We start from the raw sequence: 143,208 nt of genomic DNA, 5'->3' as shown, positions 1-143,208 counted from the left end.
GCTGAGAGATAGGGCTGAGACGAGAGAGATGAGTTCCCACCGCTATATCCCAAGTAGCTTGTAGAGGAGGAGTTATTGGGAACACAACCCACGAAAAACTTGTGGAGGCTGAGATTGCGCTTGTCTTCTCTTCCTTCTCCATAATTTATCCCCCTATAGGAGATTACTCTATCATCCTTCCCTTGTGATACACATGCAGGTGGCTTGAGATTTTTTGATTACAGTAAGATTGATACTTGTGCTGTAGTGATAGCTTCTTGGAATGGTCCAATTTGTCCAGTGTTTGTACTGTGGAGATGAAATGGTGTCTTCTTTGGCTGAACTCTGTACATGAGCTGGGTGGCTGTCTGCTGATGGAATCAAGGAAAATGTTAGGGTCTAGAAAGAATCAAGAACAGAAGCAACAATAATGGAGTAGTACTTACATAGACCCTCTTGCACTAAGTTTTAGTATCCCCCCGCCCCATCATGGGGTCCCTCAGTTTCTAGTACTTGTCTTTGTAGCATAGTCATGTTGGAGAGATGGAGGACTATGGCTGAGATATGAGATAGATCGGCTGCTGATGTACACCACACAAAGATTCTTTTCTTTTCTTGAGGCAACACCTTTCATGTTCAACACCATACTCAAAGTCCTCTACATAGATGACAAAGACATTGCAGCTCAAATCATGCTCTTTTAGCATGACTGATTTGGTTGAATGGCTGCCATGCCTTCATCAATCTACAAATTGAAGTAACGCATCCTAGCTGAGAGCCAGCCATGCATTCTCATCAGCATGCAGGGGAATAGAATTTTCAACATCAAGAGACAATATTCAGTAGAATCAAACAAGGAAGATCAAAATCAATCTACAATGTTTTTTTTTTGGATATATATATATATATATTATAATCGATCAAACCATGCTTAGATATATATAGTTATATCAAAGATGTTCATAAAGAAATGAAACTTGATATCAAAATAGCCAAAAATGTCAATTTTGCATGGGTAGAGCCACAGTGTTATACATCAACATAGGTAAATTAAGCTCGAAATATGTATGTGCTGAAACGCACCTCTCTTTCTCTCTCTCTCTCTCTCTCTCACCCTCTCTCTATCAATCTTTAGGGTAAAGCAGAAGAAGTTGCTTAATCTTGTCGGTATTATATGTAGGTATAATGCATGTCAAGATCAGGAAGAAATAGATGGAGGGATTGGGTGGACCCACACAGGTGATTGTGTACAAGACCAATTGATTGGCCTCAAGCGTCCTTGGGACATGGTGTTGCAGCAGCAGCAACGTTGGGTTCACGGGCTGAACACCTCCCCTACCCTAAAGATATCACAGAGGACACACTCACTGTGTGGAGAATGAGACGCTTCAGTGTGGGTTTGCATGTCCGACGTCGAAGCCATCGGTTGACCAGTGACCACCTCACACGAGCTATTCTCTTGTCTCCAACCCCACCGTCCATGCCTTCCGGTCCCGCCCACACGGCCCGCACGTACGTTTCACCCACGCACCAGCTGAGGACATGACCCGACACAATATATAGCCCAGACATGCACATGCCTTTCGTAAAGATCAAAGCCGATGGACACATTTGGCAAACCATGATGACCATGAGAGAGAGAGAGAGAGAGAGTTATGGTCATCACTGTTCAAAGGTTTGAGCTTGGAGATCCCCATTTGAATGGAGGACGAGATTGGGTCGATGTTAATGATGATGACAAGGACCATTTCTGATACTTAATGGAAGAGTTGATGAGGTTTTTATGACTGTCGTCTTCGATGTTGATGCAAAAAAATCTTGTGAAAGAGTTATTGACAAGGAAGATAGTGTGTAATGGAAGAAAACGAAAGAGATGAGCAGAGAATAGTGTGGAGTTAATCAATGAAAACTTGTAGATGTAAGATAAAGTTTAGAGAGAGAGGGATGTAGATGTTGACTACACTTCATTAAGTTTCATATTCCAATAAAACTCTCCAAAATCCAGATGATTTTTTCTTGTGTTTTCACTTCCTATACTCCGAAGGCAATCCTTGACATAGGTATTTACCAGTGGAGCTTTCGGGAAATCTCATGCACTGATGACCTAAAAGAAGCCATGCTTTATCCTCTCACTGCACCATCAAAGTTCAAACATCACTATACATTTCACAGCTTCCTTGGACTTATGAGTTCCGGTGTCATCTTCCTACAAGCTTTTCCACAAGCTACTTATGAGTTCCTTTTGCTCTCTTTTCACCTCAGCAGTTGTCTACCATCTTTATTGCTTCCTCGTTCATCTCTGTCGACCTTTTTCGAGTCAAAAGTTGGAAGGAATGAGTGTCCACACTGTGTGGTTTTGTACATTATATCACAGTATATGCGTTGGTGACTCACAAGCTTTGTTTGAAAGGACAAAAGGTGTGGGAAGAGGACATCTGGGCTTATTTGTGCAGGTGAAGTAAAAGGTAGATGGATGTGTTGGCGTGATTGTCGTCGAAACTAGGGTTTCTATGTGCCTCTTGTCCTCTTCTTCTCGTCATGGTTGCAAACAATCGTTTCCATTCAGTCGCAGATCTCTCCGGATCTTATTAACTACGAAAATAATATAGGCTTCCATGAGATCTGGGGCTCACATCTACTTACATAGAATATCAACCCTAACCTTAGAGTTAGTGTACATATATATATATATATATATATATATATATATATATATATATATATATGCATGTCAATCCAAAATCTCTTTGCCTTCTTGCTCGGGAGTCTTTCTCCAATCCTAGATATCATTGTTTTCTAATCCTTTCCACTGCTACTTCATTGTACAAACACATCTAAGGCTTCGCAAGATCAAACAGTGTTGTGATACTGCATGCCATCACTGGATGTAATATATGTCCTGTAATTATCTGTCTCTTGGAGTATTTTATGACGCAGCTCATGTGGCTCGGAATGCCGATTTAGAAGCTCTCTCTCCAGCCTCGACTCTCATGATAGACAAGTGCTGCACTGCCGGCTTGATCATTTGCTTTTATCCCATATTGGAATGACACCGAGAAGCTGTTTCTTAGAGTAATATCAACTTTCATGGCTGTCAACATATCGCCTTGAATCCAACTACTGCTAGTCTTAGTTCGTTCTTGTCATCATTAACAGCCATAATTTTTAGGCTTCCACTCCCTTGGGAAAAAAAAAGGGAAGAATACTATGTATCGGTTCCGAGTTTTGCTTGCCCGAAGACTACTGGATGTAGGATACCTTCTGTGACTCTTCAAGAACCTCATCATGACCTCAACATGAATGATGGTTCCCATGCGTGCTCATGAGTTTGGAGACAAGTGAAGGTGCTGTATACGGTTACTGCACTGAATAATGATCTACATATAAGTATGATCCCACCTTCATGCGATCACCATCTCGACTTCCAGAGATGGAAGTCTTTAGCCACAAGACGACTGAATCGAGAGCCAAAGGTCCCACTTGATCCCTGCAGGCCTCTCAAGTTGGAGGACTAGGTTTGAGAGGAAGTCCCTCCTACCATGGATGGGATTTCTTGGGTTGGTCTGCTTCTGGGAGAGCAGTTGAAAGTGAGCCATTGTGATAGCAGTCATGCTGCCTGTTCGCCAACCCAGACCTCAGATTCACTAATGGTAGCCATAGTGAAGCTACTCCAATTCTTTAGTGATGCAGAGAATCTATAGGTTGCCACACAAGAAATGGCCTGTGGTTCCATCAACTTCAGATCTGTTTCCTTTTCATTCTTGTCCTTTAGGCAAGCTTACAACTTTGAGACTCTTTGTAGGACCCCATCACCTAACTAAATTCTAGCAAACATTAATGTGATGAAACATTCAATGAATGGAAAAGTTTTTGGAAGGTCTAAACATGTGTGCAAAGGGAACAAAAGCACATGGCCCCCTTCTCTTCTCAATACATGGAGCCAAGTTGAAGGTTGATTTGTCTGGTTCCCCACTGTGCTTGGTAAGAATCCTAGATGAGTTTGGGGACCTATGTGGGATCACACACCTTCTATTACTTGTGTCTGTGCCACAATTTTTAGCTACAAGATTGACTTGGATCAAACTTGTGCTCCTCTACATATTCCACTATGGATGTTTCTACCAAGCATTTAGTGTATCAATCAGTGCCAACCTTTTGTCCTCAAGAGAAAGAAAAGGTATCAATCTTTGATGTGTTATGATGAATAATTGTAACTTTTATTTGATCAATGGTGTTTCTTGTTAATCCTTTTTTTTTTTTTTGGAAAGTATGGATAATTCTTCCCATGTGAAGCACAAACAATGTCAAATGATGCTTGATGTCTCAAAAGTTGCAAATAAATGAAGAAATCCCATTCAAAAACATCAGCTCCTCTACAATATAACACAACTGAACATTGAGGTGTTTACATGATGTTCTTTTAATGTCAATTTTTCATGTCTTGTCATGGGAAATAAACAACTTCCTGTTGATAATATGATGTGCCTTGTTGATCCTCTATGGCTAGCTATGGATGACAACCTCCAATGTATTCTAGATAGAATGTGAGAAATCTACTTTTGCAACTATTTCTACCATAAAAACATCATTGTTGTGATGTCATAGGATCATCTATTGCTGTCTCTTTAGTCTGCCTGACCTTGACATGAAACTCCTTGGAATGGCTTTTCTTGTTCGAGTGGCTTCCACCAACCAATTATTTGTGCAATGCTTCACCAAAGCATTCATTAATCATGCTCTTTGTTAGCTTGTAGATTGAGAGAAAATAAAGTGTCAGATGGCAACATCCAAGATTGCAGAATCAAGAACAAGGCCCACCAAATTGTGCTCCCAAAGGAAAATATTTGCTTGGTGGGACATCGATTATATCAACATTACATGGGATCATCCAGCTCCTACTCACACAACACATTGCATAGAATTAACACCCATCTCTTTCTGCATTGCATCACTTCCTTGTCCGTTAATAATTGAGCTAATGCCTTCCTTTATGGACAATCCAAACATTGTCTGCCCTACTATGGGTTTCATTTGGAAGTCATGTGAAGTGATTCCATATGGGATGATAATTAAAAGCTTCAGTCCGAAACATGACCTAGAAATTAAGCATAGAGAAGGGTCTATGATGCCCTAACTCTAGCAAAGAAGAACACTCATCGATTTCATCATGTGGAACTAATCATTGATTGCTGACCTATGATATATATATATATATATATGTCCTACAATTCAGTAACAACTGTTGACAGACAAGTGCATGTGGAAATTAATCTTAGGACAAATCAGACCTATGAGCTCTAGGAAGATTTTTCTTGGAACTGTTGTTTTGTAAGAGTATGTCTTGTCAATTTAAATTGGAGCTGAATTGTGATTGAAGAAACCATTAACTAAGCTGAAATGAGCTACAAACTCAAAGCAGACTACTGATGAATTCTATAATCTTTTAATGGTTGCAGCATCAACATCAATGTATATATCTAGCTTAAAACATGTTAAAAATATTAATCTCATTAGAATTCAACATCAATGTGAGATGACCAAGTTCAGGTCATGAGAATAAAATAACTTCTTCTATAGAGGTAAAGATACTTAGATCGATCCTCCTCATATGTTGCACCGTCCTTTTTTTCATTATTTGGGGTTATATTATTGATAAGCCCACAATTTGTGTCTATGAATTATGATTGCTTTTCACATTTCAAGAATAGGAAAGCATGAAGCTATTGTGTTGCATAAGAAATAAATCTCCAGCCCAATTGATTCATTCTCTCTTTTTGGAAACACAATGAGAAGTTGTGTCTAATGTATGTAACATTCTTGGCTATCTCCATTGCTTTGAATCCAAGCATTGCCATTCTCAATTTCTTCTTCTTCTTCTTGACATCATTGTGAGTTTTATTTTGTAGTCTTTCCATTCCCTAAAAAAAAGGAAATAAAATAGAAACAAGTAAGCTTCCACAAAGATTAGTTACTTTATTATTAATGACATGGATTATGGTTCTAATTGTCTATGTCAGAAGTAATGATAAAGATTCTGAATTGAAGTATATATATATATATATATATATATATATATATATATATATATATATATATATATATATATATATATATATATATATATATATATATATATATATATATATATATATATATATATATATATATATATATATATATATATATATATATATATATATATATATATATATATGCTCTTTTAGGCGCTTGTTAACTTCTAATGGGCCGGTTGGGCGGGCCATTGTCGGGTCAGGACCGAGCCGACTGTGTGTGTTTATCGGGGTCGACCGGCCCACCTCAACGACCACCGTGGAGCCCGTTCCACTTCCGCCGCTTGTCGCATCCCTCTGCCGCCGGGGCATCGTCTGTGATCGCCCCCTCATCGACGCCACCACGGCTTCTCCTCCTCGTCACGTCCTCGGACTCCTTTGCCCTAAGGCAAGTTCCTCTGCCGTAATCCTCTTATCTTTCTTTTGCATATGCCGAGTAGGGTATGGATCAATCCATGGTCGGAATTGGATCCTTGAATCCAGATGTATTCCGCACAAAATTTCTATCATACCCCTTCAGATCAAGGGTTAGTAGGATTACCTTCCACCGTATCTTGAGCCGAATTCTGAACCCTTATCTTGGATTCCACCTTGTTTACTAGCACTTGTGCTTCTCCACGCCGATCTATGATCCTCGTACGCACAAAGTTTGTAGAAAAGAAACACAAAGTGGAAGGAGAAAAACAGAAGAAAATTCAGGTCTTTTTTGTTTTACGAAACCCTCTTATCTGTTTGATAATGGTTCCAAACGATCGTTTCGCCATTTGAGAGTCAGTTGCATGATTTCCCCGATTCTTGCTTGTTTCTAAGGTGATTGTTTATCGGAATGAATATGTTGTTGCTAATAACTTCGATGAATTTGATGTTTATAGGGGTCAAGAAGGATTTTTAGGTTATCTAATTTAACATTGGAGAGAAAATTTTCATCTTGCTTAGCTAGCTGTGATTCTTAAGTTATCTTTTAGTTTCTTGGCATGCTAGAGTTGGATGTTGAATGCTTTATGCTGATAGTTCTATAATTCTGTTTGCATGCCAATTCTCCATCTTATTTCTAAGTGTAATCAGCATGTATGCTACCTGAAAAATTAAAGCTTGTTTAGTAAGCCTCAGATAAATTTACAAGGCAATTTTTTGCAAATATCAAGGTTTGTTGAATTTTACATGTTGGTAATGTGGTACGATTGTAATGGAAATGCTATATGCTTCCAATGGTGTTGAAAAGCTTGTCTGTCTTTGCTTGCTGACTAGTCAGAAAAACTAATCATCTTGGAACTTCACTATCAGATATAAGCACAATATGAGCTCATGCAAATTCTAATTCTTTTCTCAGTTTGTGATAAAGTTATTCTTATTTTGAGTGAGATAAGGAAGTCTGTCATTTTAGTAGGAACTATTTCTTGTTATTAAGCTTGTTCATGACATGAGTTATGCCATATATGTACAATTTTCTCCAAAATACATTGTTGTTGTATGATGTTCTTTTGTTCATCATCACATGCATCCTGGACACTTTCAGCCATGCTCGAACTCTTGACTGCACATACTGTGCCTTGTCCGCTAGGATGTCTCCTTAGAAACTATTTTTGGCATCTGACTTTTGGTACAAAATCCAAACAGATGTTCAACTCTCCATTTATTTGTAGCCAATTCAACCTCCCTTAGAACAACTCTATTAGTAAATTTTGTGTAAAGCTGTCTCTGTTTCTCTTTCTATGTTTGCCAGCATGATCCTGCATTGGCAATTGTCATATTTAACTTAGTATGGTATCATAAAAAACAAATTGTTGCTACATAAGCACATGGAAGATAACAGTTGCTTTCTTTTTCTTACACCACATTTATATTTCATGTGGCATTACAGTTCTCCAGATTTCAGTAGAATCTTTTTCATCCAGCAGTAAAGAGTTGAGATTGTAATAAGTTCAACTTGTTAGTGTGATTGTGAAAAAGTTGGGGTACAATTTATTATTGCCTATCAGTGTATCATGTCCTAATCTTAAACAAGTTACGTGTTGTCTTGTGCAGTCATATCTATTATTAATTACAAAATGTACCCAATACTACAGTTCCATTTTGTTGCTTAATCGAGCATGACAAGGTGTTGCTTTTGTATATAGCATATGGTCCTCCTCCTTTGTCTCTATATTTGTATATATTGGATGCCTGATGTACAATTATCTGTCGCCACTAGCTAACTCTCTTTGCCTAGTGACTAAAGTTGGACGTGCCAAGTCTGCTAATCTATATGCTCAACTTTGTGCATGTCCCATATGAATTTTGTGTGTTCTCACTATTATTATTATTATTATTATTCAGTTTTTAAGTTATTATTCAGTTCTCACTATATGCTCAACTTTGTGCATGTCCCATATGAACTTTGTGCATGTCCCATATGAATTTTGTGTGTTCTCTCTATTATTATTCAGTTTTTAAGTTATTATATGATGCAAAATCATGAATATATGCTTGCATCTGGGATCATGTTCCATGGGCTCGTTAGCTTGTTTCTTTTAGATGATATATTATTCTGTATCACAAAGTTTGTCTCCTTGATTGCGTGAAACTTGAATTGAAATGAATTTAAAAGCCTACAAGTTGGATCAGTTACTCTCCTGCCGAAATTTGTCTCAGCTGAGAATTTGGTACTAGATTTGCTCAAATTATGTAAAATCTTTCTGTGCTCCTTTAAATAAGTAATCAGCAATTCAGTTGCATTTCGCAGTTGCAGTTGCTCATTAGATTGAATACTGTCCTGATTAATTTTCACATTTTCGGTTGCTGTCTCTTGAGTTGGAGGACGATTCTCTGCAACAATCTGCATTTCCCTTAAAAGTTTCTGTAGTGCAATTTGTACTCGTCTTGAACAATCACCTTCTCTTTTGCTGTTGGCTATCAAGACTATTTAGATGCGCCCAATGAATAAATGGGTCCTTCATTTTGCTGCTGGCTTTTACCAATTGCCATCTGATAGGCTGATTAGTCATAATATATGCCGACATCTTATTTGCTTAGCATTGTAGGTTGAACCCTTTCTTTTTACCTGCAGGGAATTCTGAAGGATGTTACTGTAACTATTATCGAGAATTGTCTATCTGGTGAATGCGCTTTGCTGATCTGCCTTTTTAGATGCAGATATGAAGATTAGAACCAGCACCTGCCAATTGTCGATGTAGATTATGCATCTTCAACCCCATAATGTAAGATTTAAGATCCCTGAGAAGTGAAATATATTACATTATAATTTGAGAATTTGCATGTTTATCCATTTCCCTTACAGTTCCAATGGTATCAGATAGTTGGATCAGTAAATCTCATGAATTTAACATATTGTTTTCTGAATTATTATACTTTGTTATAATGTTCATGTGGTATTATCATTATCTGGCCTCCATCCAGATTAATATCCATTTGTGAATGATATGTTTGGTGTTATGGTAAACATTAACATGTTGTAACGTAGAGATGCTTAACCATTTCGATTAAAATCAGCCTGATAACATGTGCAATTGTTATTAAAATTCCAGAAATATATTGTTCTACCTGGTGAATAGTAATGAAATCAGAGAATGCCTATTAATCTCATCTTGCAGAAATAATTAGAATGGAAGATAACCTTAATTTCTAATCTTTTTCTTGCATGATATGATCATGAAAAGATGTAATAAAATGTTCGGAGAAGAACATAATCATCACTATGACAATTCTAGCTGTTCTCGTCTCAAACATCATGTAGCTGATGGTGATCTGAGTAAAGATAAATAACTCTTCAACTGTGCTTCGATTCAATTTGCGTTTCCTGAAGTTTGGTTTTAGGTTGATTAGCCCAATTAAGAATTTAATCGTATTATTTGAAGATAATGATCTTTGAAATAGTGCTACACAAGCGCAATAATAATAATAATAATAATAATAAAAAGAATTGTTTTTGATCATTAAAATGTTGCCAGAAAATGATTTAGTGGATTAACACCGCCATATACGTATTTGGAAACAGAATCAGGTCCACTGGCCGGCGAAGGCAATATAAGACCGCAGCGAGGCGCCGATCACAGACCCTTTTTGGGCCTCCCTCTCTTCCTCCTCCATGGCCGCCACCTCTTCCGCTCCTTCTTTGGTGGATACACTGTTCCAGCGATCCCTGGACGACCTCATCCGTTCCCTCCGCTCATCCTCCTCCTCCTCCGTCTTGGAGGCGGCCGCGATCACCCGCGCCCTGGACGAGATTCGCCGCGAGATCCGCTCGCCGGACCTGGACACCAAGGCGGTGGCCCTCCAGAAGCTGACCTACCTGGCCTCCCTCCACCACCTCGATATGTCCTGGGCCGCCTTCCACGCCCTCGAACTCCTCCCCTCCCCTTCCCTCCCCCACCCCCGCGTCGCCTACCTTGCGGCTTCCCTCTCATTCCACCCTTCCTCTACCGACCTCCTCCCCCTCGCCACCCACCAGCTCCGCAAGCACCTCGCTCCTTCCCCCGCCAATACCCCCGCCCTCGTGGCCCCCGCCCTCCACGTTCTCGCCCTAGCATCCTCCGCCGACCTTGCTTGCCACCTCGCCCCCGACCTCCTCCCCATCCTCTCCGGCCAGTCGTCCAACCCCCTTCGGCCCAAGGCCATCGCCACCGCCCTCCGCGCGCTCGCCGTCTGCCCCGATGCCGCCCCTGTCCTGTTCAAGCCCCTCGTCGATTGCCTCTCCCTGTCCTCCGAACCCAGTGCTGTCTCCGCCGCCGTCAGCGCCTTCTGCGAGCTCGCACTTGCCGCTCCTGACCCCTCCCCGTACCTCCCCCTCGCCCCCGAGTTCTACCGCCTCCTTGTTGACTCCCGTAGCAATTGGGTCCTCATCAAGGTGCTCAAGATCTTCGCGCGCCTTGCGCCCCTCGAGCGCCGCCTCGCCATCCGCATCCTCGACCCCGTCTGCCAGCTGCTCCGCCGCTCCCCTGCTAAGTCAGTAGTCTTTGAGTGCATCCGCACCGTTCTCTCCAGCCTCTCAGACCACGATTCGGCAGTCCGGCTGGCGGTGGATAAGATCAAGGAATTCTTGGCCTCGGATGATGATCCCAACCTGCGGTACCTTGGCCTTCAAGCTTTGGCCATGCTTGGGCCGGCATACTTGTGGGCGGTGGAGGAGAGCAGGGAGGTCGTTATCCGGTCGCTGAATGATACTGATACCAACATACGGCATCAGGCACTGTGCCTCATAATGGGGATGTTGCGTGAGAGCAACGTGGTTGAGATCTGCAACCTGTTGATCAAATATGCCATGAAGTCTGACCCAGACTTTGCGAATGAGATTCTAGATGCAGTGCTTGCAACCTGTGGCAGGAACGTATATGAGCTAATTGTGGATTTCGATTGGTATGTCTCACTCCTTGGTGAGATGGCAAGGAACCCACATTGTGCGAAGGGGGATGAGATCGAGAGGCAGCTAGTGGATATTGGATTGAGGGTGAGGGATGCAAGGCCTGAGCTTGTACGTGTGGCTCGAGACCTTTTGATCGACCCTGCTCTGCTTGGGAATCCTTTTCTCTGCAGGGTACTGTCTGCTGCTGCTTGGGTTTCAGGCGAGTATGTTGAGTCCTCAAGGAACTTGTTGGAGCTAGTGGAGGCACTATTACAGCCGAGGACTAATCTCCTATCGTTGTTGGTAAGAGCCGTTTACATCCAAGCTGTGTTTAAGGTTGTCACTTTCTCTTTCATTTCTTTTATCAAGCAAATACAAGCTTTTGATACGAAAAGCTCAGCTGATCGAAATGCTGCTTTTGAGAACGAGAATGATGTTGCTACAGCTGATAAGGCTGTTATCTTTGATTCAATTGATAACAATGAAACTATCAAGCATGAATCTTTGTCACACCTGCTTGATTTTGTTGAGACGACAGTAGGCCCTCTGTCGGAGTGTGATAATGTGGAGATCCAAGAGCGAGCTAGGAATGTTCTTGGTCTGATTCATATCATACGAGAAATTCAATATTGGGATATTGTGGCAGAACATGAATTAACAAGGGATAAAAAGATAAGTGAAATTGTGGAACTTATGGAAGCAGCATTTTCAGAAGAGCTAGGTCCAGTGTCTACAAATGCACAGAAAAGAGTTACAGTGCCTGAGGACTTGATTCTGAATGAAAACCTTTCTGATCTTGCAGAAGTTTTAGGTGATATTGATGTCACTCCATGCACATCAATATCATTTTCCCTTCGATGTCATCATCCCACAGAAACTAAAGAGGACTCTGCACCAGTTATTGAGCCGAGTTCTTTGCTGGCTGAACACCGTAAGCGACATGGGTTGTACTATCTTCCCACGGAGAAAGATGAAGTTGAATCAAATGATTATCCGCTTGCTAATGAACCTCTGTTGGCTGTCAGTCATGTTGACGATGCCAAAGACATTGTGAAGCTCACTGCACAATCATTTATTCCAAGAAAGGCAAAGCCCACGAAACCACGACCTGTGGTGATAAGGTTGGATGACGGAGATGGTGACTCGAGTTCTGGTTTGACAATGGTTAAGGAATTCAAGGATGATTTATTATCTGGCGCAATCCGGAATGTTCTTTTAGGAAATGAAAGCAAACCATCATCATCCTGTGATATGTCATCCGACAGAACTTCTCGACGAGGTGAGAACGATGCATCTAATAATAATGATTTATTTTCTCAGCCAAAAGAAAGTAATGCTTTAGATAGTAGAGAGCATAGAAAGTCAAGTTCTAGGAAGAGCAGACATCATACTCGCCACAAGGAAAAAAATGGAAGCCTTGGGAATGAGGATATTGAAGAGACGAGCCATAGGCACTCGACAAGGAGTAGCTGCCATCAAGGGAGGCATAAGCATAGAGAAAAAGGGGATGCTCCTCCAGATGTCGTTTCACAAGAACCAGTTATCCAAGATTTCCTTTTGTGATTTCTGTTTGCCTACTTGGATTTTGTCCGTCTAGTTGCCTTCAAAAGGTTTTTGCCTTTGCATATGATTTCATTCGCCTTTCCCTTCTTGCCAAGGTCAGTCTGTTTTGGCAACTGTACATTATATATATATAATTTTTCATTCGTGTTTCTTTGAATTATTTACTGCTTCGATCCTGTATTGCTTCCTTAGCTCAAACTCTCTACAGTACCTTAAATGCAGAGACACTGAATGTGGTACATTCATCAAATGACCAAAACAAGGTAAGATTTATATGGACCATCAGTTATTTTCTAAATTTAATCACATTCATTCTATGTGAATATGAAGCTTTCTTTATCTGAAATTGATTTCATAGTCATGGTATGTGTCCTAATTTGATTAGTGTATGATGTTTTTGGAATTAAAAGAATATAATGTTGCTTTAATATCTAGAATCTCATATACATGTTTGTAGTTGCAGATGCATAATCTTCAGCTGCAGATATTTCTTAAGGTCTTTTTGCAGAACAATTAAAGTACAAATGATGAAATACCAGTCTGAGTGAAATCTTACTTCCTTTGAGCTCTTCTTTTACCTTTAACAACCGTGCATCAGTTCTGACATGAATTTGATGAGTAGTAAGAGCAAAGTGATCTATTTTTTCATCTGTGAATTTTGCAGCGGGACAAGTTGATGGTATCCATCCGAGCTTTCTGTGTGTAAGCTAAATGAAAATATGGATAATCTTACATGGCGATTAATAAATTGTTGTAGTATGAAAAATTGTCTTACTTAAACGATAACAGGCATTTGATTGTTTAACAAGCCAAAAATGTCCTCTCAAATAGTTTCATATTCATACTTGTCTTCATATCAGAAATATCATATGGATTATCATGATCTGTGCATATGAATCCTTCAGTGTATTGAGCAATTGAGTTAACATGTGCATAAGTCAACAAGTAATCTTTTTTCTCTCACTGAGTATTTCCTTCTCTTTGCCTTGACAGTCATGTGACGGCTACATTTTTTATTTCTTTCTCCACGTTTATCATATTGGACTCTGTTCAATAGGATCAGAATTGATGAATATTTCCTTCTCTTTGCCTTGACAGTCAGTTGACAGTCAGTTTCATACTCATTGTTTGTTTGATTGCTAACAAGTTGTAATATGCTTGTTGATAGTGGAAGTTGTATAAATGTGGCAAGCACTTTGCTCGTGGAAAAACTAAAATTCCATACTATCAAACATCTAAAATCGTATAAGTTACAATAGTTGAATGATAGTGATGTAGTAAAGGTAAATTGGCAAGTGTTAGTTTTTTTTTTTTTTTTTTTTCAGTTGGTAGATATAAGGATGAAATTTGGTGTGATATAGTACTTATGTATGCTGATCATATGTTGTTGGGAAGATCTTGGCAATATGATCGAAGGATAATACATGATGTGTTCAAGAACCATTATTCTTTAATCATAGATGAATATCAGCTTGGACTATTGCTTCCAAAGATAATTTTTGAAGACTAAATGTACATAAAACAACAATATGAGGAGCTTGAGTCTTTATTAACCAAAACTTTAGGGAGGGAGCAAGAAAGATAGAAAAAAATAAAAAGATGAGTTGAGCGGTAAAAACGAGAGTATTGAGAAATATAAGGGGAGAGAAAAAAAAAGAAAGCACGAGTCCATGTTCTTGTTGATGCCTAAAAAGGATGAATCTTGGAGAATATGTATTGATTACAGAGCTATCAACAAAATCATGGTAAAATATAGACATTCTATTCCTAAGATAGATGACATGTTGGATGAATTGCATGGTTCTCGTGTGTTTTCAAAAAATTAATTTAAAACCTGGATATTATTAAATAAGAATGCATGAGGGTGATGAATGAAAAATCGCTTATAAAACTAAACATGGTTTATATGAATGGTTGGTGATGCGTTTTAGATTAACGCACTTGGTACTTTCATGAGATTGATGAACCATATTTTGCATGTTTACATTATAATAGTTTATTTGGATGATATACTTGTGTATGATAAAAGTTTAGATGAGCATGTAACATATTTAAAAGCTATTTTTGATATGCTTAAAAAAGAAAAGTTATATGCTAATATAAAGAAATACACTTTTTGCACTAATGAAATTATTTTTCTTGGATATATTGTTAATAATAATGTAATATATATTGATCAAGAAAAAGTGAAAGTAATTATGAAGTGACCAAAACCACTAGTGTTAGTGATGTTAGAAGTTTTCATGGTCTTGCTAACTTACGTAGAAAATTCATTAAGGATTTTTCTATGATTGATGCACTATTAACTGAATGTATTAAAAAGAATATAAAATTTAGATTGGGTGAAAAACAAGATGATGCTTTTAACTTACTTATAGACAAACTCAATTCAGAACCTTTGCTTTCTTTACCTAACTTTGCTAAAAATATTGAGTGTGATGTGAGTGGAATAGGTCTTGAAGGAGTCTTAATGCAAGAAGGTAGACTCATCGCATTGTCATGACCCGGACCTGATGGGCTAACTGGCCTATCAACTTCGTTTGGTCTAAACCACTAATCAAAATGCTTAAGCTGAAGTTGATAATAGTACACTCATTAGACCCTTATAAGCCAATCTTAATCTTATCCACTTTCGATGTGGGACTAATCAGGGGTATTACAATCACCCCCACTCAAAGGCTTACATCCTCATCAAGGCCCAACATAACCCAGATCAGGCCCTAATATAGTGCATGTGAGGCGTAGCCCAATGGTGGCTCCACGCCATGACGAGTTCTCTAACTCCGTCTATGGGTAGCCCTCTCCTACTCGATCCTCCTCACCATGCCCAAATGCTAGGTCGGCTCTGATACCAAATGTCATGACTCGGGTCTGATGGGCTAATTGACCTATCAACTTCGTTTAGTCTAAACCACTGACCAAAATGCTTAAGCTGAAGTTGATAGTAATACACTCATTAGACCCTTATAAGCCAATCTTAATCTTGTCCACTTTCGATGTGAGAGTAATAATGGGTGTTACATGCATTCTTTAGTGAGAAGTTAATTGGAGCAAGTCTTAACTACCCGACATATGACAAGGGGTTTTACGCTTTGGTAATAGTATTAAAGACATGTCAGTACTATCTTTGGTACAAGGAATTCATTATACATATCGATCATGAGTCCTTGAAATATCTCAAAGAATAAGAAAACCTAAACAAGGTAAGGAATCCTTGTACCAAAGATTTAATTACTTGCAAAATGGGTGGGGTTTATTGAATCCTTTCTATACATCATCAAGTGCAAACAAGATAAGGAAAATATGGTTACCGATGCTCTTTGTAGAAGGTATGCTCTAATTTCTTAACTTAATGCAAAATTATTAGGTTTTGAGTATATTAAAGATTTATACAATTCTAACCATGATTTTGCTAATGTTTATGGGGTATGTGAGAAAGGGAGTTTTGACAAGTTCTTTAGGTATGTTCCTTAATCTTTAAAGAAAATAAGTTATCTTTAAAGATTAATCCTTAATCTTTAGGTATGTTCCTTAATCTTTAAAGAAAACCTTAATGGTTTTCTTTTCAAAGAAAATAAGTTATGTTCCTTAATCTTTAACGAGAGAATTACTTGTGAGAGAGGCACATAGTGGAGGTTTAATGGGGCATTTTGGGGTAAAATTTTTTTTTAGATGTGTTAAGTGATCATTTCTTGTGGCCATACATGAAAAAAGATATTGAGAGATTATATGAGAAATGCAGTACTTGTAAACAAGCTAAATCTAAAGTAATGCCTCGTGGGATGCATACTCCTTTTCATATAATTAGTGAGCATTGGATTAATATATCGATGGACTTTGTCTTGAGTTTACCTAGGTCAAAAGGAGGGAGAGATTCTATTTTTGTTGTTGTTGACAAGTTTAGTAAGATAGCACATTTCATTCCTTGCCACAAAACAGATGATGCAACACATGTCGCGAGGTTGTTCTTTAAAAAAATTATGAGATTACATGATATTCCAAAGACAATTATGAGTGATAGAGATGTGAAGTTCCTTAGCTACTTTTGGAAAACACTTTGGAGCAAGTTGGGTACAAGGCTGTTGTATTCAACCACTTGTCATCCATAAACAGATGGATAAACGAAGGTAGTAAATCAAACTTTATCAATACTTTTGAGGGTCATAATTCAAAAGAATTTAAAAAATTGGGAAGAATGTTTGTCACATATGGAGTTTGCTTATAATAGGAGTATAATAACTCCTATTGATTTATTACCTTTATCTTTGGAAAATACCAATTTGAATGATAAGCAAAAAGTTGATTTTGTCAAAGCATTGCATGAAAAAGTTTGGATATAAATTGAAAAAAAAACTCTACAATATGAGAAACAACACAACAAAGACCGAAAACGAGTAGTATTTAAACTTGGTGATTTGGTTTGGCTACACTTGAGGAAGGAAAAAAATTTCTAGCCAAAGGAAGTCTTTAACCAGTGCCAAAAGGAGATGGTCCATTTCGAATCCTTCAAAAAATGAATGACAATGCATACAAGTTGGAACTACTATGTGGTGAAGGCATTGGATATATGTTACTTTGTTTATTCTATTATTAAAAATATTTTTTTTATTTTATGTTTGATAATTAGTATATATAAATTAGTTTTTAAGAATAATGGTTATTCAATAATATTGGATGGTAAGATCATCTCTAGAGGAACATTGCATAATGATTTATTTATGCTAAATATTGCTCAACATATCATAAATGTAAGTGTATCCAAGAGGAAACGAGATGAGGTGAACAATACATAATATAAACCATCAAGTTGATCATAACTCTACCAAAGATCCTTTAATTATTCATAGAGGACTAATGACAAGAGCTAAAGTTAAAAGGATGAAAGAAGCCTTAACATATTTATTGGAAGACAATTGGAAGGAGCATGCTAGTCAAGACTCGATCAAGGTTCTATGGATACAAGAAGAGCTTAAAATGGTTAACATGATTCAAATAAGTCCAAATTATGAAGAAAAAATCTAACTTTGAGAGAATGATAAATTTGTAGTATATTTTGAAGAATAATGGTCATTCAGTCATATTGGACCATATTAGGAATTATGGGCTTATTCATGAATAATCATTCAAATCAATTCAAGGTAGATTCATGAATGATCTATATTCATAAATTAAGAATATGAATGTCATTTAATATATTTAATGAATTCATTCTCTTTATATTTAGCTTTTATACTATACAAATAAGGCTGATTTCCTTTGTAAGGAGACAATTGAGAAGTATAATCATCTTTCAACATTGGTGAGTGTTTTGCTTTTAAGTTCTTGTATGAACTTTAGAACTTATCAAGTTTTTCTACTTACGGCGTTCAAAACCCAAAAATCTTTACTTTTCCTTTTAACTTATCAAACTTTGTAGTTTGTGACATTTTAACAGAATCAAAGTGTTGTTTTAATTATTTCATCAATTTTTTATTGATAAAGTGATTAGAATAGTTTCCCATACTTCAATCTTGAACGATCCGTCTTATTTCAATTCATTGGAGGGTGTCAATTTGCATTCTATATATATCGTAGCTCTTTAGCTATCGGGGTGTATGGTTGCTAAGTTGATGATTTTCATCAATGCATACTTGTGACATTGTAGGCTCGGTCATATCCACGAAAGAAAAATCCAAAAGTTGTTGAAGGATGGATACATAGTTCCATTCGACTATAAGTCATATACATCTTACGAGCCTTGCCTTCGTGGAAAATTGACCAACTTGTTAGGATCGTAAAGGCACTAAGAGGGGGGTGAATTAGTGCTTTTGAAATAAAGTTTCGATTTGAAGATTTTGATCGATAAAACTCGTATCGGAAATGTGTTTAACTAAAAATGTGAGTAAGGGTAATAAATAAGTAAATCAGTAAGTAATGATAAGAGAAAGCAAGAAATGATGCAAACCGATTTATAGTGGTTTGGTCGTCCCGACTTATGTCCACTCCCGATTCCTCTTCCCTCGAGGCTATCGGTTTTCACTACCGATCTTCTTTTCAACGGGCAAAGATCAACTATCATTGTTACAACCCTTCTCCTTTTCATAGGCTTAGGAGAGAACCTTTATACCTCTCTTCTCCTTTTAGTAAGTTTAGTAGAGAATCTTTATACCTCTCTTTTACACAAGACCTTACACCTCTTTAGTATAACCTCTACACTCAAGGAGAAAGACTCAAATACCTTTTAAGAGAGTTTACCATACTTTTATGCTCAAGAATTTTTGCTCCATCAAGCAAACATGAATGAGGTATCTATAGACCCTAAATGATTTAAAAAATAGAGCAAAAAGAATTAAATCCCTGAGTTTTCAGGATACTGGCGGTACTACTGTCAGCATCGGACAGTACTACTACCGAAGAGAGCCTAGGAATATGGGCTCTGGAGGTACCATCGTTGGCTTGGGTGGTACTATCATCGTTGGGCAGTACCACCGTCGCTACTGGGCGGTACTATTATCAGGGTTCCCATAAAGCACAAATAGTGCATTTTGGCTCTCATGCGGTACCACCGCCTGAGCCTAGCTGTGTCACCACCTAGCCCAACCCCAGTTCACTGAATTGGCCTTTCACTAGGCTAAATTCAATCTTAGTTCAGGCCCAATGGGCTCCTAATCAAGTTGGTATGGTTACGCCTCAGAACTAACTCAATTAGACTCTAAACGACTTCGATTAAGACTTAACAATTCTAATTACAATCATGAAGCCTTCAACATGTTGTCTATCATGTCATCTGTTCATCTAACACTTCATTTGAACCTTTAGCGCATCGTTCTTTCCTTCGACGTTTTGCCCAATCTATCGGCATGTTGACCTCCCACAACATTCGATCTTCTTGGCGTAATATCTGATCCTTTCGGCTCGATACCCGAACTCATGGCATGAAAGTTCATCCTCTAGCACATTAACCAATCCTATGATCCGACATCTAATCTATGACATGATGCTCACCGGCCCAAAGTTTGATTCTCCTGCTTCAACGATTTATCTTTTGATGATTTAAGTCCATGATGGAAGTTTCTCCTATGTCACTTATCTCAAACACTTATTAGTCCATAAACTTATCAATTAATTTCATCATCAAAATCTGAGATTCAACATAACTCTCCATTCAGTGGAACTAGAGAGAGAGAGCCATTAAGTTGCTGGAACTTATATATAATGATGTATGTGGTCCCACATCAACTTAAGCCATAGGAGGTTATACTTACTTTATTATATTTACTGATGATTTCTCAAGATATAGGCATATGTACATGATGAAGTATAAGTTCGTGGCCTTTGAGGAATTCAGGAAATATAAGAATAAGGTAGAAAACCAAATTGGAAAGAGTATTAAGACTCTTCGATCAAATCGAGGAGGTGAGTACAGAGTTCATTTGGTTTCTCAAGGACCATAAGATTCGATCCCAATGGATACCTCATTATACATCTTAGCTCAATGGTGTATCAAAAAGGAGGAATCATATAGTATCAGATATGATGCGGTCAATGAGTTTTGCCAACCTACCTGTCTCATTCTAGAGATACACCCTAGAGTCTGCAGCTTACCTTCTAAACAGAGTTCTAACTAAGTCAGTAGTGTTTATACCATATGAGATATGAAAATAGAAGAAGCCCTGATCTTAAGGTTGTTAAGATTTAAGGTCGCCCTACCCACGTTAAGAGATACAACCTCAATAAGTTAGAATCTAGGACGGAACGATGTAAGTTCGTGTGATATCCTAAGGAAACTTGTGGTTATTATTTACATCACCGTAAGGACCAAAAGGTCTTTGTAGCCAAGAGGATGGTGTTCCTTGAGAAGAAACACATTCTTGGTGGAGATAGTGGGAGCGTGATAGAGTTAAATGATGTTGGAGAACCTAGCTTAAGCACCATTATGTATTCCGACTCTGTTCAGGTATCTAGCACACAAGTTTTGACTTTACGTAGGTTCATAGAGTATCTCATCCTCTTGAAAGATATGTGAGACATATCAAAGGAGAGGATGTTGAGGATATTGATCCTTAGACTCACAAGGAGGCTATTACAAGTATAGACTTCAAGAAGTAGCAAGAAGCCATGAATTCCGAGATGGATTCCATGTACTTCAACAAGGTTTAGAACCTAGCTGATGCACTTGAGAGTATCGTACCTATTGGTTGCAAGTGGCTCTTCAAAAAGAAGATCGTAGTAGATGGAAAGGCGAAGACTTATAAAGCAAGGTTAGTGTCTAAGGGATATCATCAAAGGCAAGGTATTGACTATGACGAGACCTTCTCACTTGTAGCAATGTTGAAATCCATTTGAATTCTATTGACTATTGCAGCACACCATGATTATAAGATCTGGAAGATGGATGTGAAAACTACATCTCTCAACGACAATCTACATCTCTCAACGACAATCTCAAGGAGGAGGTGTATATAATACAACCTTAGGGATATGTGTCCAAAGAGAGTCTAGATAACGTGTGCTAGTTGCTTAAGTCCATCTGTGGACTAAAGCAAGCTTTCCGAAGTTGGAACGTAACATTTGATGAGGAGATCAGATCTTATAACTTCATTAAGAATGAAGATGAGCCTTGTGTGTATAGGAAGGTAAGTGGGAGCATTGTCATATTCTTAATATTATATGTGGATGTCATCCTGATCATTGAGAATGTTGTAAGAATGCTCTCTAGAGTAAAGGCTTGGCTATCTAGATATTTCTTCATGAATGACTTAGAGAAAGCATAATATATCTTGAGGATTCAAATCTATAGAGATAGATTCAAAAAGATGCTTGGCTTGTCCTAGTCTAGGTATATAGACATCATTGTTAAAAGGTTTGACATGAAAAATTTCAAGAGATGTCTCGTACCAATGAGACATGGAATATCACTTTCTAGGAATATATCCTAAAAAATTATTGAAGAAAGGGTAGACATGGATAGGATACCTTATGCCTTAGTAATAGGATCTATCATATATGTTATACTATGTACCTAGCCTGATATAGTGTATGCTCTAAGTGTTACGAGTAGATATCAAGTGGATCCAAGTTTGGAACATTAGAAGATAGTAAAGTGTATTCTTTAGTACTTAAGAAGAACTAAAAATATTTTACTAATATATGAAGGAAGTAACCTTATGGTTGAGGGCTATATAGAATCAAGTTTTCAGTTTAATGTCGATGATAGCAAGTCTAACTCAGGGTATTGTTCACCCTGAATGGAGGAGCAATATGCTGAAAGAGTTCCAAGAAAGACATTACCGCTGACTCGACCACAAAGGCCGAGTATATTGCTGCGGTAGAGGCAGCAAAGGAGGGATTTTGGATGAAGAAGTTCATCACAGATCTGGGAGTCATACCAAGCAGCGAGGAGCTGATTCCCTTATATTGCGATAATAACTAGACGGTTGCTCAAGCAAAGGAACTCCGGTCTCATTAGAAGTCCAAGTGCGTTCTAAGGAGGTTCCACCTAATCAGATAGATCGTCACTTGTGGAGATGTAGCAGTAGGAAGAGTTCCATCCGAAGATAACATCGTAGATCCACTAATAAATTTATTGTCTTAGATTGTTTTTAAACCTTACAGGGGTCTGATATGGATCAGAAACATAGGTGATTGACTTTAGGTCAAGTGAGAGATTGCTAGTCATATGTGCCCTATAAGCCAATCACGTGAGCGATGGTACATATGACATGCTGCACAGTCTTTTTTGCTTATTACTATTATTGATGTTTTCTCATTTTATGTTATATGTTGCATATATTGTGATGTCTTTAGATTTGTGCAATGAGAATCGGATTATGATGAGATCACGATAATAAGACCAATTCTCCTTTAGATATAGACTCTAAATAATTCTGGTCATAGGTTACTTAGAGAGATAATCGAGATAGTCAGACAGACCAGTATGTTGTATACCCGTCCATATGATAGAGGCGACTGATCTCATAGCTACTTGTGTGGGACACCAGGGATACAATACAAGTGCTCATTGGAGAATGAGTTCACTAATTGATCCGCTCATGGAATGCTGAATAATTGATGATACATTATTATCAAATAGCGATTATGTGGTCCTAGGTATATGTTTAGTCTTTAGACATGAGATACCAAGGATGTCCTATATGAGTACTCTATTATTTGATATCAGACTTATAGGTTTGGAAGTTTCAGATCTAGTATAGTTGATCATTGGGAGTGACATCCAACTTTTCGAGGGCAATCGAGTATCGATAGATGATCATCCACTCTCGATATCATGAGAGAAATATCCTATGTGTTCTTGCTTAAGTAAATCCTTGTTTAGGGTCATTCAGATTGAGAGAGAAAGAGTTCTTTGGGAGAATCCAATTAGAGCGATATTGTCCCTAGATATTGCTCAAGTAAATCACATGGCCAGCTCAATATTGGGTCTAAAGGGTCACACATATATGGTAGATATTGCGATGAGTAAAAGTTCATATTTAAGATATCTATTGGAGCCCCTATCTTATTGGATATCCAGTAAGCCCTTGAATTATTGGATTTTCTGAGTGAGACCTAATAAGAGCCAATAAAAGATTATTGGATAAAGATCCATTAATTCAAGAGGTTAAGTTGACAATAGGGCATGATCCATTAGGGTTAAGTTGACAAGGACCTCTATAAATATGAGGGAATCAAACGGGCATAGGCTAGACCATTTTTTACTACCACCTTGTATTCTCCTCTCTCCCTCTCCTTCTCAGTCGACAGTCCTAGTTTGGGGCATGTGGATATCAAGAAGGGTCAACCATTTTTTATCACGTGGTATGCGTGAAGAGGAAGATTGTACGGTGATTTGAGGAGCGTCTTCACCACATTTATTCACTCCGAAAGACGAGGACAGTTGACCTTCTTCATCCATTCCTATAGATTTGAGATTTTTTAAAGATTTACGATTTTTCTATGTAACAAATCTCGCTTGATATGCGCAGTTTCAGTTTTGCGTTTTGTTTTGCGCACCAATCCTCGCACGATGATGAAAACCTTTTTCTTTGGGAAATCTAGGATTTTATTTTATTTTTATTCTTCCACTGCACATGTGATACTCTATCCATGTTTCCTAACAAAGAGTTTATGTCCTTGACCTTTGTCCAAGGAAAGCTTTGTGCCTCTGTTTCATGTTTCATCTTTTACGTTGGCTCCCTTTATGCGGCTTGGGCACTTCACCAAGTTCCACCCATGTTGCTTCGCTCCTTAGTTTGCATTGAGTTGATAGTAGTCCTTTCACCCACCATTTCATGGGTCAGCCATCTATTAAGTCTGATTTTTTTATCGACTTTAAGTGTATCTTCGTCTTGTGTTGCCTTGGGTTGCTCCCCCATTTGATCTTGCAATATGTCTACTAATGCATTACCTTATGTGAGATCATGTGATAACTCATCACCACTCGCTTGATCCATTGAGCTTTGTGAAGTTGTTGTCTTGAGGTACCCCTCCTTAACATGTGTAGTCTGTTGCATATGAGTCTTTCTCTGGAGAACTAAAATTTATCTCTCCTGGATATCTGTCTTATTGTAGCAACTTTCCACTATGTATCATTCCTTCTAAAAGTTTCGGAGACCACCATCCCCTTAGACTACTTCACCTTATTGAATAAATCGCGTATTATTTCTCTCCCATGAACACACGTGTTAGATTATGACTCTTCGCTAATACAGTTCTCAGTGTACCTCTCAAAGGCCTAACAATATGCTGAACTTGCTACACATTTCAATCTCATATGGACGCATCCTTCCCATATCAAAGAGAAAGTTTCAATACTCCATAATGTTAAGTTTCGATTACCTTGGGATGGTCACAGACACTCTATCGTCTGCATATAAGTCCTTGTATGAGTATCAAATTTTTTGAGTTAGCAATTCCTTTCACCTTTGTGAGCTTTGCACAACTCTTTCGGGTACTGAGTAACCCATCCCACCTTGTACTGTCTCATGCTTTGCTAAATACCTCACTTGCCTTGAGCATTGTCAAGTTTGGTAGCCTATGTCGAGTCATAGCTTGAACTCAACCATCCCGACCTTTGTGCGTTACATAGTCTTCATAGCTCGATTGTCCTCGTGGTGCCTCTCACACAAAGGGTTGGTTATTCCTCTGAATGCTAATCTTAAATGCCTACTCCTCTGAGCGACTCCTTTCCTTACGTCTCTATGCTTGTTTCCCCCAAATAGTCACACGTGCTGACTGCCCTCAACGTAGCATCGCTAGATCCCCCACGTTTGTATGCCAAGTGTTTGTACGTGTGCTTGTTCCACTATGATATTATCTATCACGAACTTAATTAGTTTTGCCTAAGTCATGCGACACCCTTATGTGTTCGTTTACAAAGGGTTAATCTCTTGAAAACCTCTTATGGGCCCTTAAGGACCTAAAAAAAGAAACGATTTAGATAAAGCATTTAACTCAAGATCTACATGTAATCATTTTAATAAACACTTGATAAATAATAAAATTATAAACGTAAACTTCACGAGCTGTGAATGGTCATGCTATAAAGGGTTAAAGGTGGTCCGTTACAATCAAAAGTCCCCACAAATGTATACATGACATTGCTACAAAACAAGATAGTGAACCAATCCTAGACACTACCTCAAAAGACCAATCCAACCATGTGTCGCTTGGGTAGTTCAAGGGTGCTATGCTAGCTGACACTCTACAAAACTTGAAAACTCCCAAAATAATTATTTAGATGATTTATTACTGAGCAGTTTTACATTAACACTATACAACCTACTATAACTTAATCAAAATGAGGTTACTAACCTACTACAAGTCTTTTATATTATATACTGTATAAAGAATTAACAAAATTGAAAGCTATAAACATATACAAACCTTATGTGTAACATATTGTTTCTAGTTTTATCCTGATAACTTGTTCGAGATTATTACAAATTATTGAAAATGAGTATACATGTTCCAACCATCAGATCATGTGTTTTCAAATTAACTAGATTGCGATTCAACTCATCAATGCCATGTCACCAACTTGGTGGAACCGAATCCCATGAGAGGACATGACATATCATTGATCGCCTACACCATATCAATACCTATCATCTGATAGACCATATCGGTGTCATCAAAGATAGATAATATCATAACATTTTATTTTAGTGTGATTATTTTTGTAAAGAAATTCTTAATTACTACCCTCTAACGTGCGTCATCGGACATCATTCTCTTTTGAGATTAAAAGCTTAACTTATTTGTACCATGATAAAATATATAAACAACATATAACCAACCCAAGGAGGTAATTTAGACTGCTGCAAAATACCAATGCATAAAGCTCAGCTGGTGTCAGAAACATTTTGACAAGTTCAGATGAAGAGTATTACAAGAAAACTCAGTGATGTGAGAACTCATCGTCTCAGTTACAAAGAAAAACCACAAGAATTTTACAAACTTCACATTGCATCAGAAATCCACGGGAGAGGTTTTTGCCCTCGCTATACAAATTCCCCTTCTTGCAGCGAGTGATTGCAAGCAACTGAAACACTGGCTCAATTACTCAGTATTTCTCATCACCCAGAATAATTAATCCTTTGCTTAAGTAAACAAATATGCAAAGATCAGGCCTCGAAGAACTGAACATACTTAGACAATCTCGTATCATCAGGAAAAAGCAGCAACCAAGAGTCAGACGATGGTTGAGAAACTAATGATATAAAACTTAATTGTCCAAAGACCTCAAGGAGGCTTTCAAGAAGCATCCCGGTAAACAGTACAAACGGCACACTGACGTAGATAATGCTTAAAGTACTCTTCCATCATGGATTTTGTGGTGGACCAGGACTTGTTTTGCTCACTATGCCCTTCCCAAAATAGTCTGCAATGACAGAAAACCCATCCTTTGAATTCTTTAACTGCTGGAAAAACAGATTTTGGTCTCTTGCATTTAGCTCTAAGTTCCTTTTGGTATCTAAGATAGATCTGTATTCGGGTGCACACTCTGGGCATTCCTTCTCATTGTCTCCAAGGCAACGCAGGTGAAACGAGTGCATGCACATAAAATGCACGGCAGGGAGGTCAAGGGTGAAAGTGCAGGCTGTGCATTTACTGAGCTGAAAGATTCTTGCGTTTGTTCTGAGATCCTGTATTTCTTTTCTCATTGAAGCAGTGTCCTCCTGTGTGTGTATTCAGTAAACAAAATTAATAACTCATGATCTGAAAAGCAAGGCCTGATTACGTGATAAATTTCACTCGCTTGTTTGCCGAACCACTGAAAATCATCATACTAGCACAAAAGGCAACAAACCTCGCAAATTTTGAAAGACCAAGCTAAATAACTTAGAACTATGTTTAGAAATACTAACCTGGTACTTCTCAATAGATTTACGGTCATCTTCTATCAGCTTTGACTCCTGTTCAAGCTTCCTAGCAATGTAATCTTTGACGACAGAAAGGGTCAAGCATGGATTCTTAGACAATGTCTGAAGAACAACAATGGGAGGCAAAATATCATCTCTTTCAATGTAGGTCAGCACCTCCTTTACTTCTTTGGAGCAATCTTCTCCGAGCTCACTGAAGTAGTTCAGTACATCAACCCAAAGAGATGGATCTCCCCCTTGGGTTGAGTCCCCAAGCTTCTTGCAACATGCAATCAAACCTTCATGATCATGGTTCTGCATGTAGCAAGCAATTACTTCTTTATAAAGTTCCATTTTCTCATAAAGAAACAGGAGACCATCTTTAAATGCATTCATTTGACATAAGATAACGGCAAGAAACGCATCATAAGAAGGTTGCTCCATATCAGATGTCCATGCATTCTTAAGCAAGGCCAATCCTTTCTGCTGTCTTTCAAGGTGATCCTTTTTCTTTTTAAGGTCTTTATTCTCAGCATTCATTTTAACCCTGCTCTCTGTCATAGACCCATTAGTCATTCCCTTGTGCCTTCCCACTTTAGGATCATGATTTTCGTTGCTAATTTCTTGTGAAATTGATGGAAAGCTCAAATCATTAGACAGGTACAGCTCCAAAAGCGTGTTATGAATTTCCACTTGAGCAGCTGAGTCCCCAACCTTGCTGATATACTTCTCTAGAAATTCCATAAGAGACTTTGGGTTATGTACAAATATCTTGACAAAGTCCATCGGAGAGGGAAGCATAACCAAATGCATCCCACTGGTCATCCTCTTCTTTGTTGATTCCCAATCATCAGTGCAGAGTCTTATAAGTAATTCAACAGTTTCAGCTGGCCTGTGTTCTATAAGGATCTTACCATACTCTTTAACAGTAATACCCACTTGGTCAGGCTCAAGGCTAGAAATATACAGCAAAGCCTCATCATAACTACCAAGGTCTTCCAGTAAAAGCTTCAGATACCATTCATGTCTCTCAGCTTTCCTAGCAACATACAGAGCATGCTCATGATAGCCAGCTGCACGACAAACTCTTATGGCAGTTTCCACATCAAATTTGTGTTCACCACGACTGTCTTCATCCTTGATAAACTTATTCAGTTTTTCTACATCCTTCAGTTTTGTATAGCAGTTCAATAGAAGAGTCGTATGGTCTTTGGAAGCAAATCCTCTCTCATGCAATTTCTCCAAGTAATTAGTAAGGTTGTGTATCCGTTGTGCATCAAGAAATTTCTGGATCACATATGAAGGCTCCAGATGACCAATTGTATGAATATATTGTGACATAGCCTCATCATAGTCTTGTTTCCCATATAAATGGTCTGCATATTTTCTCAGTACTTCAGCAGTAGCTGCAGCATCAGCTTGCTGACTTTGTACAAGATTTATTGCCACAGTATACAAATTCTTCTTAAACAGCATATCCAACTTGCTTTCCATGTCCTTTTCTCCTATGCAAAGAACCTTTTTGTCGCTCATTATTAGCACAATGTAACCCCATTCACACAGCAAGTGTGAAACATTCCCGACTACCATGCTATGGGCAATCAACCGGTTCTTCAAATCATAGACATTGAACATATTCCTATTGCTCCTTTGATCTGCAATAACACATAACAAATATCCACGAAACCATCCAAGGAACTTCTTCTCACCATCGAAAGCCCAACAAGGACCTCGACCATCAATTTCATAAAAGTATACAGCTTCAGGACGACCAACAATCAGATCCTGAACATTGAACCAAGAGAAAGTCAGATCCTCAACATTTAATTAGAGAAACCAGTAACCACAACACCAAAGTATACATGACAAGAGAAAAGATACTAAAAGAACTTCAAGATTAGCATACCAGCCGGTCACTCATTGTAACAGCATTGGAATCACATCCTATCTGATCAAGGGTATGCCTCTTCGGCGGCTGATCGTTCAAGCTAAACAAACTGACAGAAGCAGGAGTGACAGCAAAGAGTTGAAGAGCTCTCCCATCCACTCGAAAACCGAGCCCAGTAATAGAAGCAAGGCTTTTGTCTGCAACAGTCTCTACCAGAAGGGCGAAGCGTGTAATACGTTCACGGGCAATGTCACCCTTGATGCAGTAAATGGAACCGGTATCTAAACCTATGGTGATGAGTAATATAGGAGGAGCTTCCTCGAGAACCAAAAATGACGTGATCTGCAGAGGTGAGAGATTATTGATGCATTAGACATAAAGAATCGTATTCTGAACCATCAACAGTAATTCCATAGAAGATACACTAGACATGAAGCCACTTCAGATGAGAAAAGGAGAGGATGATGAAAGAACATCAAACCTTCGCTTCAGGTAACTGATTGGTAAAAATCCGCAATATTTGCACACACATAGGACTTGTTGTGCTTGAACCTTCTGGCTGCATCTTATCAAGATCAAAAACCTTTAAGCAGATTGGAGATAGCTGGGGTGTCGTCTGCTCATCCTCTCCAACAGTTATCAGGAAGTTGCGTTGCTGTTACATAGTAGAAGTGTAACAGAGAATAAAATCCCCTATTTATTGTAAATGACAGTGTAAAAGAACATACAGATGGTAAGAATGGAACAAGATTAGCGGGGAAAGAGACCTCCAATAACCTAAGACTCAGTTGTATCCTATTGAATCAAGATTTCCTCAAGGCTACAAAATTTACGGGCTCCAGTCTCGTATACTCATTACATAATTAAGGTATGGAAGGAATATGCCAGAAGCACCTACACAACAACAATCCTTAAACCACATCAAGAATTGAAGCCCATTAAGTCCTCCTAGATAATGTGTTTCCCGAATTGTAAGAACCCTGACGACAGGATAATGGTCCCGATCGCATCTTCTTGCATGATTTAGGTTTTTAGTCAGCTGACGAATCCATCGGGAACAGAGCGATTCTTCTTTTTCTTCATCTCGAAGAAATGCCGATCAAGATACTCCAAATTCACTTTCTCCTTAACATAAGAACCCTAATCGCTCAATTAACCCAACCAATTCGGCGTGATTTAAATAGATATAGGGCGGAATTCTCGACCAACCTTGAGCTGCTGGATGAAGAGGACGGAGGCAGCGTGGGCTTGGAAGGCGTAGGAGAGCTTGAACCCGCGATCCAGGAGGCCGACCATGCCGTCATCGCAGCCGACAGCGATCCGGCCCCGCCCGCTCGAGCAGCACCGGACGTTGCCGCTGATCTCGCTCGGGATCGACGCCTTGCCAGCGGATTTCTCCTCGAAGAACTCGAACTTCCGCCACTGGTACATGTCGCCGAGATCGGAGGGGCGGCCTCGGAATCCTAACCCTAGAAATTGGACGAGATTAGGGCGGAGGACAAGGTCGGGACGTTGGGGGGGGCTGAGGGGAGGTGGGAGGGGAGAGGGAGGCGATGGGAGCCTTCCTTCGTGTTGTGTTGTTTTGGTTTGGATCCGTTTCGCCCGACCAAGTGGTCTTGTTGGAGAACACCACGCATGCGAACGCAATTTACTGCGACGATTGTTTGAGTCGCAGGCGTATGTCACGTGGAGACATCCGGGAGGATTAGTGCAATAATGTATATTTGATATTTGATGTTCGAGTTCCCATATATGATATAATAATTTTTTTAATATTTTAAAATTATTAAAATGGGTCAGATAGATATATAATTCATAAAAATCCCTAGAAATGATAAATAGATATTGTAATATATCAAAGTTTGCAATTTCGATTCTCGAGTTTTCTCGATATGTTCGGAGATGTATTTATAATTTAATATTTTTAAGTTAAAAAAAATAAAAATACTTAAAAATCATCAAAAAATTTTTAGGATTCTACGTACAATTTAAGATTTTACATACGATTTAGAATTCTATGTATAATTTAGGATTTTAGGAAATACGTATAATTTAGGATTTTATGTATAATTTAGGCATACGTAAAATCATAAAAAAAATCTAAAAATACTTAAAAAATAGAAAAGTTAGATCATTATTTTTAAATTAAAAGTAAATATAAATTTAGTATAATTTTAGTGAAAATAATATAAATTTAAAAAAATTATATTTCTTTTTCGAACTTTGAGAAATAGTTTTAAGGTACGTTCAAGATCATCCTTTCACTAATATTAAATTATTTATAAAAAAATATTTGAATTGTTTGATGACTTTTTATATAACTTAACTTTTAATATTCAAATAAATTAAGTAATCAATCGATAGATATACCTAGCTTTATCATAAAAAGGAATAATCGAACTCCACAAAAAATATATCAGAGTCCTCGATCCTATGTATTTATATATCAATATGATATGTTTGTCAAACTTGATCCTAAAATTGATCCCAATACATCATACATCATATGTCATTGGTGAATTAATGTGGTGATGGTTATAATTTGATTGTCATGAACCACATGTGTCTAAAGCAACTACTAAAGATGAATATGATGTGTATTAGTGTGGAGTATAAAGAATGTCGGAACTTCTACTTTCACTACTGATCTATTACTTCTTATTGTAAGATCGATCATTATATTATTGCTCAGACATGTATGACCAATTATCACCATACTATTATTGGTTATAAAATTCTTCATATTACAATGGTTATAAATATGATAAGCTTCACTTAGTCTCTATGTCATGTAGGCTCTGTCATTTCTATTCAAAATCATCTAGTGACTTCCCCTACCCCTTATGTGCATAAACTTGACAAGTATCTTGTCAAGCTCTGATATGAATTTTGGGTGGTATGTGTAAAATCTTAGGTGGCTTAATCATCTCATAACTCAATAAAAATTTAGAAAAAAAAATATATATGTCTAGTGTTCTTCCTCTTAATCCTTTAAAATTAACCTTATAAATTTGTTCAAATCTATAAATCATAGTTTTGTTAAGTTTAGGAGAGTAAAAATATAAAAATAAGAGAGAGATATGAGTGAAAACGAGTTTGAGAGACTTTTAAAAGATGAAGAGAGTGACATAAGTTAAAAGAGAAGAAAGAGAAGAGAAGAAAGGGTTTAAAAATCTTTTTTTAAATCTCAAATAGTCAAATTAACCATTTAAAATAGGGCAATCTTAGTTCTTAATCAACAACGATCGAAATCCGATCATTACTCACTGATCGATATAGGTGGGTAACGATCAGATTTTAACCATTACCGCTCTATATTTATCACTCTGTATAGATCGATATGAATTCATGAAATCCGTATCGCTCGGTACAGAATCAAGTGACTAGTACCGCCCGATAAATAGTAGTCTGTGTACCGATATCTTGTCAGATCGATACATACCATCCGTACTGAATAGTATACAACGTTATAGTAAACCCTGTAATATATACTCAATAACTATTTTATTTAAATCATTAATTTTAGTTTCAACAAAAAAATGTCTTGAATCTTTCTTCAACTCCACATCATAATATTATATTAATTATCACATATCTTATAATTATAATATCCATAAGTCATCCCAGTATACGTTTATTCCATCTTACAAGATTTGTAGCCCTCCTAACTACTATCTCCAACTAAACTATAATTAATTGTCAATGAACGAAAATATTTTTTTATAATTTTACATGTCCACTTAAATATTTTATTTCAACGACATAACTTCTTATATATATATATATATATATATATATATATATATATATATATATATATATATATATATATATATATATATATATATATATATATATATATATATAAATTTTTTTAACCATCTAATATTCAAATTTACAATGCAAGTATCTTATAAATTTTTTATCAAAAGAAATTGACGGCCACACAGAATTCCGGGCAACTTTTACTCTATCAATATTATTTTTATCCATCTCTCAATCTTATTAAATGATCTCTCCTAATGTCGATGTTCAATTGGAAACATGCCCGTGATGTTTGTTATTCCTTAAAATCCTCTTTAATAGAGAAGATAGAAACTCACAGTGTTGATTCTGCAACATTCAACAGATACACTGTCCTAATGTCAACTGTTTGGCCAGCTAATACCTTTTCGTTTCCTTTAGGAACAAAAGGCAGCCATCTTGTTTGAATGAGTTGGATGGATTGGGCAAAATGGCACATCACTACTGTCTGAGTTGAGCAGAACACTACAAATAGATGAGATAGAGCTTGCCATAATGGTATCAGATTCTACACTAAAACATCCAAACAAGTAAAACATAGAGAAACTCTATCAAACTATGTACATTCCCTCAAGCAAACACATCACTGAAACACATACAAAGAGACAGAAACAGAAGAAGTATCATTGTGTGTTGACATTAGTAGCCATTCAGAAACTAGTGATCACTCGCTGGTGTTTGGCGTAGTATACCTACTCACCCACCTGTTCATGACTGAATCAGGTGACATTGGTGCAATATTCTTCAGTAATCCGGCATCGTCTCCATTGTCTGCACCATCCTTTCCTTCCTTGGCCACCTTGTACCCCTCACTCTGTATTGCTTTCAGTGTGTCGAGGACCTCCTTCACCGGTGGCCTCATCTCCCCATCCTTCTGCAAGCACCTGAATGCCACCTCTGCTACCATGGTGATCATCTTCCTTATCGCTTCATCCGATTGGTATCCGAGGCCTTCGTCCACCAACTGGTCGAGCTCGCCATTCTGGATCCTGTCCACTGCCATGTTCGCCAAGTTGATGTCCTTCCGGTGCCGGGTAATGTCGACAGCAGGTTTGGAGGATATGAGTTCCACCAATACAACTCCGAAGCTATAAACATCGCTCTTGTCGGTGAGCTGGTAGCACTGGTGGTACTCCGGGTCCAAGTACCCTGGTGTGCCCTGTGGAGCGGTGGAGATGTGCGTGACGTTGGTGGGGAAGAGACGCGAAAGCCCGAAATCTGCGACTTTCACGTTGAAGCAGCTGTCGAGCAGGATGTTGCTGGTCTTGACATCGCGGTGGATGATCGGTGGGTTGACAGCGTGAAGGTAGGCCAGAGCGTCTGCCGTCTCGACGGCGATGTTAAGACGCACAGGCCATGTAAGGATCCCCTCGCTAGCCCGGGATCCATGGAGGTGATCCGCCACTGTGCCATTTTGCACGAACTCGTACACGAGGAGGAGCTCACGTTCGCTGCGAGAGGTGCAGCCATAGAGGTTGACAAGGTTCGGATGACGAAGGCGGGATAGGATATCGATCTCATTCCTGAACTGCTCGACTCGTCTGTAGTTGTTCTCGTATAGCCGCTTGACTGCAACAATACGCCCATCTCGAAGCTTTCCTGAAGAGAAGCCATTTGAGCTAACGATGAGTTGAGAACTCCGAAGGAGATGATTATAGTGCAGATTGTAACATATAATTCTGTCGGTACCTTTGTAGACAGTGCCAAAGCCTCCATCACCGAGTTCTTCGGATTCGTCGAAGTGGTTGGTGGCCTGCTCTAGTTCTTCATAGGAGAAGAGATAGGTCTGGAAATGGGCACTGCTGCCCTTCTCGGGGTCTTTAGAAGATGACATGGAAGAGAGGTTCTGCATAAGGGATTTGGAGGAAGGGGAGTTTCCTTGCTTCTTCTTGTGCCTGTAGTAGATAAAGCCAACACAAAGTAGGACGAACAAACCAGCTGATGCTCCAATACCTGTTGTTCATGACAAATAACAAACAACATGAGCCGAAGGAACCATATGAAAGAATCCAAGCCCAGATTTCAAGCGCTGCAACTTCTCCAGAGATTAGGTTCAGCAATTTTTTGAGGTTCATCAAATTATGCTTTGTTTTCTAATGAAGTGACTTGTTCCATGGATATAATCTAATTTGAAAGCTACAAGATGAGTGAGGGCTATATCTATACCAGATTTGATGCAGCTGTGGCTTTTCATGAGACTAAACAAAGACGATCTACTCTGTTTGAAACTCGGTCAATAGCAATAACAATGGTCACCAATTGAGGTTATTAACATGGAGTAGTTGATGCCCATTGAGGAGCAAATCTTATGACCATATGAACGAACAGAAACTTCAGAAGTTGTATCTCATTTACATATTCATTAAACAAGCAAAAACTGTTGTCTCAACTATCAGAGATAAAAAGTATCATTAAGGAAACTGTATAAAATTATGCAAAGCAGGAGAAATAAGTTGTTACTTACCTATTATAATTCCATGTTTCAGTTTACTCTTGCTCTTTCCTGCAGCATATGAAAATTATTTCCATAAGATCACTGAAAATGATAAGCCTGATTAAGAAGCATGTACAGAACAGCATAAAGGAATATCCCAATATCTACTCCAGAAACCTACTGATATGTATTTTCTTTTAAACCGCTATATCATCCAAAAACCTACTGATATGTATTGTCCCTTGCTCCCAGATTTATGTTATTAAATATTTAAGAAAGCAACAGGATGTCAGAATGCAAAATAGAAAGAAAATATAAAGACTCTGCCATTTGACTGAAAAAAGAATCAGATAAAATATGCTAGGCAGGCAAATTTTGAGAAAGATAATGTTGATAATTTGGGACATTAAATATTACTCTTTGCTTGGCCTGTCCCTGTGAACACCAAGCCTTCCAATGCCATAAATTTACTGCTTCCTGATTTGATTACATGTGGAACAAGTCATAAGACTGACAATCCAAGCTCTACAACTTGGTGTTTTCCTCATTTTAGCATCCGGACGCCTGTGGCGTGGATGGATAGCAGGAAGTGATTCATGAGACTAGTTTAGATTATGTGCGTGTGCGCGCGCTCACACACAAAGAATGAAGAAAGAAGATGAAAGGTGACAGCATTGCGGATGTATAAAATAGAAGAAACAATAGTTGAGATGATCAGTTTGGATTCCTTAGAACACACTAAGTGAATCATATATGACTGAAAAACCTATGAGGTCAAAAAATGGTTCAGAAGTTTTTGATTTTAGATATACATAATATATTAATCCAAATTATATACCTAACTTGAGTTAAGAATTTACAATGATCTGGTAATAAACAGTGATTTTTAATTTAAAATATAACAAAGCAATCAATCCCACAATTCAATCTTTTTAAAATGTCGTCAGTTTAGAACTTTCTCGCTCTACTCTTCCCCATATAATCACTGACATGAGTATGATGAGGAGTCAAAAAGATTTTTATTATCTTTTTTCTTTCAAAATAATTTATTTATTTATTATTATTGCGTGGACTGTTGGGCTTCCATGTTTTAGTTTTTATGAACCTTATGTTAGTTTTTTAAGTTTTGTTCTAACAATTACGGTAAAATAATTTTTGTATTCCCTTCCAAAATCTGGCTTCGAATTCTCTCTTCAGAAGATTAACAAGTTAGTATATGATCCTACCTATCTAATTTAGTTTATTGTCGATTTAATAATATGCGATCCATTTTGATTTAGGAAATAAAAAACATGGAATTTATAATTTTTATCACAATGAAATAGAAATTTTAATGAACACAACGCCCAATCGATTCTTATCTAAATTTTAATCGGCCCGAGTCAAGTTGCAGCTAAGCTAATCTCAGAGTCATGAATCCATGTCGAGTCGATTTAGCAACTCGAGCCGGACCATGATTTTGACTTCTGATGGTTCGGTCAATCGTGGTTTACCAATTTGTCCAATCTCGTAAAATTTGGACTACGGTGACACTGCCGCTTGACCCGTCCATCGTATGCCAACGTTATCTTACCACGCGCATCGGACCCCACCAGATGTCCAAGTCAAGTTTAACGTTCACCGCCCACTCTCCAGAAAGAGAGAGACGGAGTGGGTGGCCAAATCGGTTGACCAGTAGACCAGAGATGGTGACAGGTGGGGCCCAATGTCTGACAATACCAGCAGTGGTGAGTGAAAACTAAACTAAACGACATTAAAATTAGATCGATATATGTGACAAAATTCACACAAAATCATGTTAATTTCGGAGCTGACAACAGCCATGGGAGACATTTGCTACCTTAGATCGCACGGTACCACCTTAATGGAAGGTCAAAAGCAGCATTACTTTTTCCGTGATGTGACATTAATTGAATGAAAATTAAATCAAAGAAATCAAAAGAGGACTACCAACTCGGATAGTGGCATGATTCCATACTGTTTCTTTTTATATTTTTATGATGATGTTTTAAATTCAGATAGTCTACTAATTATGAAGTTTGACTAAGTCAATGGCTGCGTTTGGGGTGGCCGAGGACAGGAGATCGTTGTTCTCAGGGCATGGAAGAAAGATGAAGGCGGGCTCTGTTCTTCCGAGACAGAGGATGTGATGGGCCAACTCTCGTAGTAAATGAAGAACGAAGTTTCATACACCAACCACTAGACCTACTGTGTTTCTTCTAGTTTCTCTGGTACTCCTACCGATCTCTTGATTACTGGTGAAAGGCCCAAATTATAATGGATCGACAGAAAGTGCAGATCTGAACGAAATAGAACGAGAAGCAGAGTGGTCGAAGATAAGTAAACGTACTTGAACAATTGTGCGATGCTATTCTTCCGTCGGAGCAGAAGCAGGCGGAAACCAAAGTCCTACTGCTGGTCATGTTCAACCCACACCACCCACCGGTTTGCTCGCATTGGCTGCAGGTGTCGTTGGTGGACACCGACCAGTTCAACTCGAATCCTTCGTGCAACGCCTCTCTGAACCCGTGCGCGAGTTCATACTGATAAGACTTCAGATATTCCTGCCGGACCGGAGCCACGATGACGGCTTCGCAGTTGTGAGGAACGAAGGAATTGTTGTCGATCATCTCGTCTGTGAGAACAAAAGATTTCTTTCCAAGGCAGGGACTTATGTATTCGGTGAGGTTGACGTTGCAGTTGAAGTAGAAGGTGAGATTGGCGTCGGAGGGAGCGTAGGCCAGAGAGGAATCGGGAGGAAAGGTGAGGTTGTGGCGGACTCTGGGACAGGCATCCGCACTGCCGACGATGTCGGCGTCGGCGAGGGAGATGATACGGCGGTCGTGGTCGATGTGGATGACCGTGTAGTTATCGGTGGCAAGTCTGAGAATCGGAGTGTCGTTTCGGCAAATCACCATGAACTCTGGGTAGCCGCAGTGGGTGAAAAGCTCAGCTGGATCATTAGCGAGCCAGAACGGGTAGGTGATGTCGGTGACGTCGCCACATGTTGTTGAGCGTTCCTGGCAAGCGTAATCGGATGCGAAGCTAACGCCGGCGATGGAGAATAGCAGGACAAGGAAAAGGAGAGGGATGGGAAGAGGAAGAAGCGGCGGCGGCGACGGAGGTGGTCGGATTTGAGAAGGCATGTTGGGTTTGGGTCAGATCGGGGGAAGAGGGAAGGGGGCGGTGGAAAACGAAGACTTTTTTCTTTATTCTGGAAGGCTTGTTGTGGTGTTTTATATGGTGATGATGCTGGGTTGTGTGCTCGGCTTCTCCTTCCACCACTCGGGCGACACGGTGAATGCGAAGGGTGATGGATGGCTTCGGTCCTGATACAATCTTCCATCCTTGCTCTTGCATTCTTGTGTTGGATGATGATGTGGCGTGGGTGACCAAAAGATCACGTGGAAGCTGGCAGTGATAGGATGAGGACTGCACGCCACAGGGTCAATGCAGTACAGCCCTTTCAAAGTTACGGGGTGAGCGGACCATATGGTATGAGATCATCGGAACCCTACATGTCCTTTCTTTTCCTGTTGGACTTCGTACATTAGCTGCATCGTTACATGCGTATTATTATGCTCCGTCGTCTTCTTCCCGGCGTTGCCGAGTCCAGCCAGCTCACCGTCGATTTTAAATTACGGTGGACGGGAACTGCTTTTGGGTTTCTTAATTTGATCATAAAAAAAAAGAAGATAATAATAATAATAATAATAATAATAATAATAATAATAATAATAATAATAAAGTTTAAGATATCAGGAAATAAATCAGTATGGGTAAGATTTTAATATTTCCTCACACTTGTTATTTTGATGGTTGTTCAAGAGATTCGGTAGAAAGGTTTTATTTTTGAATTAAGGTGAATCCGAATTGAATCGGTTTAAAATTAATCTGGACGAAATCAGTTTACCAATGATTTAATTTTAAATGCTATAAACGATTTTGATTTAGAGGTGTATTTTTATCTAATTTAAATTAAATTAAATTAATTTTAATTTAAAAGATATGTTCAATTTATTGTCCTAAGTCTTTGATCAATTTAAACCGAATAAGCAAATCGATCTAAAAACCCATTTATAAATTAGACTCAATTTCATAAATCTTATCATGTCAATCCAGTTTTATTCAATCGAACTGAATCGATTCATTTAAAAATTATATATTTTTAAATTAATTAAAAATATAAATCAGTTAATTGGTTAAGTGAATTGAGGTAATCGATTTTGAATCAGTTTAGTTATTAGGTCTGAATTGGTTTCGATTCGGATTATCTTATTTTAATTGAATTATATTATCAATTCGATCGTTAACGATTGGTTCGAACTGATTTAAACACTCCTAATAATATTTTTTAAAAAATAAAAAATCATATTGTTTCAAAAAGTGATTACCCCTAGCATCAAAGGCAATCAAAGTAATGAGATCAGGAAGCCAAAACTATCCAAAATCCATCCACACATTATGAGTTCAAGCATAATTTGCTAGCCAATTTATGGAGCGATTTTTCTCCCTAAATAAATGTATCACTTTAAATTCCTCAAACATATTTAGAAAATTTAAAATGTTTTGTTTTCAATAACATATCTTAAATCTCATGGTGGCTCCAAGTTGTCACGGACTTAGCTGGTTTTGCCTAAGTCGCACCCTTGTGATAGAAGATAAGATTTTCCTAACTATATGAGGAAATTTCTCTATTCTGTTGAGGAAAATCCTCTATTCTGTTAGGGAAATCCTTCCTCCTAATTTGTATAAATAGGAGAGGGAACATATTAATGTATTGAAGCATCTTCAACTATTCAATAAAGCTTCATTCAATATTTATTCTTATCTTCTATTATTTCTATCATGGTATCAGAGCCGCGCCGCTTGCCTAGAGCAAGCTCTCTTCTCGCTGCCAAGAGTGGCAACGTCCGTTCCCTTCCGTTACGGCATCTCTAGTGCTACTCATCAGCACTGCCCCCACCTTTCTTCCTTGTTGTAGCTATTTTCCTTCCTCTTCTGCTACAGCTTCCTCTTCTGCTACAGCTTCCTCCTCTGTTGCAATTTCCTCCTTTGATGTAGTAGCATCACTGTAACATTGTTGTAGATTTTTTCTCTACCGTCGCAGCCGTCGTAATTGCAACCACGACCAACGTCGTTGAGAAAAGCGAAGCTTCGCTCTTGCCTTCGGCCAGCGACCAACGTCGCTGAGAAAAGTGAAGCTTCACCCTTCGGCCAGTGACCAACGCCGTTGCATTCCTAAGAGGCTCCGTGGTCAATCCTCATCTTCCTTACAGCGGTAGTCTTCGCTGATCTGCCAACATTCGGCAGACTTAAGGAGAATGAAGGGAACGCTTGTGCCATCACAGTAACAACAATCACAGCAGCAGCAGTAGCGATCTACACTTATCTTACTCATGAAGTCTCTCGCTTGTAAACAATTCTTTGCATCGATCTAAGATTGGTATCCTTGTCAGGAGCACCATCTTGCGGGGGCATGATAGAAGATAAGATTTTCCTAACTATATGAGGAAATTTCTCTATTCTGTTGAGGAAAATCCTCTATTCTGTTAGGGAAAGCCTTCCTTCTAATTTGTATAAATAGGAGAGGGAATATGTTAATGTATTGAAGCATCTTCAACTATTCAATAAAGCTTCATTCAATATTTATTCTTATCTTCTATTATTTCTATCACCTTGCATGTTAGTCTGGTCAGCCTCCCAGAAGCCTCCCATATCCCTTAGGACCCCCAAAAGAGAGAAACAGGTTAGAGAAACGACTCATTCGAGATCCACAAGCAAACATATCCGAAAACACTTTATAGACAATGCAAATTACAAACAGACTTTTCAAGCTCTGAATAGTTGCACAACAAAGGGTAAAATGATCCATTATAGATCGAAAATCTCTCACACGTGTCCACATGACACAACTTTTATTTACAAGCCTAAAGCGGCCATCAACCCTACTAAAATGAGACTATTAAGCCTTCGGACATCCCTCTACATGTTGTACAAAGCATGAACATACCAAAAGACACGGACATACATAAGCATTACATCAAACATTCTGTTTCGAAGTTTGTCCGTGACATTCTCCCCCACTTATTCCTTCGACGTTCTTGTCGAAGCCTTTGTGAATACTGCAACTCCTCGCCTTTGCTGAGTCTTCAATCTTCTGCTCCAGCTGCAATGCGCCTCCTAGCTCCCAACTGCTCTCCGTTGCTGAATTTGAGTAGTCGAACCTTTGATCCGCCATGCTACTTCAACTCGCCAATGACTCTGACTCTAGTGTGGGGTTGGCTGAGTTGTGTTGATCCCTGTTGGTTCCTGCGAATCCTCCAGATGAAGGAAAAGACCATCCTTACTGCGCTAGTCTCTCAAATACCTCATGTTGCTTGAACTGGGTGGATGCTTGTTAGAGCTTTAACGAGCATCGTCTCGCAACTTCTGAAGTTTTGGGTCCTTCCTCCACAAAATTTGTCCATTGACTCTTCTTTCACTTAGTTGTCACTTCAAAGTAGGTTCGCATCACTTCCACTTTCGATTAGCATTTCGTTAGGAAATGAAGCGGACAATCTACTCTCAGTAGCACTGATCACCATTGGTGATGATTTGACAACTATTGTCTTCCATTATCTTCGAAGGGTCTTTGAACTTATGCAGAGATCCTCTGCTGGATAGATAAGAGAATTATGATACTCGGTTTCACCCATTCTCTTAAGGGTTGAGAAGGCAAAGGTTACTTGACTTCACCCACCTCCTCGAGGTTGTACTCCATGCATCGAGCTGGTTATTAGCCTTCGCCTGCTCTTTGCTCACACTTCTGAAGCACTTGAAGTGTTTGCACTCCTTGCGTTGAGTTAGCTACTGTGATTCACCTTCTCAATGCCATCGAACTTCTGGAATGCGAGAAGTTTTCACCCCAACTTGGAGTAATTCTCTAATAGATGAGGTCGCCTATGGGATTGTACCGTCTTCTCCATCAACCTTGCTGCCTACTCCCCTGAGTAGCGAAGGTACAGTACCACGTACTACCTGCTTCATTCCTTGGTCGTGCACTCTTGCATGACCCGAAGTCCTTCACTTTCGACTATCTTGATGAGAAACTTGTTGACACCGGTCTTACGAAGTTTCTTGGCCTCTGCCCTTCAGCCTTATCTCGGTACTTGGAGATTGCCTCTGCATGCTCCACCTACTCGGCCCCTTTCACGACCAAGCGCTCTCCCTCCATGAGAGCAAGGGATCAATGACTTTCATGGAAGTCCCGCCTCTGCGGTACCATGGCGCTGTCATGCCCATGGCCCTACTATCCATCGCCTCGCATCTGCATCCCTTTACTTCACAATCAGTAGATATGTCTCTGTGGCACTCCTTTGATTCCACCTATATTCTAATTGATGCTTGATTTTGGGTAGCTAAGTCCCTCTGGACTCGTCGTCGCTTCCTCACCCCTTTCGACCCCCTGCTTCAACACCTCTGTGTTCTCCAAGTAGCTCCCTCTGGTCGATGGAAAGACAGACTGCAACTCCCATGCATGGCCTCTGCCATCACGTTGTAGGGTTTGCACCGATTCTGTTCTCCTTAGCTTCCTTGGTAGCAACGTTCGCTTACTCGACCTTGTCCTTTGACTTACCGGGCTCCCTTAAACGAATATGAGCTCTAGAGCAGTCCAACTCTCCAGCTGCTTCGATCATACCTCTGCATGATCAAGTCCCTCTCATGGAACTCACTGGTACTTGCATTCGAACTTTTCCCTTGGTGGAACACCGCCCCCATATGCTAATGACCAAGGCTTTCATCCGATGCAAAATTCGATGCACGCACGGAAGACCCGCCTCTGCGGTACCATGGCCTTCACTCCTTGAATCCATAGCCCTTCTTGTCGTCGTGTTATTCACCGAAGTGGAGCTTCCAGTAGCTCCTGATCATACCTCCATATGATCTAATCCCTCACGGGACTAGATCGTGTGTATCGCATTTGCCACGAACAGTTCCATCACGATCCGCTGCACCATGTCGCCTCCTGGTGACATCTCTATTGTATTCTGATCCTTGTGGGATGAACTCGAATTGTGAACCCTCCATGTGTGGCCTCTGCCAATACATCGCAGGGTCTCTTCCACCTTCGATTTTATTCACTCCTTTGGCAATCGACCTTCATCCACCCACTCTTGGGTCACACCTAGATGAAGCACCACTCTAGGACAGTCCGTCGCCTAGTAGCTCCCGAAGTCCACCGACTTCACTGTAATTTGTGCACCATTGTCTGGATCTTGGGCATCTGCCCCTACCAGCACAATCTCCGCTGCGCACCGCTTCCTTCATGGCAACTTGAATGGCAACACTGTAGCATATTCTTCAAGAGTACCCATCTTTGAGTCCTCTTGCCCCGTGCTAAGGCCTTCTGAACCCAATTTCGCCCCCGTAAATTGAGTCGCCTTAGTTCCTCCATCAAATGCTTCTCCGAGATAAGATGCATGTGCCCAGAAGCTCCTTTTGTCTTTGGCACCATGCAAGATGAGTCCACTTTGTCAGAATGAAGGACCCATGGAACAACATGATTCTACTCTTGCCTCTACAAGAGTTCATGTCCTTGACCTCTGTCTAAGGAAAGCATTGTGCCTCCACTCCATGTTCCAACTTCTATGTTGGCTCCCTTCATGCGGCTTGGGTACTTCAACAAGTTACACCCAAGTTGCTCCGCTCCTCGTTTTTGCATTAAGTCGATGGTGGCCCTCGCGCCCATCATTCCACGGGTCAGCCCTCCCTTGAGTCCGATCTCCATATAGACTCCAAGTGTGCCTTCGTTTGGGTTGCTTTGGGTCGCTCCCCCACTTGATCTCGCAATGCATCCACCAATGCATTCTCTCGAGCGAGATCATGCGACAACTCCTCGCCGCTTGCTCAGTCTATTGAGCTTCGTGGAGTTGTTGTTTGTCGAGGTACTCCTCCTCAACAAGTGAGGTCAGTCCCACATGATTCTCCCTCTGGAGAGCCAAGACTTATCCATCCTAGAAAACTATCCCGTTGGAGCAATATCTCTCTTCGTTTCGGAGACCACCATCCCCTTGGACTACTCCGATCTGCTGAACAAACTGTACATTGTTCTGCCTCCTACAAACGCACTTGCTAGATTGCGACTCCACGTCAATACAACCCCCGCTGCACCACTCAAGGCCTAGCAACATGCTGAACTCGTTGCACACTTCAGCCTCCTACGGACGTATCCTTCACATGTTGAAGAGAATGTTTCAATGCTCCATGACACCGAGTTTCGGTCGCCTTGGGATGGCCGCGAACATTCCATCGTCCGCATACAAGCCCATGTATGAGTACCGAATTCTTTGAGTTAGCAATTCCCCTCACCTCTGTGAGCTTTGCACAACTCTTTCGATCGCTGAGCAACTCATTCCACCTTGGATGGTCTTATCCTTTACCAAGCGCCTCGCTTGCCTTGAGCACCATCAAGTATATTTATCAACGTTGAGTCGTAGCTTAAACTCAACCATCCCAACCTTTGTGCGCTCCGCATTCTTCCAAGCTTGCATGTTCTCGTGGTGCCTTTTGCGCGAAGGGTTGGCCATTCCTCTGAATGCCAATGTCAGATACCCGCTCCTCCGAGTGACTCCTTTTCCCTACATCTCCATGCTCGTTTTCCCCCAAACGATCGCGCGTGTGCTGACTGCCCTCAACGTAGCCCCGCTAGGTCCCCCACGTTTGCATGCTAAGTGTTTCTATGAGTGCTTGTCCCGCTCTGATACCATCTGTCATGGACTTAGCTGGTTTTGCCTAAGTCGTGCGGCACCCTTGCGTGTCCGTCCGTAAAGGTCAGCCTCCCCGAAACCTCCCATGTCCCTTAGGACCCTGAAAAGAGAGAAACGGGTTAGAGAAAACGCCTCATTCGAGATCCACAAGCAAACATCTCCGAAAACACTTCATAGACAATGCAAATTACAAACAGACTTTACAAGCTCTAAATAGTTGCACAACAAAGGGTAAAATGGTCTATTACAGATCAAAAATCTCTCACACGTGTCCACATGACACAACCTTTATTTACAAGCCTAAAGCGGCCATCAACCCTACTAAAATGGGACTATTAAGTCTTCGGTCATCCCTCTACATGCTGTACAAAATATGAACATACCAAAAGACACGGATATACATAAGCATTACATCAAACATCCTGTTTCGAAGTTTGTCCGTGACAAAGTGGTGGTTGATAAGTTGTATAATAGCTAACGAATCCAACTCCACCAAATAAACTTTCTTTGATTGTAATTGCTTCATTGAAAACTATCGACCTTGGAGTGATACATTTGTAACCTTGGAACAAATAGCATTACTATCCTTGATGATGAAACCAACACCTCCCACCTATTCTATATTACCCGAGCCATCAGTATTTAGCTTATTTCATCCTTTTGCGTCCCGTCCATATTGGGTTTGGATTATATGATTTGGGTGTTGAGCCCACATCTAATTTATTAAAAAAAAAAACGGTAGAGACGTGCATAATGAGGAGAGCGAACTATGGCGGTGTGAGAAAGAAAATGAGAGAAAAAATTAAGGTTTTTAGTACTTTTGCAATCAAACGGTTAAACTTGATTGGTTTTGGCTCAAATTTTATATAAATTTTTTTTAATAAATTTTATAATTTTAATAGTATTATCTATAGTTTATCCTCTCTAAGGTGTTTTCCTGTTATATCTATTTTATGAGACTTAAAATTTAAATTTATATTTAATGATGATATGTTAATGTTGAACCAAGATTTGTGTTCTTGATTTTATTATGATCCGTAAACCTATTATCATTATTGGTGATTTTGGAAATTTGAAGTGGACTACGGTACCGTGATTTTTTCTGCACTGAATTTTCCATATAAAAATTTCAATATCTCACTTTGTGACTGATTTATTGTTCTCCTATTTATGTTGCTCTGATTAATATTTGCTTCTGATAACAAGTTAGTATTTTGACGAAGAATCCATTTTAATACACAAAGAGGGAAAAGAATTATTCTGCTATAATAATTTTTCCTAACAAGTGGTATCATGATGGAAGATTTATTCTATTACAAAGATTTGTATAAGTCCATCAAGGTTAAAGATAAACCTTCTACTATGGAAGATGAGGAATAAGAGGTTCAACATATAAAAGCTATTACTTATATTAGAATATGGATGAATATAAATTTGCATAAGCATATTTCTAGTGAAACTAGAGCTAATGTTTGTTTGGTAAAGGTTAGAAAACATCTTTGGGAAAAAGATAGTGAAAAATAGAATTTCTCTTGTAAATTTGAAATATAAAGATGATAGCAACATAATTGAGCACATAAGTCTATTTTAAAGTCTTGCAAACAAATTGGTTGCTATAAAAATGAATATAGATAATAAGATGCAAGGATTATTACTTTTCAACTCTTTACCAGAAAGTTGGGAAACATATATAGTGACAACTTGTAACTCCATGCTAGACGGACTCTAATTATATATATGGTTAAATACAGTTTGCTAAATGAAGATGCTAGAAGGAAAGAACAAATATATTGATGTTAGATATTACTGGATTCGTGATGTGCTTGAGATGAAATAATTACACTTGGAAAAGATGTATACCAATAAGAATGGATCAGATATATGTTGATAAAATTTTTGTCTAAGGAGAAGTTTAAAACATATAGATGAAGAACAAGCTTAGTAGTTTGGACTAACCCATATGAGCTGAATGAAGAGAATTATTGGATCTAACCTATATGTAAGTTTGGACTAAATAATTTTCACGTTGAGTCTCAGATTTATTAAAAAAAGAAAAAGAAAAAAGGAAATCGTAGAGACTTGCATAGTAAAGGCCACAAAAGGAGAGTGCATGCAGGCGGCGTGAGAAAGAAACAGAGAGAATGTGAGAAAAAAATAAGTTTTTATAATTTTTACTAGATGATTGAGCAGCTAAACTTTAGTTCGTTTTGGTTCAAATTTTATGTAAAGAATCTTTATAACAAGCTTTATAATCTTAACGGTACCAATATGTAATTTATCCTCTTTAAGGTACTTTTTGATTATATTCAGACTTAAATTTTTTTTTATGAAACTCATTTTTGATGATAATGATATATTAATGTTGAGTCAAGATTTTTGTTCTTGATGTTATTATGATAATATTGATAATATTGAACCAACTGAACAAGCATCTCCACCACGATTCCATTGAGAAGATCCATAAGAGAGCGACAACCATATACTAGATATCCTCTACATAAGTATGTTATGCTTACTGATAGGGAGAACTAGAAACTTACTAAGAAGCTATTTTATATGAGCATAATAATGAGCGAGTTAAAGCCATACAAAAAGAAATGAGATCTTTGCTTGAAAATTACACATATGACTTAGTAAAATTGTCTAAAGAGAAGAAAGCTTTCAAGAACAAATAAGTTTACAAATTGAAAACTGAAAATAATAACTCACAACAAAGATACAAGACTAGTTATGAAATGATTCAATCAAAAGAAATGTATTGACTTTGAAGAAATATTTTCCCTTGTGGTGAAAATGTCCTCTATCCGAGTTGTTCTTGGTTTGGCTGTTCGCTTGAATTTAGAAGTTGAGCAACTTGATGTGAAAATAGCATTTCTGTATAGAAACTTAGAAGAAGAAATTTACATGGAGCAATAAGAAGGTTTCAAAGTCAAGAGAAGAAAATCTGGTGTGCAAGCTTAAGAAAGGCTTATATGGACTCAAACAAGCACATAGACAGTGGTAGAAGAAGTTTGATTCCTTTATGATAAGACAAGGGTATAATAGAACTATATCTGATCATTGTATGTTTATAAATAAATTTTTAGATTATGATTTCATTATTTTCCTACTATATGTTGATGATATGCTGATTGTTGGCCATGATGCTAGTAAAATTAAAAAGCTTAAAAGATAGCTAAGTAAGTCTTTTGCCATGAAAGACTTGGGATTGGAAAAATAAATACTTAGCATGAAGATTCTTCGTGATAGGAAGAAAGGAAAGATTTGACTATTTTAGGAGACATTGAAAATGTTCTTGAAAGATTCAACATGAGTAAAGCCAAAGCAGTTTATTCTCCACTTGCAAGTCATTTCAAGCTTAGTTTGAAATAATATCCTACACATGAGAAAGAAAAAAAAGAAATGTCCATAGTGTCTTACTCATACGAAGTAGTCAATTTGATATATGGTATGATTTGTACTAAGCCAGATATAGCTCATGCACTTGGAGTTGTCAACCGATTTCTCTCTAATCCTGGTAAGAAATATTGGGTAATAGTGAAATGAATATTAAGATATCTAAGATGTACTTCTAGGTTGTATTTATGTTTTAGCAGTGATAAACCTATGCTAGAGGAGTACACAAATGCAAACATGACAAGTGATATTGATTCTAGGAAGTCCACTTCGGGATTCTTGATGACATTTGCAGGGGAGCAGTCTCTTAGCAATCTAAGTTACAGAATTGTATTGATTTATCAACCACAGAAGCAAAATATATAACAATTACTAAAGCCTACAATTAAGCTTTATGGATGAAAAAGTTTATATAGGAATTGAGCTTGAAATAAGAAGGATATACTGTTTATTATGACAATTAGAGTGTTATTCACCTCTCCAAGAATTCAACATTTTATTTTAGATCCAAATATATTGATGTTAGATATTACTGGATTCGTGATGTGCTTGAGATGAAAGAATTATACTTGGAAAAGATGTATACCAATAAGAATGGATCATATATATGTTTACATATATATATATGTTTACATATATATATAAGAATGGATTCTCCGAAACGAAGAGAGATATTGCTCCAACGGGATAGTTTTCTAGAATGGATAAGTCTTGGCTCTCCAGAGGGAGAATCATGTGGGACTGACCTCACTTGTTGAGGAGGAGTACCTCGACAAACAACAACTCCACGAAGCTCAATAGACTGAGCAAGCGGCGAGGAGTTGTCGCATGATCTCGCTCGAGAGAATGCATTGGTGGATGCATTGCGAGATCAAGTGGGGGAGCGACCCAAAGCAACCCAAACGAAGGCACACTTGGAGTCTATATGGAGATCGGACTCAAGGGAGGGCTGACCCGTGGAATGATGGGCGCGAGGGCCACCATCGACTTAATGCAAAAACGAGGAGCGGAGCAACTTGGGTGTAACTTGTTGAAGTACCCAAGCCGCATGAAGGGAGCCAACATAGAAGTTGGAACATGGAGTGGAGGCACAATGCTTTCCTTAGACAGAGGTCAAGGACATGAACTCTTGTAGAGGCAAGAGTAGAATCATGTTGTTCCATGGGTCCTTCATTCTGACAAAGTGGACTCATCTTGCATGGTGCCAAAGACAAAAGGAGCTTCTGGGCACATGCATCTTATCTCGGAGAAGCATTTGATGGAGGAACTAAGGCGACTCAATTTACGGGGGCGAAATTGGGTTCAGAAGGCCTTAGCACGGGGCAAGAGGACTCAAAGATGGGTACTCTTGAAGAATATGCTACAGTGTTGCCATTCAAGTTGCCATGAAGGAAGCGGTGCGCAGCGGAGATTGTGCTGGTAGGGGCAGATGCCCAAGATCCAGACAATGGTGCACAAATTACAGTGAAGTCGGTGGACTTCGGGAGCTACTAGGCGACGGACTGTCCTAGAGTGGTGCTTCATCTAGGTGTGACCCAAGAGTGGGTGGATGAAGGTCGATTGCCAAAGGAGTGAATAAAATCGAAGGTGGAAGAGACCCTGCGATGTATTGGCAGAGGCCACACATGGAGGGTTCACAATTCGAGTTCATCCCACAAGGATCAGAATACAATAGAGATGTCACCAGGAGGCGACATGGTGCAGCGGATCGTGATGGAACTGTTCGTGGCAAATGCGATACACACGATCTAGTCCCGTGAGGGATTAGATCATATGGAGGTATGATCAGGAGCTACTGGAAGCTCCACTTCGGTGAATAACACGACGACAAGAAGGGCTATGGATTCAAGGAGTGAAGGCCATGGTACCGCAGAGGCGGGTCTTCCGTGCGTGCATCGAATTTTGCATCGGATGAAAGCCTTGGTCATTAGCATATGGGGGCGGTGTTCCACCAAGGGAAAAGTTCGAATGCAAGTACCAGTGAGTTCCATGAGAGGGACTTGATCATGCAGAGGTATGATCGAAGCAGCTGGAGAGTTGGACTGCTCTAGAGCTCATATTCGTTTAAGGGAGCCCGGTAAGTCAAAGGACAAGGTCGAGTAAGCGAACGTTGCTACCAAGGAAGCTAAGGAGAACAGAATCGGTGCAAACCCTACAACGTGATGGCAGAGGCCATGCATGGGAGTTGCAGTCTGTCTTTCCATCGACCAGAGGGAGCTACTTGGAGAACACAGAGGTGTTGAAGCAGGGGGTCGAAAGGGGTGAGGAAGCGACGACGAGTCCAGAGGGACTTAGCTACCCAAAATCAAGCATCAATTAGAATATAGGTGGAATCAAAGGAGTGCCACAGAGACATATCTACTGATTGTGAAGTAAAGGGATGCAGATGCGAGGCGATGGATAGTAGGGCCATGGGCATGACAGCGCCATGGTACCGCAGAGGCGGGACTTCCATGAAAGTCATTGATCCCTTGCTCTCATGGAGGGAGAGCGCTTGGTCGTGAAAGGGGCCGAGTAGGTGGAGCATGCAGAGGCAATCTCCAAGTACCGAGATAAGGCTGAAGGGCAGAGGCCAAGAAACTTCGTAAGACCGGTGTCAACAAGTTTCTCATCAAGATAGTCGAAAGTGAAGGACTTCGGGTCATGCAAGAGTGCACGACCAAGGAATGAAGCAGGTAGTACGTGGTACTGTACCTTCGCTACTCAGGGGAGTAGGCAGCAAGGTTGATGGAGAAGACGGTACAATCCCATAGGCGACCTCATCTATTAGAGAATTACTCCAAGTTGGGGTGAAAACTTCTCGCATTCCAGAAGTTCGATGGCATTGAGAAGGTGAATCACAGTAGCTAACTCAACGCAAGGAGTGCAAACACTTCAAGTGCTTCAGAAGTGTGAGCAAAGAGCAGGCGAAGGCTAATAACCAGCTCGATGCATGGAGTACAACCTCGAGGAGGTGGGTGAAGTCAAGTAACCTTTGCCTTCTCAACCCTTAAGAGAATGGGTGAAACCGAGTATCATAATTCTCTTATCTATCCAGCAGAGGATCTCTGCATAAGTTCAAAGACCCTTCGAAGATAATGGAAGACAATAGTTGTCAAATCATCACCAATGGTGATCAGTGCTACTGAGAGTAGATTGTCCGCTTCATTTCCTAACGAAATGCTAATCGAAAGTGGAAGTGATGCGAACCTACTTTGAAGTGACAACTAAGTGAAAGAAGAGTCAATGGACAAATTTTGTGGAGGAAGGACCCAAAACTTCAGAAGTTGCGAGACGATGCTCGTTAAAGCTCTAACAAGCATCCACCCAGTTCAAGCAACATGAGGTATTTGAGAGACTAGCGCAGTAAGGATGGTCTTTTCCTTCATCTGGAGGATTCGCAGGAACCAACAGGGATCAACACAACTCAGCCAACCCCACACTAGAGTCAGAGTCATTGGCGAGTTGAAGTAGCATGGCGGATCAAAGGTTCGACTACTCAAATTCAGCAACGGAGAGCAGTTGGGAGCTAGGAGGCGCATTGCAGCTGGAGCAGAAGATTGAAGACTCAGCAAAGGCGAGGAGTTGCAGTATTCACAAAGGCTTCGACAAGAACGTCGAAGGAATAAGTGGGGGAGAATGTCACGGACAAACTTCGAAACAGAATGTTTGATGTAATGCTTATGTATGTCCGTGTCTTTTGGTATGTTCATGCTTTGTACAACATGTAGAGGGATGTCCGAAGGCTTAATAGTCTCATTTTAGTAGGGTTGATGGCCGCTTTAGGCTTGTAAATAAAAGTTGTGTCATGTGGACACGTGTGAGAGATTTTCGATCTATAATGGATCATTTTACCCTTTGTTGTGCAACTATTCAGAGCTTGAAAAGTCTGTTTGTAATTTGCATTGTCTATAAAGTGTTTTCGGATATGTTTGCTTGTGGATCTCGAATGAGTCGTTTCTCTAACCTGTTTCTCTCTTTTGGGGGTCCTAAGGGATATGGGAGGCTTCTGGGAGGCTGACCAGACTAACATGCAAGGTGATAGAAATAATAGAAGATAAGAATAAATATTGAATGAAGCTTTATTGAATAGTTGAAGATGCTTCAATACATTAACATATTCCCTCTCCTATTTATACAAATTAGAAGGAAGGCTTTCCCTAACAGAATAGAGGATTTTCCTCAACAGAATAGAGAAATTTCCTCATATAGTTAGGAAAATCTTATCTTCTATCATGCCCCCGCAAGATGGTGCTCCTGACAAGGATACCAATCTTAGATCGATGCAAAGAATTGTTTACAAGCGAGAGACTTCATGAGTAAGATAAGTGTAGATCGCTACTGCTGCTGCTGTGATTGTTGTTACTGTGATGGCACAAGCGTTCCCTTCATTCTCCTTAAGTCTGCCGAATGTTGGCAGATCAGCGAAGACTACCGCTGTAAGGAAGATGAGGATTGACCACGGAGCCTCTTAGGAATGCAACGGCGTTGGTCACTGGCCGAAGGGTGAAGCTTCACTTTTCTCAGCGACGTTGGTCGCTGGCCGAAGGCAAGAGCGAAGCTTCGCTTTTCTCAACGACGTTGGTCGTGGTTGCAATTACGACGGCTGCGACGGTAGAGAAAAAATCTACAACAATGTTACAGTGATGCTACTACATCAAAGGAGGAAATTGCAACAGAGGAGGAAGCTGTAGCAGAAGAGGAAGCTGTAGCAGAAGAGGAAGGAAAATAGCTACAACAAGGAAGAAAGGTGGGGGCAGTGCTGATGAGTAGCACTAGAGATGCCGTAACGGAAGGGAACGGACGTTGCCACTCTTGGCAGCGAGAAGAGAGCTTGCTCTAGGCAAGCGGCGCGGCTCTGATACCATGATAGAAATAATAGAAGATAAGAATAAATATTGAATGAAGCTTTATTGAATAGTTGAAGATGCTTCAATACATTAATATGTTCCCTCTCCTATTTATACAAATTAGGAGGAAGGATTTCCCTAACAGAATAGAGGATTTTCCTCAACAGAATAGAGAAATTTCCTCATATAGTTAGGAAAATCTTATCTTCTATCACAAGGGTGCGACTTAGGCAAAACCAGCTAAGTCCGTGACAACTTGGAGCCACCATGAGATTTAAGATATGTTATTGAAAACAAAACATTTTAAATTTTCTAAATATGTTTGAGGAATTTAAAGTGATACATTTATTTAGGGAGAAAAATCGCTCCATAAATTGGCTAGCAAATTATGCTTGAACTCATAATGTGTGGATGGATTTTGGATAGTTTTGGCTTCCTGATCTCATTACTTTGATTGCCTTTGATGCTAGGGGTAATCACTTTTTGAAACAATATGATTTTTTATTTTTTAAAAAATATTATTAGGAGTGTTTAAATCAGTTCGAACCAATCGTTAACGATCGAATTGATAATATAATTCAATTAAAATAAGATAATCCGAATCGAAACCAATTCAGACCTAATAACTAAACTGATTCAAAATCGATTACCTCAATTCACTTAACCAATTAACTGATTTATATTTTTAATTAATTTAAAAATATATAATTTTTAAATGAATCGATTCAGTTCGATTGAATAAAACTGGATTGACATGATAAGATTTATGAAATTGAGTCTAATTTATAAATGGGTTTTTAGATCGATTTGCTTATTCGGTTTAAATTGATCAAAGACTTAGGACAATAAATTGAACATATCTTTTAAATTAAAATTAATTTAATTTAATTTAAATTAGATAAAAATACACCTCTAAATCAAAATCGTTTATAGCATTTAAAATTAAATCATTGGTAAACTGATTTCGTCCAGATTAATTTTAAACCGATTCAATTCGGATTCACCTTAATTCAAAAATAAAACCTTTCTACCGAATCTCTTGAACAACCATCAAAATAACAAGTGTGAGGAAATATTAAAATCTTACCCATACTGATTTATTTCCTGATATCTTAAACTTTATTATTATTATTATTATTATTATTATTATTATTATTATTATTATTATTATTATCTTCTTTTTTTTTATGATCAAATTAAGAAACCCAAAAGCAGTTCCCGTCCACCGTAATTTAAAATCGACGGTGAGCTGGCTGGACTCGGCAACGCCGGGAAGAAGACGACGGAGCATAATAATACGCATGTAACGATGCAGCTAATGTACGAAGTCCAACAGGAAAAGAAAGGACATGTAGGGTTCCGATGATCTCATACCATATGGTCCGCTCACCCCGTAACTTTGAAAGGGCTGTACTGCATTGACCCTGTGGCGTGCAGTCCTCATCCTATCACTGCCAGCTTCCACGTGATCTTTTGGTCACCCACGCCACATCATCATCCAACACAAGAATGCAAGAGCAAGGATGGAAGATTGTATCAGGACCGAAGCCATCCATCACCCTTCGCATTCACCGTGTCGCCCGAGTGGTGGAAGGAGAAGCCGAGCACACAACCCAGCATCATCACCATATAAAACACCACAACAAGCCTTCCAGAATAAAGAAAAAAGTCTTCGTTTTCCACCGCCCCCTTCCCTCTTCCCCCGATCTGACCCAAACCCAACATGCCTTCTCAAATCCGACCACCTCCGTCGCCGCCGCCGCTTCTTCCTCTTCCCATCCCTCTCCTTTTCCTTGTCCTGCTATTCTCCATCGCCGGCGTTAGCTTCGCATCCGATTACGCTTGCCAGGAACGCTCAACAACATGTGGCGACGTCACCGACATCACCTACCCGTTCTGGCTCGCTAATGATCCAGCTGAGCTTTTCACCCACTGCGGCTACCCAGAGTTCATGGTGATTTGCCGAAACGACACTCCGATTCTCAGACTTGCCACCGATAACTACACGGTCATCCACATCGACCACGACCGCCGTATCATCTCCCTCGCCGACGCCGACATCGTCGGCAGTGCGGATGCCTGTCCCAGAGTCCGCCACAACCTCACCTTTCCTCCCGATTCCTCTCTGGCCTACGCTCCCTCCGACGCCAATCTCACCTTCTACTTCAACTGCAACGTCAACCTCACCGAATACATAAGTCCCTGCCTTGGAAAGAAATCTTTTGTTCTCACAGACGAGATGATCGACAACAATTCCTTCGTTCCTCACAACTGCGAAGCCGTCATCGTGGCTCCGGTCCGGCAGGAATATCTGAAGTCTTATCAGTATGAACTCGCGCACGGGTTCAGAGAGGCGTTGCACGAAGGATTCGAGTTGAACTGGTCGGTGTCCACCAACGACACCTGCAGCCAATGCGAGCAAACCGGTGGGTGGTGTGGGTTGAACATGACCAGCAGTAGGACTTTGGTTTCCGCCTGCTTCTGCTCCGACGGAAGAATAGCATCGCACAATTGTTCAAGTACGTTTACTTATCTTCGACCACTCTGCTTCTCGTTCTATTTCGTTCAGATCTGCACTTTCTGTCGATCCATTATAATTTGGGCCTTTCACCAGTAATCAAGAGATCGGTAGGAGTACCAGAGAAACTAGAAGAAACACAGTAGGTCTAGTGGTTGGTGTATGAAACTTCGTTCTTCATTTACTACGAGAGTTGGCCCATCACATCCTCTGTCTCGGAAGAACAGAGCCCGCCTTCATCTTTCTTCCATGCCCTGAGAACAACGATCTCCTGTCCTCGGCCACCCCAAACGCAGCCATTGACTTAGTCAAACTTCATAATTAGTAGACTATCTGAATTTAAAACATCATCATAAAAATATAAAAAGAAACAGTATGGAATCATGCCACTATCCGAGTTGGTAGTCCTCTTTTGATTTCTTTGATTTAATTTTCATTCAATTAATGTCACATCACGGAAAAAGTAATGCTGCTTTTGACCTTCCATTAAGGTGGTACCGTGCGATCTAAGGTAGCAAATGTCTCCCATGGCTGTTGTCAGCTCCGAAATTAACATGATTTTGTGTGAATTTTGTCACATATATCGATCTAATTTTAATGTCGTTTAGTTTAGTTTTCACTCACCACTGCTGGTATTGTCAGACATTGGGCCCCACCTGTCACCATCTCTGGTCTACTGGTCAACCGATTTGGCCACCCACTCCGTCTCTCTCTTTCTGGAGAGTGGGCGGTGAACGTTAAACTTGACTTGGACATCTGGTGGGGTCCGATGCGCGTGGTAAGATAACGTTGGAATACGATGGACGGGTCCAGCGGCAGTGTCACCGTAGTCAAAAAGATGATGGTGTGGATTTTACGAGATTGGACAAATTGGTAAACCACGATTGACCGAACCATCAGAAGTCAAAATCATGGCACGGCTCGAGTTGCTAAATCGACTCGATATGGATTCATGACTCCGAGATTAGCTTAGCTGCAACTTGGCTTGGCCCGGACCCATCCGATTAAAATTTAGATAAGAATAGATTGGGTGTTGTGTTCATTAAAATTTCTATTTCATTGTGATAAAAATTATAAATTCCATGCTTTTTATTTCCTAAATCAAAATGGATCGCATATTATTAAATCGACAATAAACTAAATTAGATAGGTAGGATCATATACTAACTTGTTAATCTTCTGAAGAGAGAATTCGAAGCCAGATTTTGGAAGGGAATACAAAAATTATTTTACCGTAATTGTTAGAACAAAACTTAAAAAACTAACATAAGGACTAAAGGAAGGTTTATAAAAACGAAAACATGGAAGCCCAACAGTCCACGCAAGAATAATAAATAAAATTTTTATTTTGAAAGAAAAAAGATAATAAAAATCTTTTCGACTCCTCATCGTACTCGTGTCAGTGATTATATGGGGAAGAGTAGAGCGAGAAAGTTCTAAACTGACGACATTTTAAAAAGATTGAATTGTGGGATTGATTGCTTTGTTATATTTTAAATTAAAAATCACTGTTTATTACCAGATCATTATAAATTCTTAACTCAAGTTAGGTATATAATTTGGATTAATATATTATGTATATCTAAAATCTAAAACTTCTGAACCATTTTTTGACCTCATAGATTTTTCAGTCATATATGATTCACTTAGTGTGTTCTAAGGAATCCAAACTGATAATCTCAACTATTGTTTCTTCTATTTTATACATCTGCAATGCTGTCACCTTTCATCTTCTTTCTTCATTCTTTGTGTGTGCGCGCGCGCGCACACGCACATAATCTAAACTAGTCTCGTGAATCACTTCCTGCTATCCATCCACGCCATAGGCGTCCGGATGCTAAAATGAGGAAAACACCAAGTTGTAGAGCTTGGATTGTCAGTCTTATGACTTGTTCCACATGTAATCAAATCAGGAAGCAGTAAATTTATGGCATTGGAAGGCTTGGTGTTCACAGGGACAGGCCAAGCAAAGACTAATATTTAATGTTCCAAATTATCAACATTATCTTTCTCAAAATTTGCCTGCCTAGCATATTTTATCTGATTCTTTTTTCAGTCAAATGGCAGTCTTTATATTTTCTTTCTATTTTGCATTCTGACATCCTGTTGCTTTCTTAAATATTTAATAACATAAATCTGGGAGCAAGGGACAAACTGATTTTTTGTTTATCAGTATCACATTATTCGGGATGATAGAGCGGTTTAAAAGAAAATACATATCAGTAGGTTTATGGAGTAGATATTGGGATATTCCTTTACGCTGTTCTGTACATGCTTCTTAATCAGGCTTATCATTTTCAGTGATCTTATGGAAATAATTTTCAGGTGCTGCAGGAAAGGGCAAGAAGAGTACAATGAAACATGGAATTATAATAGGTAAGTAACAACTTATTTCTCCTGCTTTGCATCATTTTATACAGTTTCCGTAATGATACTTTTTATCTCTGATAGTTGAGACAACAGTTTTTGCTTGTTTAATGAATATGTAAATGAGATACAACTTCTGAAGTTTCTGTTCGTTCATATGGTCATAAGATTTGCTCCTCAATGGGCATCAACTACTCCATGTTAATAACCTCAATTGGTGACCATTGTTATTGCTATTGACCGAGTTTCAAACAGAGTAGATCGTCTTTGTTTAGTCTCATGAAAAGCCACAGCTGCATCAAATCTGGTATAGATATAGCCCTCACTCATCTTGTAGCTTTCAAATTAGATTATATCCATGGAACAAGTCACTTCATTAGAAAACAAAGCATAATTTGATGAACCTCAAAAAATTGCTGAACCTAATCTCTGGAGAAGTTGCAGCGCTTGAAATCTGGACTTGGATTCTTTCATATGGTTCCTTCGGCTCATGTTGTTTGTTATTTGTCATGAACAACAGGTATTGCAGCATCAGCTGGTTTCTTCCTCCTACTTTGTTTTGGCTTTATCCACTACAGGCACAAGAAGAAGCAAGGAAACTCCCCCTCCTCCAAATCCCTTATGCAGAACCTCTCTTCCATGCCATCTTCTAAAGACCCTGTGAAGGGTGTATCTCTTATGCTTTCCGTGACTCTGCAGGGACAGTCGCTGGTCTTACACTTGGATGCTTCGCTCTGCTATGCCTATTCCTTTGTGTCTATATTCTACGTTCCAGAAAACACCATGAAAAGAATGAGACGGGTGTTGAAGGCTTCCTACTTCGACATGGTTCCTTAGTCCCAAAGAGATACAAGTACTCAGAAATAAAGAGAATGACCAGTTCCTTCAGTAACAAACTAGGGCAAGGTGGATACGGTACCGTGTTCAAGGGGACTCTCAAAGATGGTCATCTGGTGGCGGTGAAGGTCCTAAGCGAAACCAAAGGCAACGGAGAAGAATTCATCAATGAGGTAGCCAGCATCAGTAGAACATCCCACGTTAACATTGTGAGTCTTCTAGGGTTTTGCTTACAGGGACCAAAGAGGGCTTTGGTGTATGACTTCATGCCAAATGGGTCCTTGGAGCAGTTCATTTATGCCGATAAATCGAAAACTGAGACACAAAACCTAGGGTGGGAGAAATTATACGAGATCGCCGTCGGTGTTGCCCGAGGCTTAGAATATTTGCACCGGGGATGCAACACCCGCATCGTGCATTTTGATATCAAGCCCCACAACATCCTACTGGACCAAGATTTCCATCCCAAGATTTCTGATTTCGGACTTGCCAAGATATGCCCTCCCAAAGTGAGCGTCATTTCAATGGCGGCTGCAAGGGGGACTTTTGGGTACATTGCTCCGGAAGTGGTCACTAGGAGCATCGGAGCTGTATCCAGCAAGTCTGATGTTTATAGCTATGGCATGATGCTGCTTGAGATGGCTGGAGGAAGGAAGAACTTGGATGCAGGAGTGGAAAATACTAGTGAGATATATTTTCCACATTGGATCTATGACAATCTTAACAAGTACTGTGAGGTGGGCATTTCTGGGTTGACCAGTGAAACAGGAGAGGTTGCGAGAAAGATGATAATGGTTGGATTATGGTGTATACAGCTAAATCCTGCCGATAGACCTTCGATGAGCAAGGTTTTGGAAATGTGGGAAGGAAGCAGTGGAAAATTGGAAATGCCACCAAGGCCATAACACACTTCTCTTAAGGTTATTAGCTGGACAAAATAATTGTACAAGATGAATCAGATTTTGTTGATTCATGGTTGCCATGTAAGTGTCTACAAGACAAATGCTCAATTACGAACACTCATCATTTCATTCATTGTCGAAAGTTCCTGTCTAGTGTGTGTTGTGTTCATTGTGAACAACAAATTAGAAACGACAGCTTGATTAACATGCAAAAGATCAATTATCTACTTGACTTTCAAGAACTCAAAAGTCATAATGTTGATATGGTTCTAAATGTTATTCTTGTTTCATCCAAGTATGGAGAGTCTCGAATTCATCAATTATGTACCTTTTAATACATATCACGTTATCATATGCGGCTCACATGTTCTTGCTCTTCCTTATCTCGGTTGATGAAATATCCATGCGAAACTTTTCCAGTGGTATGGAGATGAACATGTCATTCAACTCTTGAGGAATATCAAGATCTTCAAGAACCTGAAGAATAGCAATTGTTATTGTTGAATTTGGTGAAAATGACCATAAAACACAAACAACACCTGGAAAAAGTATCATATACCTTGAAAACTCCATCGACCAAGCGGCCACCAACTAGAAATGTGCAACCTGTTCTTTTGCAGCCAAGAAGAATCTCCAGCATTTGGCTATAACTTCCACCATAATATTTCGGCTAACAGAAAGAGAAGAATCTTGTTTAGCGTGAGCTATTCGAATCAACAGTTCTTCAGAAAAGCTATTACAATTATTGCTATCACAATGGAAAGAACATATTCTTAGTTCGTGTATCTATCTGCTAGCACTAAGTAAATTAATTTGCTCTATTGATGGTGTCTTATAAGCAAAATATAGCTAAGAATTTAGCAACTATTAAATTCTTACATTAATAAGCCTCACAGCAGTGTCTGCCCCAATCACAAAGGCACTTCCAGGGAAAATTTCTGCTTTCTTATAGAAGTATGGCTGGTTTGAGATAATGACAGTTTTCCCTGGATTGAAGATCAACAAGAAATAAGCCAACATGAGAAAATAATACTTAGATTGTGAATTGATAAAAATATGTTTACACTTAATTTTTATATGATCGATGAACTGACGAACATGTATTAACTTTATAGTAATTCTCCCTTGATGCCTGCCTATGTGTTTGTCTTTTACCTAACCCTTGTATGGTTACCACCTAGGACCAAGTAGGCATTTTGACAACTTTGGCTATTTACTGAAAAAACCTGACCTCATGATATATCACTCCACAGGGAACTCCCAACTGGTATTTACATGTCCAGGTGTGAACTGGCATGTGGACCACCACCATTTCAGAGAGTCTGGTCAGTTCCAATTATTAAAAGAAAATTGAAGGGTTGAAATTAGGGCTTGCAAATTGCGAGCCCTCTTCTTCGTGGACCTCTCTTCTTGCTGTCGTTTGTTGCTGCTTACCTCCTCTTTTCTTACAATACATACTAGTGTAATGTGTCTCAGTAAACTGGCACCAGTTGGTATATTCCGATCTGGCTAGAGACCGATACAATACCTGGTATGAGATTACGATCCTCATATTTCGTATGTTTTCATGAAGGAAAATGAAAAAAAATAAAAATCACTGATTACAGATAACTAGTACCAGCACAAAAAATTGCCTCAAAAAACGAGTAGCAGCTTTAGATAGCCAGTAGTAGTGCAAACTTGTCTCAAGAATACTAGTAGCAGCACAAACCTGCCTTTCTAAATTGTTCTACTCGACTTTTAATTTCAGCCAAAGACAATGGTGGTTTGTCAGGATTGATCACTGATATCTCGAAGCATGGAAATCCGTTCTCACAGATGCTGCATCAGAAATCAAAAGGATAAATTAAAAATAATTAAACAAATGCAAAACCAAACTATTCAACTTCAGAGGGTGTCAAAGAATGCTGGTGAAAAGTTATGTTATTCAGTTTTTTTTGGCAATCACACACCTCATATAAAAATTTCTTTTTTTTATTTGTAGTTGCCATAAATCACTATTCCAGTGAGAATATATACCAATGCACTAGAGTAGCATTTCACATTTCTGATTCAAAAGGAATCAGACGAAACAAGAAGGGGCATAATTTTTTAATACATTGTCACCACCACTCCTAGGCAGTCGCACTTTAGGGCATTTTAGGCAAGCAACTATTGTGCACCTAGATGGAGAAACAGCGATTGCCTGCATGGTAAAAGAGTGCTTTTTTTTTGGGCAAACATGCGATGATTTTATCAAGCTAAGGGATGACACAGACTCCGAGTCATAGCGAATATTTTTACATATAAAATATTTAATTTAATTACCATAATGAAATTAGTTTCAACCAAAAATATGTATTACTTGGGCACATTGTTTAACATATAAACAGTTTAGTCTATGGACATGACTTGTTATGCACCCAACTAGATTTATCTTCTGACTTCATAACAACTTTATAGATAATTTTTTTAAAAGTAAATGTTTTAGATAGAATTTGCAAATTACCATGTCACCTTGTTTGAAGCTCAGTTCATTTATTATAAATCATGCCACTATGATAGCAGAACAAAAGAGTTGACATGAACTGTTCATGCAAATCTTGATAAATAAATACACATTTGTTGTTCGAGCATTATAATGTTGTCAAGCATCTTATGAGAACGATACAAAAATTTCCCAAGTCAGATGGCAAGAAAAGATCCATGCAAACAATATGAAAATGTCAGGATCTATGGCTTCTTGCTGTTGTGTATAATGTATATATGTTGACAATCTGTTATATTGAATATTAGCTATATTCACTTTAGGCACGTACCTAGCTATCTTGTCATATTAAGGCATAGGACCACCTACATACTTTGATTATTTTGTTACAACAACCAAATTTTGTAATGGACAGAAATGCTAAAGCTGAATTTCTAAAGTCAGAAGTAATACACTGAATCATCAAAAAGCAAAAGGTAATATGCCCTCATAACCAACCAGTACGCAATAGTACAGATTGGCTGAATGAAAATTGGCAATAGTACGGAAACAAGTAACCACTTCAAAAAATTTAGAATTTCAACCTAATTGGTATAAGGATTACAAGACATTAAGGAAGTGCACTGCTATTATTTTGAATTCAGAATTTGGAAGAAAATGGTGAAGTCTCTACATAAGACTGATAGGCATTTAGGAAAACAAAAACACACAGTTATATGGTCTTTTTGGAACTCGCTAAGACATTTAATTTTCGTAATGTTATCTCTAAGAACAAGATATGTACATACATTTAGTACTACCAACAGATCAAGGTCTTAGATCTCACAATAATCGAGCATTGTCATAAGATGGACATTCTCTTAAACAGGGTATTTCATTTGGGATATAACACCAAACTAAATAAGTTCCGATGTGACCAGTATAGTCAAAGGTGCTAGGTGCTCGCCTGAGCAAAGTGAGACTCTCATGAATATTAAAATTAAAAAATATAAATAAGGAGAAGTACGGTTAATAAAATAAAATTGAGATAAAAATTAACTATTAGGAACAATTATTATCACTACAAGAGAAAGATCGAAAGGAAGAAGATGGAGGAGAAGCTTAGACAAGGAGAAGAAGAATGGAGGCTATAGGCTCGATGAGGAAAAGGAGAAGGTGACAACAGCAAGAGGGGAGCTATTAGGGAGAAGGAGGGAGGGGGAGGGGGGCTCTCGGGGAGTCTCGAAGAGGGGCGACAACGATGGAGAAGGGGGAGGAGAAAGATGAAAAGCAACAAAGGACAGAGAATTACTGCAAGAAGAAGCAAGTTCGCCATTAGCTTTTCCGGAGGAGAGGGGTACGCGGTGGGAGGCTCATCTGGTTTGATGGAACCAGAAGAAACGTTAATTGGCCAAACCCAATATCACTTGGTTCAGGTGCGCACACTTGGGCTCAAGTGTGCAGTCGCGCCCAATTGCAAGCGCCCGACTGAGCCGTGCCCAATTGCAAGCACTTGCTCGAATCCAAATCGAGGTGCTTGAGCCTCACCTTGCCTTGCCCCACTTATGTGAGTGCTTGAGCGCTTGGTGACATCCTTGGGTGTGATAGAAAATGTACTCTGAAAATGAGTAGCTATGTTCTTGCCTATCAACATCTAGAAAGACAAACCAAAATTTAAGATTCAATTGCTTTAGTTTAGGTTGAACTGTCCTCAACACAATTTGTGATAGCGCGAGAGAATTGGAGTGGTAAGAAAACAAGGATCATGCAGCATGTAAATAGTATAGAGAGAATAAGATTTCTAGGAATGTCACATTACAGACTAGATAGATTAGGCAATGCAATTATGACCAGTTCCCTAAAGAAAGAAAAGAAAAGAAAAACAAAAAAATTTGATAAGCTTGCTCTCCTTGCCATCATATACTTTTGACATCTAACATGGCCTCGATCTCAATCACACACACAAGTTGCTCAATATACATCAACGAGGTTCAATTTAGTTAATTAAATTTTCCCTAAGTCTTTCTTTTGAAATTTTGAATCATATAATTTGATAGACGTCAAGCAACATAACTAAAACACCCATAGAAATCCTAAGCCAATTTGGCAGGTACTGATGCCTCACAAAGCAATAGCTGACAAGGTTTTAAATTTAGGCCACACCAAGTGATTTGGTATGGTTGGAGGAAAAGGACTTTGGCGCCATATGCTACATGCATTCCTTGCACTACGCAAAGCACAAATTGGCCTCACCATAATATCAAATGACCAACACTGACTCTACATAGCTCAGTAGAAAATAAGGCAATCCGTGCAACCTTTTTTTAGAAAATCCATCCATCCTAATTGAAGAGCTACTGCAAAAGATAGCTCTAGAATGTTAAAGAAAGATACAAGATGTATTAAAAAAATCCAGAACAATGTTAAAGGCCACACAAATAAAATGTAGAACTAGAGAAACCATGAACAATATTAAGGGCCATCATGTGTGCCAAAATGGAACTATTAATGGTCCATACTGCCCATATTGCGGAGGTTGTTGGCAGGTCGATATGTGGGCTCTAAGATGGTTAATGATACAATTTACATCACAACAAACTGCTGCTACTTTGCCTTGTATCGGTTTGCAAGCCCAAACCCAACACCAAATAACCACTCCTTTGATCTTATATTCTCAATAGCTAACCGTACATCAATGAACGAATGAAAAAATAATAACATCAGTCATCAGTGATTGTCATAGCTAGTCATAGGATGATTTAGTCAACCCAATTTACTGACATTCACTAGAAGTTTCTTTTAGTAAATCTAGCTGCAATAGCAATCTCCTTATAAGTGTGAGCAGGATGACTTTGACTCCTTTATCTCCACTCTTCCTACAATGTCTATTCCAGAATGTTTGAAGTTAGCGACATGAATCGTTTTTTGTTCTACCACTCTGTATTGATGGGAATATCACTAGTCAAAGTAAGGGCCATAATATCACCATCGATACAGCTAAGTCTTTCTCTGCAATATGTTAAACTTAGAGCACTGGAACTCAACTGCAATATATTAGCACACTAATGCTCTAAGTAACCTTGAAAGAAAACATAGACAATGCACACAGGAATGTGAAAAAATAGACAATGGTTTTGCTACTTGTAGGACAAGAAGTAACATAGATGTAAACAGGAATATGAAAAAATAGACAATGCAGATCAACTAAAATCTTTGAGTGTGTTTCAATACCTTGATGCAATTTCTGAGAGTCTCAGATGTCCATCATGCAATGGATTAAATGAACCTGGCAATATCACCATCCTCTCTGAAGCTGTGTCCTTATCTACAAGCACAGATGCCTGTTAGCTCACAAATATTAGAAGCAAATTAAGTTTTATAAGAAGTACAAGCAAATTAAGTTTTGTAAGATGACAACAAAGAATCTAACTATTTTCACAGTACCACCAGAAAAATCATAAATCTTCATGCAAAGCTTCCCATCAATAATTTGTTGTAGCTCCTCATCCTCATCAACTTGCCTTTCATATTCATCGGGTACTTCAGATTCATACAATTCTGAACTAAAAGTGGCAGAAACTTTGCAGGCATCTGAAATTGCCTTTCAAAATCAGGTAACATTTCATCAGGATAGCGGCAAATTATACGTATCATAAAAACGCAATCAACAATTAAGAAGCTCAACTGCAACATTACAGCTCATACTTCGCATAGAAATTAACAAAACTAGTACGATGATAGACTACAGCAATACTACATGAATAAGAAGAATAAGTCTCAAAAACAATAAAGTAAAAGAATTCAGAAGCAGGTATAGACTGAACTGTTACATCAGGTATGTACCGGTCCAATGGCCTGGCAGTCAACAGCATAAACCGTGGCACATGCCACTCGACTGTATATACTCAATCTTAAAAGGTTCCATGGCACATGCTGACGTGCCATGTGTTGGTATACCAGCATGTACCAGACCAATAATGGTCAGGCCAGCACGGCGCCAATATCCGGAACATCAAACAATGGTTAGAAAGATATATTTAACTGCACTAAAAGGATGATAAATAATCAAGTTTCCATAATGCATATCATGATATCAAGTGAAGCAATCAGAAAAGTATCAGAAAAAAAAGACACAAAAAAAAAATTGTGTAGTACAATAAGAAATGAGCACTGCTACATTCCTAATAAATGAGTGATAAACAAAAGCTGTGTGCATTTTGAGAAAGAAGTGAGCACTTTGGTTATATTGCAATAGGGTAGTAGCATATATGCAAGTAGCACATATTGCAACAGACCTCTAACAACAAAAGTCACTCAAATAAGCCAAGTAGCATATATGCAAGCACAATTATTCTATTTCTTCTTCCTCAATCAAGCTAAATCTGCTTTTCGATCTAATTCTCAAATAATCAATACAAGTAATACATAACTTACATCACTAAGTTATGAAAGTGCAGTACATCTCACATTGGTGTCATACAAGCACACAGCATTAGTGCCATTGCCAATGATGCCATATGAGATAACATTATAAAAGTATAATAACTGTCCTTGCCAGAGTATGGCACAGACTATGGTGTGGTTCCATATTACCACAATACATATAATGACAAAAGCTAACCAACATGGGCACAGCATATGGCACCTTAAACAACCAATCAACATAAATTGGGTATATAACATGATATCATCAAGGAAACAACAGAAAGTGAAAGTTGTATGGCCTTAGCTCGAGAAAAAAGAAACTTGCATATAATGGATCCGATTTCTGTCTCCCAAAATGCTCCAGTAGTAGTGAGCCTGTTAGTTCTTATATACCAATCCCCCTTTTCAATATCCCACTCTTTGCACATATTTCATCTCAATGAAGTAAGCCAGCAAATTGTGCATCTTGTAACTTTTTTTCTGATGTAAAAGACATGCACAGAATAGGTCTTATTTGATAGCTCATCAAGTCTTATTGATCCAAATCATCATCATGCATCAGGCATCCAATACAGACTAATACATCATTCTTTGAATGATATAATGCTTATCATTATATGATTCTGATGATCTAGCACAAAAAGACAACACAAAAAGCAACAGTTTGAAAGTAAGCAAACAATAGTTAACACTTAATAGGAAGGTAGCCCAATATTACGAAACTGCTGAATATTGGCCTATCGATTATGATTAGTTTATAAAGAAGTACTCATCATTTATGTTCACATTTTGAAATCATGCAAAAACGCATAATATTATACCTTTAATAAGAAATGACTGGAAACCCTGTCTTCTTCTTCTCGAGTTCGCAAACCCTAATAAAGACAGTTCTTAAGTAATATAGTATAGTAGTAAAAACAAATCTAGTATAGAAATATTATCCATGAATACCTTCAACAAAGTAACACTTGATGTCCAAAGACGATCACATGTTCGGGTAGACAAGTAAAATCTGTATGACAATTAAAAATTAAGTAGGAAGTCAATATAGACTGTATGATCATCAAAAGATATGTAGGAACATGACATAGAAGAGTATTTTACTTGATCTGAAGAAATGAATCACTAGCTGTATATGATGCACTTTCATGTTTAAAAAGGACAAGCAACCATACATACTAGTCTTTCGTATCCTCTTCAAGAATAAATGCACGAATACTTCCTGTGTATTCCATAATTTTGTTTCAATTGAGCATAGACCTGAGTTATATAACATAGTTGGCCAACTAAACAATTTAATTCTTTTCGCCAAAAAAATGGTTTCATAGACTTCTGAAGAAACATATTTTATTTACTGTCCCAGGAGCACACTGACTCAATTACTTCAGAGAACATATTCATCTACACCAAAATTGAATTCAACCACCAAATGACAACATCTCAATTCCTATGAATAGAAAATAAAAGGCAACAACAATGATACCTGTGGTCTCCATGTTTTGTATATGTAGTAGCCAAGGACCCCGTAAATCCAACACCCAAAACTGGTAAACCTGCTTTTCCAAACATAGACTGAAATGTGTTGATCACATAAGAATATCCATAATTGACGTATCAAAAAGCATGGTTTTAAATACTGCAAGTGTGCTGCCAGGTATAGAAGGCACAAACCAGTCCAGGGCGAGTTGGTATGCCAATAGACTAAAGTCCACCTCAGGTTTCAGTAGCCATTTATCATTCTTTTTTGGTTGAGTCCAACTGTTATGATTACAACATCGACCAGTATATACTGGTCAGATTTTGGGCTTGGTACAAGTACCAGTGCCAGTTTTTCTAAACCTTGTCAATAAGTATGCCCAGTTCCCATCAAACCCACCGCTAAATAGATTAAATAATCTACAAGTTGATGTTCAAGGAACAAAGAAATCTTCAAAAAAACATAATGATTTTGCATTATAAGTAGAAAACAATTTGGAACTGGAGTTCCTTTCTTTCATTCAAATGTATATTGGATTATTACTTCAAAAGTTGGAACTAGAGTTCCTTTCTTTCATTCAAATGTATATTGCATCATTAATTTAAAAGTTTTCATTATTGCCTCACAATCATTAGGATCAAAATCCATTTTCTGATCAAAATGGATCAGCTAAAGTTCATGGTTGACAAGTAAAGAATAACCCATGGAAGATTATTGTATAACGACTTCTGGAGATAAGGAGAGAGAAGATATAAATAGAAGAACCAGGAAGAGAGAAAAAAATCTAGGCCAAAGTGCTAAATATTAAGGATTGCAATATCGTACCGTACCGGAGTTTCGATATTCGCTCGGTACGGTACAGTACTGCATACCGAGCGGTATATATATATATATATATATATATATATATATATATATATATATATATATATATATATATATATATATATATATATATATATATATATATATATAAAATACCGCCCGGTAGCGAGCAGTCTGTGTACCGGTCTGCTGACGGATTGGTACGTACTGCTCGGTACGAGGCGGTATTATTCGAAATTGAAGACCTTACTGAATATATTATTATTTATCTGTAAAGCTTGCCATAGAAAAGAAATTCAATATCCTTATATGTAATCTAGAACTTAACCTCAAACTTAATTGTAAAAACAAGAGAACCACTATTTAACCAAATCTTGTCATACTAAGATTGATTCCTAAACCTAAAGATCTCCAAACACAACTTACTTGGACAAATTAGACACCTAAGGTAAATGATACAAATGATCATTCAGAAAAAAAAGTCAATAAAAAAAATAAGGCATTAGACAGAAATGTCACCTTGTTTACACCAGTGTCTGCTGTACCGAATCGTACTGCCTGGTATGGGCGGTACATACCGGTCTGACAGGCCAGCGGTACGTGGACCGCCCGGTACCAGTCCGCACTGTAGCAGTACAATGCACTGTTGCAGTGCATTGTTGCTGGTGCAGTGCACTGTAGCAGTGCTACAGTGCTTAGTACACCTGGGTATATCGCTCGGTACATCGTACCGTACCGGTACCGAGCCCAGGTTGAAATATCGGTACGGTACGGTATTGCGAACCTTGGTTTACACTAAAAGTTGACTCTAGCTAGATCTAACCTTCATCACCTTCTTGTTACTTCAATTATGGTCTTCATAATACTGTCCATCTTGATCTTAATTGAACAGGATGGCACCACTTCAATGTAAAATGATTGGTGGCGGAAGAAGAAAAACTAAGACTGAAAATTTAGGAAAAGGGAGAAGAGATGTATAAGCCAAAAGCCTTGAACAAATTCAATGATATTAGTTCATCTAATTCCTTTCTACATAATCTAGATCCTTTAAGATCAAAGATAACTTAAAAAGGAAAATAATTTTTATATAATCAAATCCTACATAATTATTGTCGACTCCTATCATATCCTATCAAATCCCAACATATAAAGATTATTTCCTAAACCTTAAAATGAGAGACCCACCAAAAATGAAATATAAAGCCAGTTCAAAAATAGGAAAAAATAGGAAAAAGAAAACAGTAGACTTGACACAAATCCTAGTTAGACAAAATTCTGAGACGAGCTAGAAATATCAATGATTTGATTCGATCACCAAGTTATGCCTGAGTGCTGAAACAACTCAATACAGAATCGTATACCATTCACATTTGTTCCGGATGCTCAACTTGTATTGGAAGTCAATCAGCACTAGTAGAAGTTACAAGTTAAAAACTTGAGCAATTATGTGCAACATGTCCAAGCATCACACAGTGGCATAGAGAAATTGTTTAGAATATCCAATGCAACATATGTTGTACAGGTCTTTAAAAGAAGAACCTGGTCTTGAAAGCTTCAATGCACGATTGTATGCCAACAGTGCCATTTCCTCTGCAGTTTGGTTGCTAACAAATTGTGCAGGAATCTGAAAACAAGGATTCAGGAAAATAAGCAATCAAAAAGCTTGCCATACTTGTTTAAAATTTTTATGTAGAAAACATACCCCTCCAAAACCGAAAAGATGAACATATTAAAAAGGTGAATTGTGGTGTTGCACCACACTCTTTGCTAGATTGGGAACGTTACAATTTATGTAATAATCCTCTTCTCGTAAATTGTAATGCCTCCAATCCAATCTGATTAGTTGTTATCAAAGTAGTACTTGGGTGTTGCGGAGTGATCATACGTAAAGGCCTAAACCTTGCGGAAATCAGATTTAAGAACCTAATTTTTCCTACGAGAATTGCGAGGCCTAAACCTATACAAAGACTTAAGACACTTAAACAGTTAAACATAACTCAATATATAATAAGTTCACCACATAACATCCACACAAATGTTTATTCTAATAAACATCATGAATCTCACAAACCACAAACATTAAACAATAAATTCTGAAACTCATATACTGATAAAACTTATCATGAAGTAATATTTTGTTGAGTTTGTACGTTCTCTATGCATTCATACATGCAATGTTAATCTTCTTTTTTGCTTATATGAAAGATCAAAACATAAACTTCATGTGCTTTACAAACCATAACTTTTAACATAAACAGTACAAAAGCACACAGGATAAGTTTTGAAACACAATCATTCAAATACATCTTCATAATAAAACATAAGTAAACAAAAAACATCATAGTGCAGAAGGTTTAATTAATCATGAATAATTATGAATATAATTAAAGTTCATATCTAAATTCACAAATGATCATAACTATAACTAAGGCCACTGACAGAACAGAAGTCAGAATAGTAATGACTGTAGCAATGTTGTATCTCCCTGACAAGAGTCAAAATTATGTTTCACCCTCGTAATGTAGATCAGGATTGCTGTACCACACGAAATGGTATGATTTGTGCGGTACATACCGGTCTGAGCGTGGACCAATACATTGACCACCTCGATTCGGGCAGTCTGAATTAAAATAATAAAAAAATCAAAAAGTGGTGGGCCCTAGTCCATTTCAGCATTAAAAGAAAGGCAGATTAGGGCTCTTCTCGCATACGAAGTCACGGAGTTGCTTCTTCACCGCTTCGCCACTGTGATGCTGCAGCGACGCTACCTCTTCGCCACTGTAACGTTGCTACCTCTTGTCGCTTCACCATTGCGATGCTGCAGTGGTGTTGCCTCTTTGTCGCTGCGATGATGCTGCTTCCCTTCAACGCTGCCGCTGCTGCCGCTGCTTCCCAGGTACCGCTGCACTTCTTCTCCTCCTGTTTTTTTCTTCTTATTCATCCTTCTTCCTCCTCTGTTCCTCCACCGGACCTTTCTCTTCAACATCTTTTTCTTCCTCATCGAAACACCGGTACACACCGGCGTACCATGTTGGTATACCAATACAGAGCGGCACGGATCGACCGGCACACTGGCTCAGTCTGGTAAGTCAAACCTTGGTGTAGATAACACATTTATCCATGTATTAGGGTACAAAAAACTAGCTTTATAACTTATAATCAATATATAATCCTCATTAGTAGAGCCCAGATCATGGCCAAACTTGAAAGCCACTTAAAATAATATGTTAGCATATCTTTTCAATAAGCAAGTCCTTACATAGCATTTCAAATCTAACAAATAATATGATAGTAAAATACAATAATAATAAAAAATTCAATCATTTTAACCAAATGCAATATCAACTTAGATGTGCTTTAAAAAAAAGTAATTTATTCAATAATTGTAAATCATATGGCTTTATTGGTAGTAAACATATACATTACTAATTTTGAAAACAAATGTCATCAGGTTTGGCTTATCTTATTGTTGATATTTTTTAATTTTATTATTTTGGCTTCCTATTCAATTTGGATGAGGATAGAATGAAGATTGTAATTGGGAGTTCACAATTTTTTTAAGGGGTAAAGAACTTTCTTTATTTCCCTAGAAAGAGAACTTTCATACTTCAGAGAAAAGGGTCATAGGCTCATAGCATCTCCTACCAGGGTCAATTCTCTAGAATACCGCTTGAGTTTATCAAACCAAATAACCTACTCTAAATGTCTGGCCTCCTGGGAGAAACTCTAAAAAATTGATGACATTACCTTTCTAGGGGAAGGGAGTAAACCTACTTGTGCTTATATCTTGATATATCTTACTAAGTTTGTACCCTAAGAGGTGATCATCAAGGTTGACTCTTCCTAATCATTCAAACAACTGCCTTTCAATATACCTCACGCTATATTGTGGAATTGTGGCCACAAGATTAAACATTTAGTATGAGATATACTTGTCCTATATCACTATGGGTGTTGCTAGAGTTTCCTATATCGGGCTACAGTTTCCTATGTTGCATTGATGGAAGAAAAAAACTCCATTTATGAGACATGATTTTAAGTCCAAAGCGACACAACTCAAATCATATGCTGGTTAAAAAAATAGCTTTATAACAACCAATTCCATCAAAACAAAGGAATCCAAAAAAATTGAAGAATGGCTAGAAGGACAAATACAAAAACAGAAGGGTTATCTCACTCATCTGGTCCCATGTGTAGTTATCAGACTTTTCAGCAACCTATTTTGTTATCTTTATATTTATTTTTTAATGACAGCAAAAGATCTATGTAGCCAACCCCAAATAATTGTGACTTACTGAACTACTCCAACCTTCATCCAATTAAGATCTCAATTATATGTTCACGTTACATCAAAGCACATCCACTCGGCAACATCATCACTCTACGATATGAGTATATCTTCTAAAGAGTCTCCACACATCCCCGACAGTCCCTCTATATCGAAGCATGCCTCTATGAGACATTAATCAAGGACGTCCAACGACAATTTCTAAGACCAATTCATATAGGATTCACAAATGACGCTCTACTTAATTATAATCTTGCCTGTATGAGACATTAATCAAGGACGTCCAACGACAATTTCTAAGACCAATTCATATAAGATTCACAAATGACGCCCTACTTAATTATAATCTTCCCCTGATTTCCTCATGATTATAAACATCGAAAAAGAGAAGAAGGAATGTAAAGAACAGGCTGGATTGAGGAGGCGTACCTTGCCGAGCAATTGGGTCATGGAATTCTTGGAGTAGGGGACGACGACTTCAAGAATCGTGTTGGACGCCCCCGGGAGGGACATCAGCCATCCGAGAGCCTGTTACATTACCAACATCCAATCAGTCTCTCTCTCTCTCTCTCTCCTCTTCTTCCGATGATCGGGGATCAAAATCAACAAAGGAAGAAAGAAATATAGAGAGAGGGGGAGGAGGAAGAGGAGGAGGGAGGATGAAGGACCTGGGAAGCGCCGCCGGAGAGGTAGACGACGGCCTTAGTGGGGGTGGAATGGATAGCGTCGACCGCTGCTCGAATGCACCCTTCCGTCATCGCAAGTCGCGACCCCTCCTTTTGGCTTCTTCTGCCGCTGTTTTGCTTCCCTCGACAGACGGACCGCAGGCAGCGGCGATCACACGCTATCCCGCTGTTTTAGCTGATGTTATTAAGTGTACCTTGAGATAGGACAAGGGTTAATGGGACGCCCAGTGATTTAATGATCCACACCTTTCAGGGTTCTTATTTCACCACGTCTCCCTTCTCTCCGTCGTCTTCCCACGCCTCTTCTCCTTTTAAAAACCATCCTTTCTAAATAATAATAATAATAATAATAACCTATTTTAAGTTTTCTGGCCAAGCCCCGTTGCAAGCTACTTCAATGAACCATTCATTATAAACCTTCATTAAAGAAGAAGAAAAAAAATCATATTCTCATCCTGGTGTACGCTACCTCCGAGATCTTGTTGGCCGTGCAAGGATGGTTGGTGATGACCCTGGGAGAACGATGATGATGGCCATGGATATACATTATCGTCATCAACAGATTGTTTTTAAGATTAATATTCATAAAAAAGCAATTAGTGGTTGGATTTGTTCATAAAAAAAAAAAAACTAAAATAACCTGGCCCCATTGCAAGCTAGTTCAATGAACCATTAAAATAACCTTCATGAAAGACAAAATAATTAAAATAAATCAAATCCTCATCCTGCTGTACGCTACATCCGAGATCTTATTGGCCATCTTTATAATCCAGAATCCAGTTCAACGAGGTAATTTCATCAGCTGAGTTGATTACATTACAACAAATAACCTTGACTAGTAAAATTAAAATTGCCACATATTACAAGTCAAAGAGAGCAGTAATTACAGAATAGAGCAAATCTCTAATAACGGATGCACTATTAACAACCACAACTGGGATTACAAGAACCATGTGCTTATACAAAGATAACATTTGTGGTCTATAAATCATAGTACGGATTTCATGGCTCTAGAAGAATTCTATCACCTTTGACTCGAAGTATCAAAGGAAAGTGCATCGATTGACTCTGAGGAACACAGGACGAAAGCTCCTAGCCCGGCTGTCTCGGAGGCTCCTCGTGGCCCTTATTAACTTTGCCCCTTAACATCTCACTGAAACCGCCCTTCATTATTCTCCGGAACCTTGTATCGTCTTGCAGAGCCGGTGGACTCGGCTGTTGTGGTGGAGCAGCCGGTTCGTGTAAGTCGCCAACCTCTTTCTTCCCTAGAAGGCCACTCTCACCAAAGAAGCTGCTAACCGAAGATGCAAGCCCAAGATGAGCCCCCATAACCTTGCTGATGCTTTCAAATGCTCCACCTGACCTCTCTTTCAGTATAATTTCCAGTGCTTCCTTGTGTGCAGGATCCAGAGCATCCGGGTCTTTCAAAAGGTTTTGGATGGTGGGTACAAGGAAATCACGGATACTGGTAGCAGAAAGATCTGCAGAAAAAGGAAAAAGCTTGGAATGAGTTCTTTTATAAAAGTAAATGTAGGGATTCTAACAGATTCACCAATTAATCATGACCAGTTGACAAAATCTAAATCATTCTTAAGAGTATTGTGCCTTTGCATTGCTAATAAAAAACCATGAAATTTCTATAATCAGTAACCATTCACCAAAATTGATATTGACAAATTCCACTTTTTGGAGCAAGAAGTTGGTCATTTAAGATGATGAAACATGAAAAGCAAGCCCACTGCACAAGGTCTCACAAAAGAGGAATCCAAGAATGATTAGTGTACATAGCCTTAGCCTTATTCTGACAAGTAGAAAGATTATTCCATGACTCGGACCCTGTCCACTAGGTGACAAAAGGAGCAATCTTACTTGAACATAATGGCTCCAAAGGAAATATGAAAGGACCAAACTATTAGGCAAACCTGGTGAGTAGGGCCAGATGTGAGTGGGTCGCACCATAATCAGGTCTTGCTTCAGGATTATCTCACCACTCACAGACCTGACAGGTTGGGGCCCATCACAGCAAGTCTCTGAGAGACCCCCAAAAAATTTTTCTGGGTAACTCGGTCAACCTAAACAGAGTTCTCCAATATGATGGTAATAAAACAACCACAGCTAACTCAACCAGCTACAATGACAGCTGTCCTCTAGTATGGTTGTAAGTCTTGCAACTTATTCTTCTGTAGATTTGTATTCAACTCAGAAATGAAAAGTCAATGCATATAGTTGGGTTTTTAAGAAATTTCACGGAGAGACAACATGCATAAACATAGTGCCTAAAAGAGAAAATACAATGGAAACCTGAGTGCTTCGTCAAACTTGAAGTTCCCCCAAATTGAAATAGATAAAGCTCAACTCTACCAGCCCTTTTCCAAATACCATGGGGCTAATAGTCCAGAAATGGGAATTGGAAATTTGGAGGATTAAGTCCAGAAATCAAGCCAAAATTAGCTTTTTTTATTATCTACTTAATTGCTCTATTTATGACATCATAGGCTTACCAGACAAACTATAATCATGTGCTGCTTAACCTCTCCATTTTTTTCCTAGAAGATGAAACAATTTGGAAAACTAAGTAAATTCCTTTAGAAAGAGAATAAAAGGATTATCCATTCATGGCCATGATGCTTGTACCAGCTTAATCGATTGCTAACATGATAGTCTGCAGCATTGGTTCTTGTCTCCATAGAGCCAAATTTTGCACACACAGAAGTTGCTTTCAAGAACTGATCTTTCAATGAAAAATCAGTGACAAGAACCAAGCGCCTCATGAAAACCCAGACAAGGCACTTGGACTTGGGCATCGAGTGACACAGGCGCTCATATGAGTCAACCCAAGCATGTCACATCCCTTAGAGTGAGTCCAATCCAAATTGAGCCAAATGGTTTGGTTTGGCATAGTCAATTCATCAGATTCCTTCAAACCCTCCCCCTTCCTCTATATTGAGTGGATTATATTGAGTCCAATCCACAGTGAGCCAAAAGCACCTGTAAGCCCTAATCACCCCGACAACCTCCTCCTCATTTTCCTTGCACTCTGGTCTCTATTTTTTAGCAATGCAAGGCCACCCACGCCATCTGCACTCAATCGGACAATGTTTGACTTTGATTCACTTGGACTCCACTGCTCCTTTCCATCACCACTACGCTCTATTGGTACAGTCGCTTTTGATTGTTGATCTAGAATGGTCAATTACTGGATCATTACTCCTAGTCTTTTGTATTGTCACTACAGCTTTAGAATCTTAAATTATGGTTACTTATCCATAAGAATGATCTCAACTTATTTTTCTATTTATAAGTTCTTGTTACATTCTTCTGTAATTTTGGAGCATAATGATATTAAAATGTGTTATGTACTAGCGATAGTTGTTATTTATCATGTTCTGTAGCTAAACCTCTAAGTAATTCCTAAGGCTTGCAGCACATATCATTATATACTTGAAAAGAATTCATTGTCATATCCATGTCGTGTTGTACCATATTTTCCCAAGGTTTGAACATCCTGGAGTATTTGTAATGTGTCATATCAGTATCCATGTTCAGTAGCTCTATATATATATATATATATATATATATATATATATAATGTTAGGATGCCCTGAATTCTCTAAGTCCTAAACTAATGTAAAAAACATATTCTCTTGAGTTATGTAGTTCCAGTATGAGTCGGCTAGGCCTTCTAGTCGACTAAGGATCTAGTTGAGATTTGTTATTTTGATTAGGAGTCCAAGTCCTAGTAGACTAAAGGAATGAAACTCTATAAATAAGGATGTATCTGCTTCTTTTCGCTATCAAGAAAATAATCTTTCAGCCTTTGGCTAACCAGGAGGCTGATCCCCTCGAAATGATCAAGGAGGCCAATCCCCTCGAAGTGATCTTATCTCTCTTTTCCCCCCTTTCTTCTATGATAAAACCCTAGGGGTCTTACCATCTGGTATCAGAGCAACGATCCTCGACGTTCCCATTGCAATTCCTCACATCCCATCTCCCGCCAGAGACAACACCGCTAACCACCTCACGCAGCCCCAGATCGGTGTGCACGATCAGGATCGACTTCCGAAACACGAATCCAAGGCACTATCGTGGCTCCCCATCCACGTCGCCCGCCCGATTAAGATCGACTTCCAGATCACCACCACTTTACGTCAACCCCATCCACGTCGCCCTCTTGAGCGCCTCAAACAGTGGCAATAGCCTTCGGAGCCCCTCCCGCTCGTGGTCCTCCCCGCGGCCTTGCAGCAACACTTGTACGGCATCCTCGATCCCCCCGACGGAGTCGGACCCGGAGCCCACCCCGGATTCGCACCTAATCTCTTTCGTTGCCTCCTCCAAGAACCCGTCATCGAGCTCGTCCTCGAAGCAACAGCTGGCATCGAGCGCCCTTTTCCCGCTCACCGGTGGCCGAGCGAGAAAGGTCCACCGTCGTTAACCACCCCCTCGTAGCCCCCGGCTAGGATCGCTAGCCTCACGCCCACCATCACTGCCCCCCAGGCCTCGGCAACAACAATCCCTCGCGCCCTTAACGCTGCCATGGGCCAACGGCACAATAGCCGCACCGAATAGGGCAATGCATCACCCTTGACCAGACACCAAAAACAAGAATTGCGGATTACAGATTTGCAATCCGACGCAATGGCTACCAACAACTCAGTGAAAGCCCAACTAAAAGCCTTGGAAGCCAAGATTGAGAATCGACTGCAAGAAACCCTTAATGATTTCAAAAGAAGCCTATTGGAGAGGTTCAACAAGTTTCAACAAGATGAAAGTTCAAGTCCTACGTTGAACTGATTTGGAGACACAGGAAAAAGGCACCAAGATCATGACACAAGCTACCCACACATGAAGGTGGAATTTCCAATATGAGAAGATGGGGATCCGACTAGTTGAATCTCTAGGGTAGAAAAAACTTTCCACTTTTACAAAACTCCGGAAGAATCCAAGGTGGAAATAGCTTCAATCCAATTAGATAGAGATGCAATTCAATGGTATGATTGGTACGAAACCTGTCATGAGGTCCCTTCATGGGAGCAATTCAAGAGAGGACTTCTTGTTAGTTTGGCAAGTCCCATAGTCCCACATCGGGAAAATCAGACTTGTCGTCTCGTATTGGAACTATAAATAAGGGTCTGGGTTTTGAAGTCAGATGCACCACAAGTGGCACCACAAGAAAAACCTAAGTGTTTGCTTTGGGTTTAAGTCCACACTCAGTTAAATAGTTTGGGCTTATACTTGGGGTTTTTTCTTGTTTAGTATTTTCGGGTGTCTTATGGCCTAGGAACATCTTCCTAAGGCATTTGTAATAGTCCCTTTTATAGTAGTGATTTGCTCCTCTTACGTCCGTGGATGTACGTCAAAGTCAATTGACCGAACCACGTAAATCTGGTGTTTTTGTCGCTTTTTATCTTTTCGCTTTATTGTCTTTGTTGGGTTGCCAAAATTATCATTTGGTAAATTTCCTGGGGCTAGCTCTAACAAACTGGTATCAGAGCCTAGTTTCGGGATCTTTTGGCAACGATGACAATAACAAAGATTGTTGTCGAGAAATTCGACAGCAATGTCAACTTCGGCATGTGACAACTCAAGATGGAGGCCATTCTGGTTCAAGACGGAGTTGATTTGGCACTACAAGGAGCTGAGAACATTCCAGATGATACATCAAAGGAAGATCTTGCGGCAATGGATAAGAAGGCCCGATCAAGTATCATTCTAAATCTCTCTGACGAGGTTTTACGGGAGGTAGCTACGAAGACTACGACTAAGAGCATGTGGGACAAGCTTAAAGCCTTATACATGAAGAGGACAGTGGAGAATCGTCTCTACTTGAAGCAGAGTTTGTATATGCTTCAGATGACTGAAGGTACATCTATACTCTCACATCTTGATAGATTTGATTCCTTGATTATGGATTTGGAGAATATAGATGCAAAAATTGATGACGAGGATAAAGCTCTATTACTCTTGTGTTCTCTTCCCCAATCTTTTAAGCATTTCCGTGATACTTTGATTTATGGAAAAGAAACAGTTTCGTATCAAGAAATTAAATCTGCACTGAAATCTAAGGAGCAAATAGACAGGAATATCACTGGGGAAAGTAGAGAGAATCAGGCTGAAGGTCTGGATGTTAGGGGGAGAATAGATAAAAAGGAATTTGACAGTAGTAGATCTAAATCTAAATCTAAATCCAGATATAGAAATTTGGAGTGTAGATATTGTCATAAAATGGGGCACATTAAGACTGATTGCTTTAAATTGAAAAATAAATTAAAGCAAAAGAAAAAAATTGTTGAGAAAACTATTGAATCCACTAAAGCTAGTGTAGCAATTAATGAGAATGATGGAAATATTTTCTTTGCTACTGATGACAGGACGAGGTCTAAAAATAAATGGATTTTAGATTCAAGTTGTTCTTATCACATGTGTCCCAATAGAGATTTATTTTCCACATATGAATCTTGTAATGGTGGAATTGTTTTGATGGGCAATAATACAGCATGTGATGTTGTTGGTAGAGGAACAATCCGAATTAAAATGTATGATGGTGTTGTGAGGACGCTCACTAATGTTAGACATGTTCCTGATTTAAAAAAGAATCTCATCTCGTTAGGCACCCTAGAGGCCCTTGGGTGTAAATACACAGCTGAAGGTGGAGTAATGAAAGTTTCTAGAAGTGCCCTTGTTGTTATGAAAGCTTGCAGGTCTGGTAGCTTATATATTTTGCAGGGAACTACTGTCACGGGCTCGGTTGTAATGTCGTCATCATCATTGTCTGATTCTGACATCACCAAATTATGGCATATGCGTTTGGGTCATATGAGCGAAAAAGGTTTTAGCATATTGAGCAAAAGGGGTCTACTTTGCGGACAGAGTACTGGGCCACTGGTTTTTTGTGAACACTGCATTTTTGGAAAGCAGAAAAGAGTCAGCTTCAATTCTCCGACAGTTCACAAAACGAAAGGTACTCTTGACTATATTCATTCAAACCTTTGGGGTCCAGCTCATGTTCAATTTAAGGGTGGTGCCAGGTATATGTTGACTTTCATTGATGATTATTCTAAGAAAGTTTAGGTTTATTTTCTGAAGCATAAAAATGATGTTTTTCTAACCTTTAAACAATGGAAGGCTTTAATTGAGAAGCAGACAGGTAAACATATTAAGTGGCTTCGAACAGATAATGGCATGGAATTTTATGAAAGTGACTTTAATGAAATTTGCAAAAATGAAGGAATCGTTCGGCATCGCACTGTTAGGATGACGTCTCAGCAAAATGGTGTGGCTGAACGTATGAACAAAACACTCTTGGAGAGAGCAAGGTGTATGATCTCAAATGCAAGGTTGACAAAGGACTTTTGGGCAGAGGCGATTAATATGGCCTGTTACGTTGTCAACCGCGCTCCTTCTGCAGCACTTAACTTTAAAACTCCGGAAGAATTTTGATCAGGTACTCCTACTGATTACTCTGATTTAAAAATTTTTGGGTGTCCAGCATACATGCATGTAAATGAAGGAAAATTAGAGCCTCGAGCTAAAAAGTGCATTTTCCTTGGGTATGCTTCTGGGGTGAAAGGATACAGATTATGGTGTTTTAATCCTAAATCCCCAAAATTTGTAATCAGTAGAGATATTACTTTTGATGAATTATCTATGTTATCTTCTAAAGAGGATTCTACTAGTTGTACAAATGATAGTGCGCAGAAGCAGGTGGAGCTTGAGATTGGTAGGTCTGATTCTTTTAAGTCGAACTCTTCTACTCAAAGAATGCCAGTAGATGGTCCCGAGTCTACTGACGCAGATGATCCAGAGGAAGAGCAATATTCCATAGCCAAGGATAGACCACGGAGAGATATTCGACCACCACAAAGATATGCAAATTTGGTTGCATATGCTTTGTCTATTGTAGAAGAAACATGTGAAGTTGGTGAGCCTACTTCCTACTCAGATGCAGTTTCTTATGATAATTCCACTAAGTGGTTGATTGCGATGAATGAAGAAATAGAATCTCTCTATCATAATAGAACTTGGGATCTTGTGAAGCCGCCTTCGGGTAAGAAAATTGTTGGATGCAAATGTGATACTATTACTGGGGGAAAGGTCCTTGTTCAGAAAATTCATACGAAGCACAATCCAACTGATATGCTTATGAAGCCTCTTCCGGTTAACAAGTTCAAGCAGTGCTTGGACTTGGTTGGTGTTTATTGTTGGTAATTGCCCGTTGGGACTTTTATGAAAAAGGTGGAGCAAGTTTTGTTGGGACATGCCAAGGTGGAGATTTGTTAGTTTGGCAAGTCCCATAGTCCCACATCGGGAAAATCAGACTTGTTGTCTCGTATTGGAATTATAAATAAGGGTCTGGGCTTTGAAGTCAGATGCACCACAAGAGGTACCACAAGTGGCACCACAAGAAACACCTAAGTGTTTGCTTTGGGTTTAAGTCCACACTCAGTTAAATAGTTTAGGCTTATACTTTGGGTTTTTTCTTGTTTAGTATTTTCGGGTGTCTTATGGCCTAGGAACATCTTCCTAAGGCATTTGTAATAGTCCATTTTATAGTAATGATTTGCTCCTCTTTCATCCGTAGATGTAGGTCAAAGTCAATTACCGAACCACGTAAATCTGGTGTTCTTGTCGCTTTTTATCTTTTCGCTTTATTGTCTTTGTTGGGTTGCCAAAATTATCCTTTGGTAAATTTCCTGGGGCTAGCTCTAACACTTCTTGTTCATTTTGGACCATCCGAATATGAGAATATTGATGGGCAGCTCGTCAAAATTCGTCAGACTTCTACAATGCTAGAATATCAGAGTCAATTAAACACCGTCAAATTAAGATAAAGACTGGTCCGAACGACAACTGGTGGGTACATTTATTGAAAGACTTATTCCAGATATCCAATGTGAAGTTAATGCTAGACATAGGTGCCCTGCAAGCCAATCACGTGAGTGATGGCACGTGTGACATGACATGCAATCTTTTTGCTTCTTATTATTATGGCATTCTCTCAATTTTTATTGCTTGTTGCATATATATATTGTGATGTCCATAGATCTGTGTAATAGGAGTCGAATCGTGACGAGATCACAATAATGAAACTGATTCACCTTTAAACACAGACCCTAAATAATCCTGGTCATAGGTTACTCGAGAGGGACATCGAGATAACCGGATAAACTGGTGTACTGTATACCCGTGCATATGATAGGGGCGACTGATCTCATAGCTGCTCGTGTGGGGACACTAGGGATCCCGTACAGGTGCTCACTGGAGAATGAGTTGATTGATTAATCCGCTTACGGAATGCTGGATGGTTGATGATACCTCATTGTCAGACAGTGATTCCGTCGTCCCAATAGTGTACCTAGTCTTTAGACTTGAAACACCAAGAATGTCCTGTATGAGTATTCCACTCTTTGATACTGGCCTTATAGGTTTGAAAGTTCCAGATCTAGTACAACCGGTCATTGGGAATGGCAAACAACCTTACAAGGGCTATTGAGTGTCGATAGTGGATCATCCGTTCTCGATATCATGAGAGAAATATCCTGTGTGTTCTTGCTCAGACAAATTGGCCAAGGTCATCCGGGAGAATTTGATTAGAGCGAAACTCGATGAGAAACTGTATGAGCCTGACAGTATCATGCCCGGTATACGATCTCTGAGATATTATATGGATGAGGGACTATAGGTACACGGTAACTGAGGAGAGATAGGTACAAAGGATTGGATTCCCTTATATCGTCTGGGGACTGCGACGTAATGGCCTAGTACGTCCGCAATCGATGAGTTGAGTGAATTATTATGGAGATAATGATTCACTTAATCAGAAGGAGTTCTGACAGGTATGACTCACGGCCAGCACGATATTGGGCCTAAAGGGTCACACATATATTGTCGACGTTACGAGTAGAGGCTTAGATATAAGATATCCGTCAGAACCCCTATCTTATTGGATATCCAATAAGCACTTGAATTATTGGATCACATGGATGAGATCCAATAATAACTAATAAGAGATTATTGGGTAGAGATCCACCAATTTAAGAGGCTTGAATAATTGAATGGAGATTCAGTATCCAATAAAGCAGAATCCATTATGGTTAAGTTAACTGGGGGCCTCTATAAATAGGAAGGAACCAAAGGCCCATAGGTTGAGGCTTCCTGGTTGCCACCTCCTATTCTCCTCTCTCCTCCTCCTCAAATAGTAGGTGTGAAGATTTGGGCAACGATTTGAGGAGCGTCGTCGCAGCCCTGTTGTGTGGATCGTCGCTCTAGAGGAGGGCACTTGAACTCCTTCATCCAATCTCATAGATATGTAGTAATTCAGGGATATACGATCTCCCTAGGTAAAAACACTATCTCACACGTGGATTTAAGTTTTGTAGGTTTTTGTGCACCAATCTTCGCACCACGACGACCACCTTTTTAGGAAATTTGGGGTTTTTGTTTTCTGTTCTTTCGCTGCGCATGTGATGTCGCTCTTAGATTTCCCAACAATTAAGACTCGCCAACCTCGCACTATGACTGTCGCGATCTCATTTGTACGTTTGAATAAGGAAAAAAAACAGTATGAAGAATCAGTAAAACAAAGGTTTCAACAAATAAGTGATCAGCAAGCCGCCCACCCCATCTACTCCCAACCGAAACCGAAACCGAAACCCAAACATCCGAAGACTAACCCGAGAAGAACTCAAGAAAAGATCAGCGAAGGGTCTATGCTGGCATTGTGATGAAAAGTGGAGTAAGGAGCACCGATGCAAACAAGGGAAGCTTATGATGATTAAACTAATCGAAGAGGAACTAGAAGCTGACGATGTGGACTTCGATCATGAAGGTATAGAAATTGATGAAGATATTGAACCTATCACGCATACAGTGTATGCATTAGCCGGCTACTCTAACCCACAAACTATAAAAGTTGAAGGAACTTTGAAACATCAGCCTATTACTGTTTTGATTGTACTGGTAGTACTAACAATTTTCTGAACAGTAAGGTTACTGCCCGATTGGCCTAACACATTGAAGGTTGTGACAAATTTGAAGTAAAAGTCATTGATGGACGGATTCTAACTTGCGATAGCAAGTGTTTGAAGATAAAATTGATTATGCAGGGCCAAAAATTACTTGTGGATTTATTTTTGCTATTCCCGAAAGACTACGAAGTGGTGCTTAGAATTGAATGGCTATCGACCTTGGGTGATGTTTCCTAGAATTTTTCTAAACTAATCATGAATTTTTTATTAATGGAAAGTAGGTGATCCTAAAGGAAAGACGTGGAAGTAAGGTCACAACTATCACTAGCCATCGGATGGAGAGGGTTATTCGGAAGACACACACCGGATTCTTAATACAGTTGCAGAGCATTGAAAAGGAAGCGGTAGTGCACAACCAAACCGAGGATGTTGAATCATTGCTCAAAGAGTTTGCAGATGTATTCACAGATCCATAGGGACTCCCACCTCTTTGACCTCATCATCACCAAATTCCGATATTACCTGGGAGAGCTCCAACCAACATCGGACCCTATAGATATCCACATTTTCAAAAGGTAGAGATAGAGAAGATTGTCAAAGAGATGCTGGAAATAGGGGTCATAAGAGCTAGCGTCAGCCCATATTCTTCCCCAGTCCTGTTGGTAAGAAAAAATGATGGTTCATGGCGGATGTGTGTGGACTACACAATACTCAATAGCATTATAATAAAAGACAAGTACCATATTTTAGTGGTAGATGAGCTGTTGGATGAATTGGGAAGAGCCCAGGTCTTCACTAAATTAGACCTACAGTCAGGCTATCACCAAATCCGAGTACATGAAGATGATATTCAGAAAACCGCCTTCAGAACACATAACAGCCACTCTGAATTTCCAATAATGCCTTTTGGGTTAACCAATGCACCCTTTACCTTTCAGAGTTTAATGAATGATATATTTCGAGCTTATCTCCGTAAGTTTGTTCTGGTTTTCTTTGATGATATTCTGATATATAGTCCCTCCTTAGAGAGTCATTTATTACATTTGTGGACTGTCTTAACTATCCTTCGTGAGTATTGTCTTTTTGTCAAGAAATCAAAGTGCAACTTTGTGCAACCAAAGGTTAATTATCTCGACCATATCATCGCTCAAAAGGGTGTTGCAGTTAATCCTTCAAAAATCTAGGCGATGAAAGACTGCCCAATTCCGAAATCAATAAAAGCTTTAAGGGGATTCTTGGGACTCATGAGCTTTTATCGAAAGTTTATGAAAAATTATAACAAAATCAGTGTCCCCTTGACATCGCTTTGAAAAAAGATGTATTTAGATGGTGAGGCAACCCAAGCTTTCAACTCCTTGAAGACTGCAATGGCTACTACACCAATGCTTGCTCTACCCAATTTTAACAACCTGTTTGTAATTGAATATGATGCTTCTGGAGAAGGTATTGGAGCTGTATTAATGCAGGAAGGTCGGCCCATTGCTTATACTAGTAAGGCTCTTTCCCCTTCTCATTTGAATTTATCTATTTATGACAAGGAGATGATAGTCATTGTACATGCAATCACAAAGTGGAGACCCTACTTAATTGGTCGACGGTTTCAAATATGCATTTATTACAAAAGCCTAAAATATTTCCTGGAGCAAAGGATGTCTTCTTTAGAGCAACAGAAATGGGTCACCAAGCTACTAGGATTCATTCGATTATGAGATTATTTATAAAAAAGGGAACAAGAATTTAGTTGCAGAGGCACTCTCACGCTTTCCAGAATAAGCTAAATTAGTAGCTATCTCTATTCCTACTTGCGAGACTTCAGAAATTATCAGGAGGGAATGGTCAGATGATCCTAAGATCCAAGATATTATTAGAAGACTAGAAGAAGCTCCGGGTTCCGTTCCAAATTATAGCTGGGATTCGGTGGACTTGCGCTATAAAGGCCGAATAGTTATAGCACCACATTCTTCTTGCCAAGCAATAATTATGAAGGAGTTCCATTCATCACCAATTACTGGTCATTCCGGATTTCTCCGCACTTACAGACGAGTCCAGCAACTTTTCTACTTGAAGGGTATGAAAAATTTTATCAAGAAGTTTATTGTTGAATGTGATGTTTGCCAATGCCATAAAAGTGAGACAGTAGCTACCCCAGGTTTGCTTCAGCCCCTCCCTATTCCTGATGTTGCTTGGACCGACATATCCATGGACCTCATTGACGGACTCCCACCATCACAAGGGAAAAGCACTATATTTATAGTTGTTGATCGGCTTATGAAGTATGCTTATTTTTGTGCTTTATGAAATCCTTATACTGCCACAAGTGTTGCTCGTATTTTTGTTGAGAACATAGCTAAACTGCATGGGATTCCCCGTTCCATTGTTAGTGACAGAGATAGGGTTATTACTAGCACCTTTTAGACAAAGCTTTTTCGTTTACAGGGTACTCAACTGAATATGAGTACTGCTTATCATCCACAAACAAATGGGTAGACTGAAGTGGTAAATAAGTGCCTAGAAAATTATCTCAGATGCTTTTCTAGTGACAAGCTGAAGGAATGGACCAAATGGCTTCCCTAGGCAGAGTGGTGGTATAACACTTCCTACCATTCTTCTATTAAAATAACTCCCTGTGAAGCAGTTTATCGTCGAACCCCACCCGCGATTGCAAAATATGTACTCGTCTCCTCTAAAGTTGATCAAGTGGACAAGGAATTGCTTGACAGAGACAAGATTATTCAGCTTTTAAAGGATAACCTCGCAGCCACACAAGCAAGAATGAAACAGCAAGCTGATAAACACCGAAGTGAATAAGAATTTATCATGGGCGATTAGGTTTTCCTTCATCTTCAGCCCTACAAGCAAACTTCCATAAAGGTCCGATCTTCTATGAAGTTGTCTCCTCGATTTTTTAGGCCTTATAAAATATTAAAACGCATTGGACCAGTTGCCCATCGTCTGGATTTGCCGGCTAGCTCCAAGATACACCCAGTTTTTCATGTTTCCTGCCTTAAAAAGAAGTTAAGTGAAGATGAGATAGTGCAACACCATTTGTCGGACATCTCTACTGCTAGTGAAGTTCAAGTTTAACCGCAAGCCATACTTGATCGACGAGTTGTGATGCGCTGCAGACATCCTGTGACTGAAGTGATGGTGCAATGGGCTAACTTACCAAAGGAAGATGTCACTTGAGAGTCCTACAAGGCGCTGAAAGAGAAGTTCCCAAAGTTTGGTACTGCTCAGCCTTGAGGATAAGGCTAAATTAAAGGGGGGAGGAATGTTAGGATCCCCTGAATTCTCTGAGTCCTAAACTAATTTAAAGAATATATTCTCTTGAGTCCCGCAGTTCCAGTAGGAGTCGGCTAGGCCTTCTAGTCGGCCAAGGGTCTAGTTGAGCTTTGTTATTTTGATCAGGAGTCCAAATCCTAGTGTACTAAGGGGTGGAACTAGGAGGTCGATCCCCTCGAAGTGATCTTATCTCTCTTTCCCCCCTTTCTTCTATGATAAAACTCTAGGATTCTTTTATATATATATATATATATATATATATATATATATATATATAACACACACACACACACACACATACACAAAAATGGTAAATATGTAATACCTAAACTTAAATTTGCAATTATATCTATCTCTGTTATGCTTGCAAAGTTGCAATTTCCATATCAATATTAAAAAAACAAAAAACAAATAGGATAGAAAAGGGGAAGAGGAGAGCAAACAAGAGACAAGTCACTATCACTCAATATTTTTTGCATCTAATATATACAAGAGAAATAGATGGGTACCTTTGACAAACTAAACCTTAAAGTTTCACACCTTAGAAGTCAACTTCAGATGCCCTAAGACCATGGGGGATTGTTTGTCCAAAATAAAAGGACAGCCAAATATATACGGCTTTTACAAATGTGTGTGCCTTACCCCTATAAGCAGGAAAGTTATTTCCATGATTCAAGCTCTGTCACCTAGATCAGAAAAGTGCAACCTAACAGGACTATTTATCCAATTTAGCAAAATCAAATAGACCAATATAAGCCAGAAACCAATGTAATTATTATATTAATCAGCAATTACCTTTGCTAGTCCTTTTCATAATTTGATAGTTTATTCTCTTCAATCAAAGATCATTATTATCATCTCCGAAAACCTATATACCAGATCTTTTAAATTTATTGATATTGCAAGGTAGCAAGCATACACAATTGAGACAACCAGCTTAACAAACTTACCAATTTTATCTACAATTTAATGTTCTCCTTGTATGAGCAACATGTACTAGTAGCATATTTTGATTAGATAACAAAACATAAGATTGATAACTAATATAAAACTGTAGTAAGAGGGGACTGGTCCTGAAGGGAGCAAACCTGTGGCATCCAGAGCACGAATTGCTTCACAAAATACATTTGCTTTCTCATGGCGACGTGTGATATCGTTTCCATGAGATTGCACGCAAGTAAGTTGGAAAATTTTTGACAACAGATGTATGAAATGTCAAGGACAAAGGCAGAAAAAGGAAGCGAAAAAATAGAACATCCAAAACTATATATATATATATATATATATATATATATATATATATATATTAAAGCACATCCAGAACATAAAGGATATATTCACGTAGCCTGTCTGTCGTATGTGGTACAGCCACAAGTAGTGCCCGAACAACAGTAAGAGTAGCTTCATGTGATCCATCTTCAAGAAAAGCATCCATTTGTATGCGTATCTTGTCAACGATCTGAAAGATAACCGCTTGGTTAGCCTACATTTAAATATTTATTTCAAAACTAAAGATATAGTGAAATAGCATTTCTTTAGTACCACATCATTTTTGAAATGCTGTGCAACAGCTCCAAATGCTTCTATGCTTGCATATTTTACATTCAAATTTGGATCAGAACCAAGAGTGACAAGAGCAGGCAAAACATGTGTAGAAGCCACTTTCACATCAATATATGGTACCTACAATTTGCATAAATGGAGTTAAAGCATCCAGTGCTATAAAAGAAGAAGAAAGTATCTGCAATATTTGTGAAAGAAATATACAAGGACTTTCAAGAGAACTGCTGCATTCGTCTTCATATTCACATTGGTGCTAGCTACCATCTCCCATAGGATATTAAAAATGACTCCATGATGTTCCTCAAATATGCTGGATTAAACCCCATATTAGTGAAATCATATGAAGGAACAGTAACAACATAGTAACCATGCATTATTTCAAAATACTAACCAAAGAAAGCGAACTGCATCAATCACCTCAGCATTGTAATGAACAAACCATGAATCTTCTTTGCTATTATTTTGCACTAGCAGTTTTCTCAAGTAATCTGGCAATTTTTCATGGCTGGTTGGAGCCCCTAAAATACCAGACAACAACAAAGGAAGAATGCACATGAGAGAAAGTCTCTCTGCCACAGGGGTTTTAGGCTGCAATCCTGCAACAAAGGAAAAGAAAGCAAGATCAGTGGTCATTAACAAAGAATAATTTCATCAATGATTGTGAAATTGGCTACATAGCAGAATATTCCAATGGATGATGTGAAGAGACTCTTCAACCAGTCAGGTTGATCAATCATCAATGTTCATAGTTTACACAGTCCAAAGTTCCTATTAGTGAAAACATAAACGACAGAGGAGTGCCATGAAGCAGGTACACAAATATGCCTAAATGATTATCCTAAGTTCATTAATATTGAAAATAACAGAAAAACATAACGCCTCTTGAGATGGTCCAACTACCTTTGATTCTGGACTTCATGGTTGAAGGAAAATATGTCAAATCTGCAGCATCACTATCGCCAACAGCTATCAAGAAAACAGGAAGCACTATATGTGAAAGATATTGTTCCCCAAATAATTTAGGTACATCCAGAAGGTACTGTATGTACAAAAAAACCAAGAAATCAACAGGTCAGAGTTCATTACCCTGGGAATAAGCAGTGAGTCTAAAGGGAACCAGTTAAATAACAATTACTACTGACTTACCTTTATTATTCGAGTTCTTAAATTGTCTTCCTTGTAAGATAAGAGACAAGATAGCTGAATCAAGTCTGGAAGGCAATCCACATGCATCCAATCAAACATAGGCCAAATTGTATGGTTCCTATTCAAAGTGTATTTTACAAAAAAATACGTAGATCAGCTAATGTTAAAGCAAGGAAAAAGTAATTAAAAACCAATATGTTTCAGAAATGGACGAACTAGAAGGGCCTCAAATCATGTGAGTAGCTAACCCTGCATATAACTGAAGCAAAGAGGTTGAGAAGAAAGAATTTTGTTGTTCTGAAACAGCAAGAGGTTCTGCTATATTAAAAGGGCATGTTTCAATAGCTTTACGATGGACAAATGGCAGCAACCCTGTCAACATCCGAAGTAGCACATCAATGTTCCAGCGTTCTTGTTCTCCTAGAACACGCAAGTGAGAATCTACAGAACCTTCAACCCCTGATAGAGGTGGACACCGCTGACAAATAATTTCCGACAGTGTATTAGCAAGAAAGCCAAATCCAGTCATGGTAGAGGAGTCAGCAAATTCTACACAACAGTACCTGAGCAGAACCTAATATGTGGGAGAGTATGACTCGTAAAACATGGTCCAGTTTGCCACCCCAATTTATCACTGCAGGAACAAGTTCTTTGATTGTGGTATCAACAACCATTCCTGAAGGATCACATACCAACAGGAACATGAGCTCTTCAACCTATGAAACAAAAGCATGCAATTCAGATAAGAATGCAGTTGTGATCAATTTGTTTAACCAGGAAGTAAGCTCCTAAGCCACTCCTGGAGCCATTTGTTACAGCCTATTATATAGCTTACATTTTAGACAATTCTGTGAACTCAATTTTCTGCTCCATGATAGCCTCTTAGCATTAATGAGGCTGACCTTAAAATATTTGTCCAAATTTGGGAAGAGCGGAAGCAGTAGCGCCAGGTTATGAGCAGCAGCTTCTCGGACAACTGTGGCAGAATCCTCAATTAATTGTTGAATGATGGATAGAATCAGAGAATCACGAATCTCCGGTCGAACAAATTCTGCAAGCTCTCCGCATGACTGAGCAACTAGTAGCCTACGCTCCTCATATTTATGATTAATCTGCATATCAGTTTCAACATATTGACCATGTTGCTTAAATAGATGAAGGAGATTAAGACAACTATAAATTACCTGTTCCCAACACTGAGGAAGCAACTCTGTTTCAGTTCTCATGTCTCCTACGTTTTTTGCGAGGGTAACACAGGCCTGTAAAGAAAATACAAATGGTGATAAGCAACTCAGTTAGCTACTCTTTTCTTTGATAAAAAATAAGGAAAAAAAAACGAAGTCATTTAAACCATGTCTTAATGCAGGAACTCACATCCATAATGATGCGCCTTTGATGTTCATCTGGCCGTTTTATAAGATTAAATAATGTGTGTGTTAAGGAATCTCTAATTGTACCATCTGGATGGCGCTCAATCGCACACATAATCAATGGAAGAAGCTCCTGCATCCATGACATAGCTCATGTAATCTAATGTTTCAAAATATGTAGACAAAGGAAGAAAATCCAGATAAGAACCTCACGATGGTTGATCAAAACATAGGGAACAATCTTAGGTAATGCATCTGAAAGTATTTGGATGGTCTCCATTGCCTAGCAAGAAAAAGAAGTTAAACTCGTTCTTTACATATCCACCAAATAGAAGAATACTAGTGTTAGACACACGTTTTCTTAGCATTTACCATCTTTCAGTTCTTACCTTCTTGAGAGTCACTGAATTTTGGTCTAATCCTTTATCATCAGATTGTGATTCAGAAATGAGGTTATGAACATTCTCTTGGTATTCAACAGCACCATTACAAGAAACAATTGTTGAATCAGAAACAACATCATTAGCCTTAGATCTAACATCTTCAGATGTCTGGTAACCATCATTTCCATCTGAATTGGTAGATAATGATTCAACAGATTTAGATATAACAGCCAATTCATTGATCTCAACAACTTTTTCCTCCATCTGCACATCCTCACTAAGAGATTTAACAGATTCTGGATTTCTTGTTGAAGAATCAACACCCTTAAATTCTTCTAGTTCATTATATGATGATTTCTTTTCTTCCTTAGATTTTTCAGTATAAGGAGGCTTTTTGTTTTCCCCTTCTCCGGTTGTCCATCCTCTACTAGCTCGAGCTCCTTCTATGTGCATCTTCAGTGCAGTGATTTCGGCTCTGTAGTCATTAAGTTGCTGTCTCTGAAGATCCATGGACTGTTTAAGATCAAGTACCTTCAAACAACACAGATGTCAGCTGTATAGCCATGAAGCTAACTTGCAGAAAGATTGTGGACATGAGTGATACCAGAATGTCTCTATCTTTCAAATCTTTGTGTGCACCTTCCAAGTTTTTATTTAGAACTACTATCTGATTATCAGTCAATTCCTTGTTTCTATGCATGGACTCTAGCTCATCATGAAGTCTTTGATTTTCTTTCATCAAAACTTCATTTTCTCGAAGGAGGGAAATCTTCTCCTGCAGCCAGACAATCCATTGTGAAACACAGTCAAATTTTGCTTCATTTCTTGTTTGTAATATCTTCATAGGAACCTTGTATTTTGTAAAAGCAATTAACACAAATGATTGTCTGGGTGAAGGCTATTGCTGAAGTTCATCGATATTGAAAAGAACTAATCCCTTATATTCATCATAGAAAAAAAATATTTTTACTAACATAGTTACTTTAACCAAATGGAGTATACACCAAGAATTTATGATAAATTAATACCATTATTTTAATATTTTTATTCATAATATAATGCCTAGCACAGACAATAAATGAACAATCTAACTAGTGGTATACACATCTTGTCTAATAATAGAATTATAAACACACAAACAAAGAAAGTTCACCGGAAGTATCCATGGAGTACTTCCAAAATGTGGTATTTGACAGGTGCAAACCAGTATATATCCACAAGCAATAACTGTGCTTCATAGCTCAACTCAAGACTTGAAGAACAGAAAGAGGAGAACTTTTGAACTTTACACAAATTTGAGCTCTTAGAATCACAGAAAAGATCAAGAATTCGGTATAGGTCTGTATCTTTTCAGTGCTGAATGGGTGGGGTATTTATAGGCCCCAACCCAGTTCAAAAATATGTGCTTTTTCTTATTCCTCCTCTTTCCTCACCCTTCTTTTTTTTACTCTTAACCTTTGCCAGTATCTTTGTATTAGAATGATGGCGTAGACCACTGGCGGCACTTGGTGGTCCATCTTGACAAGCATAGGCCATGTCAAAACCAAGGATCATTGGAACCAGCAACATGCCATAACCATTTCCCTAATCCCTTTTTTCTTTTGTGTAATGCTACATTTCAAGATGTCAGATCACCTTGCACCAACTAGAAGAAATACCAGAAAAATTATTGCCCGCAGTCCAAGCTCTGTCTTTCTTCTTTTTGTTGCCAAAAAACAAAATCAAAACGTTTCTTCTCTTTCAAATTTTAATAAGGCAATGAATAGACAACAAAATTTAAGTTTGATTCAACCAATATATTCTTAAATGATTGAATTTAACTTTTTTCCTTTATTTTTTCATGACATGTACCACTAACACACACTTGTAGGTAACTCATTGGTGCTACACACAGCCAATAACATGCATTATACAGAACTAAATCACTGGCATGTGCTGCCAATGTTTACATCCATGTAACAAACATCCTATGTTTCTTGAACTATTTTTGTACCTTGAAGATGATTTTTCATCCGTAAGCCTGGTGGTTTCCCTCTTCATCAAAGACTCTTTACAACTTTTGGAGGTACCATAGAACTTTTAGTTGAGTGCATTATTTTAATCTATAACCAATGAGATTAGTCCTTTGAGTCAAGGAATGCAATTTTGATTATTTTGGTACAGTACGGACGTTAGTTACCAGTTCGACTTCTGACCGGCATGTAGACCAGCCCAACTTTGGGCGGTTCATATGCAATACAGGGCTTACAACCCTTGAGCCCTGTGAACCAGATGGTAAGGCCTATGAACCGGTCTGCTAAAGACTAACTGTCTATCATGATGTGCTAACTGTCGGATACAAAGCTGATGTTAGGGTACTAAGGTCTTTGGCTATTGATCATCAAACGATCACTAGTAGTGATATGTCAGCACTTGGTGATCACTAATGGTGAAGATACATGCAATCTCCAGCATCCTGAAATGGCCTATGCAGACTGTCAAAGACAAATTAAAAGAGACATGAGACATGCTAATTTTCAACATTTATAATTATTAAAAAATTCAAGGTTGAAGTCATTTATTTTCCTTCATCCACTTTATCGATAAATTGAATAGTAAACTTGACAATCATTTTATGAAAAAAATCACACACATAAAGCAACTCTACTGACTGCTACTAATACAAAATCAAACAAGCCCTTAAGCTCATAAATATGATCTACTGATGGAAACATCATGATATGAACAAATAGGTCAATGGATGTACAGTAACATATGTAAATGAAAGAAATGTCATTTCAAGGGTGAGAGAAAACTTTGCCCAGAGTTTGGATATGTATCACCAATCCCAATTAAACATGGAATGCAACTAGTTTGGATTTGGAACAAAATATTGTCTAAAAAAAATGAAAACCATGTTCGAAAAGGTACCTCAGCAGCCTCTGAAGTGGATGAAAGATATTGATAATAATATCGACGCAGAGCATCAGAAACACAAGCAGAACTTTGCGGCCACACATCTAGATTTTGATCAGTGACCTATAATACAAGAAGGCAAAATAAAATGTGCTTAAGCATTTTGTGCACAATAATGAATAGAAAAAAAATAAGTAAAATCAAGGATACGATAATATTTGTCCATCAACAAAAAGGAATTTAAATGATAATCTTGACAGAAGTTAAGTCCTGATCAATCAGCATCTCATTTAACAAAAATGTTCTGGCATATTCTGCAATTGCTCAAGATGACAGCTTATTCTATATCATGTGAAATGATTAACCAGCCTACTGCATCAGTTGAACTTGTTAGTTATAAATGTTTGCTGTCATGCCACTAAGTCCTACTCACCTCCTCAAGAAATGTCATAGCTGTAAGGCGGTACCCGGCAAAGAGCAAGTACTCCTTCACAGCGCAATTTATATCTTTGCGTTCGGTGTCCTTTAAAGGGCCTAAAGAGACATAAGAGATCTCCCTCTTGTTATGTTGATATGTAGGGCCATTAGCTACAGACACACCTGAACTGGAACCTGAACTAGAATACAAGAACAGCATTAGAGTACTTTTGTGTATAGAATAATATTTTCAAGACAAAGGCATCAATGAAGTGTTAAGTATTGATATGAACAAATATCATAAATATAAAATACTAATTAAGGGCAAATTTCCAATTGCTACCATGTCGTGAGTTTAAATTGATCAACAAAAAGACGGTCGCAAGATAATAGCTATACAACAAGACATAAGCATGTCCGATAAATTTTCAGAAGATTCTGAGCTTTTACCACCTATCTTAGTATCTTATCCAAGTCATTTTGTAAATCACAGGAATCATTTACATGTTTAAGGTCCATGGAGGCATCTACAACATGTACATAAACGCTAAGGAGAAATATATGTTTGTTACAATGGACAAATTAAAGAAAATGAAGCTTGTTCCTTATTGTGTTTGTTGAACATTTTTCATTATCATACATTTCCCACTTTGAAGCTCTAAAAGAAATCACAAAGAAGCTTATGGTGTTGCAATTTGATACATAAAGAGTTTTGAACTTGAAAGATCTCAATATTATGCAATCCGCAACCTCAAAATTCTCTTTTCATGCATCATCTAGGATAGAGAATTGTTGGTATGCAACCTGTAAGCTGTAACAATGGAATGCAAACAAACATTTCTAGACAGTCTAGATTTTACTATATAGCCGACCAGAGTTATGTTTCCTCAACCTATTTTTCTATAGCAAAGAAGCTGCTGACCAATTATATACTTCCCCTCTAAGTATGAGTTTATGTGTAATTTTATAACAAATGACTCATAGGTAGATTTTAAATGCTCACTGACATGATAAATATCCACACAGTTTCATATACTCCATGCTTGAGATAACATGCATATCATAGGGATTGTTTCCATCATCGAGAACAAACCATTAAGTTCATCAGGGCAGGATTGTTTTTGCTTTTGTAATTCCTCCTTCAGTCTTGACAAGTCTTCTCGGGCTAAACGCAGCTCATATTCAGTGATTGCCAACTTTTCTTCTACTGCTACTTTCTCCTCTAGCAAACTTTGTGGCTCGGCAACTGCAACAAGTTCAAGAAATATCGCAGGAGTTTCTCATACAAGTACAAGCCAAGTACAGTTGACAATAGAACTTGTGACGTTACATGGTAACATTTTGGACATGCAGAAACATAAAAGTTCAACATCTAATTTGTTGAATTACCAAGTTCAATGATTAATACTAGCAACTTAAACAATTTGTTCAACATCAAAACCAACATGCTAAATGCTATATACCAATAGCAATCGATGATTTATCACAAGATCTATTGTCAAAACGCATCAAAAGAATCTTGTCCAATCATCAAGATTTATCGCATGGAACGATGTCACAACTTAAAATGCTGAAATAAACCCGAGTCAGAATCATCACCAAAATAACATGATCACTCAGGTTGCTAAAGAACCCAGATCCACCAACATTTAGCATGCTGTTTTTGTCAATATTACCCAAATGCCAGCAGCCGAGGTTACTCCTAGATTGATATTGTTTAATTACCCATCATCGAAATTAAGGGTTGGGGAATTCCTAGGGAAATGATAGAGATGAGTTGGTCGGTTTTATGCCACAAGAAAGTCGATTCTTGAAAAGGGGATCGACGGGAGAACAACGGAGGGTGCAAGCGAACCTCTAAGGGAGTTCAATCGAGAGATCTGGTCGGGGGGGAAGAGCGTGGGGTCGGCGAAGTAGTCGCGGAGGCGGATGGCCTGGTTGTGGCGGCCGTCCTCGAGCAGCTCGTGGAGGAGCTCGAAGGCGGTGAGCAGGTAGTTCTCCTGAAGCAGGAAGTTCACCACGCAGTTGCACAGCGACGACCGCTCCACGTCCATCGCCAGCCTCGAAGCCGGATCCCCCGCCCCTCCTGCCATCTCCTCCGCCTCCTCTCTACCTCTCTCTCTTCTTGAAAATGCAAACGGATCCCTCCTCTGGTCTTCTTCTCATATCACGCGGAGGAGACGGGGATCAAGATTTTGCTGGAATTGAAACAACGACATATATAAGACCAAATGACGAGAATAACGAATCAATAATAATTGCAGATCTGGAAGAACGAAGGAGCTCTTACGGAGGAACAAAAGGTGTGAATCCCGAGTATTACTCTAGTGTGTATTGTAAGGCGGTGAGACGGCTGGCATTTGGGTTTGACTCGGATCGGTGGTTGGGAAGGACCGAAATTGACCCAATGGTTTGGTTCGTAATTTGAGAAACTTATGTCGGCTATTATATGATTTCAGAAAGAATATATATTCTTTTTTTATAATTAGTATTTTTATATTTCTCTCTCTATATATATATTATAATATTCATATATATTCTCATAAAGATGATTTTCAGATAAAACTCTTCTATATTTTTATTTTTTTGGGAAGATACTCCCATTTTCAAATTTTACAAGGGGTATTATAATCGTATAATACCTTGACATGAACCGAGCCAATTCTTATTGAATATGATTTACATGGTTAGTTATAGTATTTTTGAGTAGATGTACAATATTTTTAGCACATCATCAAAACACTATTAAGTAAAACAAATTAGATCAAATTTTAATACATACCAACTTATATATATAATTAATATTTTTAAATAAATATTTTTTTATTGATTTATGTACAATATCAATCAAATAGGGAGAGTTCTATATCAATTTTAGAATGAATGTCCTTATAATATTTTTTGCATATTTATGAAAATACTATAAGATCATTCAAAACATAATAATCAGGACAAATAGACCAAAACTCGATAAAAACTAGTTCATATACAAAAACAATATTTTAAATATGTATTATTATTGGTATGGAAAGAAAAGCTATCAAATACGGAGATTTGTATGTTAGTTATAGTATTTCTGAATAAGCCTGTATTGTTTATTTTTACTCATCCATTAAAATATTATAAATTTATTTTTAAAAATATATAAATAAAATAAATTAACTCAATAATAATGATAAAAAATAACTATACTTATTGGCTTAAAAACATTAGCAAACAATTTATTATTTTTAAAATATTATATTCAAATAAATACTATATGACTGAGGAATTAGATAGATTCTAACCAAAAAGGATAGAAAATATTATATTATTATATAAAGTGTATTCCGGATATTATGAGAAGGTGGGAACGCCCTTAGTTAATATATAAAATATATAAAAGGGGACACCTCTCAAGGAAAAAAAAGAATATTTTTTCGAAAAATTACCCATCTTATAAACCTAAGTATATGTTAGTGAATTAAATGATATAGTCTCACATTGGGTATGAAAGAAAAATATGATTTACTATGTAGGACTTGATGGATGTACCTTCATTAGTTTAGATTGAAATATTTTGGGTCAACCATTTAGGCATATTGAGTTCACAGGTGAGTTAAAAATAATTGTTGTAGCAGTTCTTCATTTCATAATCTATGGATTGAATATTCATTTCATGAATCAAAAGTATTCATTTGGATATTCATGTCACATCGAAGTTTCAGATCTCCAATCCCTTCAGGACAATGATATATAGCTTAATTTATATATGTCATTCCAGAAGACCATGGCCACATGCACTGTGTACAATATCGATAGAAAGGACCACATACATTGTGAACTACCCTCAAAGGCTCATGCACACATCCATTTTGACGGGTTGATTTGCTTTCTATGTCAAAAGAACTTATGCACACATCCATTGCGCATTACGAAACTCTGGCTTGGTTCAATGTATGTGGCACTATGCATACAATACTTAATCATCTTGTGACAAATAATTAAACCAAGGCCAAGTAAGGAATATGTTATGCAAAAACTTTAATGGTGAATAATTTCGAGTCACAGTTTTCATTTTTATTTTTACACAAGATAAATAATGGAGGTACAATGATTAAATAATATATTATTGCTTGATATATCTTTCATATTTGTTACAATATACTTTTTTATGGTTTAATAAATATATTTCCAATTCCAATTTTCATTGTTAACTAATGCAAAAAAGATATGAACAATATGACTAAGAAAAGAAACTTTTCCTTGTTAACAAGGATATGCTTTTGCTTTGTCCAGTTCAATGGAGCCATAGATGAGTGTGCAAAGCCAATACAAGAGCTAACACACCAAGGGGTGGAAATGTTCCATGGGTTGAGGTCCCTTGGAAATGTCCACTACGGTCTATATAATAACACAACCTTGTGCTGCTGCATGCCATGACTTGTTAATTTAGCATATCCTTTAGGGCATATCCACGCATATTCTACTCAACAATCCTCTCACAATTTGCTTCCACCACCTCTTCAACGATCAAATCTAACGTCGACAACCTTACTTTTGCAGAGTTCTTGATCTTATCTTCTCACCATGTCTGACTTCAATCCAGTTCAGAGAAGAAATCCCCAAGATGATTCTTGGTGCTTATGCGACCATCCGACTCTGTTGTTCCTATTCTGAGATCGTCTCTAACATCACCTTTTCCTTTGGCTTCTACCAGATCGGAAGGAGATGGAGAACGCTCGCAGGTTTCAGGAACTGATCGATGCTCTCGACGAGGAGCGTCGAAAGGTGGAAGTCTTCCACCGCGAGCTGCCGCTATGTCTGCATCTCATCAACCAAAGTAATTACACGCTAATGGCTTCCTCCTCATGTTTCTCTCTCTCTTGTGTGCTTACTCTAATCGTTCCATCATGCACCCAGCGATCGAGAGCTACAGGCAGCAGCTGATGGTTAGAGATCTCACTCTAAGCCATGAGCTCGCAGAAAAGGAATGGATCTCCTTGAGACCCAGTTCCATGTCTTCAGAAGTCTCGGGGAGTAAGCAGCAGCATCCATGGCCCAGAATGGTGGGGCTACGAAACTAATGTTCATCTCCTTTGGTACTCCAGATTTGGTCATGCACTGATACTAGTAGATCTCTAAATGCTTAAGGCGACGAAGAGCTGGGGAGACTCCCAGTCTTCCGACAAAGAAGAGGATGCAGCTGCACCGATCACTGGACCTGCCGGTGGAGAAGGTGACGACAATGGTGGCACAGACGGGGAGAAGAAGGAGAAGTTTCGGCATAGACGACGAAAGATGAGGCGATATTGGACAGAAGATCTCCATGAACGGTTCTTGCATGCACTGGAGCAGCTCGGTGGCTGCCATGGTGGGTTCCCAACTAAGGTTTTCTTCTTCTCCATGTGTCGGTACTTATCAGTCTGTGAATATTAATTGCTTGAGTGCAGCTGCAACACCGAAACAAATCAGGAAACTGATGGAGGTGGATGAACTCACCGGCGATGAGATCAAGAGCCACCTGCAGGTCAGTTCGATCTAAGCATTCCTCTTACCAAAGATCGAAAAAGGCATGACTCATCCAGATTATGGATCATGAAATCCGAATAAGATTAGGTTATGCAGCTCCTTTTTTTAAAGACCTATATACTAAAAATAATCCCTGACTTACTAACTTCAATCTTCTACAACAGATTCCTACTATACTACTGTTCTCATGACCTACTAATTAAACTCAAAATTATATGACCTTCCCACTGTTTCTGCTTTAAACAAAAACGGATTGATCTCTATATAGACCTGACATTTGAGAACCAAGTTCTCTCTGTCCACATGCAAGTAGGGTTCTAAGTGCCTTGTCATTTTCTACCCGTAACTTGCATCTGATCTGATCTTTTCTTGAACTCCATCGAGTCACTCCATCTGATTTCTCCTTGACAAGAAAACTACAGTTAGCAATCACTGGATTATGTCGATCATGAAGCTTAGAGATATTTGTTTCAGAAATTTCGGATTCAGTCGAGAAGAACAAGCAGCATGCATGACAGCAGCAGCAACACCTCGTCTGCCGACTTTGTGGTGGTGAGGGGCATATGGATTCCAACTCCGGAATATTCCTCGATCTGCATGGCAGCAGATGAAGCTGCAGCACACCCTGGTCAAGTCGCCGACACGCCGGAAACCGAAAAGTTTGCTCCTGTTGCTAACGAGCAAGAAACCAAGTAGCCCTTCCGCAGGAGTTTTGCATTCGAGACGATGACTGCTAGCAGCAATGCATGCACTACGTTCTCCTCAAACGCATTGATAAGTACTGAGATGTGTGACAGTGTTGGTTTGCTCAACCTAATATTCTTCTCATTTCATCTTCCTTCTCTTTTTGTAGTGCTCGATTTGACACACTGAACTGACTTGGTGTTTATGGTTGCCATGATTCGTATCAATGTATTTACTGGAAAATTCACATAAAAGCTTAAATAGACAGATAATATTTCCAGCATTCGATCTGTAGCAATGCAACTACCAAATTTTCAATTATTATTATTATTTTACATGAAACTTTATTTAAAATCTGAGAATATATGGTAAAAAAAGCTTCTCTATGCAATGAAATCGGATCGGGTTTTGATTATGGACTATGATTCTGATCCGATGCCCGAAATAGGTACGGGTCGACCTGACCCGATTCATAATTGGATCGGCAACGGTTCCCTGGCGGCCCGATCTGGTAAAAACCGACCCGGGCCGTTGTTAAATTATTATGTATTTTTTATATTAAGAAAAATATGGGGCAAACTATCGATTTAAACTCCGTCACTTCCACCAGCTCGGGAGACACCGTCTGAGCCTGCGCTTCGTCTACTCTTGTGTCAGCAGGACGCCTTCCGCCGCTTGCCCGCGGATAACGAGGAAACCTAACGAAGGCCGCCCACTTCCTCCGGCGGCTCGTCGCGGTGGCCCTCACCGGCGAGATCCAGAGCGTGCGTGCCACCGAGGAGGACGATCTCCACCACCGTGTGACAGTAGAAACCATAAACCCTAGGTGCTTTTTGTCACTGCTATCGCAGAACCCTAAGCTACTAGTATTACTATGAGCTCTTTATTTTGGTAATGGAGTAGGGTTTTCTTTCCTAATCGATGCCTGTTTGGTCCCGATCCTCTCTCTCTCTCTATTTGCAATCAGTCCGTCGGGCCTTCTTGACCTCTGCCCTCAACCGATGTTTTGGGCGGATGAACGGGAGACTCAAACGATCGATATGGAGAAATTAGTGACGGCTTATCACAATATCATGCTTTGAGATCGGAAAAAAGGTGCCGCATGTCTAAGGGTGACTTTTTAATGAATGATGCGTTTCAGCGCGTAGATCAACTGCGCAGCTGATTTTTTAGGTAGCGATAGTTCAAAATTACAGCTATAAGCTTCTCCTCTCTTTTAGGCAAATTTCATCTTCCTTGATCATAGATTTGGTCCTTTCGTCTCCTTGTTTCGTTGTTTTTTTTCTTTCCCGGCCGTTGTACAAACACTACTCTTGCTTTGTGAACCAACTCATCTCTCTTTCTCTCTTTCTTGCTTGATTCATGATTGAGAATACGTATTCTAAAGATCAAGTTTATAGTGTTACCAACTATTTGTCCATTTTATCTTTTCAGGTGGTGTTGATCGTATCTCGTAGGGGAGCTTTTGTTGCATTCCGGAAAGGTACTTGACCTCCTGAAATATAAATTCCGTTGGTTTTTATGTTATGTGAAGTTCCACGTGTTGTGCTCTGTTCTTTTGTTGCATCTCTCCATGAGGTACAATATGTCGCATCTCCATTTTCCTTCACATTTTTGTAATACTTTTGGTTTCAAATTATTATCATCTTTTAAAACCTTCCATCCTCTGCTTACTAACTATTGTCCTTCTATCAAATGCCGATATGTATCTTGACTTCTCTGTAGATTATGCGAGTGGAACACATATTTATTCACTAATAAACGATAATGCCACATGCTCCAAATAAGGCCACATCTTGTCCGATTAAAATCACAAATTTTCTTTTACGAGTGGCAATGTTTTTCTCCTTGATCCCCATAATTTATATGCTTCTGTATTTCAACCCGAAGCAAGTTATTTTTGGTTGAGACAAACATCTTACAGTCGTTTATGTCATTCAGAGGATCCCTTTCCCAAAGCTGAGTGCAAGAGTTACTTCTGTTGATGATTGGTTCCTTTTCTAATTAGGTGGTCTTAAATGTTAGAAACCTAAGGGATCTTCTAAAACAACTTTCTTCTGTTGAGCATATATATTTCTGAATTCTAGACTAGAAACAGTATTTTGAGTTTCATACTGCGATTGAACCTCCAAAATTTTGGTATTAGACCAGAGAGCCTAAAATCAGTTATTAAGATAAAAATGTTAGAATCCTAAGGGACCTTTTAGAAACAGCTTTCTTCTATTGAGCATTTGTATTTCTGGATTAGACCATAGAAAGCATTTTGAGTTTAATGTTGTGATAGAACCTCCAAATCTTTGGTACTAAACTGAAGCGCCTATAAATGTAACATGAACTACTCAGCAATAGACGAGGCCATCACTTTGGTTTAGACTTCATCCCATGTGAGGCCTCTAGTGACATTGGATAAGTAATCACCTGTACAGAATTTAGAGATCTACGCACATACATATTTCATTACTTGGGATCAAAGGATATTAATCCTACCCTAACCAAACTCTCACAGAAGAGGCAGAATCCTCAAGAAAGCAAATGAATTTTTTGGAATGGACAAATATATAAAACAAGGAGACGACCGACAAAGGAAGCTTTGCCTAATAGCCTCTGAGGTATACTTTTGTTTTTCTATATGGTTTTTCGGTTCTTTTTCTTTTTTTTTCCATTAAGATCTTTTGGTTTTATATGGTATAATCACCGGGGTTTTTCCACTCCTTCCCAAATTAAAAATTTCTGTAATTAGAGTTTTGTATTATTCGGATTGATTTGTTTCCTTATTTGTGTAATATACTAATATGATTAAGGAAAGTCAATTAGCAATTGAAATATGGTTCCTAAATTTTGTGGACTAGTTAGGAATTTAATTGATTAATTAATCCAAAAAATATTTCTATTTCCTTGAGAACCCTCATTCTTCTATATAATGCTGGTCAGTCCCCTTTATTTCATCAATAGGGTCAAGAGGACTCTAACAACAAGGATCAGAGAGAGTAGAGAGGGACCTCCGTCTTGAAGAGAGCTAGGTCCTCTACCTTTCTTTCATTCAATATCATGATTTATATTTTTACTAAATTTTAGGAATTAAAGGTGTAATGCATGACAATGTTTATTCAATTAGTTTAAATTTAAACTTTTAATTAATTAATTAAGCATGGCCTATCATGCCATATATTGAACATAGTCTATTATGAAATTTTATATGATTTCCTTGAATACATGCATGAATGAAATAAATGAAAATTAACAATTGTGATGTATGATTATGAGCACTATGTTTCCCTGCCAAGGGTAGGCAGGCATTACTGGTAGGTGATTACCTTTAGGATTAACGAGACATTAGACATGATGGCAAGATGATTTTCATCTATCATTGGGAGGAATGTTGCTCCCACTGTTGTTGGGAGTGTTGTTGGGAGTGCAATATGAGTTCTCTCTATCTATCATTGGATGATTAGAAGAATGCAGAATTTATGTCATGGAGTAAAAACTCTTCGTATGTTGTTGGGAGAGGGCACTTCGAGTGTATAACACACACACCTATGTTATCCGTGATGTCACTTTTGCATATGATTGAGATATGTGATATGTTGTATGAAACTGAAGCATGATTTCATTTACTGCATAGAAATTATTAATGAATATAATGATGCATAAGTTCTTATTTGAAATATGAATTTCATGAAAAATTTATTTTATTTTTATTTCATATATATTGATTGAAGTAGCACTATCAAGAAGTTCCAACCTTTTTCTATGTACTTATTGATTTTGATGTGGTGGTTTATGCATGATGTAATTTTCTTAGTACAGAGTTAAAGCATGTTGGTGTGTATTATATGGTGTCGTTGAATTTCATACTGATTGAGCCCTTTGTTTTGATCTTCTTGATTGTGGATTAATGCCAGCTCTTATTTTTATATAGTTTTATTTTTATGGTTCTTTTTTTGTATGCAAAATTGATTTGATAGAACACATTAATATCTTTTTCCATTTGTGCATCTGATGCTGTTGCATAGTTCTTGAGATCTTTGAGATTATTTGAGTGAGTGATTTGACATTTCGCTAGATTTTTAGATGTTTTGTGATGCAAATTTTATCATAGGTTGCAGATGTGATGAAACAGAAGAATTATGCAAGCAAAATAATGGGTATTTCAATATGCATATGCTATTATCAATTTTTGGATGATGGGAAGAAAAACATTATCATGAATGAATACTAGGGACATGATTTCAGTATTTATTTTGTCACTGCTTGGTAAAAATGATACTGAAGGTGCCACTTTGGATAAGCTAGTCTTTTGAGCTTAGGATACCCTTCTATGTTTTCTTTAATTTCTTACTTCTTCATACAACTTTGTAGATTGTTAAAAGTTTTGCTAATTCTAGCACACCATTGGTTGACATGGTTGATGTAATATGCACATTAAATTAAAAGAAGGAACATCTATTTTCTTGGTGGACTGTTCCTTTCTGATTTGATTTTAAGACTGTGCTTGAATTTTTCAATGATAAAAAAACTATGCAGAGTCTGAATCCCACTGTTGCTTCTCTTGTGAGGTCATCTTATGTCTTACTTTCTGCTGACGAGTTCACATATTTTATATACCTTTCTGTCTGGATGAATTGTCAAAAAGAATGGATTTTTTTCATTATTACTTAAACCTATAAACATAAAACTTATTGGTTAAAATTGTTTGGATTCTTTGAATTGGAAGTCCCTTCATTCTATTTACAGTCGGTGTTCCCACTCAACTTATGATAGTTTGTTGGTGATTTCCCAGATGTCTTTGCAGGAAAGTCTCAATAGATTTCAGCGACAGCAGGAGAAGTGCCAGACAACTCTCACCCGTATAACAACCCGAGCTACACTTCCAAAGGTCGTTCAGTCGCACAAAGCAACACCTGCAAGCAATTCATTGGCTCCTTCAAAAGTAACTGCATCAGTGAAATTCTCAAATGATACGGAAAGGCTACAACACATTAATGCTATTAGAAAGTCTCCTGTTGGTGCACAACTTAAACGGGTTATTGGCCTCCTCTTTGAGGTATGATATTTTATTGTCCAAGAAAATAGTAATATGTGACTGTGCCCTTGAAATTTATGATTATTCTCACTGGTCTAAGTATTGTCAAAACATCTAGGTTCTAGATATCTACTATGTTTTGTTAACTTTTTGAAGGCACTCTAACAAAAATTATTAGTTCAACTGAACATTGAGGAGATCTGATGATATGAAAAATCCTAAAGGCAACTATCCTGTTGCAAAAAAAATTATAATTTTATTGGGTCATATGATCAAGTTTTGAGTTTCATAAAGTCTCAATTACAAAAAAGAGTTGGCTGCTCCCTCAATTGTGGTTTGATTACATAATGGAATAAATTTGTGCAATATGTGGCTCAACGAAAACTATATGTTCAGCTCCATTATGTGCAAGCACACATAGAAAACAAAAAGTAAGAAACAAAATTTGGTGAATTGTTTATTATGATTGTGCCTGTAAGGTTCTTAGTTGATAGAATCTTGCTTGTGGAAGCAAATCAGAACCAAGAAGGGGCAAAACCCATTATGAGTAGGTTGTTAAGACTACTATCTTTTCTGTCTGTCAACAATCTATAGGCTAGGATCTTAAAAGAATACACTTCTATGAATTATTATACTCTTGATCTGCACTAATTTATGCCTCTTTCTACCTTCTGCAGACGAGGCAGACTCTCACACCAGAAGAGATAAATGAAGCATGCTATGTTGACATAAATTCCAACAAGGCCCTTTTTGATAGTTTAAAGAATAACACTAAAGTACATTATGATGGGAAGCGCTTCTCATACAAGGTAAAATCATTTCTGTGAAGAAAATTAGCTTTTGTAACCTTTCTGCATCCCTTTAGAGTTGGTGCTTCATGATCTTCATATGTAGCTCTGCATTAGAATGTTACATGCCAGGTTTCTTCCATATGATTTGATCTGAACTTAGGCCAATAGTTTACAAGCTAACTGATGAGCGTATGGTCACAGATATTTACTGGTTGCAGTTAGTTTATATATACCTAATCTTAACAATGATTTTTTTTTTTTTTTTTTCTGTTTTTGGCTTTATAGTCAAGATATGAGGACATTTTAGCATTCCTAGTCGCTTAAGTTATTTAAGTTATGCTAAGAATTTGACTAGATTATGGGCATCCGTATGGCCTAATTAAGAACATATTTAGCGGGGTTTAAAGTGGAATCAGATGTTCGGTCTACCAGACCAATTGTTTAGTTACAAACTGGCTTTATGTAAATTATGCCTTTCTTTACAGGAACATTGTAGACAGCTATATCCATGTTAGGATGTTACAGTGCTCGACACATCTGTGCTTTGTAATGATACTGCCAAGTTAAATGATCTATATATCAAGTCTCTGTTGCATCAAACATCCATTCTCTATATCATTATGTCTCACCTCTCTGTGAAATATTATAGGTTATCATCTAGTATTTTGGCGAGTTAATGACATGCACCAGGATTGTCAGTTGCTTCGTCGTGCTTTGTTGTTTTCCCAGTTCGTGAGCACTACGCAATTTGTGGATACTCAATTAGTAATGTTTTCTGGATACTGTACAGTCCAAGTATGATCTGAAGGGAAAAGATCAACTCCTTTCACTGATAAGGAAGTACCCAGAGGGACTTCAAGTTATGGAGGTCAAAGATTCATATCCATCTGTTTTGGAAGACTTGCAGGTATTCTATCAAAATTTAGTTGTCTATGATGTTTCTATACAGTGTTTATTTTTGTTCTTATCAAGTAGTTAAAAACTGCATCTTTTCTTGGTTTTGCACATATTTTTAGTCTTCAACCCTTAATATTTTCAACTTGCTTATAGTCTTACGGCATGCAGTCTTACAGTTTGCTCTCTGATCTTTTATTCATGTTGCTATTTCTAGGTTGAGAGTTGTTAAATTGAATAAGTTAAGTCTTAAAACCTGAGTGTTTGAGACTCATTTATCCATGACCTAGAAAAATCCAGAGATGCAGACGTTTATAGTTTTGTTCTTGAGTAAAATGTACTAGGTGCATTCTGTTTTCAAGCAAAAACTTCAACTTATCGTGCATATGAAAAGCTTATTACATGATCTTGACGGAGTGAGGCTCATCGAGTGTTGGTTTTCATGGCAATGAAATGTGAAGCTGTTTGTGTGCCAATTTTTCCTTCTTGTGTATAATGCCATATCATCGATGCACCTGTAGGCTCTGAAGGCAGCTGGTCAGATCTGGCTACTGTCCAACATGGACTCTCAGGAGGACATTGTCTACCCAAATGACCCCAAGGTGATGATCAAGGTGGACGATGATATAAAGCAGCATTTTCGTGAGATCGAGCTACCGAGAGACATGGTGGACATCGAGAAGGAGCTCCAAAAGAATGGCATGAAGCCCGCCACCAACACCGCAAAGAGGCGGGTCATGGCACAATTTCATGGAATCACCTCCAAGCCTAAGCCAAAGAAGAAACGGGAAATTACCAAGAGGACCAAGCTAACCAATGCCCATCTTCCTGAACTCTTCCAGAACTGAACGTTTCAATTTCTTAGTGCGGAACTACACCCCCTTCATTAATTTCTCATAGGCATGAGTAGTACCCAAATTGCCTCTCATGTCTGATAGAAGCTTGTAATAGCAATTAATTACGTTTACTGACTGGAGATATATTCCCTTTGCGGATATATGCTCTAGTACAATGTAATTAATCTCTATTTTGCTTCCATCGATGGTGTTAATGCCAAGGGGCAACAGGAGCTTTGCCTCCTCTCTCGTTGCAACATGTCTTTAGCTTGGATTGCATTGATGCCTAATCACTTCCCACGTAACTTATTTCATTTGTCTTGTCAATCTCCTCTTTGAGCAAGTCATCAATGACAATCTTAACCTATTACCTATAGTCACTCTTGCTATAAACATGGTGGGTCTTCATGTCACAACTGAAGGAGGTACAAGTACACTCTACGATGAATTTGTGTCGCTCATGCATAGTGATGCTAATGCAATTACATGATGACGCAAAACGACCATCGTCATCTTCCTCATGATCGTCACCCCTACCTCAATCATCAATGCTAAAATCAATATCAACAAGATCGATCATTGAGTTGTTATTGTTGACTATTACCACAACAATCACTTGTGACCCTCAATGGTATCGTCGTCTGTCACTATCATAACAGTCAACTAAAAAATTTTAATTAGGACATAAAATATGAAAAACATATCTGTCATGTGTTATATCTTCAGTCGCGAGATTAAATGTTTCACTTTTATAACTATAGGAATTATAATATAAATTTTTTAAATTTAGAGACTAAAATACTAAATTAGTCAAAATATAAAGAGATAATATATAATTAACCCAAAAATACCCACATGCCCCTTCATTCTAAAACCCTATCATATCAGACATATAAAGCACAAATGCATATGTTGCCAAAGTATCAAAATGTTGCCCTTCAAACAATAACAAAAAAATACAAAAAGATCAAAGGAAAAAAGGTTCACCCATATCTTCCAACTCCTAATTTAATGCATCTAACTTCCCCCATCATGGGTTAGCCAAATATTCACAACAATCACCATACAGCTCACAAGCAACGTTGGATCATGAAAACATAAATGCCATCCCACACGCCATACACAGATAGCAAATCGCAAGCTCTAACTCCATCCGATGCCCTTCTTCTTATCATACATGCAGCTTTCACCGCCACTGCTTCATAAAGACCCAAGGAAATCACCTGCCAGAGTTGCAAGAATTTGAAACTCTCTATCAGATTCCAACCACTTCAAACCGAGTACCTTGAACCTCACCATGGTGTCCTTTTCGAGCTTTGCGTGCTTATCATTCAAAAACATTGGGTTCTCCCCTCCAACGTATTTGTAATCCCTCATCATCTTCTCCGAAAGGAATATACTACTTATTGGCCCGGATTTCAGAAATATGCCTTGCTTCAGAATCTTGTCCACGGTCCCTACTAAAATCTCACCTTTAGCGGGTTTCTGGGTGATGCAGCTGAAAGTCACAGGGAAAAGAACATCTCCTGACAGCTCTCGAACCTTTCCTTCACCTATTGAATTCAAGGTAGTAACTGCAACATAGTACCCGTGCTCCTTCGATGCCTTTCTATTTGCTATGTCATCCATAAGACGCAAGATAATGGCTTTGTGGAGGAGGAGTCCATTTGCATCGAGTTGTTCAGGCAAAATTACCACATTCCATGCCATTTCTACCTCCAGGAAAACCATGTTTGTGATCTGTTAGAAACCAGAGAGAAAACTAGCAGTTTGATCTCACGAGAGTTGATTAAGAGACAAAAAACTTCCTTACAAACTCCATGCTCTTTTATCCAAAAGAGCTTCTCATTCCTCACTTCTCTCCACAATGCAGAATGTAAGTTTCACCATGACCATAATTTGAATGTGAAACTTCACGTATCAGAATTTTGGTTAATGGTTATCTACAACATGTTCCCAAGCACTTGTATTGAATAAAAAATATCTGTAAATTAGATGAAACTTGAAAGGCACAAGTATTTAAGCCTAAAAACGTTTCCTGCATGGCAATTAGCATATTATTAAGGTTCTATCAGATTGCATAATGCTTAAAGCTCATTTATGTGCCTAAGCATATATGGAAATGCATATATCTTCCTTTTCTCTTGGTAACTAAAATACAGAAATGTAACGAAACAATATTGCAGGAACGCTCATCACAAGACCGACATGACATGACATGACTGCTTTTACTATATCCTTTGCAGTTTAATCGCCAACCTTTCAAAGACCAGACAAGAACTTAGCAAAGCCACTGACTCCAGTTGTAGCATCATCTGCTCAAGTAGGTCCTCAGAATAACAAAAAGAGAAAACTATTTACCAGGAATTGATGGTTAAAGAAAATTTTAACCTTCTCTCATAGAAATAAGGCTTACTAATGTACTACTACAATGAAATGCAGCATCTTCCTTCAGTAATCTCTTGGAATTTGATGATGTATAAACCTATAGAATTGCCTAAGACAAATTACCCAAGAACAACAAGGGCAGTAGCTCCATTGAACATTTCAACACCACGAAATTCTAATTCTAATATGATGTGCTGAAAATTGCCATTTGATTAACACATTGGCATGAAATGATTGGATGTTAGACATGGCTACACTGTATAGAAGAGCCCTCGCATTCAATACGAAGAAAATAATCGCTCCTATAATTAGGATGTTCCCATGGCGATGGCTATAACTCAATGCCTCCTAAAATCCGCCAGCTTCGTCTCTTTAACCAACCACTTGATGGTTGTGATGCTCAAAATTAGACAGGGATCATATGCTTCGAGTCGAGGATAACACAAAGGGCGCATCTTGCGTATGACACACCAGCAAACAACATTGAAGGTGAAGAATGTGTGTGTGTGTGTGTGTGTCTAGGGCTAATCTTCAACATAAAATTGCCGATTCCCAAATCAGACAGCGACCGAACAAGGCACATCGAAGACCGACCGAGCAACCTAAAAATATCGGTGGCGAAACCAACGTCTCCCCAAACAATGTGATCTGAACACCGACTTGAATCAGAGAAAAGGGAAGAGGGCGGGGGAAGGGAAGGAGGAGGGAGAGCGTACCCTTAGAGGAAGAGCAGAAACGGCGATCGAGCCGACGGCGAAGGCGGAGGCGGCCGCAGAGAGAGAAGAATCCGCTCCGGCTTAGTCGGGTTTCGTCCCCTCCTCGGTTTGCCACACTCAAACCAAGATCTTTAAGTTACGACTGAACCCACGACCCGAGGGCAACCGTTCACTTATGTCCCATCTCATATCTCAACCGTTCATTTTGCGCATTGGAACAGCCAAAACTGTACGATCAGATTTACGCTATTTAATTCCCGTCAATATTATTTTGAAGATATTTTATTTTAATGTCTTCAATATAACAGTGATGTCGAGCAGTCTATTTGATAGAATTTTTTTAATTATATAGTCTCTGATACAAGAAATATTCACTTGTAGATCAATCACATCACTAGTTAAAGGTAAAAGTTCAATTGAGTAAATCTAGGAGTAATTACATATTATTTTTATAATTAATTATCTTTAGTATTTCGATTTATATATTTTTAATAGTTACATTAAGATATTTATATTTATAATTAAAAAAAAAATATTTTTTAAAATTAAGAAAAATGAATTACTTCTCTCTCTTTATTTTTGTCTTATCAAGTCACCTGATTTATTAACTTGGGCACTAAAAAAACCCCTTTCGATATTGGATTTTTTTAGAATGATGATCATTAACCCATAAATCTATCATGTCAATAATAATTAAAAAATAAAATATTTTTTGAAGTTAGAAAAAGCGAATTACTTCTGTCTTTTTATTTTTATCTTATCGAGTCACTCGTTTTATTAACTTGGGCACTAGAAAAACCCCTTTCGATATTGAATTTTTTATAAAATGATGATCATTAACACCATGTTGGAAAGTCTCGACACTCAAAGATAACATTAGTTTCTCCTCATGCGAGCCGATCCTAACTAGGTCGAGGCATCGCCCTATTCAAAGGTGATCACCGATATTGGGAGATACCAAAATCATTTTCTTTCTCCATGCTTTCTGTTCCATGGAAACTTGGGAGCCTCTTGGCTCTTTGCTTCTCTACCACTCTCAAGTTGTCTTTGGTAAGATCATTTTTCAGCCAAGTTTTAGGCAGTGATAATATAAGCCAATTATATATATAATGAGCAGAAGTAATAGTCCACGAAAACACATCAAACTGCATAAGTCTTGAACTCCTAATAGCAAATGTATATAAAAATTACTAAGCTGGTGGTAGCAGTGTTGGGTTGACTATATGAGAAGCTATACATATACATGAAGACGAGATGGACTCCATTTGAAGCTTGACATTTCTGAGAAAGATACAAGTGTTAGTCCTGTCAGATATGTAGCTCAGATCAAGAATGAAAGATAAAGCAGTGTTTGCCCTTTCATAGGTCAAACTTGAGCATAATTTGTATCAAAATAAATTAGTTTATTCCCACAAGTCTACATATTTGCAGCATTTTCATGTACTGTTAGTGTAAATCAGGGCACAAGTAGGATTCAATTTGACCAATTTCTTTAGAATCTGATTCATATGTCCAAAAACTCTGTTCCAGCTTTATTAAGACAGCAGTGCCTGTCATGGATCATTCACATCTTCCTCATTTGTGATGCCTTAAAAGAACTTGGAAGCATGAATCATTGATAGTGCTTACCTTCTCTCACTGTATTGGTGATGCTTGGAGTCAATACTCACCAGCATAAGAAAGTGCACCTTCAACATTCTTAGCTGTGGAATACTTGAAAATTTTCTACTCAAAACAAGTGATATATTTCATCCTAACCCAAATATTGTTGTATGATGTCTCAAGGCACTTGTGTATGGTATTCATAAATGAAAAACTGAGTGAAATAACAGCAGGAGCAGATTTTTTTAGGATCAATGTCACACGAACTTATAAAACCAACAACTGAGTTGTTCATAAATCTAATATTTCATTCTTAAGCCTGTTAAACAAGATGACAAATACCTCATTGTATATTTGAGACAATGTCTCATAAGAAAGAGAGAGGGGGGAGTGTTGTGTGTGTGTGTGAGAGAGAGAGAGAGAGAATATAAACAAGATACCAGATATCATGTTCTAGGATTGAAGTGTAATCAGCAAAATACAGGATACTCTTGACTAAGTGGCTAGATGAACTTCTCTGCAAAGGTGCAAAAATTTAGTTCATCACCGAACTTGTCATTCAGAAAAAGACTCTAAAAGTACTATTCTATTTATAGAGAAAAGATGAATGTAGGTGGAAGAAGTGCAATCTTCATCTGGACATTCACCATGGACAACAGCACAACTCTCACTTATGTACATATTAAGTCCATTTTTTCCCAAAATACTTCAATATTACAAACGTGAAAGGTGGTTGTGACAATTATTCATGTTCATTAACTAGATTAATTCAATAAAAGTTCATAAGCAGCATCTTACGATATTGTCATCTGCAATGAGTTATTATGTGACGTCTAACAATTTCTAAAATCAGCCAAGGACTCACAGAGCAAGACTTGCAAGACATCAGTTAAAGGGGTCAGTTTGCATATTCTGTACATATTACATCTATTTCTTTGAATTTTTTTAACCAAAGAATTAAGCTATCAGGCTTTCCTTCATGGAAGCAGAGTCACAAAACCTAGTGTACATTGACTACAACCAAAAGTAAGACCAGAAAGTGCAGCTCCAGTTGCTATGCATTTATACTTGTACATACTCCAGTTATCAATGCCCAGTGTCAGAAAAGACTATGTCAACATAACATCTCTTTGAAAGGTGTAACTACTGATCTGTTGCGGTATAATAATGGTATGAAAATACAGTATCCTGATTGAATTATCCTAGTAATTACACTATCTGCAGCTAAAGTATCAAGCTTTATATCAACAAAAAGGTGGGCCTAGATTAAGCTTTATCATGTTCCAATAACAAGATGCATGGACATCAAGAATGATAACGAGTATACTCTGACTATACAAATGAATTAAGTATCTTGAGTTTGCAGTAAGCATGTGCAGTACTTATCAGACAAGGAAGGAGCAGCTAAAATAATTAGCCAGACCAAGAGAAGAAGAGGTTCCACCTAAGCACTCAGACATCTTATAAGTAATCAAAAGCGTATTCAGAAAGAAGTAGGGAGAAAGAAAAACACATTGACTACCGAAAAAACCCCAGCCTTTTGGTTAGACCAACAACTCAAGGAAGAATCACACCGAAAATAAATTTTTTACTCCAGGAACCAATTTAACTAATCGCTGGTATCAAATAAAAGAACCATGAACTTTCATATAAGTTTATTTTGCAACACTACAGTGAACTGGTTTGTACGGTTGCCCATGACCTGACTGATTGAAATGAGTAGAAGATGCAAACTACATATGCCTGATCAACCAACAGTCTCACCTTTATGCACTTCGAGTGGTAGTCTAAAGCTTCAAATTGTCTCAAAGACTCCTGAATGGCTGTATTTATCAGCTATTCAATTCAAACAACAAGAAGAATAGACAATAGAGCAATCAATTTTTGACAAATAGGAAAAAGATTTCACAGTTTTAACTTGTCAGACAAAAGGAATCACACAACCGAAATTTAAGAAGAGATCAGTATACAAAATTTGAATCATCACATTCAAGAGAGAAATGATGATAACGAAGTGCATAATTGCAAAGCAATCCTCCTCCAATTAACTCAAAATTAGACAAGAATCGAGTAAGACCATCAGAGTAAGAGAGGAAAAGTTCACATTGTCGCTACAAACTCTTGACCGACAGACCTTACAAGCTAACAAGATTCCCATTCCACCTATCAGCAATGTGAAAACGAACACAATCATAAACAAATCTGAAACTGGAATCATCTGATCCACAAAAACCGAATCCAATCATTTTGTTGAAAGTTAACAATGTCAGTAGAAACTCGCGCACTGATTCAGATTGCTTTCATTCATATTTTTCGATCTCTACAAAATTTTCGCATAAAAAGATTGAAATCGATACCCGAGAAGCAAAAGCCGAAGTAAAAAAACCCAACCTTGCCGCTCAACCCGATCGCTTCCCCTCGCTAAGTCGCCGCCGGGTGCGCCGCTTCCATGGCTGCAGCACCGAATCCTGGAACCTGGAAGGCGTTGCCATTGGCCTCCTCCTACTTTTCCGCTTCGTACTAGCTTCAACTCCGCCATCCAGCTCCTCCTTCCTCATCTCAATTCCTTCTTGCTTCCCTTCCTCCTCCCCAACTCCACTGCTCCCAATCCGTTCGATCTCCAGAGCTCCGTCTCCAAAGACTTCAATGACAGCCAACACCAAGAGATCGAGGCCTTCGCAACGACTCGACGAATCATTAGAAGGAGGTGAATTCAATGAAGGCAACAGGGAGGGAGGGGAATCGGAAATGGAGCTTAAAAGTGGGATCTTTGAGGCCCGAATTCTCATTTGGAATGGCTTCTTTTGGGATCGGAGCACGCCGGAATGACCGATGCAGCAAAAAGGTAAGATTCTGGAGACCCTAATCGAGTTGGGATTGGATGAGGAGATTGGAGAATGAAGTCGAAGGAGACGAAAGATCGATAGGAGAAAGGTGGAAAAAGGCTTCATTCGTATATGGAAGCGTTGGTGTTTCTTTTTCTGTAAACAAGAAACCAAAAGTGTTTCCATTTGGCTTTATGTTAACCTTTTTGATAGCAGAAAAAACAAAAACAAAAAATAAATAACTTTTTTGTTTCTGGAAACTATTATGAAAAGAGAAACAATCTGAACTTTCGGTGTCTTTTTCCCTTCCGAAAATAAATATAAAAAAAGGGAAACAAAAAAAGCAATGAGAAAGCATCATTTATTGTGTCCAAATCGATCACGATCGAATTGCTTTCTGCAGCATCTACAGTCCGAAAATGAGTTCTTCATCTCATGCAAGTTTTGGTTTTTTGTTTTCTGGTCACAAAAACACAGCTTTTGGATTTCAAAATTGGCTTCAATCCATCCCCACAAGCTGGCAATGCACTGAAGTCACCCCTAAGTTTGTTCTAACAAATGTAGCTCAGATTAAGGATCCTATTCTGTTAAATCTCTCCCTTTTTTTCTATATATTTTTGATAGTATTTTCTGATGTGTTAATAATTGCCAAACCAAACCAAATCAAAATGATTTGTGCTTCAGCTAAACCTAAAGAAATAAATACAGATAAAGACGTAGTAGATCAGGTCAATCAGAACAAGTCCAACCAAGCAGCAGCATCTTCTCCAAATTCCACTTTTAAAGACATGCATTTTTTATCATGTCAATTTTGAAGACTAGTCTATTGACTTGCAGTATGATATATCAATGATCATAATACAGTTCAAATGAGCCATTTTCACAGCATTTATTCCCCACCCATGAACCTGAGAATAGAGCTGTCCAACATTTAGGATTCATAAAATGACAAGTATCCAGTTTTCATTGGATAAAAAATTGAAAAATAAAAAAAATGCAACTTGAGAATTTTTTTTTTTTTTAGAAGTTCTGTTAAATATTCCCCAAAAAATTAAAGTAATATTTTAGCATAATTGAACGTTTGTAATTTTCAAAAAAAAAAAAGGTGAAAATTTTCATATCAAACCTTAAATTGACTAAATCTTATTGTAATCCATGATATCAAATTTTTTTAACATCAAAATTTTTAACATTAATCTTCACGTCAAGAGGTGCCACCAAAAATCAAAATATTAGACTTCAATCTAGTCGAATTGATTAGTATTAAGACAATCGACAATATAGGAATAAAAAATTATGATCGAGTCTAAATGAATAATTTTTAAAAACTGAACAGTGATTTAAGATTTTTTTATTTATTGATACATATTATTGCTTTCTATAATTCTATTTTGTTTTATTTTTAGGTATACGATCCGATTCGATCACCTAATCCGACTCTAATATTCACAGGTTTCGACACACACAAGTGTCAAGGAGAGAGGGGTTTCGAACGGCAAGAACTGGTCAAAATTTATTTTGGCTCGATGGCCCCACGACACCCACCGCCCCGTCGCGGGGCCGTCTTCTTTATAAAGGAGTTTTTCTGCTTTATATTTACTTCTCCACGATAAGGTCGGCGCTTTCGTGTCGCTCTTTCGAAATGGGATTCGTACTGTGGAGCCCGCGACCCACTTCGTGTACCCGCTCCGGGCGTCGGGTGTCGACACGGTGACCGACGTCCTCGTGCCCCGCGTTGTGAACGTGCCAGTCCATGGACTCAACGACTCGCTCACGGGATCGGACGAGTTGACCCAGCGATTCGAATAACCCTTTTTTTTTTCTTTTTTCAATTGAAATGGATTACACATTATTTTAATAAAAAATAAAGAGTTTATTAATAAATAAATAATAAAAAATAAAATTCAAATCTAAAATTTTATGATAAATTATCCAAACCAAATATTACAAACTAAACTATACATCTTCAACAACATAAGAAGGAGGATCGTGAAATAAAAGAACAAGGTTGAGGCAGGTATTTATAGTTGAGCTGATACTTTTTCTACAAGTATCAACTGATGAAGTAGTCCCATTAGATTCGCTTATTCGACTCATCTACTTGGCTAGTAATTAGAGAATGATGGTGGCTCCATATGTGCCGATGAACTCGTAATCCATAAAAGAACAAGTGAAATGTTTATGTACCTACTATTTACTTTGTTAAAAAAAAAAACACTGCAAGAATATTAAATGAATGAATATTTTCCTGTAAATATAATTCTCATCCTGATATAAAAATAACATTTGAAGGACCTAATCAGATTTCTAAACCATTGTCCGATTACCACCGTATTTGTGGTTGAACATGGTTTACACAGCCTTCTTCCTCCCTCAATGAGGACATTTACCACCGTGGTTTTTGGGGTTGTGAGTGCAACCCGATGGTCCTGAAGGTGGCACCCGCCCCTGCGGTAGAGACTCGAGGAGCCCGCCGTTCTTCCACCACCCGTCTTCTTGCATGGGCCTCGCTGCCATGAAGGGTGCCATGGTCGCAACCAGTAGCAGAACAAGCAACAGCTGCCTTGAAGCCATGGCCATCTCAACAAAGAAGAGAAAGGGATGGTGATGCTCTTGTGAACAGCAGCCGACGATGAGAAGGTGAAGATGCCCGAGAGCCTTGGAATGAGGCAAACTGTTGAGGAGAGTGCTCGTTATATAGCTACCATCTCCACGTATTCAAAGCACTCCAAGTCTGTAGACTCATTCCAAACGCGGTTGTTTTGCAGAGGGGTTCGGTGTTCCCATCAAAATAAGAAAGCATTCACAATAGAGAGGTTGGTTTAATCAAGTCTACATGTGCTGCAGCGATCTTTGACGTGCAATTCTGAGAGAGTATGAAACAAAGAATCGAAAGTCTTGATTTTGATCAGCGTGAGAATGTAAGGGACTTTTCTTCTTCTGTTAACGGGTTGCTCTGACCGAGCAGGTTGCTTCAGTTGACCGGAAGAGGACGGCGACTTGGTTGATGGTTTGGGGAGCAAGAGAGGTCTCAAACCGAATGCAAGCGAGCTTGACTTTTAGTAGCCCAAGTGAAAGAGAAGTCTGTCTGCACACAAAGTTGGGGAAAAGCTCTTCTGTTTCTCCTTTTATTCAGTGAAAACCAGTCATTTCCCATACGCAACAAATAAGACACTGCAGTGACAGAAGCAATCTCAGACGGAATTTGAAGCACTCAGCCTAAACAAACTACTGGTCGGAGGAAAACACTGAATCACTGACTCATGCTATTTACATAACAGCTACTACTACCAAGAGAGGAATCGAATCCCTCCCGCATCACTTCTTCGCATCCGCTTCGGTTGCCTCATGAGCCGCTTCTTTGTCGGCAGAGTCATGGTCATCTGAGTTCTTCTTCCCCATCAGTATCTCAATCTGCATTAAGAGAAAGTAAGGGGTTCCGTTTGAAGCGAAACAAAAAATAACCAAGTGCAGCAGGTTACCTTGGCCTTCCGAACCAGGCGGCCCTTGGCCTCATCTTTGGTGCCGACCGTGGAGGTTAAGATCTCTGCTTCCATCAGACAAAGAGTGTCATCAGTGTTGTTTCAGATCAACGAAAAGGGGTTCAGATTTGGTTTCATCTCGTGCTTACTCTTCTCGGTAGCGAGTCCATTGTTCTTCAGGATCTCAGCGACTGTGACGACCGTGCCAATAGCTATATCACAAGATTTCTGTGAAGATCAAAGGAAAACACAAACTTGCAGAGGTATGTATCTTCATTATCTTTCTTATTATTTTTCTTCTTTTAATGAATGAATGGCGTGATATTCGGCATGTTGTCGCAGCAAGAACACAAAACAAAATCTTTTGAATCTAAAAGAATTAAAGCGACATGTATTTTGCCTGCGAAGACCAGATCGAGTGAAGAAAACATTACCCATGCCCAGCGCAGAGAGCTCAATCTCATTGTACTGCTGCATGTACCTCTGCAATCAGAAACATTAATCAAGGAGTAAATCACACATTTTCTTCCCTGATCGATTCTCGAAGATGTCAAAACGGGAATCGGATCTTTTCCACCAAAAAGAACAGTCACGCAAGAAACGTCGTATTAGATGCAAACAGAAGGATATCCAAAGAACCCAGAAATATACATCAAGAAGGGACAATATGCCCAAAATGATGCTTTTGAAGGGAATATGAAGGTTAAAGAACCAACAAATGAGATCGGAGATATAATTTCAAGTTTGTGTGCAGAGAAAGGCCGGTGATACCTTGGCGAGATTGACGTAGAAGAAGAGCGGCTTCTTGTTGGTGGAGACCTGAATGCGGTTCTTCTTGATCTTCCCCACGCCCACCACGTCCCCAGTCGCCGGCCCGTTCTCGACCACCGCTACCGTCTCCATCTCTCTCTCGCTCTGCACCAATGGAACGGAAACGATGGCCAATGGCGATAACTGCGCCCGCCTTATATAGGGGTTGATGGTCCAAACACTTCCCGCCACGTGGAGGCCTATAGCGAAGCGTTTCCATGGCGGTTAACAGCCGTACGATGGCAGTTATGTCGGATGCATCCATTCGCCGGACGAGATGCACCGGTTTGACTCCTTAGATCAGAACCATCCATCGACCGACTCAACCATTGGAATCAATCAAATCATTGATCATTATTATTTCATCTAAAATGAACATAATTCGGATCATTTATGAGAACGGTAAATATCGATTAATGCCACGTATATTATGTGGTGATGCGTAATCCGAGGAGCGGTTGTGAACACAATTTAGATGAATCATCGCAAAGACAAGAAAAGAGAAGCGTTTCTCCAGCAAGCAAAAGAATGTGATATTACAGAGAGAAATAATAGTTACAGGAATTAAGTACTCCCAATCTCACTTCCTCACTTGATGTCTTATTGACTGGGAACTGATCTACATCTTTAAGGTAGAAAACCAACGAAAGAATAGCTACTAAGAATGCAACTTCAGCATCCATGCAAAACCCTAACGCCAGTTTGGGGTTTGGAGTGTGTGATCTAAGGGCAAGGTCTGCCGTTGTTTGCTGAGCCATTATGGCAACCGGATGGCCCCGAAGGCGTCACGGGGCCCTGCGGCAGGGCCTGGAAGATGAAACTGGCAGCTCCCCACAGCTGCTGCTCCACCCCAAGAAGCCTTGCCGCGGCAACTGGCTGGGAATTCATGAGGCAGATGATGGAGGAAGCCATGGCTATCAGAACCAAGACAGCTCTCCTGGACGAGTACATGGTTAACCAAATCCGCCGAAGCTTTAGCTATTTGTGTCTTCCTTGTTGCTTGTGGGAGGCTGGCAGATATGGAGATGAGCAGGATGGGAGGTGTATTTATAGCCTATTCTTTGCTTGTGCTTGGGGAGGAGGTTGGTGGAAACATGACCAGGTTTACGTTTGACATTGAATCTTACTTTGAACACAGGAAAGTTTGAATTCAACTTTTTTACGATTTATTAGTCTTTTTTTTTTCTTCAGTAAAACTTGGAACGAGTAAAAGCTTTCCGTCGAAACCTTCGCACACGCACATATATGTATGTATATGCATATATGTATATAGTAGGTCTTCCTATACATTGGATGTTCTATCAAGTCGTAGAAAGAAAAATCAAATGTTGAATGGAAATTAAACTATCAGTGACTGGTTTTCTCGTGCATGAGTAATTCTGAATCAGTATGATCTGGTCTAAGTTTTGACTTCTAATTGTCTTCTTTTATTTTCTCTTAATTGAAGTTAGACCTGGTCATTATTGTCAAGCAAAACATATGTCACGACTCTAATCGATGACCAAAATATGTGTCGTGTGAGAAAAGGCGTTAGTATTATTTGCTTTTTCGGAGGGCACTCGTGAGCCCATCTCAGTGCCAGAGGCTCTATCTACCTCAGCCTTCATCTCTGGGACGCTAAGTCTTAGCTTTTGATCATCAAATTCAATTTCTGGCCGTCGGTCTACTTGTGAATCAATCTTCACCCTTGGATAAAAAAATATGTTTAATAGATAGTCAAACTTACTTGATGGTGTTAATATCGATGATGTATGGATTAGCCCCATTCGGATCATGTGGATAAGAAATTTGATGTGATTAAAAGGACGGCTCAAACGCTTACTCATGCTTTTGTTCTGCTATCGATCTACATGAGATCGAGATTGAGTTAGGTTTATCCCTTTAATACTCAAATGAAGTTGTTAGGGTCCTGGGAGGATCAATTAATACTTTTAAAATAAGATTCTGATTTGAAATTTTTGATTGTTAGTAGGGGCAGTGAGTAACTAATTAGTAAGCAATAACAAGAAAGAAATAAGAAAAAGATGTAAACTGATTTATAGTGGTTCGATCGTTTCGATCTAAATTCACTCATAATTCCTCTTCCTCTGAGGTCATCGGCTTTTACTATCGATCTTTTTTTTAACAAGCGAAGATCAATCACCTTTGTTATAACTCTTTCTCTTTTTCACAGACTTAGAAGAAAACATTTATACTTCTCTTTTACAAAAGACCTCACACCTTCTTAGTATAACTTCTAAACTCAAGAAGAAAGAGACTCAACACTTTTCAAGAGAGTTTACATACTTCAAACCATAAGTTTTCATTCTTATGCCAACCAAATCATTAACGGAAGTTGTTAGGGTCATGGGAGGGATCAATTAATACTTTCATAGTAAGATTCTGATTTGAAATTTTTGATTGTTAGTAGGGGTAGTGAGTAAGTAAATTAGTAAGTAATGACAAGAAAAAAAAGAAAAAAAAATGTAAACTAATTTATAGTGGTTCGATCGTCCCGATCTAAATTCACTCATGATTCCTCTTCCCACGAGACCATCGGCTTTTACTATCGATTTTTTTTTTAACAAGCGAAGATTAACTACTATTGTTATAATTTTTTCTCTTTATCACATACTTATGAGAGAACATTCATACTTCTCTTTTACAAAAGACTTCATACCTCCTTAATATAACTTCTAAACTCAAGAAGGAAAAAACTCTACTTTTCAAGAGAATTTACATACTTCAAATCATAATTTTTCATTCTTATATCAACCAAACATGAGTAGGTTATTTATAAATTCTAAATGACTTTAAAAATAGAACTAAAAATTTAAATCCTAAGTTAAGTTACAACGTCAAGTAAACAAATATTATAAGTTAACAGTAATCATTGCAAGAATCATATGTCTTGACAGTAATCATTGCAAGAATCATATATCTTAAGTTACAATGTCAAGTAAACAAATATTATAAGTTAATGTTATCAAAATAGTTGCACATCTTCAAATAAATATCATCAAACAAAATAGTTGCACATATCTCTGTTTTTTACGATGAAAAATAATTGATGATAGAGCTTTAACTAAACTCTCCTCGTCTATATGTCATTTTGAAATATTATAAGAACTCCAATTCAAAAATGATAACCTTTCAATCATATACTTTAAATTCAAGTTAAAATAATTTTAATGAGAGTGACTTTTAACGGTAATCATTGTAAAAATCATGTCTTACCTCTATATAAGAATGCAACATCATCTAAAAAATTACCATTACTCCTCCCCCTTTGTCATCAACAAAAAAAATATGAAATGTGTAAGCTATTGTTTCTCTCTCCCCCTTTGTCATCATAAAAATAAATAAGAAAATTATATTATAATATCATGATACTATTTCTCTTCATTTACTATCAATTGTAAAAGTACTTTAATATCACAACATGAAGGCTATTAATATCAAAGATAAGTTAGAGATCAATTGATGATATGATATAATAAATACAAAAGAGCTATATGAAATAAATCCCAAGTCATAAACATGAAGAAAGATCGTAATTCATTTAAATAAATATCTTCTTTAATAAATAGCAAAAAGAAAGAATCATAAGATAATAAATGGTAAAAGGTTTTGATTCATGCCAAATAAATCTAGTCATAAATACCAAAAAGTCAAGTGAAAGATGATGATTCGTTTGGATAAATCTCCTTCTTAATTATTAGCAAAATGAAAGAATTATAGGAGATCAAATAATAAAAGATCTTGATTCATACAAAATAAATCTTAACTCAAAAATACCAAAAGATTATAATTCAATTGGATAAATCTCCTTCTTAATTATTAACAAAAACAAAGAATCATAAATGATCCAAAAGTAAAAGGTTTTCATTTATACATTATGGAGATCCATGAGTTATCTTTAAAAACTGTTAGGATCGGAGCGGCACTAAGAGGGGGGGGGGTGAATTAGTGCAGCGGATTAAAACTTCGATTTTAACAAAATCTTTCGTACGATAAGAATGGAACTTGAAAAGTTTAACTTGAAAGCGTATTCTTAAAGTTGCGGAGCAAGGGTAATAAGGAACTAAAGCAGTAAGAAGATTTGTAGTAATGTAAATGACAATAATAAAATGCAAACCAGAGATTACGCCGATTTTTAGAGTGGTTCGGTCAAATGACCTACTCCACTTGCGATGCCCCTCTTCGATGAGGCTCCCACCTTCCACTAGCAAATCTCTTGAAATGGAAGGGTAAACACCCCTCTTACAACCTTTTACAAGCAGTTCAACCTCTTACAAATTTTCAATAAGAAAGAAGGAGGAGAACTCTCTAGCAAATTGAAAACAAGACTTGCTAAGACTTTCTAAGACTTTTCTCTCAATCAAAATGCTTCTCAAAAGTTGTTACCTCAGCTGAGATTTGAGGGGTATTTATAGGCCTCAAGAGGATTCAAATTTTGGGCTCCAAAATTTGAATTCTCTTAGGGTTCCCGGTGCTGGAGGTGCCACCGCCTAGCCAGGCGGTGCCACCGCCCAGCGCTCGGGTGCTGGACGGTGCAACCACCCAGCCAAGGAGGTGTCACCGCCCAGCCAGGCGGTGCCACCGCCTGGTTCTCCGGTTCACTTGGTTTGGCTTACTTTTAGCCCAAACCAAATCTGACTTTGGCCCCAGTTGGCCCATAACCAGGATATAGGATTATCTTCTTAATCCTAATCCTAATTACAAGTGAACTACATAACAAAACACATCCTAAGCAATTTATCAACCGCGAGCGTCAAGTCTTGTTCCGGCGAGCTTTTCGACGAACTTCTTCCGACGGGGTCCAAGCACGCTCCCGAACTTGTGATGACTTTAATGAGTAGCCGAGACTTCTCGGTGATCTCTGCGAACCTCCGACGATCTCTTCGGCGAACTTCCAACAGGTTCCCGATTTCTTCTCGGTTGGTTCCATCATCATCTCCGACGATTCTTCGGACTCTTAAACGTTCATCGAACTTGACTCCAGTATTCTTGCTTTGTGTTTTCTGGTTATCGTAGTTAATCCTGCATACTTAACTCAATAATATGGATTAGATCAAATAACCCATCAATTGATTTTATCATCAAAATCTGAGATTCAACAAAAACATCATCAATACATTTATAAAATTTGAGATAAATAAAAAAAAATTATATAAATATTTTTTTTTAACAAAGAACGAGTTCTAACACGTTTTGATGTATACCCAATAATTAATTTTCTAGAATGTACATCTGTATACTTCCATTGCTTGCATAAGATATCTTTAGAATAGATATATCTAAATTACTTTAAGGAGAAAATTTCTCGTTTAAATTCAATTTATCAAATCTAAAACCATCATCAAAATTATTTTTCTTAGTTCGAGAGATTTATTAAAAATAATACAAATAGATTCATCATTGACTAAGAATCTCTTATTGAAAACTTGATAAGATTTAGAGATAGAGGAATATATATATATATATATATATATATATATATATATATATATATATATTCCTCTTATAAGTTCTTTAATATGTGAGATTTATTTCATACTAGCATACTCTAGTCTTCTATGCCAAAATAATACATTATCATTAAAAATCGAAAAGTAAGTTTCATCACCAAAATCATCAAGATCAATAGTATAAATATTGTTATCATCAAGATGCAAGCATGAGATTTGAATTTCATATTGTATCCTTAGTCAAAAAGTTGACTAATACTTATTAAGTTATATTCAAACAATCTATTAATGAAATATCTTTAATTAAGATATTTGATTTGTTATAAATATTTCTAATGCCAATGGAGTTAAAAATTTAAATCTTTAAGTTTTTGGGGTACTGGTGGTACTACTACTAGCGTCAGGTGGTACTACTACTAGCGTCAGGTGGTACTATCACTGAATAGAGCTTGGGAATCTAGGCTTTGACAATACCATCATCGGCACTATTTGTACTACCGTCGGAACTCTTAGAAAAGTACAACTAGTGTTTTCCGGCTCTTAAGTAGTACTACCGCCTAGGCCAACCTTAGGTCACCAAATTGGCCTTCCAATAGGTCTAATTTGACCTTGATTCAGGCCCAATGAGCTTCTAATTAAGTTGGTATGGTTACGACTCAAAACCAATTCAATTAGGCTTTAAACGATTTCGATTAAAACTTAACCACTCTAATTACAATCATGAAGCCTTCGTAACATTGTCCAATATGTCATCTGCTTATCCGGCATTTCGTCCAAATCTCTAGCATATCATCATTTCCTTCAGCATATTACCTGATCTATCGACATTTTGACCTCCAACAATATCTAATTTTCTTAGCACAATACCTGATTCTTCTGGCTCGATGCCTGAACTCATGGCACAAAGTCTATTCTTCGGTACGTCGATCAATCCGTCAGTTTAACATCCAATCTCTGACATGATGCTTTTCGGCTTAATGTTTGATTCTTCTGCTTTGGCAATTTACCCTTCGATGATTCAAGTCCATGATCGAAGTTTTCTTACGTTTCTTAGATAGTCAAACTTACTTGATGGTGTTAATATCGATGATATATGGATTAGCCCCATTCGGTCAAGGATCATGTGGATAAGAAATTTGATGTGATTAAAAGGATGGCTCAAACGCTTACTCATGCTTTTGTTCTGCTATCGATCTGCGTGAGATCGAGATTGAGTTAGGTTTCTGATATGATCCCTTTAATACTCAAATCATTAGTGGAAGTTGTTAGGGCCGTGGGAGGGATCAATTAATGCTTTTAAAATAAGATTCTGATTTAAATTTTTTTTATTGTTAGTAGGGATAGTGAGTAAGTAAATTAGTAAGTAATGACAAGAAAAAACAAGAAAAAATAAGAAAAAATTATAAACTGATTTATAGTGGTTCAGTCGTCCTAACCTAAATTCACTCATGATTCTTCTTCCCTCAAGGTCATCGGTTTTTACTATCGATCTTTTTTTTAACAAGTGAAGATTAACTACCTTTGTTATAACTTTTTCTCTTTTTCACAGACTTAGGAGAGAACATTCATACTTCTCTTTTACAAAAGACCTCACACCTCCTTAGTATAACTTCAAAACTCAAGAAAGAAGAGACTCAACACTTTTCAAGAGAGTTTACATACTTCAAATCATAATTTTTCATTCTTATACCAACCAAACATGCGTAGGTTATTTATAGACTCCAAATGACTTAAAAAATAAAGCTAAAAATTTAAATTCCTAAGTTTTCGGGGTATTAGTGATACTACCATCGGCATCGAGCGGTACTACCACTGAACAGAGCCTGAGGATTAGGGCTCTAACGATACCATCGTCGACACTGGTGGTACTATCATCGGAACTCCTATAAAAGCATAACTTGTGCCAACCTTAGGTCACCGAGTTGGCCTTCTAATAGGCCTAATTCGACCTTGGTTCATGCTCAATGGGCTTCTAATTAAGTTGGTATGATTACAGCTCAAAACTAACTCAATTAGACTCCAAACAACTTTGATCAAGACTTAACCACTCTAGTTATAATCATGAAGCTTTCAGCACATTGTTTAGTATGTCATCTACTTATCTAGCACCTCGTTTGAACCTTCAGCGCATCATCCTTTCCTTTGATGTATTACTCGATCTATTGGTATGTTGATCTCCCACAACATCCGATCTTCTTGGCGTAATGCTTGATCCTTTTGGCCCAATGCCCAAACACATAGGATGAAGTTCATCCTTCGATATATCGACCTCTAGCTCGATATCCAATCTCTGACATTATACTTTTTGACCCAACGTTTGATTCTCTTGTTTCGATAATTTACCCTTTGATGGTTTGAGTCCATGATCGAAGTTTTCATATCTTAAAAACATATTAGTCCATAAATTCATCAATTGATTTCATCATCAAAATCTAGGATTCAACAATCTCTCTCCTTTTCATAATGAAAACTAATTAATGATGGAGCTTTAACTAAACTCTTCTCGTCTATATGTCATTTTGAAATATTATAAGGAACTCGAATACAAAAAACAATAACCTTTCAATCATATACTTTAAATTCAAGTCAAAATAATTTTAATGAGAGTGACTTTTAACAGCAATCATTGCAAGAATAATATGTCTTACATCCATAGTTATAACGTCAAAATAGTTACACATCTTAAACAAATATTATAAGTTAATGTTATCAAAATAGTTGCACATCTTCAAATAAATATCATCAAATATAACATATATAAGAATGCATAGTCATCAAAAAAAATTATCATTACTTCTCCCCCTTTGTCATCGATAAAAAAAAAATTATAAGCTATTATTTCTCTCTCCCTCTTCATCATAAAAAAAATAAGAAAAGGATATTATAATATCATGGTATTACTTCTCTTCATTTACATCAATGTATCAATTGTAAAAGTACTTTAATATCACAACATGAAAGCTATTAATATCAAAGATAAGTTAGAGATCAATTGATGATATAATTTATAAGTCATGAATACAAAAGAGTCGTATGAAATAAATCCCAAGTTATAAACATGAAGAAAGATCGTAATTTATTTAGATAAATCTCTTCTTTAATAAATAGTAAAAAGAAAGAATTATAGGAGAATAAATGGTAAAATATTTTGATTAATGCCAAATAAATCTAGTCATAAACACCAAAAAGTCAAGTGACAAATCATGATTCGTTTGGATAAATCTCCTTCTTAGTTATTAGCAAAACGAAAGAATTATAAGAGATCAAATAGTAAGAGATCTTAATTTATACAAAATAAATCTTAAGTCAAACATACCAAAAGATTATAATTCAATTGGATAAATCTCCTTCTTAATTATTAGCAAAAAAAAATGAATCATAAATGATCCAAAAGTAAAAGGTTTTCATTTATACATTATCGAGATCCATGAATCATCTTTTAAAGCATCATCAATATATTTATACATTTGAGATAAATAAAAAAATTATATAAATATTTTATTAGGAAAGAACGAGTTCTAACTTCTTTTGATGTATATTTAATAATTAACTTTCTTGAATGTATATATATATACTTCCATTGCTTGCGTAAGATATCTTTAGAATAGATATATCTAAATTACTTTAAGGAGAAAATTTCTCGTTTAAATTCAATTTGTCAAATTTAAAATCATCATCAAAATAATTTTTCTTAGTTCGAGAGATTCATTAAAAATAATACAAATAGATTCATCAATGACTAAGAAAACTTGATAAGATTTAGAGATAGAGGAATATTAAAAACAATACATTCCTCTTATAGATTCTTTAATATGTAAGATTTATTTCATACTAGCATACTCTAGTCTTCTATGCCAAAATCATGTATTATCATTGAAAATCAAAAAATAAGTTTCATCACGAAAATCATCAAGATCAATAGTATAAATATTGTTATCATCAAGATGTAAGCATGAGATTCAAATTTCACATTGTATCCTTTGTTAGAAAGTTGACTTATGTTTATGAAGTTATATTCAAACTATCTATTAACGAAATATCTTTAATTAAGAGATTTAATTTGTTATCAATATTTCTAATGTTAATGGAGCTAAAAATTCAAATCTCTGAGTTTTTGGGGTACTGGTAGTACTACTGCCAGCATCAAGTGGTACTACCACTGAACAGAGCTCGGGAATCTAGGCTTTGGCGATACCATCATCGGCACTAGCTGTACTACCATCGAAACTCTTAGAAAAGCACAACTAGTGCTTTTCGACTCTCAAGTGGTACTACCACCTAGGCCAACCTTAGGTTATCGAATTGGCCTTCCAATAGATCTAATTCGACCTTGATTCAAGCCCAATGAGCTTCTAATTAAGTTGGTATGATTACAACTCAAAACCAATTCAATTAGGCTTTAAACAACTTCGATTAAAACTTAACCATTCTAATTACAATCATGAAGCCTTCATAACATTGTCCGATATGTCATCTGTTTATCCGGTACTTCGTCTAAACCTCTAGCATATCGTCCTTTCTTTCGGCATATTATCTGATTTATCGATATTTTGACCTCCCATAATATCTAATTTTCTTAGTGCAATATCTGATTCTTCTGGCCTGATGCCCGAACTCATGGCTCGAAGTCCATCCTTTGGTATGTCGATCAATCCGTCAGTCTAACATCCAATCTCTGACATGATGGTTTCTGACTCAATGTTTGATTCTTCTGCTTTGACAATTTACCCTTTGATGATTCAAGTCAAGTTTTCTTATGTTTGTTATCTTAAAAATATATTAGTTCATAAATTCACCAATTTATTTTCTCACCAAAATTTAAGATTTAAGAGAAGTAATTTTAATAAACAGTAATTCACCTTGATTATTATACCTAAGGTAATCTGTGGGCTGAATGTTTTCTGTCCTAATTTTTGACATATTTCTTATATTATTATTTTGGACTAATATCTACATACGTTGATTGGCTCCATTCTCTCATTGCGAATCGAGCTTCCACATGTCGAATTGCTATTGGAGCCTATCACATATATATATATATATATATATATAGAAAAATTTCTCATATATGGTATCACATGATCGTAAAGAGAATTTATAAGATTTTTAGATGTCATTAGGAGCTGAAAGCTAACTCTAAACTAGTTTGGGTGTCAAATCGAGAACGTTCGCCATTAAATGAGCACTTTGTTTGATTGTTATACTAAAATGCAAGAACAGTGTTAATGAAGAATGAAAACGAGGACGCATTACTACCACTGACGGCCTCTCGTTTCCTCATCTTTATCTGATGCTGGACACGGAAATCATTAATTATTTTTTGTCCTTTTATACTTAAAGCTTGTGTGCTCCCTAAAAACCCTTCTTTGGTTTTCACCAAAATTATCCACTGCATTAATTTCCTCTTTTCTAACGAACAAAATAGCATATAAAGGAAGGGAGAAGGAGAATCGCAAACAATATTAAATCAATAGAGATTGCAACCTCCTTCGTCGATCGCCATGGCCGCGCATCTCATCCAGCAGGTTCTCCTCTTAGTTTGCCATTTCAATTCTTTTTTGTTCTCTTTCTATATGTATACATATAGCACTTCATTTGTGATCAGTCATCTTTTCTTCCTTTAAATCTATCATGCTATTCGAGCAATCTATTCCTATAATTATTCGTCATTTTTGTTTCTTTTTCTTCTTCTAATTACTCTTATGAATGAACTTCCTTGATTGTGCGTGGACTGCAAGCATTATGTCTAAATGAATTAATCTTTTGTTTCTCTTCAATTTTGCTTATCTTTACACTAAAATTCGCAAACACACTTTGACAAGCATGTGATGTTCTTCGTTATAGTCTCATTTTCTTTTTATAAGTCATTTTCATGTATATTTACCCTTAATATGCATGCCTTGTTATTTTGACTTATGTGGTCATTAAATGTTCTTCATGTGGACATCAATCTTTTTCTATTTTTGCAGTAGTAGTCCCATTTATGGTACATAATTAATTCATGGTGTTATGCAAGTTTCACATAAAAACTTAATTGATGTTTATTTTCTATTTTATTTTACCTTTTCCTTTTGGAATTCATATATATGTATGTATATATATAATCTTCACATTTGGATTAGATTTTGGAGTGGTATTGAATATTTGCCTTGTTATTGTTGTATGTAAAATCAAGTAACAATATTGAGTTTCAGTTTTGTTGAAGAACTCTTTCAATCTATGTCTTTTCATCTTCTTTAGTTTGAGGAATTTAAATAGAGGCATTCTTCCTGCTTGATCTCTTTGTTATGACTCACTCTGCTATTGTTGCTGCAGTACCTTGATGAGAATGAACGCTTGATTTGTGCTATAATTGATGAACAGAAGCGAGGGAAGCTAGAGGATTCTGCTCGGTAAGTTTGAACTCGAGGAGCATTCATGACAAACATGAGCTATGTAGATTCTGCAATCATCTGCTAAGTACTTCTGTAATACTGTACAAATTCCTAAATCATAACTGATGACCAGTTCCAAACTTTTACCAAAAACAGCAGTAGAAATTCCAATGAACTCTTTTTTTGCTGTCATTTCTGTTGTTAGATTTGCCTCTTGCATTCTTGCCATTATGTATGGTTGTTCTATTTGTTAATTCCTCCTTCCTCTTCAAGTTTATGTGGAATTAATATAACCAGATCAAAGTAATGAGTGAGTTCCTTCCAGATTCTCATTAGCATACCATCTACCAGTTCTTCTATTTGCTCTCTGCTGCAGGAATCTTGAAAGGCTACAGTAGAACCTCGATCGTCTCGCTGCTCTTGTTGGGCTGATGGCGCATATTCAGCCCATGTGGGTTTTATCAGCCCACAGCCCATATCCCCTCTTAATCTAACCCTAATTAAGATTAGAGGGATATGGTGACTGCGTTTTAGAGGCAGATTAAAGCTATAAAAAGGCAGCAACGAGATAGATCTTTGGAGCGACGAGATTCCAAAGAGAAGAAGGAGAACAAAGCAGAAAAGGAAGAGAAAGAAAGGGAAGAAGACAAGGACAACGCAGAGAGACTTCTCAATCATCTCAAGTTAGATCAAATCTACAGTAGGCTCTTGCTATGATTACTTTGGAGGTTTTAGATATTATGGGTAGTGACGTGATCCTTGTATCCCAATTATTCTCTTGTGGTTGTTGCTAGGGTTTTGGGCAAGAGATTGAGATTTGTATATTCATTATTCTCATAGTGGATTATCTCTAGTTTGCCCCGTGGTTTTTACCCTTCACATTGAAGGAGTTTTTCACGTATATCTTAGTGTTCTGTTTGATTGTGTTTTCATTTTATTCCGCTGTGTATTTTGGTCTTCTAGTATTTGTTCCTATACAAAGGTTATTCCTGTTTATATCCCCATCAACTGGTATCAAAGCGGGGTTTTGGTGATTTAATTTTTGTATTTGAACATGGAGGTCAGTAATATTTCTCACATGATTAGTTTGAATGGAAATAATTGGATGATATGGAAACCAAGAATAGAAGATCTCTTGTATTGCAAAGATTTGTATGGACCTTTGCAAGGGGATAGTGCAAAACCTACAACTATGACAGATGATGAGTGGAAGAGGTTAGATCGAAAAACAATTGGGCTTATTAGACAGTGGCTTGATGATAGTGTCTTTCACCATGTTTCGACTGAAATTTATGCATATTCTCTTTGGAAAAAATTGGAAAGTTTCTATGAAAGAAAAACAGCTGGCAACAAAGCTTTTTTGATCAGAAAACTTGTGAACCTAAAATATAGAGAGGGTGCTTCTATTGCTGAGCATTTGAATGAAATACAGAGTATTACTAACCAGTTATCCTCTATGAAAATGTCTCTTGATGATGAGTTGCAGGCATTGTTACTTCTCAGTTCATTACCAGAAAGTTGGGAGACACTAGTGGTGTCCCTCAGTAATTCTGCACCAAATGATATTGTCACTATGAGTTAAGTAACAAGCAGTTTGTTGAATGAGGAGTTGAGAAGAAAAAGTTCAGCAACATCTTAGAATGATTCACAGGCACTTATCTCAGAGAATAGAGGAAGATCAAAGTCTAGAAGCAATTCACGTATGGGTAGGAGCAAGTCAAGATCAAGAAAAGATATTGTTTGCTATAACTGTGGTGAGAAAGGACATTACAAGAACCAATGTAAGCAACCTAAGAAGAACAAGAAAAAGGGAAAAGAAGTGGAGTCTACAAAGTCAAAGGATAATACTATAGCTACAGTGCAGGGTGGTGATTATTTGATTTTGTCTCCTTCTGATGATATTTTTTCTTGTGTGTGTCAGGATCTTGAGTGGGTGATTGACACAGGTGCTTCTTATCATGCTACACCTCGGAGAGAGTTTTTTGCTACATACAGGTCTGGAAACTTTGGTGTTGTCAAGATGGGCAACTATGGCACAGCAGACATCATTGGCATGGGTGATATCCATTTAAAGATCAACCTTGGCTGCAAGTTGGTGCTTAAGGATGTGAGGCATGTGGTTGACTTGAGGCTGAATTTAATTTCAGTTGGAAGACTAGATGATGAAGAGTATGAAAGCAGATTTCACAGAGGGCAATGGAAGCTCAGTAAGGATTTTCTTGTTATAGCTAGTGGAAAGAAATGTCATACTTTGTACAGGTTGCAGGCTAAAGCTTATGGTGAGCAGTTAAATGCTACAGAGAAAGACTTCAGTATGAAGTTGTGGCATAGGCGATTGGGACACATGAGCGAGAAGGGGCTGCAAGCTCTTTCCAAAAGAGATGTATTACCAGATCTCAGAGGTATACATCTGAACCCTTGTATTGATTGTTTGGCTGGTAAACAACATAGAGTTTCATTTGCTAGTGCTGCTTTGTCTAGAAAAATGCATGCCTTAGACCGTGTTTATACAGATGTATGTGGTCCTTTGAGGACAAAAACTCCTGGTGGATCTGTTGATGTTCTTGGTATAAGTTGTGCACTTTATTTTGTCACTTTTATAGATGATTTTTCCAGGAAAGTTTGGGCTTATGCTTTGAAGACCAAAGATCAGGTTATTAATGTCTTCAAAGAGTTTCATGCCAGGGTTGAAAGGGAAACAGAAAGGAAATTGAAATGCATAAGATCAGATAATGGTGGTGAGTATACAGGATTGTTTAATGACTATTGCAGGTCACATGGGATCCAACATGAGATGACAGTTCCTGGTACACCTCAGCATAATGCAATTGCAGAGAGGATGAACCGCACCATCATGGAAAAGATCAGATGTATGCTTTCACAGGCCAAGCTACCCAAAAGGTTTTGGGACGAGGCTTTGAGGACTGCAGTTGATGTGATAAACTTATCACCATGTACAGCCCTAGATGGTGATGTTGCAGAGCATGTATGGTCAGGGAAAGATGTTTCCTACAGGCATTTGAGAGTGTTTGGTTGTCGCGCATTTGCACATATTTCAGACAATGAGAGGTCCAAGCTGGATGGTAAGTCTAAAGAATGTATTTTTCTTGGTTACTCACATGATTAGTTTGGTTACAGGCTTTGGGATCCAGAAAAGCAGAAGGTATTCAGGAGCAGAGATGTGGTCTTCTTTGAGGATCAAACCTTTGAGGATTTGAAGAAGAAGACACCAGCCAAGACTTCTGCAGAAGGATTAGCAGATTGTGACCCAGTTATTCCTCCAGTATATCAGGGTGATGGGGGAGATGTGCAGGAAAATAGTGTAGAGCCTGATGTTGATTTACCTGCAGGACATGTTGAGCAAGAAGAAGTAGGAGAGCAAGTTCCCGCAGAACCTCAGTTGAGAAGATCTTCTAGACAACGTCAACCTTCCAGAAGATACTCTACAGATGAGTATATGATGCTTACTGATGCAGGTGAACCAGAGAGTTACCAAGAAGCAGTTGAGAGTGAGCAGAAAGAGAAGTGGTTAGTTGCTATGCAGGAAGAGATGGATGCTCTTCAGAAGAACCACACTTATGATTTGGTGCTACTACCAAATGGAATGAAGGACTTGAAGAACAAGTGGGTTTTTAGGTTGAAGACTTAAGAATATTGTTCTCAACCAAAGTACAAAGCTAGATTTGTTGTGAAAGGCTTTGGTCAAAAGAAAGGTATTGACTTTGAAGAGATATTTTCTCCTGTTGTTAAAATGTCTTCTATTCGTGTTGCTCTTGGTATTGCTGCTAGCCAGGACTTGGAGGTTGAACAGTTAGATATGAAGACAGCTTTCCTTCATAGTGATTTGGATGAGGAAATTTATATGGAGCAACCAGAAGGCTTCAAAGTCAAAGGTAAAGATAATTTTGTCTGCAAGTTGAAGAAGAGCTTGTATGGGCTAAAGCAAGCTCCAAGACAGTGGTACAGAAAGTTTGATTCATTTATGACAGAAAATGGATACAAAAGAACGGCTTCAGTGCTAGTCATAGGTGCCCAGCAAGCCAATCACGTGAGTGATGGCACGTGTGACTTGATACAGAATCTTTTTACTTATTATATTTTGGCGTATATCACTTTATAACTATTGCATAAATGCATATATATATTGTGATGTCCTTGGATTTGTTCAATAGGAATCGGATCGTGATGAGATCACGATAATGAGATCGATTCACCTTTAAACACATATCCTAAATAATCCCGGTCATAGGTTACTCGAGAGGGACATCGTGATAGCCGGATAGACTGGTGTGCTGTATACCCGTCCATATGATGGATGCAGCCGGTCTCATAGCTGCTTGTGTAGGGACACTAGGGATACAGTACAGGTGCTCATTGGAGAATGAGTTCACTGATTGATCCGCTTACGGAATGCTGGATGGTTGATGATGCCTTATTGTCAGACAGCGATTCCGTAGTCCTAGTGGTGTATCTGGTCCTTAGACTTGAGACACCAAGGATGTCCTGTATGAGTGCTCCACTCTTTGATACCAGACTTATAGGTTTGGCTGTCCCAGATCTAGTACAGCTGGTCATTGGGAGTGGTAGTCGACCTTACGAGGGCTATTGAGTGTCGACAGAGGATCATCCACTCTCGGCGTCATGAGAGGAATATCCCATGTGTTCTTGCTCAGACAAATCCCTGGCCAGGGTCATTCGGGTTGAGAGAGAAAGAGTTCTCCGGGAGAATCCGATTAGAGCGAGACTCAAGTAGAAACCGTATGGGTCTGACAACACCATGCTCGATATATGGTCTCTGGGATATTAGATGGATGAGGGACTATAGGTACATGGTAACTGAGGACAGACAGGTCCAATGGATTGTATTCCCCTGTATCGTCTGGGGACTACGGCGTAGTGGCCTAGTATGTCCGTAGTCGATGAGTTGAGTGAATTATTATAGAGATAATAATTCACTGAGTTAGAAGGAGTTCTGACAGGTATGACTCACGGCCAGCTCGATATTGGGCCTAGAGGGTCACACACATATGGTAGGCATTGCGATGAGTAGAGGTTCGGATATGAGATATCCGACGGAGCCCTTGTCTTATTGGATGCAGATCCAATACCCACTAGGGAAGGACCCATTAGGGTTTTGACACAGGATCTCTATAAATATGAGGGATTCACAGCCTCATAGGCTAGAGTCTTTGCTTGCCCTTCCTATTCTCCTCTCCCTCTCCACCTCAGAGTAGGCCTGGAGTTTTGAGGAGCGTCATCGCAACCCTGCTGTGTGGATCACCGCTAGAGAGGAGGACGCTTGACCTCCTTCACCCTCTCCTAAGGATCTGCAAGGAAACAGGGATATACGATCTCCCTAGGTAACACAATCTCTATACGCAGTTTTGTGTTTTGCGGATTTTTGCGCACTAATCTTCGCACGACGACGAACATCTTTTTGGGAATCGGGGATTTTTGTTTTCTTGTTCTTCCGCTGCGCATATGATGTCGCCCCCCATGATTTCTCAACAGTGGTATCAGAGCCAGGTTGTTCGTGCGAATGATTGGTTTTGAACTGCGTGTGTTGTGTTTAGGAAGAATATTGACGTCAAAATCGTTGACGCAAAAGCGAGGAAGGGCAGCAACAGTTGCTGCCCTCGATCTGCATGCCTGCAGCCACCTGCAGCGGCAGCCGCAACCGCTGCCAGGCAGCACAGCGCCGGCGCATGCGCAAGCACTGTGCCTGCAGCAGCCGGCCGACGGTCTTCTTGCAGCAGGCTTGCTGCTGGCGGGGCTGGCAGCCCACGGGCAGAGGCGCCGCAGGGCAGCGACGCCTACCGCCGCTGCTCCCGCGGGTGAAACCCCACCACAAGGGCGGCCGCCCGGCGTTACAGCACCGTCTGCGGAGGCAGCGGCGCCCGAAGGGGGCACCCACCCGCAGCGGCATCGCCGCCAGCGGGCGTGCCGCTTGCAGGCGAGGGCAGTGCCCTCGCCCCGCCGCACAGGCCGCCGCCGGCAGGGTGGCAGCGACGATAGCAGCGAAAAGGGGAAAGGGTATTAGGGTTTTCTGGGCAAAAGATAGTTTTGCCCCTCGGAATTTGAGAAATTCCAGTTTCTGTCTTTTGTCCAAATTACGAAAATACCCTTGGGAATTGAGAAATTCCCTACATGTCCCTGATTTCAGAAAAATATTAATTAATTAAAATGTTTAGTTGATTATTATTTTTATTATTATCTAGTAGTCCTACATGATGATTATTATTTATACATGTGATGTATGATGTGCGGACGGATGATCATGGACCGTGTGATGTGTGTACTTGTGATTATTATTATTGAGGTCTGCGAACCTCCATTATATTTCTCGTTTATTATCAGGCCTGCGTGCCTATGATTAAGTTGTAATCACATGAGGAGGCGCAGCGGGAGCGTGGAAGCGATAGCGAGACCCACGAGACGGACGATCGTGATGCATGGAGATGCATTAAGATGTCGACGGAACCGACGAGGACGAGATGGACGATCACAGGGCATGGAGATGCACCGTTGCACACATAGATCTTGATGTGAGTGATTAGGCCTACTGGCTCGGGCCTAATCATATTAGGTTGTGGTCCATGATCATCTGATGTGATTGCTTATACACATACTAGATATGTATATATATTTGCATGCGATGTAGATATATATTAAATATGTATATGTGTGACATGTCATATTAGGAGACCAAATTATAGAAACATCTCTCGATAATATTAAGTCGGTAAACGTGAGGCAATTAGATTGACCCACGTGGCCTTCCATCGTTATGAGTAGGAACCGATTCCCGGTGTAGGTTGAGTTGGTCGAGTCCCTCGAGACTCACCTATATCGCGATTCGCTATCTTGCTTACGACATAGAGATGTCACCGGTGACCTGAGGGCATGGTATGCTTGGTCGAGTCCCTCGAGGGTATATCATCAAATCAGACTCATCTTGTAACGAAGGTGTTGACTTAACCGAGCATCATGGTTGGTCGAGTCCCTCGAGGCCATGGTGATTCGGAGGCCGAACAGGACGGGAATCACAAGGAGTTGTGATCGGCAAGAGTTGCCTACCTTTTAGGCTTAGTGTGATTGGTCGAGTCCCTCGAGGTTACACTAAGACGCTGATTGGATCCTGATCCCCACTAGAAGTCTGCCGGAGACTTCCGTTTCACGTGTTGAGGGTGTCGCGTGACTCGTTAGTAAAATAGTGGGAGCATATTAAGATAGAAGTCCATATCTTGATAGTTTATTTCTTGCAAAATCTGCATATTATTCATTTCTGCTACATCTTTATTTTCAGAAAATGTCGCTTTCAAATCCCTTACGTGGCATACTTGATGTCAACCGCCTCACTGGTCCAAATTATACGGATTGGCTCCGTAACTTGAGAATTATTCTCACAGCGGAGAAAATCGTGTACGTCCTTGATACAGTGATGCCTACGCCCGAAGAAGGGGTAAGCGAGGATGAGATCGCTCGCTACGTGAAGTACATTGATGACTCCACTCTTGCTCAGTGCTATATGTTGGGCTCTATGACTCCAGAGTTACAGAGACAACATGAAAAGATGGATGCCAGATCCATTCTTCTACATGTCCGCAAATTGTTTGAGGAACAGGGAAGGACTCAACGATATGAGATATCCAAGAGCCTTTTTCCGCGCTAGGATGACTGAGGGGACACCGGTTCAGAACCATGTCCTAAAGATGATTGAGTGGATAGAGAAACTCACAGGTCTAGGAATGGTCCTAGAGGATAACTTGTGTGTGGACATTGTGCTTCAGTCCCTACCAGATTCCTTTTCACAGTTCATAATGAATTTTAATATGAACAAGCTTGAGATGACTCTCCCAGAGCTCCTCAATATGTTGAGGGAGGTAGAGAGTACTATTAAGAAAGAGAAGCCAGTTCTCTACACTGGTGAGACCAAAAAGAAAAGGAAAGCAGAAAGGTCCCTTAAGAAGGGAAAGGGCAAGGGCAAACAAGGTAAAGCAAAGGTTGCTAAGAAAGACCCAGCAAATGACAAAGGCCAGTGCTTCCACTGTGGTAAAGATGGGCATTGGAAGAGAAACTGCAAAGAGTACCTTGCAGAAAGGGCGAAACAAAAGCTTGATGAAGCTTCAGGTACATTCATGATCAGTCTCCATTTGTCAGACTCTTATGATAACACATGGGTATTGGATACCGGTAGTGCTTATCATATATGCAATTCGTTGCAGGTTCTGGCAAGGCCTAGGAGACTAGAGAGAGACGAGATGGACCTCAAGATGGGTAATGGAGCAAAAGTTACTGTATTAGCTGTTGACGAGGTCGCCCTACATCTGCCTAGTGGAGCTTTTATTGCATTAGATGCATGTTATTTAGTTCCTACTATTATCAAAAACATTATCTCCATTTCATGTTTAACAGTTAGTGGATATAAATTTGTTTTTGAGAACAATGGTTGTTCGATATTATTAGATGATAAGATCATCACGAAAGGAACATTGCATAATGGTTTATTTATGTTAGACACCACTCCACATATCATGAATGTAAATATGTCTAAAAGGAAACGAGATGAGTTGAACAGTGCATACTTGTGGCATTATAGGCTAGGTCACATCCATGAAAGAAGGATTCAAAAGTTGCTAAATGATGGATATCTAGATCCATTCGACTATGTGTCATATGCAACTTGTGAGCCTTGCATTCGTGGAAAACTGACCAAATCTCCATTTAGTAGAACTGGAGAGAGAGCCAATGAGTTGTTGGAACTCATACATAGTGATGTATGTGGACCCATGTCAACTCATGCCATTGGAGGTTACTCCTACTTCATTACATTTACTGATGATTTCTCAAGGTATGGATATGTGTACTTAATGAAGTACAAGTCCGAGGTATTTGAGAAATTCAGAGAGTATAAGAATGAGGTGGAGAACCAGACTGGAAAGAGTATCAAAACTCTTTGATCGGATCGAGGAGGTGAATACTTAAGTACAGAGTTTACTCAGTTCCTCAAGGACCATGGGATATTATCCCAATGGACACCTCCTTATACACCTCAGCTCAATGGTGTCTCTGAAAGGAGAAATCGTACATTATTAGATATGGTACGGTCCATGATGAGTTTCGCTGACCTACCCATCTCATTCTGGGGATATGCCCTAGAAACCGTAGCTTACCTTCTGAACAGAGTTCCAACTAAGTCGGTAGTGTCTACACCATATGAGATATGAAAAGGGAAGAAGCCTGATCTTAAGGTTGTTAAGATTTGGGGCTGCCCTGCCCATGGTAGAAGACACAACCCCGATAAGTTAGAATCAAGGATAGAGCGATGCAAATTTGTGGGATACCCCAAGGAAACTTGTGGGTATTATTTCTATCATCTCGAGGACCAAAAGGTCTTTGTAGCTAAGAGAGCAGTGTTCCTTGAGAAGGAACACATTCTTGACGGAGATAGTGGGAGAATGATAGAATTGAGCGAGGTTGGAGAACCAAGCTCAAGCACCACTCTACAGCCCGAGTCTGTTCAGGTACCTAATACACAAGTATCAACTTTACGCGGGTCTGATAGAGTATCCCATTCTCCTGAGAGATATGTGGGACATATTAGAGCAGAGGATGTAGAGGATATTGATCCTCAGACC

The 143,208-nt window shown here is 38.5% G+C and overlaps 11 protein-coding genes across 19 annotated transcripts in view; 4 read left to right on the top strand and 7 right to left on the bottom strand.

The window, feature by feature from the left end:
- Positions 1-350, bottom strand: part of LOC103981376 (zinc finger protein GIS3) — a 1,407-nt gene extending 1,057 nt beyond the window's left edge. The window contains exon 1 of the mRNA XM_009398095.3: positions 1-350. This exon is cut by the window's left edge and continues 1,057 nt beyond it. The gene's annotated coding sequence lies outside the window, so the exon portion shown is untranslated.
- A 5,944-nt stretch (positions 351-6,294) lies between these two features.
- Positions 6,295-13,891, top strand: LOC135634945 (AP-3 complex subunit delta-like). The gene is made up of 5 exons (XM_065145704.1): positions 6,295-6,438; positions 9,097-9,247; positions 10,045-13,046; positions 13,160-13,214; positions 13,415-13,891. The coding sequence occupies exon 3, from the start codon at positions 10,135-10,137 to the stop codon at positions 12,949-12,951; it is 2,817 nt and encodes a 938-aa protein (XP_065001776.1). The 5' UTR covers positions 6,295-6,438; positions 9,097-9,247; positions 10,045-10,134; the 3' UTR covers positions 12,952-13,046; positions 13,160-13,214; positions 13,415-13,891.
- Positions 13,892-26,247: 12,356 nt separating this feature from the next.
- On the bottom strand, positions 26,248-30,747 carry LOC135636925 (vacuolar protein-sorting-associated protein 11 homolog). The gene is made up of 5 exons (XM_065149109.1): positions 30,391-30,747; positions 29,663-29,836; positions 29,200-29,523; positions 27,300-29,078; positions 26,248-27,110 (listed from the first exon to the last, which is right to left on the bottom strand). The coding sequence occupies exons 1-5, from the start codon at positions 30,610-30,612 to the stop codon at positions 26,754-26,756; spliced, it is 2,856 nt and encodes a 951-aa protein (XP_065005181.1). The 5' UTR covers positions 30,613-30,747; the 3' UTR covers positions 26,248-26,753.
- Positions 30,748-33,438: 2,691 nt separating this feature from the next.
- LOC135637008 (LEAF RUST 10 DISEASE-RESISTANCE LOCUS RECEPTOR-LIKE PROTEIN KINASE-like 1.2) lies at positions 33,439-38,713 on the bottom strand. The gene is made up of 4 exons (XM_065149315.1): positions 37,770-38,713; positions 35,450-35,488; positions 34,675-34,938; positions 33,439-34,584 (listed from the first exon to the last, which is right to left on the bottom strand). Exons 1-4 carry the CDS (start codon positions 38,563-38,565, stop codon positions 33,650-33,652), a joined length of 2,034 nt encoding a protein of 677 aa, XP_065005387.1. The 5' UTR covers positions 38,566-38,713; the 3' UTR covers positions 33,439-33,649.
- A 16,242-nt stretch (positions 38,714-54,955) lies between these two features.
- LOC108952625 (LEAF RUST 10 DISEASE-RESISTANCE LOCUS RECEPTOR-LIKE PROTEIN KINASE-like 2.5) lies at positions 54,956-60,150 on the top strand. Of its 4 annotated transcripts, none has more exons than XM_065145904.1 (4): positions 54,956-55,912; positions 58,246-58,287; positions 58,799-58,874; positions 58,979-60,150. In XM_065145904.1, the coding sequence occupies exons 1-4, from the start codon at positions 55,117-55,119 to the stop codon at positions 60,018-60,020; spliced, it is 1,956 nt and encodes a 651-aa protein (XP_065001976.1). In that variant the 5' UTR covers positions 54,956-55,116; the 3' UTR covers positions 60,021-60,150. The 4 variants fall into 4 exon arrangements, with proteins under 4 accessions (XP_065001976.1, XP_065001975.1, XP_065001978.1 ...); XM_065145903.1 differs by having other exon boundaries at positions 54,957-55,912; positions 58,237-58,287; XM_065145906.1 differs by lacking the exon at positions 58,799-58,874 and having other exon boundaries at positions 54,957-55,912; positions 58,978-60,150.
- A 68-nt stretch (positions 60,151-60,218) lies between these two features.
- Positions 60,219-74,460, bottom strand: LOC103981372 (uncharacterized). Of its 2 annotated transcripts, none has more exons than XM_065145907.1 (12): positions 74,147-74,460; positions 73,908-74,006; positions 70,730-70,814; positions 68,372-68,441; positions 67,840-67,900; positions 67,710-67,763; positions 65,908-66,064; positions 65,695-65,788; positions 61,729-61,838; positions 60,897-61,003; positions 60,577-60,687; positions 60,219-60,494 (listed from the first exon to the last, which is right to left on the bottom strand). In XM_065145907.1, exons 1-12 carry the CDS (start codon positions 74,234-74,236, stop codon positions 60,378-60,380), a joined length of 1,155 nt encoding a protein of 384 aa, XP_065001979.1. In that variant the 5' UTR covers positions 74,237-74,460; the 3' UTR covers positions 60,219-60,377. The 2 variants fall into 2 exon arrangements, with proteins under 2 accessions (XP_065001979.1, XP_065001980.1); XM_065145908.1 differs by having other exon boundaries at positions 65,911-66,064.
- Positions 74,461-74,908: 448 nt separating this feature from the next.
- Positions 74,909-98,423, bottom strand: LOC135636644 (uncharacterized). 2 transcript variants are annotated; one of them, XM_065148520.1, is made up of 20 exons: positions 98,040-98,423; positions 97,278-97,430; positions 96,201-96,379; positions 95,783-95,890; positions 93,477-93,647; positions 92,879-93,403; positions 92,698-92,772; positions 92,494-92,622; positions 92,304-92,378; positions 92,022-92,231; positions 91,683-91,835; positions 91,368-91,597; positions 91,120-91,237; positions 90,874-91,012; positions 90,365-90,569; positions 90,178-90,283; positions 89,953-90,093; positions 89,746-89,869; positions 89,499-89,615; positions 74,909-75,645 (listed from the first exon to the last, which is right to left on the bottom strand). In XM_065148520.1, exons 1-20 carry the CDS (start codon positions 98,275-98,277, stop codon positions 75,257-75,259), a joined length of 3,585 nt encoding a protein of 1,194 aa, XP_065004592.1. In that variant the 5' UTR covers positions 98,278-98,423; the 3' UTR covers positions 74,909-75,256. The 2 variants fall into 2 exon arrangements, with proteins under 2 accessions (XP_065004592.1, XP_065004593.1); XM_065148521.1 differs by lacking the exon at positions 98,040-98,423 and having other exon boundaries at positions 96,201-96,384; positions 97,278-97,417.
- A 2,165-nt stretch (positions 98,424-100,588) lies between these two features.
- Positions 100,589-102,795, top strand: LOC135635682 (transcription factor NIGTH1-like). The gene is made up of 6 exons (XM_065146931.1): positions 100,589-100,803; positions 100,884-101,006; positions 101,087-101,232; positions 101,318-101,537; positions 101,617-101,693; positions 102,170-102,795. The coding sequence occupies exons 1-6, from the start codon at positions 100,794-100,796 to the stop codon at positions 102,389-102,391; spliced, it is 798 nt and encodes a 265-aa protein (XP_065003003.1). The 5' UTR covers positions 100,589-100,793; the 3' UTR covers positions 102,392-102,795.
- A 182-nt stretch (positions 102,796-102,977) lies between these two features.
- On the top strand, positions 102,978-110,182 carry LOC103981368 (transcription initiation factor IIE subunit beta). 4 transcript variants are annotated; one of them, XM_009398085.3, is made up of 7 exons: positions 102,978-103,205; positions 103,814-103,862; positions 104,886-104,988; positions 107,160-107,423; positions 108,080-108,211; positions 108,984-109,100; positions 109,609-110,182. In XM_009398085.3, exons 3-7 carry the CDS (start codon positions 104,926-104,928, stop codon positions 109,933-109,935), a joined length of 903 nt encoding a protein of 300 aa, XP_009396360.1. In that variant the 5' UTR covers positions 102,978-103,205; positions 103,814-103,862; positions 104,886-104,925; the 3' UTR covers positions 109,936-110,182. The 4 variants fall into 4 exon arrangements, with proteins under 4 accessions (XP_009396360.1, XP_009396362.1, XP_009396361.1 ...); XM_009398087.3 differs by lacking the exon at positions 104,886-104,988 and adding an exon at positions 105,332-105,399 and having other exon boundaries at positions 102,979-103,205; XM_009398086.3 differs by lacking the exon at positions 104,886-104,988 and having other exon boundaries at positions 102,980-103,205.
- Positions 110,183-110,981: 799 nt separating this feature from the next.
- On the bottom strand, positions 110,982-113,159 carry LOC135635999 (DNA-directed RNA polymerase V subunit 7-like). The gene is made up of 2 exons (XM_065147500.1): positions 113,028-113,159; positions 110,982-111,663 (listed from the first exon to the last, which is right to left on the bottom strand). The coding sequence occupies exon 2, from the start codon at positions 111,652-111,654 to the stop codon at positions 111,124-111,126; it is 531 nt and encodes a 176-aa protein (XP_065003572.1). The 5' UTR covers positions 111,655-111,663; positions 113,028-113,159; the 3' UTR covers positions 110,982-111,123.
- Positions 113,160-120,694: 7,535 nt separating this feature from the next.
- LOC135635842 (uncharacterized protein At2g34160-like) lies at positions 120,695-121,855 on the bottom strand. The gene is made up of 5 exons (XM_065147221.1): positions 121,708-121,855; positions 121,371-121,419; positions 121,086-121,148; positions 120,937-121,001; positions 120,695-120,868 (listed from the first exon to the last, which is right to left on the bottom strand). The coding sequence occupies exons 1-5, from the start codon at positions 121,837-121,839 to the stop codon at positions 120,773-120,775; spliced, it is 405 nt and encodes a 134-aa protein (XP_065003293.1). The 5' UTR covers positions 121,840-121,855; the 3' UTR covers positions 120,695-120,772.
- Between the last annotated feature and the right edge of the window lie 21,353 nt (positions 121,856-143,208).

This window comes from Musa acuminata, chromosome BXJ3-4 (assembly GCF_036884655.1).
Source record: "Musa acuminata AAA Group cultivar baxijiao chromosome BXJ3-4, Cavendish_Baxijiao_AAA, whole genome shotgun sequence".
NCBI lineage: Eukaryota > Viridiplantae > Streptophyta > Magnoliopsida > Zingiberales > Musaceae > Musa > Musa acuminata.
This window is presented reverse-complemented; position numbering and strand designations above follow the sequence as displayed.

Excerpts from the sequence above, each read along its gene's own strand:
- LOC135637008 (XM_065149315.1), bottom strand. The coding sequence starts at position 38,565 with ATGCCTTCTCAAATCCGACCACCTCCGTCGCCGCCGCCGCTTCTTCCT. Across the intron at positions 34,939-35,449 it reads GAAACATGGAATTATAATAG|GTATTGGAGCATCAGCTGGT; the intron begins GTAAGTAACAAC and ends CATGAACAACAG. Across the intron at positions 34,585-34,674 it reads CTTTGGCACTGTCTACAAAG|GAAAGCTTCGAGATGGGCGT; the intron begins GTACCGACAGAA and ends GCTTCTCTTCAG.
- LOC135634945 (XM_065145704.1), top strand. The coding sequence starts at position 10,135 with ATGGCCGCCACCTCTTCCGCTCCTTCTTTGGTGGATACACTGTTCCAG.
- LOC108952625 (XM_065145903.1), top strand. The coding sequence starts at position 55,117 with ATGCCTTCTCAAATCCGACCACCTCCGTCGCCGCCGCCGCTTCTTCCT. Across the intron at positions 55,913-58,236 it reads AGCATCGCACAATTGTTCAA|GTGCTGCAGGAAAGGGCAAG; the intron begins GTACGTTTACTT and ends AATAATTTTCAG. Across the intron at positions 58,875-58,978 it reads AGGCACAAGAAGAAGCAAGG|GACAGTCGCTGGTCTTACAC; the intron begins AAACTCCCCCTC and ends TGACTCTGCAGG.
- LOC135635842 (XM_065147221.1), bottom strand. The coding sequence starts at position 121,839 with ATGGAGACGGTAGCGGTGGTCGAGAACGGGCCGGCGACTGGGGACGTG. Across the intron at positions 121,149-121,370 it reads GCTCTCTGCGCTGGGCATGG|CTATTGGCACGGTCGTCACA; the intron begins GTAATGTTTTCT and ends CTTGTGATATAG. Across the intron at positions 120,869-120,936 it reads GCCTGGTTCGGAAGGCCAAG|ATTGAGATACTGATGGGGAA; the intron begins GTAACCTGCTGC and ends CTCTTAATGCAG.
- LOC135636644 (XM_065148520.1), bottom strand. The coding sequence starts at position 98,277 with ATGGCAGGAGGGGCGGGGGATCCGGCTTCGAGGCTGGCGATGGACGTG. Across the intron at positions 96,380-97,277 it reads CTGCCCTGATGAACTTAATG|GTTCCAGTTCAGGTGTGTCT; the intron begins GTTTGTTCTCGA and ends ATTCTAGTTCAG. Across the intron at positions 89,616-89,745 it reads GACAGACAGGCTACGTGAAT|ATCTGTTGTCAAAAATTTTC; the intron begins ATATCCTTTATG and ends GACATTTCATAC.
- LOC103981372 (XM_065145907.1), bottom strand. The coding sequence starts at position 74,236 with ATGACGGAAGGGTGCATTCGAGCAGCGGTCGACGCTATCCATTCCACC. Across the intron at positions 60,688-60,896 it reads CTGCTGTGAGGCTTATTAAT|CCGAAATATTATGGTGGAAG; the intron begins GTAAGAATTTAA and ends TCTTTCTGTTAG. Across the intron at positions 60,495-60,576 it reads TGGTCGATGGAGTTTTCAAG|GTTCTTGAAGATCTTGATAT; the intron begins GTATATGATACT and ends GCTATTCTTCAG.
- LOC135635682 (XM_065146931.1), top strand. Across the intron at positions 101,233-101,317 it reads AGCATCCATGGCCCAGAATG|GCGACGAAGAGCTGGGGAGA; the intron begins GTGGGGCTACGA and ends TAAATGCTTAAG. Across the intron at positions 101,694-102,169 it reads AGATCAAGAGCCACCTGCAG|AAATTTCGGATTCAGTCGAG; the intron begins GTCAGTTCGATC and ends TATTTGTTTCAG.
- LOC135635999 (XM_065147500.1), bottom strand. The coding sequence starts at position 111,654 with ATGGTTTTCCTGGAGGTAGAAATGGCATGGAATGTGGTAATTTTGCCT.
- LOC135636925 (XM_065149109.1), bottom strand. The coding sequence starts at position 30,612 with ATGTACCAGTGGCGGAAGTTCGAGTTCTTCGAGGAGAAATCCGCTGGC. Across the intron at positions 29,524-29,662 it reads ATCAGTTACCTGAAGCGAAG|ATCACGTCATTTTTGGTTCT; the intron begins GTTTGATGTTCT and ends TCACCTCTGCAG. Across the intron at positions 27,111-27,299 it reads AATCTATTGAGAAGTACCAG|GAGGACACTGCTTCAATGAG; the intron begins GTTAGTATTTCT and ends ATACACACACAG.
- LOC103981368 (XM_009398085.3), top strand. The coding sequence starts at position 104,926 with ATGGACAAATATATAAAACAAGGAGACGACCGACAAAGGAAGCTTTGC. Across the intron at positions 104,989-107,159 it reads TTTGCCTAATAGCCTCTGAG|ATGTCTTTGCAGGAAAGTCT; the intron begins GTATACTTTTGT and ends GTGATTTCCCAG. Across the intron at positions 107,424-108,079 it reads TTATTGGCCTCCTCTTTGAG|ACGAGGCAGACTCTCACACC; the intron begins GTATGATATTTT and ends TACCTTCTGCAG.